The following is a 144,179-nucleotide window of genomic DNA, read 5'->3' as shown; positions in this document are numbered from 1 at the left end:
GCAAGTAATTTCCATATAAGGCTTTAGCGCGTCTGGACCATGGGGGATGAGCGTCTGGACGGCTAATCTACAACACGCAATTTCCATATCTGCTATGCGCACGTCCGGACCATGATAGGCAGTCGTCCAGACAGTTGAAGTTGAATCGGCAATTTCCTTAACTGTTGAACGCGCGTCCAGACCAAGGCTGGCTGTCGTCCGGACGGTGATATTTGAATTACGATTCTTGCCATATGTATGAGTGCATTCGGACGGTAATCCACGTCGTCCGGACGGTTGAAGCAATCTTCCCTTAAATTGAACTTGGAAAGAATCTGAAGCAGATCGATCATTGAGAGGCGTCCAGACGGGCTGCTGAAACGTCCGAACGGATGCAAGGTGGAACAGTAGCTTCTCGAAACAGTGAAGGTCCGGACGGGAAAGCACGTCGTCCGGACAGATGATGCTTGATTTTTCGGGGCATCCGGAAGGTATGACACGTCGTCCGGACGGATGGAACAGTGGACAGATGGGCGTCCGGACGGGATGACACGTCGTCCAGACGGCTGACAGGGAACGGAAATCTTCTAACTTGTAAGCAGTGCAGAATCTTCTGACATCACTCTGAATAGTGGAATCCCTGATAAAGCATCTTTACATACAAGTGATTTTGTCAACCAGAATGTAGCCAATCAAAACCTAACAATAATGATGATGATGATGTGCAGGATTGAGTGCTTTGGCTACTCATGTTTTATTTTCAGTTGTTTTGTTTAAAACTTTTGTGTTTATTTGGGCTACTGTTGAGATACTTTACTTTTATTCATATTTTGTTGAATATTAGTACTTGTTAACTGTGGTTTTTAATACTCTATTTACCCTTTGTCCTTTTGAGACAAAAAGGAGAAGTATTTTTATTTTTTGGACTAATTTTTGTATTATTAATTGGTCAAGTGAATTTTCTCCCAGAATGGCCAAAGGGGGAGTTTGTTAATTCATTGGCTACATTCTATTGACAAAATCACTACCATATTAGTGTGCTGCTATAACAGGGATGCCGTAATTTTTTAGAGTCTTCAAAATATTCAGAGATTATTTCTCTAATATGGAAAGGGCTTAATATGACAAGTTCAGTATCACAAATATCAAAGAAAGGCAATTTCCGAAAGTCAAGGAAGATTCTGACGCACTTACAGCTCAACAAAGGCAATTCCCTTGCTACCGTCCAAACGGCCCAGAGGAAGCATTCGGACGCCCATCAGTGTTCGAAGAAATGTCCAAACACATCAGCAAACGCCAACCACAAGGAACTCATGTTTGCACAGATGTCCGGACAGCCCAGCGGACACCAACTCCCAAGAGCACCTGTTCGTACAGGTGTTCGAACAACAAACTGAAGGCTGTGAACAGTGAAGATAGCATGCAACTGTTCGGATGCTAGGGCAAAGCCGTCCAGACTCGATGACCGAAGATTAATGAAGAAACGCGTGAAACCGCGTGAAAAGAAGTCGGTTGATGCTTGCCATCCGGACGCCCAATGTCTAGGTCCAGACGCCGCCCAGAGAACTTCGAATCAGACTTGTATTAGGTCTTCTAAAGCCTATATATAGCGGTCTCTAGGCATGTAATCTTTCAAGAATTCAGTATTGAATTCCATTGTGCTAAGAGATGGTGTTTAAGTAGAGATTGTTAGATTTGCTAGCTCTCTTAGAATTTTATTTATGTGATTTGATCAACCCATTGAATTCTAGTTTAGGGAGAAGCCCTAAGCTAAAGAAGTCCATTGAAGACCCCTTTAAGTAGGAGACCTGGTTGGGAGGCGTTCATGTGTAGGTACATTTCAGAGTTAAAGGTATGACTACTGCATCGGAGGTATGTGAGTATGAGTGCTTTGTAACTAGCTTTGTCTTCTGAATAGTGGATTTCCTGGGTTTAGCTGCTCCAGAGTGGTTTTTCTCTTGATAAACATTTTCACTTCGTTAACAAAATATTTGTCTCTTTTAAATTTTGCATTTAAATATTTTGTTGCACAATTGATCACACACACATGTTAAATTAGGAATCTTTATTTTTCACACCGGATGAGACGAGATTTAGCATCTCTCTTGGACAACAAAGTCATATTTTCCTTTCCGAACCTCCAACCTTGTACTCTTTCAGGTCTTCAATCGGCTCCCCCAACTGTGGTTACTATTTCCCGTCTTCTCTAGATTTCTCCCTGAGATTTGTCTCGTCGGGAAGAGTCTTCTTCAATGTCATGTTGTAGCAAGGCTGAGCCTCTCGTTGATCTCCTTTAACAATCCTGACCCCTTGATCGGTCGGGAACTTCATAATTAAATGGGGTGTTGACGTTACAGCCTTGATCTCGTTTAACGTCGTTCTCCCGAATATGGTGTTGTAAGCCAAATGTCAATCCACCAGCAGCAATTTCACCATTATGATCCGTTGTCTCGAATATGTTCCCGCAGTGACCGAGAGTTCAATAGAACCCACTGGCAACACCTTTTCTCCTGCAAAACCCACCATGAGGTATCTAGCCGGGACAACTTTGTCCCGGGGAATCTTCATGTGATCGAAGGCGGACTAATACAAGATATCCATCGAACTTCCTGTATCAACCAAGACCCGATGTATCTCGTGGTTAGCAATCGCTAAAGTAACCACCAATGCATCAGTGTGGGGAAGCGAGACCCCTGCATAGTCGTCATCTGAAAAACCTACTACTTGGGTTTTGCATCTCCGTGACTTGAAAGGTTTCTGAATCGAGTAAACCTCAAAGTCCTTCAACTGCCTTCCATAGGCCTTCTGAGCCGATCTAGATTCTCCCCCTCCGTCGAATCCTCCTGATATGGTGTGGATTACAGGAAGGTTGTCATGACCTCCATGTCTGGCTCGGCTTCTACTTCTTTCACGTCTCTCCTGTTCTTCTCCTTGGGAAGTAGGTTCCCTGGTTCTATCCCAAGTCCTTTCACGACTTCTTTCTCGGTGTCTAGGCTCTCGGTCTTGATTCCTTCGGGGTTGATAGGCCCGGGCTTGATCCTACTGGTTACCCCTCTGAGTGATGAGGAAAACCGGACAAGCCTCCCGTTCTCGATGAATTTTTCAATCAAGCACCTCAATGATAGGCATCCTTCAGTGTAATGGCTGTTACAATCGTGAAAGGCACAATACTGATCGACAAGCCGAGGAGGCTGCTGCCTGGTCAGTAGCCTTGGCTTTTGGTAGGTGGGATCCTTCTTTACTTCCAATAGAACCTCGAAGAGGGAGGCATTAAGAGGAGTCTAGGTGTAATCTTTAAAAGATTTCTTGGACTTCTTAGGCTCGGCAGGACCTTCTTCCCAGGTGCCCTTTTTCTTCTGTTTAGACCCCTCAGAGATCGAAGCATTAGACTGGTCGAGTCCTAGATGGGCTTAGAGTGTTTCCTCCTGGTTTATGAATTCTTCTGCTTTGTCCATAAACCCGTGCAAGTCCTGTGGTGATTTCTAAGCTAGATCCACCATCAAGGGCCCATCCTTTCTGATTCCTTGGTACAAGGTACCATAGATGAAATCATCAGTGGCACTTTCTGTGCCAAGCTTCTCTATGTTGAATCTTCTGAAGTAGTCCTTCAACGACTCATCGAGTCCCTGGTGCAAAGACATCAGGGATCTGGCGGGCTTTCTTCTCACTCTTCCAGCTAGAAAATGGGTTAGGAAAACCTTTTCGAGACCATCAAAGTCATTGATAGACTTCGAGGGAAGTTTTCTGAACCAATCCCGGGCATTTCCCGACAGAGTAAGAGGAAAGGCCCGGCATGCATCTGGTGTTCGATGGAGGTCCGTGTGAGCTCAGAAATTATCCAAGTGCTCAATCGAATCTTCAACTCCGGTGTAGGTCGAGATATCCGGAACCTTGAATTTCTCAGGAAGGAGAAACTTGGCCACTTCGTCGGTGAATGGTGAGGCGGTCTTCTACAAGAGATTGTCCAGCAAGGAAGTCTTTCCCCTATCTTGTCGCTAGACCACCTCGGATAGCAGATCACATCTCTGTTCCAGTTTAGTGATCATATCCGTCATCTTCTTTTCGGTCTTGATATGGGGGAGATTCTCGGGAATGTGCTCCTTACGAATATTTCTCTCGCCAGATCCTTCCTCACGATTGGAAGGATTCCCTTCTTCTCTTAGCTGAGCATTAGTGTGGCTATTTTCCTTCTTGTTCTCGGGATTCACAATGGGTGGAACAATTGTCGGTGTATGATGAAAAATAAAGAGACTTCTCATTTACCGTGTGTGTGTGCACAATGTGTAACAAAATATTGTAAATGCGGAATTTAAATGACACAAATATTTTATTAACGAAGTGGAAACTCAATTAAGAGAAAAACCACTCCGGGAAAGCCAAACCCAGGATTCCACTATTCAGAAGACAAAACTAGTAACAAGACAGTAACACTAATATACCCAATGCAGCGATCGTATCTTGCACTCTGACACGTAACCCAACGTGAACGCCTCCTAACCAAGTCACCTATTTGAAGGGGTTTTCAATGGATTCCTTTACCTTAGAACTCCTTCCTAAGATAGACTTCAATGATGAGCACAGCAACAGCACAACGGCAACCCTTAGAGAGCTAGCAGATCTTTACAATGTCTACCTAAACACCTTCTCTAAGAGCACTAGTAGCAGATTCCTTATATTAGTTCCCTTCCCTATATTTAGGGAAAATTTGATAAAAAAAATACCAAAAACTAACCCACAATAGATACCCCAATTTTACATATTTTGGTTGGGTAGCTACAGTGCTACCCAATGTATTGGGTAGCACTGTAGCTTCCCAATCACTTTTTTTAATAGAAAAAAATCATTCTCTCTCCTCTCTCCTCTCTCCTCTCTGGCTCTCTCCTTCACGCATGAATCACTTCACCGCTTGGTGTTCTCGTACCACTTGTTGCCGCTGTCGATAATGGCGTCGCCGGGGTCCATGTGGGAGGAAAGGGTGGCGATGGTTTGATCAACGGGTGAGCCGGCCTTGACCAGGATGATGATGGATATGGGACCAAGAAACTGATTGCAAATTCTATCATGAGTCCCATATTAGTTCCTCCTCCTTTCTCCGAATCCGCTTCACTCTGTCTGCAAATCTTCTTGTCAACTTTCCGTTCTTGTCTCTATACCTTACATTGTCTTTGTTTGTTTCTCTTCCTGTGATATAAAAGCTTTGTGGGTATTTTGTGATTGGGTTTGTTTGAGCCCAGTCTTAGTCTCTTTGCAAAGGATTTGTGTTTCTTTTCTAGGTGCCCAAGAAACAAGCACGCCTCTCAATTTCTCTAACTGGGATTTCCAGGGGTTGGATTCTGAATTGAAGAGTTCTGATTGCAACGGAAGAGGTGTGTTTTGTGTGGAGTGTGACGGAGAAGACGAGAGAGCATGAAAGAGAAGAAAATAAATGAATAAAAAAGTAAGAAAGAGAAAAAAAAAAATAAGAGTAAAAAATAGTATTTAATTGATATAGGAAAAATTAAGGGAATCTATTATGGAGTGTTTTTTTATAGGGAAGCAAAATGTAGTTTTGTTCCCTAAATTTTGGGAAAATGGTTGGGTGTCTGCTGCTAGTGCTCTAAGTACAGAAGAATTCAACACTGAATTCATGCAAATTACATGCCCAGAGGCCTCTATTTATAGGCTAAGAAGACCTAAATCGAGTTTGTCTCTGATTTCTCTAAGCAGCGTCTAGACACAAGTTGAGCCCGTCCGGACGATGAACTATGCAACTGGCTTTCCATAAAGTGCTGAAATTCTTTCTTGAATAAGGCCACGTCCGGACAGTGTTGCCATAGAGTCCGAACGGTTGCACCTCTATTGCACGCAATTACCATAATAAGGACTAGCATTCGAACGGTGTTGCCTTGACGTCCGAATGGTTGCAATTCTTCTCCACGTCTTGCCTTGTCAAGGATGGCATCTGGACAAGGCAACCTAATTCTCATATCTGTGTCTGCAAAGGAAAACCTAATTCTCCTCGAGCTCTGACATCCGGACGGTATTGCCACGTTGACCGAACGGATGCACTGGAACGTTGGAATCCTCTCGAACTCTGAAGAGCGTCCGGGCGTGTTTCCATGACGTCTGGACGAATGCAACCTTGAACTGTTCAAAGCTTCTCGACACTGATAGGAGTCCAAACGGTATTGCCATGTTGTCCGGATGGATGTTGCTAACTGATGAGCGTCCGGACACTTTACTGAGCTGTCCAGACAAAAACAAAGGATCCGACTTTTCTGAAGTGGAATCTGCACAGAATCTTCCTGAAATTTCTGAAATAGCCTTCATGAAGTATGTGACACTGCAACTTGTCATAATAAGGCTCTTTCCATATCAGAGAAATAAACTCTGAATATCTGAAGACTCTGAAATATACGACTCCCTGTTAAAGCAGCAACATTACGTGATAGTGATTTTGTCAGCAGAATGCAGCCAATCAAAAACTAACATATGAGAGTGCTCAATATTATGGAGAGGCGTTTCAGTGTTGTGGAGAGAGCCCTCCAGGTTGCGAGCGGCTTGCAATGTAGCATTCTATGCGATCAAGTCATCCATATTTTTTTGCATCTGGGTGATTTGCTCGTTTAGAGCGGCTATTGTGATTTCTAGATTTGAAGATTGCCCATCTTCAAGATTATTGCAATGTGTATTCACCATCATGAATTTTTCTTTGAGAGAAACGATAAACCGTTCCCACAAACGACGCCAAACTGTTGGTATAGTTTCCGATATGGTGACATGCCACTTTGTAATTCATTGCCTTCTTCTAAACCTGCAAAATAATAAGTAGCTCGTCGGGGGTGCCGACCGTCCCCACTCGGATGCCTAAGTCAGTTTTGATGGACAATTTTGGGAGCATCTAGAGCTGAATAAACTCAGATATTAGAGCCTAAATTTATACATAGGGTTGCAACCTATTTCTAGGCACACAATTCTGAAATTACTGGAATGATAAAGTGTAGTTGGATTAGGTGTCTGAGACCTAGATTGCACAAGCTTTAGGCTGATCCTCTTAGAGTCCAAATCGGGTAGGGCACTAACTCTTCAATTGATTGCATGCTAACAAACATCTTATCCCATAATTTATGGGATAAGGGCCTATCCCGAGATATTCGGGATAGAGTTCTTTTGACGATGAGGACGAGTCCTTGATTTTAATCTTAACCCGTAAATCCCGGACATGGCCCACAAAAGACATTCAAACACCCTCCTGTATATTCCGAGGGGTTACTCCCCTGAGTCCAATCATTACATTTTGACAGCATATCATAGGCGGGGTGATCCCAAGATGTTTTACCTCCGAGATGATTCAGCCACATAACTCTATAGTGAATATCCAAGATGTTGGTGACCGAGTGGGTCGGGCCGGGTCGATCAGACCAACTGGGTATGTCGCTTTAGTTGTCGATCCACTTAGCTTTGGGACTGATAATTTTCCTAACAGAATGATAAGGACAGAAATTTCGTACAAACCGGTTTATAGGAAATTTCATACAACCCATATATGAGAGTGACATGTATCCTTTAAACATGTGAGAAGTACATTCTATTAAAACATGTGTTACTCACATGCCAAGGGACACATGTCAATCTTATATGTAGGTTGTATGAAATTTCTTACAAACCGATTTGTAGGCACATATAAGATTAACATGTTGTAAGAAATTTCTATTCGGATTATAAATAGAGTATTGTTTATTCTAAAGATTTATGAGGGTGTTACACTATGGCACCAGGTTTGATCCTCTAAATGAACCTTGTTTTTTCTTTTTTCTTTTTTTTTTTTAAAAAAAAAAATAGACATTTTTTTTAAAAGCTACTTGTACTTTAAGAGAAAAACGAAAAGTTTCGTGAATAACTTCTGGTGTGTTTAGGTATTGAATTTTTGAAATCAGAATTGAATTTTTATTCTCTTTGCGAATTTCGAGAGAAAAAAATGTGTTGGGTGTTGAATTTTTAAATTGAAAAACATTATTTTTCAATGGTAAGAAATGATTGAAAGTTTGAAAAGTTGTGTATAATGATCGGTATTGTAAAACGTTGTGTGGAATAATAATTTATTATTTATTGATTGTTTAATTAAAAAATAAATAAATAATTTTTTTTAAAAAAAAAACATAATTAAAATTAAAATTTAAAAAAAGATGAAAGGGGGTGGCTGCCAACCAATATCAGGGTTGCCGTGCGGCCATCCCTAGTGGTCGGGGGAGGCACACGGCCACCCCCGGCCACCTATGGGGGTGGTGTGCGGCCACCCACAAAGGGGTGGCTACCGGTTCTCTGCTTTTTTTTTTTTTTTGATTTAATTTTTTATTATTTTATTAATTAAATGTGGGACTCACGTGTTTTTTGAGATAACTTGTCCTGCGCGTGGGTCCCAGTTATCAAATTAGACTCATTAGTCATCAGAATGTCAGTCTTGAATTGAAACAAAATTTGAGTAGAATTCGAATTTCTTTGACGGGCGGGTTTTAGAAAAAAAAACCCGAATAAAATAATGATTCTATTCAACCCCAACAAGCCATACACGTTTCCTCCACTTATTTCTCACCACACAATCCTGCGTGATCCTTCTAGCAGAGAAACATACTGACAGGCTGACGCACGTATTTGGTATCTGACTCAGAGTGAGCTGTTGCACGAACGGCTATGGAGTTGGCCATCCGAGCTTCAGCCACCCCCAGGCTTTCTCTTCCCGGTCCTTCCTCATTATCTTCCACTCCCAGATCTTCTTTCAGACAACAATTCAGACCCACTTCTGTATCATTACCAACATCAACGACCATATCTCTGCTGGCTCTATTTACTCCTTCCCATGAAGCGAAGGCTCTCAGCCTCTCCAAGGATCAGATAGTCTCTACTCTCACTGAAGTAAGTTCACATATATTTTTTCTTATCCTTGCTGAAGTATATTCAAACAAAGCTTGCATATTTGTAAAGGAATCATTGGTGAGTGTTTTGGAAGTACTTTTCTTGCTTCTGGGATGAAACTTTAAGCAATGTTGAGGGTTAGAAGCATAAATGTTTATTCTCCAATTACTAACCAGAAGACTGCTAAGTTTTTTTCTCCTAGTTCGGCCAATACCCATTTTATCAGGATGTTGTTTTCCTAGGACTTTTCTTAGTCATGAGAACAGATAGATATCGAAGCAACTTATTAATTTCCAACCGAGGAAAGTGCACCCGAAATGCTGGGCAAATTTAACGAGCCTCTTGAATTTTTGTATGAAATTGATGTAATTAATTTCGTTGTAAAAAATGTGGTAGTGGAATTTGTATGAATGAAATTGGTTATGAGGAATCTCCAAGATAGAAAGAAAGAAAGGTTTTTGTATTATTCTCCAAAGGTAGCTTCTACAATACACTTGTACAGATTTATACAATTGAACTCAAATCTAAGAATCTGCTGAAATGGGCTTAATTACAACTAACTATTGAAATGAGCCTAACTAACTCAACTAACCTAACAATAGAAAATGAGCTAAAACCGTTCAGCCTGACTACCATATGCCCAACTATCCGCCCATATCAGACGTGTTACGCCAAATGAAGCCTTAGTAGTGTTCTTCAATTGAGTTCATACCCAGCTCTTGAAATTGATCGAGTTTTTTGAATCAATAGGTGGAGAAAACAATTGATAAGGTTCAGGAAGTGGGTTCGAGTTTCTTTGACACCACTCAGCGTATTCTTGAAGTTGTGGGAAATGCTTTGAAGCCGGGTATTGAGGTGGCATTGCCAATTGTAAGGCAGGCAGGAGAACAGGCCTTGAAGTTTGCTTCCCCGGCAGTTTCCGAGGCTTCAAAGAAGGCCCAAGAAGTAATTCAAAGCTCTGGCTTGGACACACAGCCTGTTCTCAGTGCTGCTAAGGTTTTTTCTTTTTTATTCATTTCCTTCTTATTTTTTTCAATCATGGAGTTTAAATTTGTTGTAATAGCTAATGAGTTCTAAGTACGTGCAAACCCATCTGTTTCTATCAAAGCACATATTGCTTGACATTGACATAAAACTGTGACGTTGTTGCAAGTGTTAGAATATGAATTATATGATTAAATCCAATATTTCCTATCAACTTAAACCTTTGGGATAAGAATGTTTGCCCTTGTTCTTGAAATAGCTAGTTTGTGCAATGAATGTTGTGGAAAATTGCTTTGATTCTTGAAATGGGACAAGTATCCTTTCCATTGCAAATGAAATAGATAATATCCATTTTATAGTCAGGATTTAAAGTTTGTACATCTAATGGTGTAGATTTTACATTATTTAAATTTTTTAAAGGACATGTTAATATTGATTTCACATATACTGTGAGAGGATCCTATTCCCTTTAAATGACGGTTTGTACAGTGAAGGTTGAAAATGCATTCAATTGCTTTAGTAATTGTAGTTAAATTTGTTTTAATGAGGAATTCGCTGCTTGTAATTAAAAGTTCTGTTGTGACAATCCTGGTCTCATGAGTGTTCTTAATTTTGACTTAATTGAAAATGATGGTTGTAAAGTAATTAGTTGTCATGGGATCCTTTCCATTTCAAATGAAATGGTGTGATACATTTTATTATCAAAATTTAAAGTTAGTGTATCTAACGGTGTACATAAAATTAATGTACGTCTTTTAAAAAGTTCAAATAATATGGCATCATGACCAAGTATCCATTTCATTTGAAATTGATGGGATCCTTGTCTAATTCTTTGTGACTACTTCTTTAATGTAGTTTAACATGTCCAGATTTCAGTAAACGATTTGGACACTGGACTAGGGCAAAAATGTAGTAGCCTGGGTTCTAAATATGCCTTCTTGCTCTTGGAAGCGTTAGAAGTGTTAATCCTTATCATTCTTTTTCTTAGAAAGAAGCATGTTTTTATGACTAATAAAATGAATTGGTCTCCATTTCATGTCAGTCAATTCTGTGTTCAAACTTTCTATATAACCGTATATAAGGCCTCCATATACCTGTTATTATTTTTAACAAAAGTAACAAATATTAATCTCTTACATTTTGTCAGATATTTTGAGATGGATGTTTGCTATGAGCATGACTATCTTTTGATTACATTCAGTTCCAAAATGAACTTATAATATCTTGGTAGCAGACGGTCGCAGATGCAGCTCAGCAGACCACAAAGGTAATTGAAGTGGCCAAACCTATAGCCTCATCAACCTTCGAAAACATCTCGTCAGCAGATCCTGTTGTGATCGTAGGAACTGCCGGAGCATTATTTCTCACATACCTCCTCCTTCCTCCCATTTGGTCTATCATCTCTTTTAGCCTTCGGGGTTATCAAGGTGAGTTCATTGATTTCTGATACTAAGTTGCTTCATTTATACTTACCAAGTTTGGAAGATAATGAATTTATACTAGTCTTGTCCTTTCAAATTTATGTCACACCAAGCTAATGCTGCGGAGTGGAGCCCAAGGTTTTGATGATTCTGTTACTCTTTTAGGTGATCTTACTCCTGCGAAAACTCTTGATCTAATATCTAGTAAAAGCCACTTTATGATTGATATTCGATTGGAGAAGGACAAGGACAAGGCTGGTATTCCTCGCCTTCCCTCTAGTGCTAAGAACAGGATGATTGCAATTCCGTAAGTAATCCTTCAGCTTCATTATCCATCTTTGCTGATTGAACAATAAAGAATATCCAAGTGGACTATACGTCCATTGAAACCTTGCTTCTGAGTAATTTTGTCTGACTAAACACAATCCAGTGGCAGTAATAAAGTGTTATTAGTAAGTACATATAAAGGTTTAGACATCCACTCTGGAATTTTCTGCACGCCAAAGGGTTTAGTTGGCTACCTTTATGTATCTAGTATTGTCTTTAATATTTCAGTTTGGAAGAATTACCAAGCAAGTTAAGAGGCCTTGTCAGAAATGCAAAGAAAGTGGAAGCAGAAATAGCTGCTTTGAAGATTTCTTATCTCAAGAAAATTAACAAAGGCTCCAACATCGTTATCATGGACTCGTAAGATTTTCATCCTTATCTTTAAATAAAATTATATATATATATATATATGCTGTGTGCCTTTGCATTCCAGATTCAGCTCATGGGATTCAGTAAAAAAAACTTGCACGTGTTTGATTACATTGATGTTCAATTTCTGACATGATTCAGGTACTCCGACTCAGCCAAAATAGTTGCCAGAGCACTAACAAGCCTTGGCTTTAAGAACTGCTGGGTTGTAGCTGATGGGTTTTCTGGAAGCAGAGGATGGTTGCAGAGTCGGTTAGGAACAGAGTCATATAATCTGTCTTTTGCTGAGGTCCTCTCACCGTCCCGGGTCATCCCTGCTGCGGTCAGACGCTTTGGGACGACCAGCTCAAGTGGCCAAAAATTACTTCCTGGGTCCGATTGAAAATTTCCTCTGGTTAAAAATGCTTCTGATGTGCATAAATGGTTTAGATTAGACCCCTTTGGAACGAATTTTTTGTGTAATTCTTTGATCAATGTCAATCAGTTGGTCTCTTGTTTTTTTTAGAGTTCCTTGCCTCTATTCTAGTCTGTTCTGAAGAAAAATGTTTCCAAGACATCAGAAAAAATGTGACTCTGAATTTAGACCTCAACGCTCACAAGAAACAATTATGCTGTAATTTGAACAATACAAATTCTGCAGCAAATAGAAATCAAACTACTCAAGACAATAAAAGCATGCACGCATCAAAATACAAGATGTTGTTGACGAAGTGAAACCCTTTGAATACTTCAAAGGTAAATGATTAGAATTGGTAACAAGTGTTAATTATAATATAAAGCTATGCATCTGTCTATCTGTTTAAGGTTTAATCAAAACATTATATACATCAAAAATGACTACAAAATAAGTGTCACATGCGACGCAAGCCATATACAAAAGTCTATACAAAAATATGGACTATCCTCAAGTCCAACACATACAATCATCGCAATAATCTTCAACCATAGTATTCCAAATATAGCGCCACAAGGTCCTCATCGACGTATGCAGTACCTGCAGCTAAAACATCAGCATCTACACGATCGTGGTGGTAACAACGTTCGCATAGGTGAAAGTATCAACTCATAGTATAAAACACACTAGGATTTCCGCAATGAGCCAACTATTTTCTTTTTTACCTTATGGTTACCATAACAGCTACTGCTAACTCGATGTTTTCCTTTTAAAAACGCTTCGTAGCTGATAAGGTAAACACATGCTTGTTCAGACATGTGAAATCGTATGTATGTAAATAAGTGTTGAAACTCAGCTATACTCATACACCAAATTTCCACACTTCAGGGATCACTAGTATATTAGCATATCTAAGCGTGAAACCATATGTCACCATACCTTGACATAATACTCAGTCATACGCATATAAAAATCAATGACCTCATAGCCTGGTTATACAAGCATACAGATATTCCATTACTTTGGAGAATACAAGTATACAAGTACAACCAAACATGAAAATCAATGACTTCATATCCCGATTGTCACGCCCCCGTTTTGGGATATAAGATAAACGTAAACTTAGAGGACTCATAATGAAGAAATAATTAATAGTAATACAAAAAATCAAAGAGAGTCAAATGGATAAAAGATAATATGCTTCATATCATTAAAAGTTAATAAGTTGGGAATTCATTACAAGTTCTTTTTATGGAGGTATAAACAAAAGAAACAACTAAGATTGTTAGGGTCCTCCTACATGTGGGATAATAAGGTATACAATTAGCAAAAGTGTACAGTATACATAAACAAAATAACTGCACAAGTTAGTCTCTGTCTACTAAACGATCCCATCTTCTATAGAAATCCCAGGTACTATTATGTTACTACTATTATACCACACCACAGTGGGTCCAAAAGTCTCACTCGTACAGCCATACGTATGAGTCTTTAATAACCAGCAGACCTATGGGCACTCTTGTCCTCACCACTATGATAAACAACGCCATCTAAAAAATATTTAGGGGGAAACGGGTGAATTTAACAACTCAGAAATGAAAGCACAACAAGCAAAAATATAATATTTTTCAGAACTCTAGAAGGAGTACTAAATAATGAATAAGTGACATTTATATCCAAAATGCATGATGATGCATGAATCATTTATGCAGTGTAAAATTCTTAATCGCCACTGGCCCACCTCCGCTATTTAACCGTGAACAGCGCACGTTACGTTTGGCACGTCCAAAAGAACCGATCCCGAAGGACCTCATCGCTCATCCTGTCGTCATAGGGGAGAGTCGAAGGGTTAGGAACTTTCCTAGGTGAACACCCCCTACCGATAGCCCACACTTTTGGTGTGGTTGCCATGCTACCCATATGGATCCGGATCGAAACACGATGGTATCGTGGAGTAAAACTTTTTGTAATATATACCCATATATTTACGATGATGCCATCATTTTCCGCTCACATGGAGCACATGCAACATATATGACATGATGCACAAATACATCTATACATTATCTCATAAAATTCCAACCATAATATGTAATTATGTAATAGGATAATTAATGACGAAATTTAAAAGACAAATAATGTGGACGTGTAAGAAGGGTTTTAAAAAAATTCCCGACTTGTTCTTTTAAAAAAAAATTATTAAAATTTTGTTGTGGTTTTAAGGCTGTGTTTCCCTTACCTTGATGAACAACAGCTTTGAATGACCTTCTACCTAAACAAATCACAAGAATAAACTTAGAGGGGTATTCTGAAATATTAGATAAAAAGTTTAAACAAACGTACCTCATATATTATATATCATTTATAACAAATAACTATAAATCTTAAAATTTAAGAAATTTCTATCCAAATTAGAGATATATATATATATATGTGTGTGTGTGTAATTCCCTACAAAACACATAACAATCTTGCCATCAATACTGAATAGTCCAAAAAAAAAAGCATATATACGAAATCTGAGACATATGAAGAATTCAGTCGATGGTCTTCTCTAATGAACTTATAAAATCAAAGTCTACAGAATATAACATCCAACAATAAGCCTTTACAGAATGCGATAAAAAAATAAATACTCGTGTTAAAATAACTACAAGTTACAAAACATCTAGTCCTATATATATATTCATTGTAAAGACATGAACTTCGAAACAAATAGGTGAAATAATCCATAGCTTACAGAACTAGCAATTGAACAGAGACAAGCTAACAAATCCCCATGAGCTAATGCATTTCAACCCAAATACATATGACGAAATCCGATCAAAATATAGTTAAAAAAAAAAAAAAAAAAAAAAAAAAAAAAAAAAAAAAAAAAAAAAAAAAACTCTCTCAACGACTACCCACTACCCATTCGGGTCTGTGACGTCTGTCAAAAAAAAAAAATTCTCCAAAACACAATTCTGGCCATCACAGTGGGTTCAACTTGCTAAACCTTCATGATTAGAAATTTAAACACAAAGATTACTCTTAGCTACTGCCAACCGAAAATCAGGGAAAAAGTTTCATTAGCATTTTCACAAGAACCCAACAATCTGTACAAAATAAAATCCCTGCCGAAAGCCCATTCGGTCTACCCACGAGTTCTTGCTCTAAATCCTTTTCAGAAATCAACCTAATATGGAAAAGATGAGCTAAGATTTCAATTACCCAGAAAAAGAATGAGTTTTTCTACTGTTTGGAGTACCGGAAAATCGCCAGAAAAAGCCCCCTCCCCTGCTGTCACCGACGCCGGCCGTGACCCACCGGCGTCAGCGCCTCCTCAGCGGCGGCAGACCTGCCGGAATCTCCCCCCCCCCCCCCCTAATTCCTCTCCGGTTCTCTCTCCCACTTCTCCCTTTGATTTTCCTCTCCCAATCTCTTGACTTCTCTCAGAAAAAGAAAAGAGTATAGAACAAGAAGAAGAAGAAAGAAATAGGAGGGAAAAAAGAAAAGGAAAGAAAAGAGTGTCTGTGGATGTTTTCAACAAAAAGGGGAGAAAATAAATCCTTCAGTAATGAAATATAACAAGAAGGCAGAGGGAATAAAAAAAAAAAATCTGCTTATGAGTTTCTGTAAAATCAAATGTACTCTCTTCTGGGTTGGTGAATGGAATGGCGCGAAAGAAAAAGTTATATAGACATATTTTTTAATGAAGAGAGCAGACTTGTCATGGCAGCAAGGAGATATGTACGATTGCAAGATGTCAAGGTGAAACCCATGGAATTTGGATCCTCTCTGGATCCTCTACAATGTATGGAGGACAAATGTCTTGAGGCTCATGACACATGGAAAACAAGTAGGGGGTATGTGTCAGCTACGAAGCCCATTTGTCAACAAAACTAGTCACCCTTACGTGTCTTACCCCATTCTTTTCTTTTCTTTTTTTTTCAAATGGAAATGCTAAACATTAGCCTTCCATGCGTTTCATGTCCGTCACTTTCCAGTGTGGCACTGATAATTTATTAAAAAAATGAAAATCATTTTGAAAATGAAATCACTTTCCAGATCTCATGTCCGGACCCCCAGCATTTTCAACATTTTCGAGAGTCAGAGATCTGCTGTGGTCGGAGATCCGGAGTGGTCGGAGATCCACAGTGCTCGTAGGCGGCGCTCGGTCTGTTGGGTGAGAGAGAGAGAGACAAAGACAGAGACAGATGGGCGAGGGATGGTGTCAGTCGGTGGGGGAAATGGGGGGAAATGGTGGTCAGCAGATCTCCGAGAGAGATGGGTCGCCGGTCCAAGAGAGAGTCTTGCCGGGAAGGTGTCTGTCGGAAAAGATGGAGATGGGTCGGGGACGCCATTCCGGTCGAAAAAGATGGAGATGGGTCGGGTCGGGGACGCCATTCATCTGGGGACGACGGTCTGCTAGGTCGCCGTTAGTCTGGGGACGACGGTCTGAGAGGGCCGGACGGTGGAGAGGGCCGGACGATGGAGAGGGTGGGCGGCAGTCGGTCGGTGGGGGAGGCGACGGTGGAGAGGGGAGGATTTGGGAAATTGGGGAAATTTTTTGTTAAGAAAAAAAAAACGAAAACAAAATGACACATGGAAAAAAGACTGAAGAGGGACGGATGTAGTGCACATGTGTAGAAGGACTCTTTTTCAAAAGAAGCCCCCCTCCACCTAACACGTCATCCTAACCACCTTCTTCTAGAATAATTTTTTTTTTTTTTATTCTTCCTTTAATACTTAATAACATCTTATTTATTTATCCTTTAAAAAATGAAATATTTATAGGACTTAATATCTTTTAATTATATCAATAATAATAATAATAATAATATTCTTAAAATATTCTAATTATTAAATACTTTTCTAAGGTGTTATACTAATTATACAAGCATACAAATATTCCAATACGTTGGAGAATACAAGTATACAAACGCATCCAAACATGACATCGCTTAATCAAACATGAAAATCAATGACATCATAACTTAGTTATACAAGCATACAAATATTCAACTACTTCGAAAAATACTAGTATACAAGTCACCAACTCAATAGTATACAAGTATGTGCATCAGCATCTAAACGATCGTGGATGTAACCACGTTTGCATAGGTGAAAGTATAAGTTCACCAACTCAATAGTAAAAAACTCCTTGGTTTTCACAATGAGCCAGTTCCTTTATTTCTACCGTATGTTTACAACAGCGGCTATTTTGTGGATTGATAATTTTCATAAAATGTTTCATAGCTGATAACGTAAACAATGACATTTGGTTCATAAATCAATAATGTACAATACACACACCATTACATATATATATATCATGTGACTCAAATACATTCGTATACAAGCTCCCAACCTTTAGGAAAATACAGACATACAGATATATCTAAAAAAATACTGACACTATGTCTCGACTTTATGCTCATTCAAGTCATCCGAACCTTTGGGGATTTTTAATATACGCATACTCCAAAAATGACATCACAAGAAAACAATTGATATAATATTACGACATTACACGCATACAATTCTTCTGAACCTTTGGGAATACAATTACGTGCACACCTAACATTAAATCACAAGAAAGCATTCAACATAACATTTCGGTTATATACATATACATTTCTTCCGAACATTTAGGGAATACACGTAATGCCCCGCTTTTTACAAAAAAGCGTAAGTGAAAATTTCGATTTCCACGTGACATTACGATGTCATCCAAGTTAAATAATTGGCAATGGAAATATATTTTTCTTTAAAAGCTTAGGAAACATAACCCTAGAGCTGATTGAATTACCTCATTATATTAAAATACAAACAATTAGTTCTAATACAATAAATACAATAAAAAATACCATATGTGCCATGTGCGGCACTTAATAATAATAAAATGTCTCATCCTTAAACATAATAATCCTAGTCACTCCGTTCTTCGTCCTGACCTACATAAATTTACATATGATTGTGGTTAACACCACAATCACATACGGTCGGAACAGTGAGTCAACTGCATCCCATAATATAAAGACATATTGATACATTTAACAATACACAATACTTTTACATGATGTATGATGGATTCATATGCACAGTTTTATTAACAGTTCTATGGTCACAACCTCTCATTTCTTAGCATAGATGGATAGATAGATGTCGTGAGACTTTAGCACATGATACGGTCCTATCATAGATAGATGGATGAATAGATGCCGTGAGACTCTAGCTCACGATACGGTCTTATCATTGTTGTAGGTATTTTACCATCTCCGATCTTACCATAAATAATTTCCTGGGGACATCTAACTACCTCTTTTTCCTTTTCCCTCATCAGTGCCGTGGGTCTCTTACCAAACCGAACTTATCATGGGACTTAAACGAAGAACAAAGGGAGAAACGAGAGGTTACAGAGAGTAACCGAGAGAGAAAAATGGAAAACAAATAAGAAGAGTGATGCGTTGAAGGGGGTACCTCCTGTTTTATAGCGAAATGGGCAGCCCAGATGACTTAATTTTGATCATATCTAACGGCTGGGAACAATCGGATAAGAGATATTATGTTTAGAGAAATCGGACAACTATTCGGAGGACATTGTTGCACGCTACAGAAGAACGTCGCTCGAGCCCACGATGTTGCGCGCTCAAGCGCAACGCTGGACTGCTGGTGGGCTCGAGCACACCCTTGTTGTGTTCGAGCACACAATGTTTTGAGCCTTAAATACGATTTTCCACAGTTTTTTAACACTTGGTTTAATTAAGCCCTTTTAATAAATTAGACCTATTATAATATTTATAATAAATATTCATAGTGAATATTTACACTTGTAAATATTCATATATCCTTTTTATTTTATTATTAGGTCATAAATTCTATTTTAAGATATAATATTTTCCATCTTAATATCTGGGGCGTTACATTCCTCCTCCTTAACAAAATTTTGTCCACGAAATTTGTGAACTATGATTCGCATAAACTTTAGATTTAGATTCTTAAATCTTAAGGGAAGATTTAGATTATTAAATCTTAGGTCTAGCGACACAGATTTTAAGCGTAGTGTCTAATTATTAATCTAGGTTACTCTAACCTCTGTCATTTACATTGTTTCCATTTCTTTGCTTCAGTGTAAAGGTCTGTTCTTATTTATAAACTTGTGCCTACTTGGGTTTGTTGGTTTTGTACTACCTGATCAGATCATTATATGTTTATACATCTTAAGTATAATACTAAAATTCTGCCTTATTCTTTGTTATTGAATTTCCATCGTCCAATCCTAGGGAAAGAACTTACTCATAGGCTAACGTTTCAACTTTAACATGGGTTGTTCCTATTCATCAAAAAGGGTGTAAGAAAATAATATTTTATATAGTACCATTATCTATTTCATTGGTCGATTTATCGATTACGGTGCGTACGGCACTAACCTTTATACGGCATCTATATTCATGTCTGCAAATTCTTCCCAATCAGCATTAAGGACAAGAGAATAGATTCGTGCCTGAGCAAGCTTCTGTTGCTACATTCCATTCCCTTGAGGCCTTGTTCTTCCATCAAAGTTCATAGGACAACTCCTTTGGTAGTGTCCAGTCTTACCACGTTTAAAATAGACCGGGTTCACTTTCCAACATTCTCCTCCAAGTAGTCTTCCACACGTCTTACATGGAGGTTTCTGATTCCCTAGTGCTGGTGGGAAGTTTCTGCCAACAGCGGGTCTAAAGTCGTTCTCTATTGCTAGCCTCCTTTTTGAATACAATGTCTCCTACTTTAATTGCCTTTTATGGTCATAAGTTGTGGCTGATTCACGGATTCCTCTTTCTGCAAGTGATGCTACTTCGACTAACCTAGCGTATTCGTTGACCTCGTGGCATATAACCACTTCCTTGATCCGAGGGTTTAGACTATTCTCGAAGCGCTACGCTTTCGATTCTCGTCTGGGATTAGATTAGCGGCGAACCTAGTGAGTTCCATGAATTTGGCGGAGCATTGTTCCACCGTCATGCTACCTTGAACTAGATTTTGGAATTCAATGGCCCTTAGAACTGCCTTTAGGCTTAGGGAAAGAATCGCTTGTAATACTCTATTTTAAAAGGATCTCAAGTGATTATTGTTTCATTTGGGGGTTTTGTTAGCAATACCTTTCTCAAGGTCCACCATCTTTAGACTTCACCTGTCAGCTTCAGTCCGATGCACTAGACTCTTTGTTCATTGGAGCAGCCAAGAATTTTGAACAACACCTCAATATCTATGAGCCATGCTTCTGCTACGTTGGGCCCTTCTATACCTTCAAATGGTCGGAAGTTGTGTCTAGAGAAGCCACAGATTGAGTAATGCCCATGTTGCTCAATAGGTTGTGATATTCGTGCGATTGCTTTGGCAAAATGCCTAGTAGTGTCAGCCATAAATTGAACCAAGGCTAGGTGTACTCCATCATAGAATGGTGGAGGTGGCGGTGGAAATCTTCTATTACCATTTTCATGGTGATGTATATTCTAGTTCTTACAATGTCGATGAGGCGGCATTTTTCTGTGCCATACCATTTTGTTAACAAAAATCAAATGGTACAATTTATTCGAACCTAATAAGAATAAATTTTGACCCCATAGGAATAGTAATCCTATTATGGTATATGGATATTTTCTATCAAAATCATTACCTGAGCAGGATTATTCTATGACATTTAACTTGTTAAATTTGATATAAAGTGTTTATCCAATCATTTCTGAATTATTCTAAATAATAATCCTGGCATTTATTTAGTGACTTTAAAGAATAAACAAACACAATCATTCATGTTAGTATTTTGGCCCCATTCTGTGTTTGGACAAAATCACTTATGTGCAAAGATGCTGTAAACAGGGATTCCACTTGTCAGAGCATTTTCAGAAGACTCTACACTGCGAAAAAGATAGAAGATTTCAGATTCCCTGTCAGCCGTCCGGACGACGTTTCATCCCGTCCAGATGTCCATCTATCCACTTTTCCATCCATTCGGACAACATGTTCACCCCGACCGGACGCCAGACAGACCAGCATCATCCGTCCGGACGACGTATCTTTCCGTCCGGACCCTCTACTGTATCGAGAAGCTTCTGTTCCAGTATGCATCCGTCCGGACCTCTCAGCAGCCCGTCCGGACGTCCATCAGTGATCGATCAGCTTCAGATTCTTTCCAAGTTCAGAATATGGGAAGATTGATACACCGTCCGAACGATGTGGTTTCCCGTCCGAACTCTCTCATACATAAGGCAAGAATCGCAATTCAAATATCACCGTCCGGACGTCAGTCAGCCTTGGTCCGGACGCGCGTACAACTAATATGGAAATTGCCGATTCGACTTCAACCGTCCGGACGTCTGCCTCTCATGGTCCGGACGCACGCATAGCAGATATGAAAATTGCGTGTTGAAGAATTGCCGTCCGGACGTTCATCCCCCTTGGTCTCGACGCGCTAAGCCTTATATGGAAATTACTTGCAGCGGACGTGCGACCATCCGGATGTCAGTGTCTCACCGTCCGGACACGGCTCTTAAACAGGAAAGATTTTCAGCGAAATTTTCAAAAAATCATGTCGCACAGTTGTCCGTCCGGACAGCTCAGGTTCACCGTCCGGACGGCGTCCGTACATATTACAGCAGTCGCCCATTCTACACCTCAGCCTATAAATAGAGGCCCCTGGGCATTGAGAACTGCAAGAATTCGGTATTGAATTCCACAAGAGGTCAGAGAAGTTCAAGATCCCTCTGAAGCCGTTACAAGTGAGCTGCGCTACATCTGAAGTCTATCTTAGAGGTCGGGTCTAAGGTAAAGGATTCCATTGAAGACCCCTTCAGGTAGGAGACCTGGTTGGGAAGCATTCGTGTTGGGTTACACGTCAGAGAGCAAGGTACGACCACTGCATCAGGTTAATGTGAGTGTTACTACCTTGTATCTAGCTTTGTCTTCTAAATAGTGAAATTCATGGGTTTGGCTGCCCCGGAGTGGTTTTTCTCTTGATTGAGTTTCCACTTCGTCAACAAAAATCTGTGTCTTTTATTTTCCATTATGCTTAATTTTTGTTGACACTTGTGCACACACTTTACTTTTAGAAGTCAATTTCGATTTTCAATTGGTATCAGAGCGGGTACACTCTGTTTAGGATTTATTTCCGGAGTGTGATCCTCATCTCTTGTGACTTCTATTTTTTGATCACACCTTTTATCATGGATTTCTCTCAGTTATCTGAAGAAAATCATGATATTGAGCTCTCTAAAGTTTTTGCTAAAATAGATAAAATTGTTTTTCCAAAAGAGCTCAAAAAGGTGAAGCAAGAAAAAAAGTCTTTGATTGTTCAGTTATCTGAATCACATGTTTTGATTGACTCTTTGAGATCTGAGAATACCATGTTGCTTAATATTATTGATGAACTTGAGAATAAATTGGCAAAATTCTCTAGTGATAATTTGAAAAGCATGTTGTGTATTCATTCAGATATTTCGAACAAGCCTGGTTTAATTATTGATGATTTGAGTGCTTCTACTTCACATGCTTCTGATTCTGAATTAGATTCCAGTATTATTAAGCCTGTGATAGTAAACACTTCTTGTTTGAATAATTCTTGCTTGAATAATTTTGTGATGCCCAAATCCAAAGATACAGGTACACAAGCTTATGGTAAGTTTGTCCCTACTTGTCATAATTGTGGAAAGATTTGTCATATTAGGCCAAATTGTTATTTGTTGAAATCCCACAGGCCTTGGATTAAGCAGGATGCTATGAGGAAAAGTGAAGTTGATGATTCTTCCTCATCAAAATATGTCCCTCCGCATAGGAGACATATAAAAGGTAAGGGCAATGTTTTTTGTAAGAATGCTAACCATAATTTTGCAGAGAATGTCAAGAAGCATTCAAACAAAAGAAACTTGCCCACCTGTCATCACTGGGGCATCACCAGTCACATCCAATCCAAATGTCCACAGCTCTAGAAATTGAAGGTTCAGAGGAAGCTGCTAACAAGAGCTACATCAGGCACTTTATCTCCGATGGCTCTTCAGGCTCCACATCATCAACAGCAGTTTGTTCCTGCCTATCAGAGTGGCAAATCAAAGAAGAACAAACCAAGGCGTTACAAGAGAAAGTCGCAGAAGCCCAATGGCAGCCATGGCTATGAAGGATTGCTGAGCCTAATACAAGGTATGCTCAGGAGTATGGCCAACATGGACATGACCCGCAAACCATCCCCACGGGTTAAGCAGGTATGGGTCAAGAGTGATGAGACCATTCACCCCATGAGGGGGAATGAACGCACCTAGCAGGAAAAGGTGTTCATGCCTAGGATTTGGTTACTAATCCTAAGGCATCAGGTTTGATTGCTTGCACTTTTTATATTTGTGTTCTTATTATGCAATCTAGGAACCAGTTTGTTGTGCCCCCTATTCTCTTGAGAGAGCATTGCAGGTACTTGTTAGGGAAGACATAAAAAGCAGGTCGAGCGACTGTTTTTCTGTATTGGCATCATCGAGCATCCACAGGTTTGATCTTGCCTTTGCATATGATGTCATTTCCATATTGCTTGTTGTTTTTGTTTTAAATAAAAAAATAAAAATAAAAAATGGGGAGAATTTGTAGGATATTTTTTCTCTTGGCTTATCAGATAGTGTATGTATTTTCACCTGATATCTCAATTCTGTAAGCATTAATCTACTCTGTTTAGATATAATTGAAAGTTTATGACTATATTGGCCAAATGTTTTTCCTGTTTTTGCAAAAGTAGGATAGCTTCTTTCCTCACGTGATGAAAAAGTGCACTATCCCGGGCTCTCCTAAAGGTACATCTTTCCTTCTCTGACCTTTTGTTTTTAGAAATTTTGGATAAGAGAAGAAGTCATTGATAAGATGACCAAATTGACCTCATGCTAGTTGAACCTAGAGCCTAAAAACTCTGGCACTCCCTACAGTTTGTAACACCATAAGAAACAAGCAGTTAATCGTATGAAATCTATGCTTTAAAGTATATATTCACTGCTTCTGTGCTACTTTTGCTTTATGCCTTGCCCTCTACGTGCAAGTAAAACATTTACGTTGTCCTTCATGGTACAAGTAAATCACTTAGGTGCTGCATCTCAGGGGGAGTGTATCAGATGAGGGTGGCTAGGTCCTAGCAAGTTATAAGGTTTGACTTTTGGCTAATCTGTCACTGATTTTCTCTCTTGTCTAGAAAATCTAGTTGCTCTATGTCATGTCATCGAAAGTCATACCTTGTGGGAAAAGAGTCTTCACACACACACATGCATTGAGTGAGTTGAGTTGTCTATTTGAATTTTCTATGACCAGGAAAAATATTTGTGCTAATTGAAATCTCAACTCTCTTTTCTATCTCTGTTTAGTTTTGAGATGCTCTCTGATTGTGTTATCAGTTGATTATACATGCATGTTCTGACACTGACTTGAGAAAATTTGATCTCTGTCAAATTTTCCTCAGTTTTTTTTTTTCTGGTGTTTTAGTGTGGAGCGTTCGGACGGTCTCTCTTGGCATCTGGACGGGTAGAGTTCATCTGTTCGGACGGTTCCCTTTTTGGAGTCCGAACGGACGGCGTTTTATAGTTTGGACGGGATTTGTTACATGTCCGGACGTGAGCTGTCACTTTCGAGCAGACGGGTAATTTAATTCGTCCGGACGCGCGTAACCATTTTGCTCCTTTCCGAGGCAGCGCGCTTCCAGACGTCATCAAAACACCATCCAGACGGGTACCCCACAGTGGCTATAAAACCCCCTGCTCGCCGTTCTCTCCCCCATACCCCACAAATCTGACTTTTGGCTGAGTGTAAGTGTTTTTTTGTGAGCTTTTGGGTGTCTTTTTGCATATTCCTCTCACATTCCAGGTATTTTTTTCTTGTCTTATTTCTTTCAGTTTATTTTGCAACTGTTAGAATCTTTGTTTTTTGGAATGTTTTTGGGATGCATATATCTGCCATGCTGAAATTTTTTTTGGACTTAATTATTCTTTGTCTTTATTTTTACAAAAGTCATTTTTACTGTTGTTATTCTGCCAAATTTTTGTTACCCTAACAAGAATATATTTTTTTTGGATTATTTTTGGCAAAAATTCTTGTTGGTTCTTTTGCAGAATCATGTCTGCTATCAGCTCCCAATGCAGGATCCGCCAAAGGATAGAGGAAGAGCATAGTGCATTCCAAGCCAAGATCATGGACCGCAATGTCCTCGCTGAGCGGAACGTGGTCCATGCTGACATCATGGTGCCTCCATTGGATAGCATTTATGAGACTATCCAGACCTACAATTGGGGGTATCTCTACATGTGTGCCTGCATCGTCCTCACCAGGCTAGTCAGGCTCTTCTATGCCAACCTTGAGGTGGCTCAAGATGATGAGCGTGGGATGGTACTGCAGATCACTGTTGACGGACACATCATCACTGTAGATCCCCAAATCATCAGTCAGTTCATCGGGGTACCAGTCCTTGATCTACCTGCCGGTCCTTACAATGAGTTGGTGCTTCCTCCCTCTATGGACGATCTCCGAGAGTTCTTCCATGCCGTTCCACAGGGTAAGGGGCGTCATACCAACATCAGGATTGGTGCACTTGCTCCAGCTCATCGTATGTTGGCCAAAATTGTTCAGCACAATCTCTGGCTAATTGCCAGGCGCAGTATTCTGATACTGAAGAGGGCCCAGTTTGTTTATGTTGTTCATCTTCGCTTGCCTTTCTGTCTTTGCAAGCACATTCTGGGAGTCATGCTCGAGGCTCATGATGAGAGCAATACCGATCTCCCCTTTGGCTACCTAATCACTCAAATCATCCTTCAGAAGGGTATCAATGTTAATGGAGAGCCTTAGATGAAGATCCAACAGCCCCTCAGCAAACAGACATTAATGAAGTCGAATGCGCAGCTGCGACGAGATGATTCTGATGATGACATGCCTGCTGCTATGCATGTTGCTTTTCCAAACGTGGCTTCATCCTCTTGATGAGTGCCAAATATTGTGTATTTGGACCCCTTGATTTGCATTAGTTAGACCTTTGGCCTTGTTGTTTTCTGATGTTTTGGTTAGTTTCTGTGTTTTTGTGTTTTTGTGTTTTGTAGGTCAATAAGAGAGGAATGGCAAAATTTCATGTGGAAATGCTTGGAAATTCGGAAGTCCCCGAAAGTCGATCGATCAAACTCAAAAGTCGATCGATCGAATTTTCCCAGAATTGACTGTTGCAGAAGTGCACCAGAACGCCCAATCAGGAGCTTCTCCACGACAAAAAGCAGTTCTCCCTCTGATTTTTGCAATAGAACATGCTGGTTTCGTGACCTTGGTTGTCTCTAGCAAGAGAGGAGCCCTAGAGGGGGTTAGAGGAGTCATTTTACATAGGTTTCTAACCCTAATTTCCTTCTATAAAGCCATAGCCATGCCTCCTTGTTGGAGAGAGTTCTCAGAGCAGTAGCTAGGTTTAATTTCGTGCATTTTGTAGTTTATTTCAGTAACTCTTTTCTTTAGATACTTCTCTTTGTAAAGCTTTTATTCTATTTTCATGTTTGTTCTTCAAGTTTTTGTGGTGTTCTTAGTCATGGGAGGCTAGAACTCTCAACTATGGTTGAGAATGAAACCTCTCCATTGATGACACTCACACTCTTGTAGTACTACTTGCACATTTAATGTTATATCATTATGTTGTTCAAGTTCCATTCATTTAATGTTTTATCTTTTGCAATGAATGTGGTTGGTGGTAGAAATAGGACATTTGATGTGTTTCAACCGATGGATACATTGTTTTATCGGTTTGAAAGATGATATCCATTATGATTTATTCTTTGAATGGATATAATGGATGATTTGATTTCAAATGGGTACTCTTTGTGATTTATCTTTGAGTTGGATTCATTTAATGGTTCTAAGGTTTATGGTTGAGAAACTTGAATGACACCCTAAGCTTAATGTTCTTTGGGTGTTCAAGTGGAAACCAAGAGTGTGAGTTGTTGGATTTGATTTGGTGAATTCCTTAGCTTTAGTCCCCTTTTACATATTGCATTTCTTCCTCTTTAACTTAGCATTTTTGGTGCATGTTTAACCCTCAAACTCTTGGAACTAGGTTAGAATGAGGTTGATTGAGCAAAACACTAACTTTTGACCATTTCCCTGTAGATTCGACCTCGCACTTGCACACACTATATTGCAAACGATTCGTGCGCTTGCGAGTACTCTTTAAAACACCTCTCATACCGTCCCGCCATCTGAGCCAGAGACAAATTATTCTCAGATCATGGAGGCCTTAGCCGCCATTCAGGGAGGAATGACCACCATGCAGCAGTCCATCTCCTCCTTGCAGCTAGAGGTGCGGTCTATCAACAAGCGGGTGGAGCAGACCCATTTGGACCTCCAGGAGTGCCTTCGAGTTCATCACCCTGGCAGTAGTGATGATGAGGATGATGCAGCTCAGACTGTACACATGCCAGAGGATGTTTGATTTTATTTCCCTCTGTTTTATTGTCTCTTTTTGTTTTTTTTTTTAGAATTTTTGTTATTTTCTGTTATTTTGTTAAACTCTTAAAACTTATATTACTCTGTTTACCCGGGTCCTTCTGAGACCGTTAGGGGGAGTAATTTCTAATACAGTTGGTTTTTATTACTCTGTTTTACCCTTTGTCCCTTTGTGACAAAAAGGGGGAGTAATTTTTATTTTGGATCGGGAATGTATTTCCAATCCGGTCAAGTGATTTTTGTCTCAGAATGGCCAAAGGGGGAGTTTGTTAGTATTTTGGCCTCATTCTGTGTTTGGACAAAATTACTTATGTGTAAAGATGCTGTAAGCAGGGATTCCCTTTGTCAGAGCATTTTCAGAAGACTCTACATTGCGAAAAAGATAGAATATTTCAGATTCCCTGTCAACTGTCTGGACGACGTGTCATCCCGTCCGGACGTCCATCTGTCCACTTTTCCATCCTTTCGGACGACGTGTTCACCTCGACCGGACGCCAGACAGACCAGCATCATCCGTCCGGACGATGTATCTTTCCGTCCGGACCCTCTATTGTATCGAGAAGCTTCTGTTCCAGCTTGCATCCGTCCGAACCTCTCAGCAGCCCGTCCGGACATCCATCAGTGATCGATCAGCTTCAAATTCTTTCCAAGTTCAGAATATGGGAAGATTGATACACCGTCCGGACGATGTGGTTTCCCGTCCTGACTCTCTCATACATAAGGCAAGAATCGCAATTCAAATATCACCGTCCGGACGTCAGTCAGCCTTGGTCCAAACACGCGTGCAACTAATATGGAAATTGCCGATTCGACTTCAACCGTCTAGACGTCTGCCTCTCATGGTCCGGACACACGCATAACAAATATGGAAATTGCGTGTTGAAGAATTGCCGTCCGGACGTTCATCCCCCTTGGTCTGGATGCGCTAAGCCTTATATTGAAATTACTTGCAGCGGACGTGCAACCGTCCGGACGTCAGTGTCTCACTGTCCGGATGCGGCTCTTAAACAGGAAAGATTTTCAGTGAAATTTTCAGAAAATCATGTCGCACAGTTGTCCGTCCGGACGGCTCAGGTTCACCGTCTGGACGGCTCAGGTTCACCGTCTGGACGGTGTCCGTACATATTACAACAGTCGCCCATTCTGCACCTCAACCTATAAATAGAGGCCCCTGGGCATTGAGAACTGCAAGAATTCGGTATTGAATTCCACAAGAGCTCAGAGAAGTTCAAGATCCCTCTAAAGCCGTTACAAGTGTGATGCACTACATCTGAAGTCTATCTTAGAGGTCGGCTCTAAGGTAAAGGATTCCATTGAAGACCCCTTCAGGTAGGAAACCCGGTTAGGAAGCATTCGTGTTGGGTTACACGTCAGAGACCAAGGTACGACCACTACATCGGGTTAATGTGAGTGTTACTATCTTGTATCTAGCTTTGTCTTCTGAATAGTGGAATTCCTGAGTTTGGCTGCCCCGGAGTAGTTTTTCTCTTGATTGATTTTCCACTTCGTCAACAAAAATCTGTATCTTTTATTTTCCGCTGTGCTTAATTTTTGTTGACACTTGTGCACACACTTTACTTTTAGAAGTCAATTTCGATTTTCAATTCACACGATCACAATATTAAGCCTAAAGGTCACATATATCAAAAGTATTGTATACATAATCTAAATGGGTGCTATGTGATATTATACTAAGTGTACATACACATGCATATCATCAACACATATTTTTAAGAATTTCATAAGGAATTCCATTGTTTCAAAACCTTTTTGAAAACGTATCATAGTACATGAATGAGTATTAATTCACACCTTGGAACATGAGTTTGACTTCCTCATATTCAATGGATTGTTATACATGAACGAGTTGCCTCATTCTAGAACAAGGGCTTAACTCCCTCATATTCATTGGATTGTTATACATGAATGAGTAGCCTCATCTTTGAACAAGAGTTTAATTCCCTCATATTCATTGGATTGTTTTACATGAACGAGATTCTCATTCTGAAACAAAAGTTTTACTCCCTTTATTCATGGGAGTGTCTACGTTGCTATTTAGACAAATGAAACAAACATATGTCTATAATATACATATATCATTTTCATAAAGCTTTTAATTTAAAGGCATTTTCATCGTGTCTAAATATCATTCCATAAACATGGTATCAATGTTAAAAGTTTATACTTAAAACATTTTTTTTTATTTCAGAATTATTTCTTTAATCAAAATAGTCCCATAGTATACTCTGTATATGGCATGCAATTTATACCAATATATTTCCTATATATAAATCACATTAATATGTTTCCTAAAATGCATAGTAAGTCGTATCAATATATGACCTAACATGCATAGTAAGGAAAACATATAGTCATAAGAATCATACCATGCATACATTTACACAAGCATAGATAATCATAAGTATCCTAACTGTACGACAGTTAATATTTTCTTCCGTTACATAACTTCACACAAAAGCTCTTAAGGAGTTTATAAAAATTCATTTTACCTATAGCTCTTATATCATTCCTAGACTTTACTATGGTCAGTTCTAGTGGTCACCAGAGCAAACAGCTCTGATACCATACTGTAACGCCCTGCCTTTTACAAAAAAAGGTAAGTGAAAATTTTGATTTCCACTTGACATTACGACGTCATCAGAGTTAAATAATTGGCAGGAAAAATATATTTTTCTTTAAAAACTTAGGAAACATAACACCAGAGCTGACTAAATTACCTCATTATATTAAAATACGAACCATTAGTTCTAATACAATAAATACAATAAAAAATACCATATGTGCCAAATGCGGCACTTAATAATAATAAAATGTCTCATCCTTAAACATAATAATCCTAGTGACTCCGTCTTTCGTCTTGACCTGCATAAACTTGCATGTGATTGTGGTTAACACCACAATCCCATACTGTCGGAACAGTAAGTCAACTGCATCCCATAATATAACGATATATTGATACATATAACAATATACAAAAGAATAGAGAGAGAAAGAGAGAGAGAGAGAGAGAGAGAGAGAGGAGGGGAAAGGGTTTGCTCATGGGACAGGGTTTTATGTGATGAAGATAATGAATATGTTGTTGAGTTGGTAGCTTATGGTTTAGGCTTGGCTAGTTCTATTCCTGACACCACCATTGGCAAGCTTGCCAAACTTCATTCTTTGGATCTCAGAAGGAAGAGAGAGAGAGATTTCAGTGAAGAGAGAGAGAGAGAAAAAGGAGGGGAGACCTTGCGAAAAAGAAGAAGAAAGGGTTTTTTTTTTTTTTTTTGGCTTTGAACGTGGCAATTTTTACACCTTTGATTTTTTTAAAACACATCCTGACCATGTACCGGCTCCTCTCCAACTCTAATGAACTAGAGAGGTTCTGGATCCCACCCGCACGCTCCCTCTTCTCTTCTTCTATTTTCTTCCTCTCTTCTCCCTATCCTTCACGCACACTGCCCCTCTATTCCAGCAACCCGACTCCCTCTCTTTCCCTTTCCTTTCCTTTCCTTTCCTTCCCTTTTCTTCTCATTTCTCCCCTCCTCTCCGATCACACACGCACATGAGACAACCAAGATTGAGGGAGAACTACCGCATGGAGACAACAGATTGAGAGAGAGACCAAGTTGCAGAAAATAAAATGGGTTTTGGCTATGGGTATCAAGTCAGGTAAAAATCATCTTCCCTTTAGCTTTTAGATTCGGATTTTGAGTGGGTTTTATGCTTTGGTGATTTTTGGTCATTGGTGACCGATTTTTTTAGGGATTTGGTTGCAATTTCTATTTAGGGTTTTTAGTTGCAAAATTCGAATGGGTCTCTTGGGGGTTTGATATAGGTTGAAATTCTAGGGTTGTTATAGCCATTGGTTGTGATAAATAATTTTGTGGATTTATGTTTTGGAATCATTGTTGACTGAAAATAGAGGGTGATTTTGATGGGTGTTTTTATTGAAATCCGAAATTAGTTTTGGGATTTGTAAATTTGGTGATGATGTTGGTTTGTGGTTATTTGTTAGAGATTGAGCTTAATGTTTGTGGAAGCTTATGTTAGTTAAAATCCTGATTTGGAATAATTATTTATATTGATGTTGAATGGTTGAATTTGTTTAGATTGGTTAAGTGAAGGTAATAGCCGTGTGATGTATGGTTGGATATGTGGTGTGATTTTTGGGTAGTCCTTAATGGCTATAGCTGAATGTATGTAAAGGAGGGGTTTTGATTTATTTTGATGAATGGCTGATAATAGCTTAAAAGTGCTTATTTTTCTTATTAAAATAAGTATTATCATACTTTATTATAATTTAATTCTTGCATTTTATATTTAATTGTGGAATATTGTTCAATCATTCATATTAAGATTAAATGATATATTAATGCAAGAAATTGTGTTATGTAGGAATGACAAAAGAAATCAAAGAGTAAAAGCCAAGATGTGGATCAAAAGAAGAAGTCTATCATATGCCCAAGATAGAGTCCAATGTGTAAAACAATAAGAGGTGAAACCAAACTGCTGGACCCACGAATTGGAATAACATTCTAATACTACTACATGACAAAACCAAGAAGAAAAAGGTGTCTTTGACTCTTATAAAAAGAAGCGGAGTTTTATTTCAAGTGTAAGAGAGAGACATGGAACAAAGAGAAGACTGAGATTCTTATAGTAGTACGAATCCCAAAAGAAGAATGACACTTATCTCTATAAGAGAAGCAACACGACAACAAACAAGGGAGCTGGAAAATTGCAGAAAAAAAAAAAGAAGACGTTCAACTCAAGATCAAATAAGACAGCGACGACGGTTCAAGATTTATTTTTATTTTCTTCTCAGTTATTTTATTTTGCTAGCACGATGTTTATGATTTTAACAATGAAATTTATTTACATAATTATGTCTAGCTAAATTTCTAGTTAAGGCTAAGGGTGAAACTTTTAATAAGATTGTAGTATTTATTTTTCAACTCTTTTATGATTTTTAATGTAAGATCTTTTTAATTGATTGCATGATTTATTCTTAGAAAAAGGTTTTTGTTCTGCAAAATTCCTTGATTCATTGTTAACTACGGGTACAGTGAATGCTTTGAATTCCCTGCTAATCAAATAACCAATTTTGCGTAATAAAATCAATCAATTTTAAGATTAATCTTTCGATGATATTTTCTCTTGGTATTCACTGATCTATTCTTCGATTATCACATGAGTTGCGAAATAAATATTATAATTTTGTTAAAAGTAAAACCCCAATGCCTTAACGATCCCTTTTAATTGTTATTTTCATTATATATTTTATTTTCATCATTCAACTAAATCATCTATCATAAATTTTTCTTAATTTTATTTTTTTAGTGTTCTTTGTTTCCCAAATCCCTGTGGTTCGACACTCGACTTCCGAGAATTAATACTTCGCGACAACCTGCACTTGGGTTCACACACATAAGTTGTCAACAAGTTTTTGCATGGATGATATTGAAGGTTTGGTTGTAGGAGAATCTTGGCTTATTGTTGGAATAGAGATTGTAATGACTATGATTTATATTTTATGAATTTTAAGGGGCTGTTTTGATAAGTTAAATGATTAAGAATAATGTTTATTTTAGAACCTAATTTGATGGGTAGCTATGGTAAACGGTTGGATTCTTTTTAACGGATTATTTGGATATTTATTTAACTTTTGATTCTTTTGCTTAGCTCAATTATGTAAAATTGATGATGTTGGGCTTAGGCGTTCACTAGGAGCCTTGGGATAAGTTAAGCTAAGCATGAATTAAACCTAGAGCCTAAGTGTAATGCTTAGCTTTGAGGTCTATGTATAAGCTTTAGTAAACGAATGAATATTCTATTCGTGATTGTAATCTAATCTAATAAGAGTTATTATTGTTGTGAGTTTTAAAAGTGCTCGCAAGCTCATGAGTCGTTTGCAATAAAATGTGTGCAAGTGCGAGGTCGAATCCAAAAGGAATTGCATTGCAAAAATCAATTTCTAATTAAATTAATCCTATTTTAACCTAGTGCCGAATTTTTGGAATTTTTATAAAGTAAAATAATAAACTAAATTAAAATTGAATAAGAACAAAAAAATAAAAGAATAAAAAGAAAAAAGAAAAAGAACACTAAGGTTTTAGAATCCACATCGCCATATCAAACAACACATTCTTGTATTTTATTTATACACCCGATAAACAATTATGCCTTATTGATTGTTCAAAGTCCCAAAAAAATGCATATTAAATCATTCAATGAATCTAATTATTAAATAAATTACAACGAATACCCAATTGAAATTAAATCATCCAATTTATCCATTTTGACAAACAAATCACAGTGGTTATCCTCTTTCAATCGAATGATTCAATATATCCATCAGTTGAAACACATTGAATATCCAATTTTAAATAAGTAATTATTCAATCAAAAGACATACATCAATAAATTGAATTTGGACTTAAACAATATTTTGATAAAAAGAAAAACAGGATTATATAAATAAAATAACTAGAACATGCGTTATCAATGACGAGGTTTCATCTTCAACCTTAGTTGAAGATTTTAGCCTCTCATGACTAAAAACAACACGCTAGCTTCAATTGAAAACATAAAGAAACAAATTAAAATGACGAAGAAAGAAAGAAGAACAGAAACTAAATAACTTCAAATAAATCAAAGAAATAAATTAAAATGACGAAGAAATAAAGAATAACATAAACTAAATAATTTTAAATTAAAGGAAATATGAAAGAAGTATAAACTTACAAAAGAAAAGAACAAGACAAGAGCTAAAACAATGCTCCTAAGAAAATTGACATTCCAAATGATGCCTAGTATTGGGGTATTTATAGAAGAAAATTAGGTTAGAACCCAAATTTTACAAAATGACGCTTCTACCCTTGAGCAGATCAATGTGTCCTGCCTCAATATCCTTCTCTTGCGCCGCACGGACAACTGGACAAATCTTCAATTTTTTTCATCTTAAGGTGTCGCACAACGTGTCTTAGCGATTATGGAAAAGAGTGTGATCTGGACTGGCTTTGGAGAGAACAAGGTGCTGCCTCCAGGAAAGAACCCGTGTATTTTGGTGCTGCTCTTGTGCGGTTCATTGCTCAGGTCTCCACGTGTGTCTTCCATACATCCAATTTCCTTCCTAGTGTTGCACTAGTCCTTTAGTCTCGGTTCTCGCTATGGAAGGAAATCTATATGTGTCTTGTGAAAATATTTGTATTGCTTTCTTATCATCACTTGACTTACAATGAAGAGGCATATGGCCTTATATACAAGGTTGGTATAACATCTATGGTTGTACAGCAAAGGAAATAAAAACAATGAAAATCAAGTCATAATAATTTCATTCCTTATTGGTTCTGAGAGTCTTTGCTGCAATATATTTCTTTCCCTCTTAGTGTTTTCGTGAGCATCAAGGTTGGGCAATTCAAGCTTGCACAATATTTTCCTTTGCTTCTTCATGTTTTCTTGGGCATCACGATCTTCTTTCTGATTAAGCAATATTTTCCCTTCCTTCTTAGTGTTGTCTTGGGCATCACAATATAGTTGAATCTTGTCACACATAGCTGGTGATACTTCAATATTTTCCTTTCATGATATAGTTGAGATCTTTCCAAGATGGTGGAGATTTAGTTGCCTTCCTAGTGATTGACGTTGCTGCCAATGTGCTGTCATGCGAGGTATATAGGTTAACATCCCCCCTCAAGTTGATAGGGGGTGAAACCACCATCAACTTGGACTTCAAAGCAAGAAATCGAGCAGAGGAGAGACCCTTAGTGAAGATATCTGCGACCTGGTCCCCAGTAGAAATAAATTTGATCAAGATATCACAATAAAGTACCTTTTCTCTAACAAAGTGATAATCCACCTCAATATGTTTAGTTCTAGCATGATACACTGGATTAGATGCTAAGGCTAGAGCACTTATATTGTCACACTAGAGTATAGGGGCAACGGGAAGAAAAACTTTAAGCTCTTTGAACAACATACGAAGCCAGAACACCTCAGCTGTAGTAATGGCAAGAGATCGATATTCAGCTTCAGTGCTGGATCGAGAAACTACCGGCTGTTTCTTGGCACTCCAAGACACAAGAAAATCACCCAAAAAGACAGCAAAACCAGTGGTAGACCAACGATCATCTGGGCAATCGGCCCAGTCAGAGTCACAGAATGCATTCAGTTGAAGATGACTTTTGGTGTAGTGAAGCCCATGATCAGAGGTACCTTGCAGATACCGCAAAACTCGTTTGGCTGCCGTCCAATGAGTTGAAGATCGATGGTGCAAGTGCTGGCACAATTGATTGACAAAGAAAGTATTGAAGGGCCCCTACAATCTGACGGTAAGGGGTAGGATTGGACAAGGGCTCACCATCATAACGAGACAACTGGGAACCAGAGGGACATGGAGACGTAGCAAGTTTGGCCCCATCCATATGGGCTTTACGAAGTAATTCTGTGATATATTTCTTTTGGCAAAGATGAATCCCATGACTGTGACGTGTAACCTGAATACCAAGGAAATAATGTAGAGGACCCAAGTCTTTTAAGGGAAATTCATGTTGCAGTGTAGTAATGGTAGAAGAAATCAGGTGAGAATGAGTGCCTGTGATGATGATATCATCAACATAAACCAGCATATAGATGCAAACCTGCCCACGGATATAGATAAAGAGTGAAGTATCTACCAGTGAAGCCGTAAACCCAAGATCAAGAAGAAAGGTGGACAATTTAGTGAACCATACTCGTGGAGCTTGTTTCAAGCTATAGATGGCTTTGTGGAGACGACAAACCAAATCAGGATTTTCCTTGTCAATAAAACCCTGAGGTTGTTCCATGTAGACCTCTTCAAGCAAAGAACCTTGTAAAAAAGCATTAGATACATCGAGTTGACGAATATCCCAATTAAAATGAACTGCCAAAGTTAAGATAACTCAAATGGTGGAAGGTTTGATGACAGGACTAAAGGTTTCTGTATAGTCTATTCCACTATGTTGATCAAATCCTTTAGCTACCAGCCTTGCTTTAAACATTTCGACAGAACCATCAGCCAAGCACTTAATCTTGTACACCCATTTGTTGCGAATGGTAGTGTGATCGAGAGGCCTAGGACACAAAGTCCACGTGCCATTAGAAATAAGAGCTTCATATTCAAGTTTCATAGCCTCCTTCCAGTGTGGATCAAGGGCAGCCTTGCTATAGGATACTGGTTTGGTTTCAGAATGAAGGGTATGAAAAAGTTGAAAATCGGCAAAGGACTTGGGTTTGAGAGAACTAGTTTTGGACCTGGTTACCATAGGATGTGGCTGAGGCTGTGTATGTGTAAGTGGAAGACTGGCAGAGGCTTGAGGTGAGGCTGCATTGGAAGGGGATGTTGCAGAAACTGTAGTATGAGGTGAGGTAGGCTCGGCAGTAGGAAGAGAGGCTATTTCTGAGGTTGGCTCGGCAATAGGTTGAGAAGGTGCACTTGGGCCTGTGGTATGGTCAAAAACAGGAGGTAAACCAGAAAAATCATGAGGGACAAAAGGCAGTTGAATAGGAAGAATGAAAGGAACATCACGTTGAGCACTAATCTTGGAAGGAAGTTGTGAAATAGCTTTATCCTTTACAGGGAAGAAATCTTCATTAAAGATAACATGTCTAAACAAGTAAACTTTGTTAGTAACAGGATCCAAACATTTATAGCCAGCATAGTTGTAACCTAGGAAAATACAAGGTTTGGATCTATATTCCAATTTATGCAAGCCAAGGGTCGAAGAAGAGGGTAGCAGAGGCAACCAAAGACTCTAAGAGTTTGATAGTCAAGTTCACGATTATGGAGTGTAAAGTAAGGTGACTTGTACTTAAGAGTTGGAGTAGGCAACCTATTGTGTGCACAGCGGTGAGGAAGGCATCAACCCAATAACGATTTGAGAGATGGGAGTGGGCTAAAAGTGTCAAACCTGTCTCTAAGATATGTCTCAGTTTTCGCTCAGCAAGTCCATTTTGTTGTGATGTATGGGGACAAGATTTTCTATGTAAGATACCATGCTTGGTCAAGAAGGATTGAAAATGACTTGAGGTATATTCACCTCCCCCATCTAATTGAATTTGTTTAATCTTAGTAGTTAATTGATTTTCTACTAAGAGTTTAAATTTGACAAAAGATGCAAAGACCTCAGATTTATGATAGAGAGGATAAATCCATGTATATCATGAAAAATCATCTATGAAAATAACATGGTATTTGCATCCATTGACGGACTGAATTGGTGATGTCCAAATATCAGAGTGAATCAATTCTAAAGGTTGAAGAGTAGTACGATTTGAAGCTTGAAAAGGCTGCCTTTTACTTTTGCCTAATTGACATAAAATACAAGCAGATGTTTTATGGAAATCAAATTCAGAAATAGGTAGATGTTTTTCCTTAACCACACGCTGGACAATATCTAAAGAAAGATGTCCTAGTCTAAAATGCCATACTAAAGATGTGGTCCTTATTCCTATCAAAGTTGCAAATGTCTTGGTTCCTTTGTGAAAATTTCTTCCAAATCGCAACAAATATAAGCCATTTTCACTCTTGCCTTTCAGGAGTATTCTGTGAGTCAAGAGGTCCTTCACATAGTAATAGGAAGAGGTTAGGATAAAATAACAAGAGTTATCAAGACATAATTTTTGTATAGAAAGAAGATTGGCTGAGGCTTGTGGACAATGTAATATATTATCAAGCTTAAATGAAGAATCAAGTGTATGAATAAGGGATAAACCAGTATTTTCTATGGCAAGGCCAGTTCCATTCCCGACTGCTACTTCTTTTGTGTGCTAGAATGGTTGCTGGATTTGAAGATTCTCCAGTTCATTAGTAATATGGGCATTGGTTCCACTATCCGTAAGCCATTGTTGTTCCTCATATGCAGCATTTGTGTGTGCTACCATAGCTGCCAATTGTGAAGGAGGATTTCGTCCCTGAAAAGCATAGTCCATACGGTGATAACAATCTATGGCAAGGTGGTTAGTCTTCCCACTAATTTGGCAGGGAGCTCGAGACTCAGAAAAAGTGTGAACAGGTTGTTGTAGGTGCCCATGTTCTTGCTGCAGGGGACTAGTTGTTAGTTTTTGTGTTGGCTGCATTCTGTTGGACAAAATCACTTCTATGTAATGTTGTTGTTTTCACAGGGATGCTGCTTTATCCAGAATCTACTCTTCAGCTATGTTCTTCAAGAAGATTCTATGAAGTTTTCAAGAAAGTTTATTTCGGTTCCCTGTCAGCCATCCGAACGACGTGATTATACCGTTCGGACGCTCATCAGTCAGCAACATCCGTCCGAACGACGTGGTATTCTGTCTGGACGCTTATCTGTCAAAGCATAATCCGTCCAAACGACGAGAACTTTCCATTCGGACACCCATCAGTGTCTAGAAGCTTCGAATAGTTCAATTTTGCATCCGTTCGGACGTAATGGCAAATCGTCCGGACTCTCTTCAGAGTTCGAGAAGGTCCCAGTGTTCCAGTGCATCCGTCCGGACGACGTGGTTATTGATGTGGTCTTTTGTTTACCAAAATATATCAATAATAAAATTAACCACTCGCAATAGAACGAATCCTTGTAGGATAAGGCTATAGAGAGGGTGTCGAACCTCAAGAACTGCAGGGGTATTATTATCAAGCTTTTCGATATTAAATATAACTTAATTAAAAATATGTTTGATTTGGTTTTTGTTTTCTAAAAATAAATGCATAAAAGTAAAAGACATAAATTTAAAGATAGTAGGGATGAGATAAAGAATAGGGGATTGATTTCACCACTCACCGCATAACAATGGTCAATCATAAATTAACAAGGAAAATTCATACTATGCATGATATAGGACTCGTCTCACTCGAGTAGTCAAGAAATTACCTCTAAAGAATAAGTATAATCCATCTTCGGTTGGCACGGACCGTCTACCTAACCACTAAGATGCGGTACGACCCGTCTTCCCTAGGCATGGACTAGCTACGTCTATAATAGGATATACACATAATCAATGGAATAGTATAACTCATCTTCGGTTGGTACCGACTGTCTACCTAAATTACACTAAACTAGGGTGTAGTACAATCCGTTTTCCCTAGGCATGGTCTATTTAATCCTCTTGATCATATGTCAATTAAAACCGTTGTATAACAATCATTCACATAATCACAGAAAATATGAAGGATTGAGTTCAATCAATATAAAAGACTTTCTAAGACAAGATAAGAAATTCATAATGATTGAATATAAACATTAAAATCAATTCTCACAGTTACAACTATCATGCATAGAGAAAATCCCAAATTAAAATACAATTAAACCATCGTTACTTGGAAAGGGCTACATCAACACCCTAATAGGAATTTAGCCGCTCATCGTAGTGCTAGGATGGCCTCCTGCCATGTTCTTCTCCTCTTCAACTTGTCAGGCCTCCAAGAAGAATTTTCTGTCTAAATCTAAGTACAAGCCCAAGTACAAGCACACAACTTCTCTTGAAGCTTAGGGGTCTATTTATAGGGAGCACACAAGTCCTAGAAGCCCTTGGAATTCCAGAAAAATCGTCTCTTGAGTCTTCTTGTCCAAGTAGGAGATTGAAACTTCAATCCAAGTAGGAAAAGGATTTCAAATTCGGCAAGAATTGCGGTCTTTTATTACGAGGCAATTTTAGCATAGTAAACATTCGAATTAGAGAAAAACTATTTCTGACATATTTGTTTCATTTTTTATTAGCATTCCAATGCCACTAATTTCATTGCAATCTGATATTTGACACAAAATTTATGATCCAAACACTGAGACATATGCATAATCCAAATTTGAATCCAATCCGATTTTGACTCTTAGTGGAGAAATTCCGATTTAATCATTCACTTGAATTGATTAAACTTAACCACATCATATAGGTATTCTATTATGATTGATTAAGCTTAAACATATCTTCTAGGTCTTCTCAAAGTGTGTTTTAAGCCCAAAATTAATGGAATTAATTGCATCTTTATTTAAAACCTGAAAACATTAAAACAACACAAAATCAAACAAATAATAATGCTAAGGAATTAACATATGCAAGTTAAAGGGCTTGAATGTGCAACATTTAGCGCTTATCAATTATACCGTCCGGACGCCATTCAGTGTTTGACAAGCATTAGGGTTTCTGCCTCAAGACACAGTTATGGGAAGACGGCTGCAACCGTCCGGACGATGTGTGATCTCGTCCGGATGATGTTCTCTATAAGGCAAGACATGCATACAAAGTTCAACCGTCCGGACGATCAAGCTTCATATATGGAAATTGCGTACACCAGTTCAACCGTCCGAAGGTCAGCCTTTAGGGTCCGGACGCTCAAAGCCTTATTATGGTAATTACGTGCAGCCAAAGTGCAACCGTCCGGACGCTAGGGCAACATCGTCCGGACGTGGCCTTGTTATGGAAGCTTTCAGTGCTACTTTGGAAAGGCGGTTGCAGTTGACCGTCCAGACGCTTGATCAAGCCGTCCGAACACCCTCCGGTATTTTAATCATAACTTTTTACTCAAATATTGGATTGGGACGAAATCAGCATCGTTGGAAAGCTAATGAAAAATGCTATAAATTGATTGTCTGGAGGACCATTATACTCATCCGGACAGCTCCTGTCCGGATGGCCCTGCGAAAATTCCAGAATTACTTTTCGAATAAGGAAAAAGTTGCCCGTCCGGACGGCCAAGGCTCCCGTCCGGACGCGCGTGCCAGAGACTCCATTTTTGACCTAATTCAGAGCTTCCTAAGCCTATAAATAAGAGGCTCTAGGCATGCATTCTACAGAGAATTCGGTAGTGAATTCCTTACAGCTTAGAGAGGGTGTTTAGGGAGATATTGAAGATTTTCTAGCTCTCTAGCTTTTGCAAGTGTGTGATTTGATCAGTTATGAAGTCTATCTTAGGGGTTGGCCCTAAGGTAAAGGATTCCATTGAAGACCCCTTCAGGTAGGAGACCTGGTTGGGAGGCGTTCGTGTTAGGTTACACGTTAGAGAGCAAGGTACGACCACTGTATCAGGGGTATGTGAGTGTTACTACCTTGTATCTAGTCTTGTCTTCTGAATAGTGGATATCCTGGGTTTGGCTACCCCGAAGTGGTTTTTCTCTTAATTGGGTTTCCACTTCGTCAACAAAATATTTGTCTCTTTTAATTCCGCATTTAATATTTTGTTGCACACCGTTTACACACACTGTTAATTAGAAGTCCAATAATTTTCACTAGTGTGGTATGATCTTTTGGAAAAAGAATTCCCCTGACTGCACTGCTGGCGGTATTGCTGGTTGGAGAAGGAAGAGTTGCCCCGATTGTACTGTTGAGGTCCTCGATTGTACTGTTGATACTGTGGCCGTGGTGTGGGGTAACCATTGGCAGGCCTTCGGTTGAAGTTTCTTGGTGGAAACTTGGAGAACTGTGGGGCTCTTCCTTTGGAAAACTGAGGAACCATGGGTCTTTGTGCTGTTAAGGCAAAAGATGAACTGTCTGTGGCCTCTTGTTGCTGCTGATTGAGCAGCATCTCATGACTGAGAAGCTGATCCTAAAAGTCCTCAAAATTGAGGGTGCTCTCTCGGGTTGCAAAGGAATAGGTTGTAATGAAGCTGGTGAAAGATGGATTCAACCCATTAATAATGAAAGCAATTAAATCTTCATCATCTATGGGCTTACCTGCTGCAGTGAGTTGGTTTGCAGTTTGTTTTGCAAGCTGGAGGTAATCTGAACACGACTTGGGACCTTGAGTGAGGTTTTGTAGTTGCTGCTTCAGGTGGGTTGTCCTGGACTTGGATTGTGAGGCAAACATTGTTGCTAATGCTGTCCACGCCTGTCTTGAGGCATTTAGGCCATATACTGTGGCTAATACCTTCTCAGTGAGAGAGGCAGTGATGATGCTGAGGATGTACTGATCCTTTTTGTTCCAGATATTGAACTCTGGATTGGGAGTCTCCTTCCCTTCATCATTGGTGATAATTCTCTGAGGGCACTGCTCTGAACTATCAATGATACCTATCAGGTCATGGGTATGCAGTATAGGAAGTACTTGTGTTAACCGCATGAGATAATTGTTGTTGTCAAGCTTGAGAGAGCTATTTTGGTTGTTGGTCGGTGGAATGAAGGTGGTAGTGATGTCTGAGGATGATGGGCTTGAAGTGGCCATAGGAAGGATCAACACAAAACTGGCGTATGCCAAATATTGCTCTGATACCATGAAAATATTTGTATTGCTTTCTTATAATCACTTGACTTATAATGAAGAGGCATTTGGCCTTATATACAAGGTTGGTATAACATCTACGGTTGTACAGCAAAGGAAATAAAAACAATGAAAATCAAGTCATAATAATTTCATTCCTTATTGGTTCTGAGAGTCTTTGCTGCAATATATTTCTTTCCCTCTTAGTGTTTTTGTGAGCATCAAGGTTGGGCAATTCAAGCTTGCTCAATATTTTCCTTTCCTTCTTCACGTTGTCTTGGGCATCACGATCTTCTTTCTCATTAAGCAATATTTTCCCTTCCTTCTTAGTGCTGTCTTGGGCATCACAATATAGTTGAATCTTGTCACACATAGCTGGGGATACTTCAATATTTTCCTTTCCTGATATAGTTGAGATCTTTCCAAGATGGTGGAGATTTGTAGTTGCCTTCCTAGTGATTGCCGTTGCTGCCAATGTGCTGTCATGCGAGGTATACAGGTTAACATCTTGTTCCTTTGCTGTCCAGGTATGCGTGGAGAGAATCACGTGTATATTAATTAGGTGCTGCATGCCAGGTATAGAAATAACGTGCTTGTCTCTCTTTAACAGATTCGCATGGCTTAGCTACAGGTATGGAAAAGTATATTGAATCCCTGCTCTCAAACGGTGCTACCTCTCCTTTTGGAAAGAATCAATGTTTCGGCTGTCTTTGGAAAGAAGTGTAAAGGAAGAGCTGCAGGAACGCCTCTCACACGTTCACGAGAAGAAAACAATATAATCAAGTCAATGCTGCTCATCATCCAGACTACAAGTCGGTTCTGCACCGTTAAGGAAAAAACATCGTGAATATCTACCACATGCACGGCTCCTGTTCGGTGCTGCCTTTCCACTCCACGTCTCCTTTTTGTTTTGGAAAGAACCCAGTTTTACGTGCTGCTATTCAGGTCCACGTCTCACGTTGAAGCCAGTTTTGAAAAGAATCTTGAGAAGCCAACTCACACACGACTTCAACGTGTAAAAATCTGCTGTGACGCCTCCCACAACACTCATGTCTTCTATTCAGCCTACCAGTTATGCATGGCCTGCATGGGTTCGGTGCTCCAATCGAGAAAGGATCGTGCATGTGATATATGTCTTGGTTCAATGCTGCAGGGCTTCGGCTCTTCTATGTCTAGTGATTGAAAACCAAGGCTCGAGGCCCAGGTGGAATATATGATATATTTTTATCCCCAACTGATCTTATCCCATGCTTAACAAAGAAAATTGAACCACTTTGTAATTTTACAAAAAATACTATCATTTTCTCGCAATTACCTGCAAAACACTAAGATACTAAAACTAACGAAAAATATTAAAAATTGACAAAGCTAAAGGTTTAGCAAATGCACATTAAGGGATCCAAAAGTACAATATTTGACATTCATCAATTATATTAATAAGTTAAATAAGATTAAAGTTCTATAGTCTAAAGCTACTTGGATGATTAGAAACTAATAAAGATAAAGTATTAAATATAAGAGTTGTAAATTATTTAAATAACCCTAAATTGATAAGTATAAGTTAGTAAGCTTATAGAAAAACATAAATAGGCTCCGGATTTATCTAGTAAGTAATTAGATGAGTAATGTGTCTATCTATGTATTGTGAAATACATAAGTGTGTTATGAGACTAGGTTTAGTTTAATAAGCATTTGATATATAAAGCCTAACAGTTAATAATGATAACAAGGTAACTAAATAACTAATTCACCTATACATGTACACATAGTATTTTAGTGTATCATCGAATTAGGCTTAAGTATTGTATTTGTACAAGTTTATATGTATATATATACACATGCATATATATGAGTTAAATATATATTATTTACTTGGTAAATAAACAACAAGCTATAAAAATGGGTTAACAATAATAATGTGATATATCAATAATAGATAAGCTAATGAAAATAGTAAATACATCTTAGTGTTAATAAACAAATAGAATATGAACATAGAACCAATGATTAACCTAATAATAGCCTAAGGCGTTTAGCTAGCTTTAGAAACGAGTGAAGTGACGTGTGAGCACGCGGGTAGTTTATGTGTCATAGAGTATAGGTTCAATAGCATAGTCTAATATTACTAATGTTTGCAAAAATGTGTCATTATTGGAGACTTCCATTGGCTCTCCAATATAGAGTTCAAGTAACTAGAACACAAGGAAATATTCGAGTCAAGAGTCTAATGCAACCAAGGTGAGTATTCTACTCACTGAGAAAACTACTTTTATATAATTATAGAATTGCAAACATTATATTGTTTTATATAACCGAACTGACGTTATGTTAAATATATGCTTTTGGATGATTTGAGTAGTTTTGATTATGTTCAAATTATATCAATGAGGATTATGAAATGATGAATGAATGAAGGATGTTGAATTGATTTAAAGTGTTTGAATGTGTGCTGCGGTTGGGATTTGAGTTATGCAAAGTAGATTGATAAAGTTGCATGTTGATTGATTTATTGTTTGAAGAAAACATAATTTGCAAAGAGTAAGTTATAGAGTTTGAATAGTAAAGCATAAAGTATGAGCATATAACTCGAGGGTAAGCCTCACAAGGATAACTTGGGGGTAAGCCCATAACAAGATAACTTGAATGGTAAGCCCCATAATAATGATTACTCAAGGGTAAGCCTCATAAAGAGTTCGAGGGTAAGTCTCATAAAAAGCTCGAGGGTAAGCCTCATAACGAACTAGAGGGTAAGCCTCACAAAGAATAATAAGACCATCATGAGCATGCATAGCACTGTTTAAATTGTGTGATGCTTTCATGATATAGAATATTGTGGTTTTTATGCTAGACATATTAGTATGCATATGAGTTTTAATGGCAAAGAACATATGTATATTTTTATCGACTGGTTGCATGTCTTAAAAAGGCATTGAACTTAGAAGTACATGGATGTTCAAGTTATCCAAGTATGAGTAATGTAGTGTCTTGGGAGTAGGTAGGCAAAATGTCATTTGTTCTTCAATAAAGATATGCTTGCATATTAGAGTTTCACTATAGTGCTTGCATGATTAACTGACGTTCAAGGGCACGAAGCTGTAATGCCCTGGGATTCAGTGTTACCTGTATTTGGGAGATGATGATGTCTTTGTATTAATGAGCAAGATGTCTTTGTTTTAAGCTTCATTGTACTTAGATGTTTACGTTATCGGATTGGGTAATGCATGTGTTAGGAGTAGGTAGGCGAAATGCTATTTGTTCTTCAGCAACGACGTGCTTGCATATTAGAGTTTTACTCTAGTGCTCGCATGATCAAACTGTCACATCAAAGGCACAAAGCCGTAATGCCCTGAGGCATGTTGTTATCTATTTTTGGCAACGTTAGGTCTTTGTACAATTAAGCTACCTATCATAAAAGTATTATTCTAAGTGGGTCTATATGTAGGAGCATCCAAAGGATTGAAACTTCTATATAAGTTCCTTGCTGCTTAGTATGCTTTAGATGTTTTCTTAATAGTTGGTGTTTACTGTATTAGCTGCAAGTGTTTCAAAGGCAAAAGTTTATAAAATTGATAGCTGTTATAGTGGATGTAAGGCTAAAAGTCTATAAATAGATAAGTCTGTAGCTCTTGCAAAAGAACAATTTTTATTTTTTATTTTTTATTTTTAAAAAAATCCATACTAATTACTAATTAGATTGGGTTTGTTGGTTTTCGAAGAGACTGGGCTTTAAGTCCTCTTTTGGGCTTAAGTGTAAGGTGGGTGGTTTTGTGGCGAGTCGAGTGATTAAGAGTTATAAGGCTGCACTCAAAGGTTCCCGGTTTTAGGCTGGGTGTAGTCGGTTGGTGTTTAAGCCCCATGCCAAGAGGGTCATAGGGCATGACCCGATTTTTGGGCCCATAGCTTATGCTATGGATTCGGGTCTCGAGCCCTCATTGGATTCTGGTGCAAATGTGGGGTGGGTCTCGGGTCTGGGTGCGAGTCCAAGTCTAGGGGTTGATCAGATCTCTCTTGTCTCCCCGAAGGCGACGTCTTTGACTTCCATGGATACTACTATGGTTACAGGTACTAAGTCTTCTTTGGGTTATGGTGAGGTTGTTGGGCGGGTCACGGTCCCAGAAGCGTTTCTGGGTTTGTGGTCTTCGACGACGATTCTAGGTAGTGTTCTGACCCTCTTTGGTCCCGTTCAAGCATACTCTAGATCGGAATTTGTTATGGCGTTTTCTAGGTGGGAATTTATTGCTCCAACGTTGTCTGTGCATGTCACTTCTTTCCCTTTTACTCACATCTCTACACTTTCTTTCCCTACCACTTCTATCCCTTATGTGCAAGTCTCTGGTCCAGCTCTTTCTGAGCAAGAACTAGGTATTGAGGAGTTTCCTTTGATGATGGGCTTCATTGTTGTTGGGTCAGATTTTTCAGGGGCGGCAGCGTTGAGTGAACGGCTTTGGCTCTTGTTTCCCGTGATGTCGAAGTCTAAGTGGGTGTTGAGGTTTTCTCGGAAGCAAAAGGATGCGTAGCTTATCAAGAGTTTGATTTTTGAGTCTTTGTGGCGATCACCACCTCTCCTTCTCCACTGGGTCCTCATTCTTTGCCCCCTATGGAGATCGTGGTAGTTGAGAGCTTTCGAACAGCTTTGTTATGCTTGAATTCCTTCTTCTATAGAGTCTTTTTCTTTTCTTTTTTTTTTTTTTTTTTTTTTTTTTTTTTTTTTTTTTTGCATTTTTTGTTTTTGTATGCTCAGGGGCTTACGTTTTTTTATAAAAAATTTCTGATTACTTATATAAAAAAAATATTTCATCATTTGAGTTAGTTAAAAACATTAACTTGAATCTTAAATAATCAAATCTCGAGTTTATATATATGTTTTATAGTTTGTATATAAATTTATATAAGGAGATGTATAAATTTTATAACCCTAAAAGCATTCCCAATGACTTATGTATATCTCAATCTAGAACAGCTAATCAAACCCTACTTTATCTAATTTAGTTAATGAGTTTTAAAATACATTATACATTCGATTATCTATTCTTAACTCTATATTCTTTTTTTATTATTTTTTATTATCGTATTTTTTTACTGTCTTCTTCTCTCTTTTTTATTTTTTATTTTTTAAACAGTCATATTTGGTCATATTTGTCAACGGTGATTTTTTTAAAACGGTCATTTTCTAACCCAAATTTTTGACGGTCATTTTTTCTCAAATGACCATTTTTCTAACAGTCATATTTTTTAACAGTCGTTTTGTTAAATCTACTATTTTCTTAACGCAATAATTTTTAAATGATCGTACCAATTTAAAGAAAAAGATTATCTTTTTATTATTACTAGTGATTAAACAATTGAATAAGTGGCATTGGCAGCACGAAAATGATGAGATAAACAATAGCCGTACAAGCAACATGGAATCTCACTTGTGCAAGTAAAATATCTCAACTGCTGCATGTAGAACGTGGAGGAAAAATGAAGAAAAAGATCGTAGAAGGTGGAGATAGACAATTAAAAAAAGATAAATATGTGAATAGTGTAACGCTACACGTACAGAATTAAGTAAAATTTATTATAGAGAATTAAGTAAAATTTATTATAGAATTTGAATGGATAAGCCAATAAAGTTTCTTTTTTGCTTTATTTTTGGTTTATTTTAACCTAAAGTTACGAATAGATAATTTATGAGAATGCTTTAACAATGCTAATTTTAAATGATATAAAATATACACGTATGATTAATCAAAATGTTTGACAGTGAAATGATTCCAAATCTATTTCACAAGTGGGGAGATCCCTTGTCCGTAGCCGGAGGTGCTAAGCACTATGCCGCTCATGACACTGCAATTTTAACTCGCTCAGACACTCTTTGAAAGCTCAGGGAGAGAGAGAGAGAGAGAGAGAGAGAGAGAGAGAAGAATGGCTTACAAAGCTTTAGATAGCATCAGGAAGTCGGACATCGAAGCGCTGGGGATTCCAGCGGAGCTTGCAGAGGGACTCCATGAAAGGCTCACCAAAATCACCCGAATTTACGGACCTGCCACTCCCGACACGTGGCGGAATATCTCCAAGCGCGTGCTCAGCCCGGACTTGCCCTTCTCCTTCCACCAGATGATGTACTACGGTTGCTACAGGGACTACGGCCCCGACCCGCCGGCTTGGATACCCGACCCGTATGCTCTCCTAATAGCTTAATTTTTATTTTATTTTTTTTTGAAAGTTCCTAATAGCTTAATTATTACTTCATGAAGCTCTGTTTGTTTCCGCTGAAAACTGTTTATGGAATTATTTATTTATTATTATTATTTTTTTTTATTGAAGGGGGATATCAGATATGGCACTTATAAATCCAATTCTGGTGTTTTCAGTTGCCAAACGCCCCGAACCGGTATTTTTAGTGTTTAAAAACTGAAAACACTTTTTTAAAAAAGTTGCCAAATAGGGTCCAGATTTTTTTTGATAGGTAAACAAATTGCATTAAAAAAGCATAAAGACGCCCCTAAGCATACATGGAGTGAACAAAAAGGACACCAAAACCAAAAAAAAAAAAAAAAAAAAAAAAGAATAAAAAAAAAGAAGAACACCCGAAAAACCCAGAATACAGAAGAAAAGTTACATCAAACCCCCAGCTTCTTGCCTCTAACCCTACTGGAATCCACACCTCTAGCACCGAAATTAATCGAGCATTCTAAATTCTTGACCTCTCTTTTCCCCTTTTATCTTCTTTTCCTTCTTAGGAGGGGAATCAGAGTCATAGCGTTGATCCTCGGTCCAAGTCAAGAAATCCAAAAAACCTTTCTCATCAGATCCCAAGAACGAAACCCCCATCGTGCGAAAACAAGATCTAGCATCTTGCACAACCCTGGGGTAAACCACATCTCTTTCCTCCGGACCTGCCCCATTTGAAGATTCCCCCACCTCAAAGACTCCTGACGACACAAACTGGGGACACCAATACACATGGGAGAACGGCCTTGGCCACGGAGGAAACAAAACCCACTGAAAAAGAGGAAAGGTAGCCGAAACCCCAAGAGGACCTCCAAACTTCCCAAACTGAGGACCCCCACCAAAAATCCTTACCAAGGCAGGGGCATCCGAATGCATCACTGCCTGCCGAAGGAGAGAACTTGAAGGAGTACCAGAAGCAACACTGCCTATCGAAAGACGCCCAAACTCTGCATGCTCAGCACCGCCAGACGAGGCACCATGCTTGCCAAATTGATAGTCCTCAAAACCCGACCTCACCAAGACAGAGCCAGCCGACGGAACTGCCAGTCGAAGGATGAGCCCTGAACCGGAAGAACATAAGTCCACAGAAGACCGCACCCTAGAAGGAAAATCACTCAGAATCACGGGAGGAAGCAACACTGGCGCCGGCAGGGGGGAAAGAACGGCCTGCTTGACGGACTCGACCACAGGAATGAGCTGTTGATCACTAAATCCACCCTCAAAAGGTGACAGACGCAGATCCACCCCAAAATCTGCCACAGACGTCACCTTTTTCTTAAATATCAGTAACATTAAAGGGCATTAGTTTATTATTTTTTCTTTTGGATGCTCGACCTTTTAATGTCCAAATTTGTGACAATAATAATATTCAATTTACTGTAGACTTAATATCCGCCAAAAAGATGTATCTTTACCATACAACATTATGGTAGTGAGCGGTGCAAAGACTAAAGAGTCTGAGAATCAACGTCTTTTGATTGTTTGTTTGACAAAGAGTTTGAGGGAAAACTTCAAATTGTATTTGTTTTAAAAACTAATGAAACAAACATCTTTTGCAGTACATATTACATGACTTAAAACCTCAAAAGGCAAGTAAACTTTCTAAAGAAAGGAAACTCAACAAATTCTAATCTAATAAGGAAGTTAATTATACTGAAATTGGAATAAAATTTGGATTGAAATCAGGTGGGTACTTTTGGCTGCTTGAAGATTCTTTCCCTTTTAAACAAGCTGTTGGAGACCGCTCGAGCAGAAGCTAGAGTGGTGCTCAAACGAAGCACATTGTCTGGCTGCTGCTTGAGCGGAGCATTCTGCTTCGGCTCCGCTTGTGCGCTCATCTAGCAGCACTTGAGCGGTGCAATCTGCCTGTACTAAATGAAGGTTGTCGCTCGAGCGCTCCTCAGGTGGCGCTTGAGCAATGGTCGTGGATTGTCTTGTGTCAGTCTACCCAGATTGGAAAGAACTCGTCCTCGATGGTATTCAAAAATATCGGCAGCGTAGGGGAGATAGCCATATCCTTTGGAAGATCAACGATGTAAACATTATCATTAATCCTCATGAGAACTCGGAATGGACCGTACTTTTTACTCTTCAATTTGTTGTAGGGGCCCCCGTTTGAAACAGCTCCTGACATAAGTAGACGATAACCAATTCCCATTCCTGAAAAACCTTTGCTCTTTGTTGCCTTTCCGTGACCTTCTTATACTTGGCATTGAACTCTTCTAGACGTTGCCATACCTCTTTTTGAATGGTCTGCACTGTGTCGACTAATATGCTTTGCTGCCACACTCGAGCCCGAAAGCTTGGGCAAAGGCACTAAATCAATGCATGTTTCGGTGTCCGGCTGTACACTCAAATGGGTCTTTCCTGTGGGCCAGTTTACTATGTTGTTTTAGGCGAACTCGGCCTGAGCTAGTGCAAGATTCCATTGCTTCGGCTTCTCCCTCACAATGCAATGAAGGAGTTACCTAGGGTGCAATTCACTTCACTACCCCTGTTTGTTTGTTCATCTTTGAGTGACTGGTGCTGCTGAAATTCAATGCTGTATCAAAACCTTTGCCATAAGTTCCTCCAAAAATGGGAGAGGAACTTGGTGTCCTGATCCGAAGTGATGGACTTGGGAACTCCATGCAAATGAACCACCTCCCAAAAGAATAAGTTTGCTTCATGGACAGCGTCGGATCTTTTCCTGCAGGCAACCAAAAGGAGTCATTTTTTAAAACCATTCAACAACTACCATAACCAAATCTGTCCCTTGCTGTTTCAGAGGAAGGCCCAATACAAAATCCATAGACAAATCCTCTCAAGGATCCTCCAGGACTGGTAATGGCAGGTGTTTTGGGATTGGACTTCGACAGTCTGACAGATTGGGCTCCGCTGAACATGATGACCAACATCTCTCTTCAATTGAGGCCAAAAGTATCACTCTTCTACTAGAGCTATGGTCTTATCTCGTCTGAGATGTCCTCTTAAGCCTTCGCCATCAACTCTCGTATAATTTTCTCCTGTAAAGAACTCCGTGGGATGCATAGTTGGTTGCCCCGTATTAATGCACATAAGACTTCTACTATGTCTAACCTACTTTGTAATGATCAAGTCAAGAGTAAGAGTCCAAGTGAACCTCATGATAAGCATCTGGTTGATAAGGCATGAGTAGATAAGTTTAGAAGGAAGAGTTCTAGTTGTATATCATCAAAACAGAATCCTATCTAGGTTTATATCAGAATTAGAGTTAGAGTTATCTTGTAAACAATCTTATCTTGTAATCTCTATATATATCAATACAAGCTCACTTAGATGAGCAAGAGAGAATACTGTTTTTTTCAGCAAAATATTGTGAGTTCTTACACCCTGAAATAGAAACCACTCCTGGATATGCATCTCATTGGCTGATTGCCCCAAGTTGCACCGTTACCAAGCATCTTTGAAATCTTCATCCATGTACAAATCTTTGGGACACTCAAATCCCGTAATCTCTGCCCGCATCATGATTAGCAAGGATGCTCTTCAACTCAACGCGTCAGCCACCCTATTTCGCTTCAATGAGAAAGTGAATCGCCAAATATAAGAGATCCACCGAACATGCATCCGGTTCATATTGTGTTGGCTGTTGATAAACTTGAAGGCTTGGTGATCTGTGTACAGAATAAACTCCCGCTGAATCAAGTAATGTTCCCACACCTTCAATGCTCTCAAAACACCTTAGTGTTCTAGCTCATATGTCGATCACTTCCACCGCTTGTCACTAAGCTTCTCATTATAAAACTCCACTGGTTTACCTTCCCATGACAGAACAACTCCTACCCCAGTGATGGATGCATAACACTCAACCTCAAATAGCTTCTCAAAATCCAGCAATGCTAATACCAGTGTGGTACACAACGTCTCCTTGATCACTGCAAAACTCTGCTCAGCCTCTTCATCCCAATGAAACTTTCCTTTCTACATTCGGTAAGGGGGGTACGATCATGACAATACTGTTAAATTTCTGAAAAACCTTTGATAAAACGTCGCCAGCCCATGGGAACTTCGCACATCACCCACCGTCTTCAGGGTTGGCCATTCATAGATTGCCCTAACCTTCTCCTTATCTACCTGAATATCGTTGGCGCTGACAACAAAAACCAACGGCAATCTGTCAATCATAAAAGTTTACTTCACGTTGATGTATAACTTGTTCTCACACATCACCGTTAAGAATTCTCTCGAGTGTCCCGTGAGGGTGGCTAATCGTCTTGATAAAATTCGAAAGGTTTTTCTTTGGGGTGGCATTGGTGACGAGACCAAATTTCATCTAGTTAATTGGAACAAGATTTGCACACCTTTGCATATAGGTGGGTTGGGAGTTCACAATTTTATCCAGTTCAATCGAGCTCTCTTGGGTAAGTGGTTGTGGAGATATGGTAGGGAGAGAGAGGCTTTATGGCGTTTGGTGATTGATGCGAAGTTTGAGAGTTTAAAGGGGGGGTGGTGTTCGAAAGAGGGTTTGGGTTCATTTGGAGTAGGTGTATGGAAGCATATTAGGAGGGGGTGGGAGGAATTTCGTAATTTTGTTCGGTTTGAACTGGGGAATGGATCAAATATTAGTTTTTGGCAAGATTGGTGGTGTGGGGATAGATCCTTGAAGCAATGCTTTCCAGCTCTTTTTAGTATAGCAAGGTATAAAGACGTGACGGTAGAAGATAATTTGGTGGTTCATAATGGTGCTATTCAGTGGAATGTTCTATTCACGCGACAAATCCCGGATTGGGAGTTGGATATGGTCCTTTCTTTCTTCGATCGTCTGTACTCCAGTTCGGCTCGACATGGGGAGGGTGACAGGTTAGTGTGGAATCCCTCTAAAAAATGTTTATTTGAGGTGAGATCCTTCTATAAAGAGCTTATTAGGAAAGATGGCCCTTTTGTCCCGTGTTTCCCTTGGAAGAATATTTGGCGTGTTAAGGCTCCAACTAGGGTGGCCTTCTTCGTTTGGTTAGCTGCTTTGGGCAAAATATTGACGCATGATAACTTACGTAAGAGGAAAGTGATAGTAATTGAGTGGTGTTGTTTATGTAAGAAGAGTGGGGAGTCTATTGATCACTTGTTGCTTCACTGCGAGGTCGCTCAGGCTCTTTGGAGCTATGTCCTTACTTTATTTGGGGTTGAGTGGGTTATGCCACGTACGGTGTTGGAGTTGCTGAATAGTTGGGGAGCGGCGCTTGGAGCTGGTCATGCTATAGAGGCTTGGCGGTTAGCTCCTTTATGCTTGCTGTGGTGTATTTGGAGGGAGCGGAATGCTAGGCTGTTTGAAAATGTAGAGACATCCATGGTGGAGCTACGGAAGCGGTTGCTCAATACTTTATATTTTTGGATAGCGCCCCATCATTGTTTGAGCTCTTTTACTTATGTTGAATTTTAAAATGTATTCTCTGTTCGTCCCTGTTAGGGGTTCTCTTGTATACTTCCCGTGTACAAGGGTTGCGCCCCTTTGCGCTTTTTAATATTATTGCAATTACTTATCAAAAAAAAAAAAATATCGTCAAAGTACATAACAATAAATCTTCCTATGAAAGGTTTTAATACTTGATTCATTAACCTCATGAAAGTGCTCAGGGCATTCGACAACCCAAAAGACATTACCAACCATTTGTACAGCCCTTCATTTGTTTTGAATGCTGTCTTCCACTCGTCTCCGGGCCTAATGTGAATCTGATGGTATCCTTTCTTCAAGTCAATCTTGGTGAAAATCTTGGCCCTGACAAGCACATTGAACATGTTGTTAATTTGGGGAATGGGAATTGATACATGAAGTTTATCTTGTTGACTGCCCTACTGTCAACACATATTCACCAACTACCATTCTTCTTCCGTACCAATAAGGTAGGTACAACACAGACTCATACTCTCCCTCAAATGTACTTTCCAACTTAGCTCTTCTACTTGTCCTTGTAGAATCTGATTTTCCTTTGGGCTAATGTGACAGTGGGGAAGGTTAGGAAGGCTAACACCCAACACCAAGTTAATATGGTGTTGAACATTCTGCATTGGCAGAAGACCCTCGGGTATCTCATTGGGTATAATGGCTTGGAACTCATTGGCTGCAATACTGTAGGAACTTCCAAAGTCGTTGCAGTTGCCCCTCCTTTGACTAATAGGGCTAAAATCTCCCTAGCACCCTTGGCCTCTTCTAAAAATTCCTGCCCATCTACCAAAAGTACAAGTTTTCCCAAAACCTTTGTAGGGGTGTTGAATGTCTATTCTTGCATAGGCTTTAAAACGATCTTCCACCCATCCTTGAAGAAGATACAGTTGTTGTCCGTACCCTTGTGTTGGGAATCAACAGCAAACTACTATGGTCTTCTAAATCATATGGCAAGTGTCCATATCCACAACATCACACAGCACCACATGCGTATAAATTTTGCCAATCGAAAAGGGGACGTGACAAGTTCTAGTTACCTGTTGATCCACCAAATCTTGTAAGGCGACAAGTGCCTCCCCGTTTTCAGCCCCAACTTCACAACCATTGCCTTCGGTACAATGTTCTCGGGAGCCTTAAGGAGATGCTTCATCTTCAACCACAACGCCATGAGCTTCTTTCCTTGCTGCACAAGTGAAATTTTCAGTTGCTCCTACCAAGCAGAAGCTCCTACCTTGAACTTGTACGCAACCAATTTAACCTTGCAGTCCTCAAGAATACATACGTATTCAAGGAATCGTTCGACATCCGTTACCCAATCAAGGAAAGCTTCAATATAAAGATTATCATTGAAATAGGGAAGGTCAATCTTTATATGGTAGTCATTGGACTCATCGCCAACATATTCTTGGTGCATGCCTTGACCTTTGCATGCTCCTCTATAACTAGCACCCTCATAAGCCCCCTCCAAATCTAGCCGCCGCTGTGCCCAACATCCCTATGCCCAGCCCCACCATGTCCGGCGCCTCTGTGTCTGACACCCCCACGGCCAAATCCACCATACCTTTCGAACAACACTTCAGCAAAATCTTTATCATTACTAAGGTCATCATCGTAGGTTGTCTGCCTATGTCGAGGTGCAGGCTTACGGTGATAAACAGGCTGAATGTGAATCCCATGGTCATCCTAAAACACATTATCTCCGCAATTCAGAACGAGTCCCACTGGCAATTGAGCAAGTGCCTCCTGTAATTCGCATAAAGCCTGCTGCGTCTCGCACTGTGCCTGCAAGGCCTCACGTTGCAACTCCATTGAGCAGTGCAATTTGCCTGCACTGAATGAAGGCCACCGCTCGAGCGCTCGTCAAGTGGCGCTCGAGCAGTGGCCGTGGACTGTTCTACATCAATAGACGTGCTGGTGCAGCTTTGACCCTTCTAGGGAAGAAGATGGCTTGGTCTCTTTGGGCTGGATTGGGTTACATTCTTCCCTTTGTAAATTTGCACTTCAATTGGGCCCTTTTGGGTGGAGCTCTATATTGACCAAATAGAATAAAAGACCTTGAAATCAGCTGATGTAGATTTACTGGATGTCCAACATGTGTATGTTCACTGCTGGGTTTTGGTGCTGGTTCACTGCTGCTAGGCCTTCATGGGTTTTGGTGCTGGTTCACTGCTGGGTAGCTGAAGAATATTTGGGCCTCTTCCATTAAATGAGATTGCTTCTCATGGATGGAGAGAAAAAAATCAGCCTCAACAAAGGCTTATATGTGGGTGGTCAATTGTTATATATATATATATGTGTGTGTGTGTGTATGTATGATGTATAATTGTTATTGATGTTTCTAGTGAGAAACAACTATTATGGGTCTAGAGTTCCTTACATACTTGTGTCACCAGGGAAAATGTCATCTTAACAAATGTTGGCCAGCTATTAGAGAGGCGGGGAAAAGTGTTTTTGGGTTCAAAATATAAGGATCCCATGTCAAGCTTCTCTGACTTCCAGCAATTTTCTGTCTCAAACCCTGAGGTAGTAGTAATATCATATCAATGTTGTCTTGATGTATTACTTTTAAGTTTTGTATGAATTTGGACAGTAAGCTTTTACATATAGCTGGCTTCCTGTCCTTTGTTAGGTTTATTGGAAAGCTCTACTGGATGAAATGAACATATCCTTTTCTGTAGCTCCCCGATGCATCTTATGTGAGAGTCCATTTGGAGAAAGCCATTCGTCCTACCCAGGAGGTCAGTGGCTTCCTGGAGCTTTTGTGAATCCGGCTAGGAATTGCTTGAGTTTAAATTGCAAGAGAAGTTTGGATGATATGGTGGTAATATGGCGTGATGAAGGGGATGATGATCTTCCTTTACACAGGATGACGCTCCGGGAATTTTGTGCGGAGGTTTGGTATGCTACTTTCGATCCAATTTGGTTTGTCTTGTTGAAGTCACTTGTAATGTGTTATAATTAGGCTGACATTGCTAATTAGATTCTCTGGAACATATATTTGATGCTACAGTATTTATGGCTTTTAATACACAGTTTTTTGCATGCCAACCATTGTGCAGTGCATAAATATATGCTTTCAGATTTGTTCAGATAAGCATATTATGTATCATATGGCATCATAAGATTTCATTGTAAATAGCCTCTTCTTGCAGCCTAGTGGCATGCAATTTGTGTATGCAGGTGGTTTTGCGGTTTTATTTCTATCTAAGGTCCCATATGTATTTTTCTACAACGTTATATTTTATTTTATTTTGTTTCGTTTTTGGTCAGTCAGATGTGAAATTGTCAGTATTACCAATATACTATTGTTAATTTTTGTTTTGTGATGATGTTTTCTAGGAGATTTTTACCCTGCTTTATCCTCGCATCCCTTTTTGCTATCCTTGAAGTTTGGATAGTATTACTTGTGATGCTATTGGGGTTCTGTTGCAAACTTAGTGTTGAAAAGTATGTGAAGGTCAATTTAATTTCAATATTAGGTGTTCATTCAAACAATGGCATGTTGAATATGTATTATGTAAATATATATTCCTCTAGTTAATTAGCTTAGTTGTTTGAATGAAAGATTTCTGGTTTTGGGAATATTTAACTGGAGTATGTCAGAAGGTTTAGATGGTTAACTTCCATTTTCATATTCTTCCATATCTACTCCACAGAAGAGTAGCATGTTTTAGTATTATGAGGTTTTGACATATTTTCATTTTATTTACCTTCAGCCTTTCTATTCCTGAATATTTATAACTCAAACATTCTGTTGGCACTGTAATTTTACTTATGTGATGAACTAGCCCTTTGTCAACTCAGGTTAGTTGCCCACTCAATCAAAACACTGGGCTTGGGCAAAGGATCTGCAATTGCAATTGATATGCCAATGGATGTCACTTCTGTGGTTATCTACCTAGCTATCGTTCTGGCAGGCTATGTAGTTGTGTCTATAGCTGATAGTTTTGCTGCAATTGAAATATCAACAAGGCTGAAAATATCAGAAGCAAAAGCCATTTTTACTCAGGTTATTACCCTTTTTTCTTTTCCTTTTGGAGGGACATGAAACATTTTATCTTGAATTTTTTATTTTTTATGTATTCATTCGTCTATGTTGCACGATGTAAAAACAACAAATGTATGGAACTTTATACTCTTCCATTTTCAAATGAGTATTTTACTTTTAAGGATTTCTCTGCAACTCAAGACACTATATTTATGCATTTTCCATAAAGATATGGCAGAGTGCAGTAAGATGACATGCTTAAGGGTTATTCCACTTATCACTCCCATGATAAAGAATGAATCTCTTGCTGAGCTGTCTTTCCCTTCTTTTTTTTTTTTTTTCTCCTAATCTATAAGTTATATAGCTTCTACGAGATTGTTGCTTAGTTCAACAGGTTAAAATTAGTTATTGCATCCTGCCCCAATTAAGTGTATTTTACTTGCTTAGTCGTCTTCTTTCTTCAAACTGTTTTTCATTTTGTCAGGATTTGATTATTCGTGGTGACAAAAGTCTACCATTGTACAGGTGAATTTGTTATTTTCCTTACCTTATGGGCAAACCTTCCTTTTTACTATTTGCTTTTCTATCACAATTTACCTAACCCTGTATTTTTTAAATCCCCACTTATCCCATAAGCTTAAGATAAAAAGAGGTAAATTTAATCAATACTTTAACACTTTCCTTTACGCATGGGCTCAAACTCAATTTTAAAAGGTAGGGCCCAACATGTGGAATAATTAATTTAAATGGGAGGTATATGACGGAGTCAAGCTTTGAATTCAAGACCTTGGCTCTAATATCAAGTAGAAAAGAAAGAATGAGAGAGAAGAAGTTCTTATTCGATGGGTTATTCTTTCATACGATTATATAGGTTTAAATAGAAGAAACCTATAGACTAATATGGAAAGAAATAAAGAAAACATTACAATCTGAGTAATAATAAGAATAAATCAAGGAGAATCAAATCATAGCATATTGGTAGTTTCCATCTTCAACAGTATTTTCTGTCTTGCAGTAGAATTGTAGAGGCTCAGTCACCTATGGCAATTGTTATCCCCTCGAGAGGTTCTAGCTTTAGCATGAAATTGCGGGATGGTGACACATCTTGGCATGATTTTCTAGGAAGAGTCGAAGATCTCAGGTATGCACTTCATATTGATATCTGATTCTGCTATCTTTTTAACCTATAATTTTATATCCATGATTATTTCCACCCCCTATCAACTATACTTATGAAGCACATATAGCTTGTACTTGAGCATTATTCGTTTGTCTTGAAGTATTATACTACTTGCCTTACAGTTTGGATAGGGAAATTGTTATATATACACATCATTCAAGAAACTATAGCATAATATTTTGACACTAGAACCAGGATGGCACAGGACACTTAAATAAATTGGGAGTGCCATATTTATATATATTTTTTTCCGCTTAACAAAAAATGTAGATATCTAAATGAAGCGAAAAGGCTTTTTGATCATATGTGGAATATTGATGTGTTGAATCTAACCCTACCTACAAGCAATCATGTTCCTTGTAATATTCATACCTGGGATGACAGAAGAAGGTTATTGAAGTGATGTTGAGCTTTCCATATTCAAAATAGACATGAGAATTTCGAGTTCTGAAGTGCTGTCATACTTACTATAGAAGGCAAACAATGGAGACCCATACTGTGCATTGAGATACTAAAAGCAATCTTGAACAGATGCCTTTTCAAGTAACTTTCTTGAAACTATGTGACTTAGTTGTAACAAACTCTGGGCACATAAATTGTAAGATGTTATAAGTTTGTTTAACATGTAGAAGAGTTGGTAGCAACAATTTCTTGTTCCCGTCTCCATTAATGTACTGGATATGTTCCACATCCTATTTGTCCTCTTATAAGTGGAACTCTGGTACCATTGCTTCTTCTTTATTTATTTATTTATTTTTTTCATGTTTCACATCAAAATATGCAGGGAACATGAATTTGCTGCAGTAGAACAATCAGTAGAAGCATTTACAAACATCCTTTTCTCATCTGGAACTACAGGTAACTTAAAATTAAAGCTAACCTCACAAAGATTTATTTATCTTTTCATTTCATTTTTAACATTGCAAAGTTGACATTTCTGGAAGGACCAATAGTTTACTTTTAAAAATTCCTAGATTTTAAATTTAATCTGAGTGCTGACCTTCATCCTCCTTAACATAAGAGTCAAAAGTTGGTTAAATTCTTTTGAACAATTACATAGTCAAACTTTCTTGATGGTTCATAACTCAGAGGCGTTTTTTCATAGTGGATGTCAGTCACCTCCTAGCAAGTGCCTGACATGATCTTTCGATTAATGGAGTATCATAAATATATGTTAGTGTTATCTTTGACTTATTCTGGGAATGTTGATTGCAAGTGATGTTGATTAATTACTAGATGTAATTATTTAATCTCAACCATTAGATCAAAATTGATTTGATCTTACAGTTTACTTTAGTGATGGCCCAGGAAATCCAACCACTGGATCTACTTAAGAAGCATCCTACAGCCCACTACCACGTGTGTGCGTTCGTGTGCGTCTGGTGCTTCGCACCGTACGAGAGTATACACATAAATGCATTACTTTAAATGCTTAAAGTGTGTTGGGCTTTATAAATGCCAACTACATTTTCTCTTTTTCTCCCATGTGGGACTCTCTTTGTTTAATGCTCTTTAATATCTTCCATTTAAAACATTTCAAAAACATAAAATAAATATAAATACAAATTAATTGTTATTAGCGATATCCGCATCCGCATAATACGATTACCACTTTTAGGTATCGGCATCATGTGATTACTATCCGCATCCATGCGGTTATTGTGGTTATTATCCGCTATCCGAATATGAGGTAATGGGCATTTTGGATTACTATTTAAATCCATATGCAAGAATAAATAATGTGGTTATTACTATATGCAAGTTTAAATAATTAAAACTACACTTGTTATACAATTCACGATTATCAGCCATAGAGAGTCATTATCTCATAGAGTAATGGGGATTTGGATTACCCAAAGAAAATAAAAAAACGTAAATTTAGTGAGGTGTGACTTTGAGTTGACAGTGAAAAGAAAAACTAACATAATCTAAAGGTTCTAAATTTACCAAATTTAAAACAATGTCGTTTTAAGGAATATATATATATATAAGGGAATGCGGATGCAGTTATTAATCGCATCTATATACCCTAAAACCACTATCCGCACATGCGGATAATGGTTTTGCTAACCGCATCCACATCCAGATATGCGGATAGCGGATAGAGGATAGCGGTTAGGTGCAGATATTATTCGCCTGCATTTTCACCCCTACTCAGTGGAATCCAAGGACAACGGAGAGTCCTGTTTGTTTCAAAGGTTGTGTAGCTCTTCTGTTCATGGCTAATCTAGAGGATTAAGAGCTGGATGGAAAAACCGTGACTGGATTTGGCTAATTAATGAGGATTCTGATAGAGAAGGTTAGCTATGGGAGTCTCACATCTCCATTAAGCAGGAGTATTTTAGTTTGAGCATTTTAATGCAGATTTCATCGTTATGGAATGGATGTAAATACTAACACAGCATTATAGCCTGAAGAACTCATGCCTGCAAGTCCGTATCTACTTGGAAAGGGGTTGTTGAGAAAATGGAAAGGAGGTTGGCTGGATAGAAGCGTATGTATTTGTCGAAGGGTGGGCGGTTGACCCTTATTAAGAGCACGCTGTCCAATCTCCCCACGTATCTTCTATCGATGTTCCCTATTCCATTAAAGGTGGCTAATCGTCTTGAAAAAATCCAAAGGGATTTTTTATGGGGTGGCATAGGGGATGAGGCCAAATTTCGTTTAGTGAAATGGAACAGGATTTGTACTCCGTTGCATTCAGGTGGGTTGGGAGTTCACAATCTCATCCAGTTTAATCAAGCACTTCTGGGTAAATGGTTGTGGAGATATGGTAGGGAGAGAGAGGCTTTATGGCGTTTGGTGATTGATGCCAAATTTGGGAGCCTAAAGGGTGGGTGGTGTTCTATTGAGGTCTCGGGTTCCTATGGAGTGGGGGTTTGGAAATATATCAGGAAAGGATGGGAGAAGTTTTGCAATTCTGTTCGGTTTGCGGTAGGGGATGGGTCACATATCAGTTTCTGGCATGATTGGTGGTGTGGAGAGAGATCTTTGAAGCACTGTTATCCAATTCTGTATAGTATTATGAGGAACAAAGCTGCAATGGTGGTGGATAACTTGGCAGTTCATAATGGAAATATTCATTGGAATGTTCTCTTTACGCGGCAACTCCAGGACTGGGAGATGGAGATGGTGCTTTCCTTCTTCGAGCGGTTGTACTCCACTTTGATTCGACAAGGAGAGTGTGACAGGTTAGTTTGGAATCCCTCTACAAGGGGCTTATTTGAAGTAAGGTCCTATTATGAAGTGCTTAGTAGGAAAGAAGTCCCTTCATTTCCGTGGAAGAATATATGGTGTGCTAAGGCTCCGACAAGGGTGGCGTTCTTTGTATGGTCTGCAGCTTTAGGAAAAATACTGATCCATGACAATCTGCAAAAGAGGAATATTGTGGTTATTGAGTGGTGTTGTATGTATAAAAAGAAGGGGGAGGCTATTGATCATCTGTTACTTCATTGCGACACCGCCCGTGAGCTTTGGAGCTTTATGTTTTCTTTATTTGGAGTTGAGTGGGTCATGCCACAAATGGTGCTGGATTTGTTGACTACTTGGGGTGTGTCTTTTGGGCATGGCCTAGCTAAAAAAGCTTGGCGGTTAGTTCCTCACTATGTTTTGTGGAGCATTTGGCGGGAGCGGAATGCGAGGCTTTTTGAAGATGTAGAGACTGTAATGATAGTATTAAGTATTCCTATTTTTGATAGCCTTTGTGAGTGGGGAGTTAGCCCGTAAGTGAGATATGGTGAGGTCTGTGAGTCGTTTGTCTGTTGAGTCTAAGGACTTCGACTTGTCGGTGGTGGGAGGTTGTACTGGGATTCGGATACGAGAGAAATGCAAAGGAGTGACGAGGTCTATCCTTCTACGTAGAGATGAGGCAGTCTGGTTGGTCAAGTCGTTTGATGAGTTAGTTTCGGTTCAGGATTCTAGAGTCTTTTGGAATCAATCCGTTGCTGGCTTCCCACGTATTCTTGGACAACAATGCTCTAATAGGCATGGTTTTTTCCTGCTTATTGAAGAATATGAGGGCAGGAAGAAATATGGTTCCATTTTAGTGCCGAAAGGGAGATACGGTGAGGGTTGGGAGAGGTTTGAGGTGGAGCTCCGCCTAGCCATCAGTCATCTTCAAGCGGATCAGTCCAGGGTCACAAAGCAGACCAGTGCACCGAAAGTTCTACTTGCTGGGACTAAAGCGGAGACAAGGAGGAGTTTTGCAGAGGTGTTAACTTCGACTCGGCCAGGGAATGAAGAGCTGTTTGGTCCTTCCAGTCAGCATCTAGCAAGAATTCCAAGGTGGTTGGAAGGTTCAAAGGAAACAGGGAAGAAGGAACTTTGTCAGGTGCAGGATCCGGTTAAGGATTCTCGTGCACATGCAAAGGCTCCAGTGTGTCCGGCCCCTTCTTCGTCGATGTTTCCTCCTACGGCGGCTCACGATAGCCTGTCCAGAGAAGTTTTTCCGGCGAAGGACTTGAAGAAGAAACCAGCTCCGATGTCTCACGCATCGGGAAAGTCGCAGGACTCATTCCCAAGGAGAGAAGCTGCTGGGTCTGCCAACACGTCTTCCGCTGCTTCACGCAATGTCTTCTCTGGTGATAGGCTAGGGGTTCGTAGGCTAAGGGAGTCGTTGGCAGTTCTGCACGAGGAGATAGGCCGTTGTCTCACGGATCTTCTCTTGCTGGAGGAAGGACACCTGGATTTCAGTCAGAAGCAGTTTGCTTCTCACGCTGCTCCTAAGGCCAAGCAGGCCTTTTTGGGCTTCAAGGATACCCGGCCCATCTCCAAATCCTCTAAAGTGGCCCATGATTCTAAAGGCAAAGCCCCACTGGGTTTTCCCATTAAAAAGCCCAAGTTTATTGTTAAAACTAAAGCTGGATCATGCCTAAGACCCATTCCGACCCCTGTGTTTTCTATGCATGCTGGAGCGTCAACATCCGCAGCACATCAGGTGCGTAAAGCCAAGGATTCCGGCGCCTCTGCTCGTGGGTCTGGTTCTGATTATTCTAGTCGTGGTTTTCAACGTGTTTATCAACGCCGGAAGTCTGGAATTTCTAAGGCTGTTTGGACAAGAAAACAGGGACAGGTCACGGTAGTGGGTCGGAGCGTGAGGGATGGGAAACCAGAAAATTCTCTTCGGCTGAGTATGCCTGAGGTCGTGTTGTGTGGTGAAGAAGGAGAAGATGCAGCAGTGGCTCTTCAGGTGGACGATGGCTCTTTGAAGGGTAACATCATTACTGAAGTAGGGGAGCAGGTTTCGGGAGTCTTGCCGGAGCTCCTGGTAACAGAATGTTCTTGTAATGAGATGGGTGCTCCTGCTGTGGGTACAAGCTCAGTGACAAAGATGATGGACATTAACAATTTGCAGATGGTGATATGTGAACCTGTTTTAGTGGGAAATCGAGGGGAGAGCTGCCTTGGGGAAGATGCTGGTGTAACAGATGAGGGAGAAGTTCTACTGGACAGTGGTACACAGGATGTTAGAAGCGATCTCCTGTTAGAACTAGAAGAAAAAAATTCTAACGAGGAGGGGGCGAGTGGTGCACCGCTGGAAATCACACCTTTGGCAGCAAAAGGGGGAGAAAAACACAGGATATCACCTAGATGGGTGGTGGAAAAAGTTATGAGATGTTATCAGGCTATCGGATTATCTTGCGAAGGATTTGAGGACAGAATGTTAGCTATGTTTGAGGAGATAGAAGCTGCTGGAGGAAGATCCTCGGCCAGTCCTCAGACTTTGTGTCCGTTGAACAAAGGGGCAAAAGGGAAGAGAGAACTAAACAGGTTGGCTTGGTCCTTGAATTATGAGAAGAAAGGGGCTCTATCGGCTAAAGGTCGCATCAAAGGTAGGGGTTCTGTATGCAATTATGATGCCTAAATTAATTTCGTGGAATGTTAGAGGGATTAATGAGATGAAAAAAAGAGTAGAAATTAGAGGGCTTCTAAGAGAATGGAGGGCGGATATTGTTTGTTTGGTGGAGACTAAGATGGCAATAATCTCAAGGGAGGTGGTGTGGAGTTTATGGGGGTGTAATTAGGTTGATTGGTGCTATTTGGGAGCCAATGGAGCATCGGGTGGGATCTTACTTATGTGGGATAGGAGAGTGGTGGAGAAATTGGAGGAATGTATAGGTAGATATACGGTTGCTTGTTCTTTCCGCAACATTGGTGATAATGTTTCTTGGGCGTTTGGGGGGGTTTATGGCCCTAATGATGACAGGGATAGGAGGGATTTATGGATTGAGTTAGCTGGATTGATGAATTGTTGGGAGGTGCCGTGGTGTATTGGGGGAGATTTTAATGTTGTTCGTTTTCCGAGTGAGAGGTCGGGCATGGCCAGTTTCTCAGCTGCTATGGAAGAATTTTCAGACTTCATCTTCATGCAGAACTTGGTGGATCTACCTCTTCAAGATGGCCAATTTACATGGTCGAATAACCACACATGGTCTAGAATTGATAGATTCTTAATTTCTGTGGAGTGGGAGGAACACTATCCCGAAGTAGTCCAAAGGAGGCTTCCAAGACTTCTGTCCGATCACTTCCCTTTGTTTTTGGATTGTGGGGCACCAAGAGGAGGAAAAAGGTCTTTTAAATTTGAGAACATGTGGCTGAATTATGAGGGCTTTGTTGAGCAAATCAATAAGTGGTGGTTGTCTTATGAGTGTTCGGGTTCTCCAAGTCACATTTTGGCGTTTAAACTGAAGGCTTTGAAGACGGACTTGAAGAAATGGAATGCTGAAGTGTTTGGTGATATAGGGAAGAAGAAGAAGGAATTATTGGAGGGCATTTGTGAGCTGGATGCAGTTGATGAAGGCCGAGGCCTAGAGGAGGAAGAGAAGGTTCGCAAGATAGATATGTCTAGAGAGCTGGAGAAAACTCTTCTGTGTGAGGAAATAATTTGGAGACAGAAATCCAGAGCTTTGTGGTTGAAGGAGGGGGACAAGAACACAAAATTTTTTCACAGGATGGCCAACTCGCGTCGCAAATTTAATCAAGTGGATTCTATAAGTATAGATGATGAAATCTCCAAAGACCCAAAGGAAATTCAGGAGCATATAGTTCAATTTTACAAAAACTTGTATGTTGAGAATTCTTCTTGGCGGCCAAGGGTAGAGGGCCTTTCTTTTCTTTCAATTGATGAAGATGAGAGTAGCTGGATAGAGAGAGGGTTTGAGGAGAAGGAGGTGTGGGAGGTCATCAGAGATTTCAATGGAGATAAGGCTCCGGGCCCCGACGGTTTCACTATGGCTTTTTTTCAGAAGTGTTGGGATATCTTAAAGCATGACATTATGGCTGTTTTTGCAGATTTTCACTCTTGAGGCAAGTTTGAAAAGAGTTTTAATGCTACTTGTCTCTCTGATTCCAAAGAAGAATGATGCTGTGGATGTGAGTGATTTTCGGCCTATCAGTCTTATTGGGGGAATTTACAAGATTATTTCCAAAGTCCTTGCGAACAGGTTTAAATCAGTGTTGGGTAAGATTATTTCAAACACCCAAAATGCGTTCATTGGTGGTCGACAAATCTTGGATTCAGTGCTTATTGCTAATGAATGTGTGGATAGTCAAATCCGTTCAGGGGAGTCTGGGTTGTTGTGTAAGCTGGATCTGGAAAAGGCCTATGATCATGTGAATTGGGACTTCTTACTCTACTTATTACAACGTTGTGGCTTTGGGGAGAAATGGAGAGCTTGGATTCGTTTTTGTATCTCTATGGTGAGATTCTCCATCCTTGTCAATGGAACTCCGACGGGTTTCTTTACTAGTTCTCGCGGGTTGCGACAAGGTGATCCTCTGTCGCCTTTATTATTTGTGGTGGTTATGGAGGCTTTGAGTCGGATGTTGGCTGCTGCGATGGAGCAGGGTTCGATGACAGGCTTTACTGTGGGACATAGTGAGTCAGAGGCAATAGTAGTGAATCATTTATTGTTTGCTGATGATACGTTGATTTTTTGTGGAGCGCAAGAAGAACAGATTCGACATCTGAGGTGCATTTTCCTTTGTTTTGAGGCAGTTTCGGGATTAAGGATTAATTTAAGAAAGTCAGAAATTGTTCCTATTGGTGAGGTGGAGGATATTGAAGGGTTGGCCCAACTTATGGGTTGTAGGGTTGGATCGCTACCTATGACATATTTGGGTATGCCTTTGGGTGCCTCTTACAAGTCCGTTCTTACTTGGAAAGGGGTGATTGAGAAAATGGAAAGGAAACTGGCTGGTTGGAAGCGTATGTATTTGTCAAAGGGCGGTCGGTTGACTCTTATTAAGAGCACGCTGTCCAATATTCCCACGTATCTCTTGTCGCTGTTCCCTATTCCTTTGAGGGTGGCTAATCGTCTTGAAAAAATCCAGAGGGATTTCCTATGGGGTGGCATAGGGGATGAGGCCAAATTTCATTTAGTGAAATGGAACAGGATTTGTACTCCGTTGCATTCAGGTGGGTTGGGAGTTCACAATCTTTCCCTGTTTAACCAAGCTCTTTTAGGTAAATGGTTGTGGAGATATGGTAGGGAGAGAGAGGCTCTATGGCGTTTGGTGATTGACGCCAAATTTGGGAGCCTAAAGGGTGGGTGGTGCTCTATTGAGGTGTCGGGTTCCTATGGAGTAGGGGTTTGGAAATATATTAGGAAAGGGTGGGAGAAGTTCTGTAATTATGTTCGGTTTGTGGTAGGGGATGGATCATATATCAGTTTCTGGCATGATCGGTGGTGTGGGGAGATTTCTTTGAAGCTTTGTTTTCCAGTTCTGTATAGTCTTGTGAGGAACAAAGCGGCTATGGTGGTAGATAATATGGCTGTTCATAATGGCAATATTCATTGGAATGTTCTCTTTATGCGGCAATTACAGGACTGGAAGTTGGAGATGGTGCTCTCTTTCTTCGAGCGGTTGTACTCCACTCCGATTCGACAAGGAGAGGGTGACAAGTTAGTTTGGAACCTCTCGTCAAGGAGCTATTTTGAAGTAAGGTCATATTATGAAGCACTTAGTCGGAAAGAAGGTCCATCATTCCCGTGGAAGAAGATATGGTGTGCTAAGGCTCCGACAAGGGTGGCGTTCTTTGTATGGACTGCAGCTTTAGGAAAAATTTTGACTCATGACAATCTACGAAAGAGGAATATTGTGGTTATTGAGTGGTGTTGTATGTGTAAAAAGAAAGGGGAGTCTATTGATCATCTGTTACTTCATTGCGACACCGCCCGTGAGCTTTGGAGTTTTGTGTTTTCTTTATTTGGAGTTGAATGGGTCATGCCACAATCGGTGATGGGTTTGTTGACTACTTGGGGTGCTTTTCGAGGGCATGGCCTAGCAAAAAATGTTTGGCGTTTAGTTCCTCACTGTGTTTAGTGGAGCATTTGGAGGGAGCGGAATGCGAGGCTTTTTGAAGATGTCGAGACTGTAATGGTAGTTTTAAGGAAGCGTCTTCTTAACACGCTATATCTATGGATAGCTCCCCATCTTTGACACCTAGGTGTTTCTACTTTTGTAGACTTTCTTAATTTATTAGTTGTTCCTCCTGTTTAGGGGCTCTCTTGTATACTTCCCGTGTATTAGGGTTGCGCCCCTCTGCGCTTTTTTATTGAATTTTAAATTACTTATCAAAAAAAAGGAAGCGTGTGCTTAACACGCTATTTCTTTGGTTAGTGTCCCGTCTTTGCCACCTAGGTGTTTTTACTTTTGTAGACTTTCTAAATTTATACCTATTCCTCCCTTTTAGAGGCGCTCTTGTATACTTCCCGTGTATTAGGGTTGCGCTCCTCTGCGCTTTATTGATGAATTTGAAATTACTTATAAAAAAAAAAAATAATCCAATTGCAAAAATGAACATGCATGGAAATATGCTTCCAGCCTAAAGAATTATTGATCATGAACCTTTTACCATTGAAATTTTCAATTGGACCTCCCATTTGAATATCTTCTTTTCCAAGTAGTAAATCTAGAATGGATGCAAAGTTTGGTGTCAAGCTGCAGAAACAGGTAACTAGAGTTTTTTTTTTTTCCTTAAAGCATGAGAGAGCACATTGCTACCAATTAAGCAAAATTTGGGGGAGGATTGATTCAATTCCATAACGTACTACATTTTCACTGCCTTCAATTCTGGCAACAGGTCATATAGCAGTTATTTCCTGATGCAGGGGAGCCAAAGGCTATTCCATGGACCAATGCAACTCCTTTCAAAGCTGCTGCAGATGCATGGTGCCACATGGATATCCATAAAGGTGATATTGTCGCTTGGCCCACTAATCTTGGGTGGATGATGGGTCCTTGGCTAATATATGCTTCATTGTTAAATGGGGCTTCCATGGCTTTGTATAATGGATCTCCCCTTGGTTCTGGATTTGCCAAGTTTGTTCAGGTGAACATCTTTGTAGTTAATACACTATTTCTCGTCCTTTTTTCTTTTCTGTGGATTTTTGTACTTCTACTACTTGTCACCGTATGTTACCAAAAACATTGAGTATGTCAAGTGTTATAATACGACAATCAACTCATACTACAACAGTCTAGAGAAGTGCAACTAACATCATGAGCATGCCTATGATCATAACTTTGAAATATATAATTACGATAACGAGGTAAAAGAAAAAGAAAAATTGCTACATCCGTCCTTGTGTTTGACCTCAAAATGAGCTTGTAATCCCTATGTATGCCTTTTTAACAAAATGATTAGTCCATACAAATCACGATCATTTTTCCCACAGAGCCCTTTTAAATTACAATTTTATCCTCAAATAAAAACTCTTTTTTTTTTTTAAAAAAAAAAAAAAAAAAAATTGATTCGGAGTGGTTCAACCACCCCAGGGGCTTTGGGGGGCGGTCTGGCCTCCCTAAAATCGACCTCCGGGTGTGGCCGAATCAACAAGGGGCTATGGAGGTGGTTCGGCCGTCTGGCTGAGGGTGGCTAAACCATCCCAAAGGCCTTGGGGGTGGTCGACAACCCTCAAAGGCCATTGGGCATAGTTCGGCTACCCTCAATTGGCAAAGAGTAGCCAGCCCAAGAGTTGTTGGAAGCTGGTGGAGGACTGTCGCAAGCTCCACTGCTCTCCAGGTGTTCTACATCGATTACTGTGATGGAAACTTTTGGGTCTGGTTCAGAGATTGTCGATGAGAAGATTGCAGAAGACAATTTGGTTGATGATGGAGGAGTCCCGCAAGTCAATATGGTCAATAGTCTGTTGGTAGAAGTCAAGGTGGGAGGCGACACTGGAGAAGTCATTTAAGTGGGGAATTATGGGGGGAGCATTTTCCGAGAGAGCATTGGTGGCAGAATGAAGATTGGGTCTACATCCAAGGGTGAGGTGGGAGAGGACGTGGGAGTCTTGTATCGGTATTCTTTGGACTCGTAGGAGTATCTACCTGAAGACCTTCTATTACAGTATGAAGAAGATAAAATAAGGGAGGATTTGGAGGGGAGCGACTTGATGTGATGTGGAGTGTACCAATAATAAAAACCACTCGCAATAAAACAAATCCTTGTAAGATAGGGTCTATATGAGGGTATTGAACCTCAAGGATTATAGGTTTTGTATCGTTAAGTTTGCCAAGATTAATTGTAATATAATTTAGAGGAGTTGATTGGTTTATAGCAATTATTACTAAAGTAAAATAGAAAGTGTAAAGTAGTAAGGAGAAATATAGGGGATTGATCTCACCTCTAACCTCATCATAATGGTAAATTGCATTTAACATGAGAATTTCACGTACATGAATAATATGACTCGTATGTGTGTGTCAAGCACCCAACGATGTCGTCAAGAAAATTCTTTTATTAAGAAATAAGCATAGATCATTTTCGGCAAGGTATGAATGCTTTACCTAAACTAGGGTGTAGAACAATTTATCCTTCTTATGCATGGGCTATCAAATATCTTAATTAGTTTACACATAATCAATGAATAAGCATAACTCATCTTTTTGCAAGCATAGATAGATTTACCAAAATTAAACTAATTACGGTGTAAAGCAGTTTATTCTTCCTAGGCATGACCTGTCAAACCTTCTTGATTTCATGGCCATTATAACCGTTGTAAAACCATTGTTCACATAATCATAGAAAATATGAACGTTGAGTTCAATCAAGATAAATAACTTTCTAAGACATGATAAAAGATTTATCAAAATCTAATATAAGCATTAGAAACAATAGCAAGATTAAACAATCAATATTTGTGTTCATAAAATTCTTAAGAGAACATAATTACACCATTACGACTTGGAAATGGCTACATCAATACCATACGGAAGATTTAGCCGCTCATAGAGACGCTGTAATTCATCTTTGTCGGAGAGAAATCCATCCCAAATCGCTGCTGGAAATTCTCCACTTTTTTCTCCAAAACCCTAGCCTCTAATCCTACTGATTTCTATTCTTTAATGTAAACTAATCTGATCCCACCTCATCTGGACAAGTCTAGGGTATTTATATAGAGGACAAGTGAAATCCTCACGAATTTGTACATATCAAACCATAGAATCCAAATAGAAATAAAAAAACAACTCTGAAGTGAATTTGATGTCTTGTTGTCAACTCTTTTAGTTTGCAATTGCGCTCGAGCCTAGGATGTGGATTGAGGTCTGTGCTCAAGCTTCCTGATGTGCTGGTCACGCTCGAGCATTTTGGGTAACGCGCTCGAGCTCATTAAGTTGGGTGATGCGCTTGAGCCCAGGTAATATCTGCTCGAGCCATTTGCTTTGCAGAATGCTGGATTTTACCTTTTAAGTTCGGAAGATTACTTGTGTTTTTCCCTTAGTTCCTAAGAGTACTGTTAACATAAAAACAATGCAAAGCATCATATCACAATGAAATTAGGAGGCTAATATATGCGAGTTAAGGAGCTTGAATGTGCAATATTCAATGCTCATCACAACCCAATCTTAATCACACCCCTGGCAGTGGATGTGGGAAATGGGCATACACCTAGGTGTCACCTAGGTGGGTGGTTGAAAGAGTCGAGGGTTGTTATCACGTAGTAGGGTTATCTTGTTGGAAGTTATGAGGATAAAATGTTGGCATTATTGGAGGAGATTGAAGCTACTTGAGAGCAATCAATGGTGGAGAATACGACTTCTATTCCATCTACACTAGGGGCAAAAGGTTAGTGGGAGTTAAATAGGTTGGCTTGGTCCCTTAAATATGAGAAGAAGGGGGTAGAATCTCTAAGAGGCCGAGATAGGGGAAGGGGCTCATCTCATTTTTTATGAAGCCAAAATTCTTATTGTGGAATGTCAGAGGGTAAATGAGCTTAATAAGAGATCGAGGATTAGAGGGCTTCTAAGGGATTGGAAGGCGGATATTGTATGTTTGTTTGGAGACGAAGATGTCAATTATCTCCAGGGAGGTGGTGTGGAGTCTTTGGGGCTGCCAATATGTGGATTGGTGCTACATGGGAGCAAGTGGTTCGTTGGGTGAGATTTTGTTAATGTGGGATAGACGGGTGGTGCAGAAGGTTTAGGAGTATGTGGGAAGATATATAGTTGCTTGTTCTCTATGCAATACTAATGATAATTTTGTATGGGCGTTTGGGTGGGCGGGGTGGGGGGGAGGGGGGGTGGGTTTACGGTCCGAATGATGAAGTGGATAGGAGGGAGCTGTGGGATGAATTAGCTTGGCTGATGAGTTGGTGGGAGATGCCTTGGTGCATTGGAGGAGACTTTAATGTGGTTCGATTTCCAAGCGAGAGGTTAGGTGTTTTCGACTATTCTGCAGCAATGGAGGAGTTTTCAAAATTCATATTCATGCAGAGCTTGATGGATCTTCCGCTTGAAGGTGGTCAGTTTACTTGGTCGAATAATCAAGAAGATCAAACATGGTCTAGAATTGATAGATTCTTAATTTCTCCGGAGTGGGAAGAACATTGTTACGGGTCTACAACCCGGTGAAAAGATAGCCCAATTGGAATTAGGGTTGTGGTCATAAGTCATAACTCTTGTTAGATAAGGTAAGAGTCATATTGTCCCTTTAGGAAAATAATAGATTTATTATCCCTATTAGGAAAATAAAGAGACTTGCTCATAAAGCAATATCTCCAATATGAAAATAAGGGATTTGTCTCCCATTAGAATTAGATTTGCTATTTACGTTATTTCTATTCTTACTATTTAATCTTCTATTTAAACGTGAGAATTGATTAATAAAAATATGAGAAGTTTATGATTTAACTCTAGTAGTTGTTTTAGGAGGTTTAGGGTTCCTCGAACTACCCTAAAATTAGGACGCCCAGGATTCCTCAAGTTATCCTACCAAAATTTATCGTTCTTGTTTATTTTTCATCCTTTGTTACGGAGGCCCGTAATAACTTGGTATTAGAGCCAAACCACGACATGACAGAGCAACGACTGGATCGCATGGAAAAGGTGTTGAATACATTGAGTACCATGGAGGACCAAATTCCCCAACATATGGAAGAGAGGATGGCGTCGATGTTCAACCGATCCCAGAATTCTCATGGAGACAACCGGGTGGGTAAGGAAAGCTCTTCAAGGAACAAATCCAAGGGCTTTAACGCATGGGCATGACAATTTTTCAAGCAATGGAGAGATGACATTGAGGCACATCGCATGCAGGTAATATCACTCTCATCTTCACCAATAGAAAATCTCCTAGAAAAATAACCAACTAAAGAAACCACAGCCCCGATATCGTGCAAGGACCCAAAACTCACCACCACTCTACAGAAAACCCAAATCACCATACCCACCATTGCAAGCCCTCAAAACCGTCACTAACCACATCTGTTCGCCACACCGTTGCCCAATACCCACCATAGAACTTACTCTCAACCGCTACCTTCCCTCCACCAACTCAGCCACCCTTTCTGACCTCATCCGCCATCAACTACCCAATGTCTACCCTTCCGCAAACAGCTTCCATCGTTGACCTTTCAGCAGCGGCCATGGACCAAATGGCTCACGTTTCACTACCCCAGGTACAAATCACCGAACCTCCATCTCAAATGCAACTCAAATCACCGCCTCTGCAGATCCTCAAGCGCCCCCGCATCAGTTATCACCTAGTTGGAGCTCATGTCCAACTCTCAGTCGCCAATGTTCCGAGTTTTCTGGTTCTTTAGAAAGAAGAAAAAGAAGTTTGCTTTCTTTGTTTGTCTAAAACAAAAAATTAAAAATAATAAAAAATTAAAAATTAAAAATTAAAAAAAAAAATTGTGGAGAAAGAAGTCGAGAAGCGGCAGATAAGTTTCAACAAAAGCAAGGAAACAAAATAATGGAGGGGAAAGGAACAGGTTACAGGAACCACGTGGAGTCTACAAATGCAAGTCAACGTGATGGGCCAGCTTGCAATTCGTTTTTTGTTTTTTGCCTTCTTCCAGTGATATGATACTCCATGTCCGCAACTATTTGGGAAGTAATTCTAGGACCTTGAGGACAAGGTCATTTTAAGGGTAAAGGAGTATTACGGGTCTACAACCCAGTGAAAAGATAGCCCAATTAGAATTAGGGTTTTGGTCATAAGCCATAACTCTTGTTAGATAAGGTAAGAGTCGTATTGTCCCTTTAGGCGAATAATATATTTATTATCCCTATTAGGAAAATAAGGAAACTTGCTCATAAAGCAATATCTCCAGTATGAAAATAAGGGATTTGTCTCCCATTAGAATTAGATTTGCAATTTATGTTATTTCTATTCTTACTATGTAATCTTCTATTTAAACGTGAGAATTGATTAATAAAAATATGAGAAGTTTATGATTCAACTCTAGTAGTCGTTTTAAGAGGTTTAGGGTTCCTCGAACTACCATAAAATTAGGAGGCTTAGAATTCCTCGAATTATCCTACCAAAATTTATCATTATTGTTTATTTTTCATCATTTGTTACGGAGGCCCGTAACAAACATTTTCTAGAAGTGACACAGAGGAGATTGCCAAAAGACTTCTGTGAGATCAATTTCCTTTGCTGTTGGATTGTGGGGCGCCTAGAGGAGGGAGCAGATATTTTAAATTTGAAAACATGTGGTTGAAATTTGATGGTTTTGTTGATCAGGTTAAAACTTGGTGGATATCCTATGAGTTTTATGGATTACCATGTTACGTTTTGGCTAATAAGTTGAAAGCTTTGAAGGCGGATTTGAAGAAATGGAATGAGGAAGTGTTAGGTGATGTAGGGAAGAAAAAGAATGAAATATTGGAGGGTATTCGAGAGCTGGATTTAATGAATAGTGTCGTTGCTTAGAGGATGAGGAAAGGGTTAGAAAGAGAGATATGTCGAGAGAGCTGGAGAAAACTCTCCTTTTTGAGGAAATGAACTGGAGACATAAATCACGAGCTTTGTGGCTGAAGGAGGGGGACAAAACGCAATTTTTTCACTAGGTGGCCAATTCACATTGTAAATTCAATCATGTGGACTCTTTGAATATAAATGGTGCAATGTCTAAGAATCCTTTGGAGATAAAGGAGCATATAGTACATTTTTACAACAAATTGTATTTTGAGCAGTGTCCTTGGAGGCCAAGGGTGGATGGTCTATCTTTCTATCCATTGATGCGGATGAGAGTATTTGGTTAGAAAAGAGAGTTTGAGGAGGAGGTGTGGTATGTGGTAAGGGATTTGAATGGAGATGAGGCACCGCGCCCGGACTGCTTCACAATGGCTTTTTTTCAAAAGTGTTAGGAAATATTGAAAAAGAATCTTATGGCTGTGTTTGTAGAATTCCATAATAGAGGCCAGTTTGAGAAGAGTCTTAATGCTACTTTTGTTTCTCTGATTCCAAAGAAGACTGGTGCTGTTTGATGTGAAAGATTTTCGCCCTATTAGTTTGGTGGGGGAGGTGTGTAAGACTATTTCCAAGGTTCTCACGAACACGTTTAAGTCAGTATTGGGCAAGATTATCTCCAACGCACAGAATGCTTTTATTGGAGGTTGACAAATTCTGGATTTAGTGCTTATTGCTAATGAATGCTTGGATGGTCAACTTCGATTGGGGGAATCTGGGATGCTGTGCAAGCTGGATCTAAAAAAGGCATATGATCATGTTAATTGGGAGTTCTTGCTCTATTTGCTGTAGCGTTATGGTTTTGGGGAGAAATGGAGGGCTTGGATAGAATTTTGTATTTCTACGGTGAAATTTTCAATTCTTGTGATGGAACCCCGTCTGGCTTTTTTAATAGCTCTTGTGGGTTATGGAGGCATTGAGCCGGATGTTGATTGCAATAATGGATCAGGGTTTCTTGACAAGGTTTTCAATGGGGTCCAGGGATAATGATGCCTTAGTTGTGAATCATTTATTGTTTGCCGATGACATGCTATTTTTTTGTGGTGTGCAAGCAGAACAAATTCGACATCTGCGCTATATCTTCTTATGCTTTGAGGCAGCTTCAGGGTTGAGGATCAACTTAGGAAAATAAAAAATTGCTCCTATCGGTGAGGTGGAGGATGTCGAAGGTTTGGCTAACTCCTTAGATGTCAAGTCACTTCTTTGCCTATGACAAACTTGGGTTTGCCGTTGGGTGCTTCTTATAAGGCAACTTCTATTTGGAATGGTGTTATTGAGAAATTGGAAAGGCGATTAGCTGGATGGAAGCGGATGTATTTGTGGAAGGGTTGTTGTTGTGGAAGGGTTGTTGGCTATCTCTTCGTCAAAGTACTATTTCCAACCTTCCTACGTGTTACTTGTCGTTTTTCCCTATTCCAGTGGGCGTGGCTAATTGACTTGATAAACTTCAAAGAGATTTTTTATGGGGTGGCATTGGTGATGAGGTAAAATTCCATTTAGTGAATTGGAACTGGATTTGTACTATTAATGCAACTACAACACAAGACTCTAATTCCATGTATGAGTCTTGTGCGGCACAACTCTATTCGAAGGTTGTTGATAATAAGTCTATCTCATCTGGTCTCATGCGTAGTTCTAGTTCTAAGCTAGAGTCCTAAGTCTAATTGTATGCTAAATAGATGAGAGTTAAAGAGTCCTAGGTTTAGTCTGTATAGGAGTCTTTGTCTATTCTGAACTCTTGTAATTCTCCTATATATATATATATATATATATATATATATATATATTCAATGAATGCCCAGCTATAGAGCACGGTTTAACAGCCTAATTATCCTAGTTCTATCATGGTATCAGAGCCCTATCACCAACCAACGTCGTGATCCATGGCCATTCTAACTCCGAGTCCTCTCTGCCTCGGCAACCTCGGCAGCCTCCAATACTTCACACCCTCACCCACCACCAATCCAGCCAACTATTGTCTTCATCGTCCCAAATATGAATCATAACCTTAGTATTAAGCTTTCCAAAGGCAACTTCAATGCCTGGAAAACCTAGATTCTCGCATATATCAAAGGCCAAGACGCCTATCAGACTATTCCTAATCCCAACACAACTGTCGGCGCCCCTGCAACCATAGTCAACCTTGACTTCCTTGCCTGGAGCCCATGGGATTAGATGATCCTGAGTATACTTATTTCTACACTGTCCGAGCCATATGTCGTCCATGCTGTTGGATGTGCCTCGGCCGCTTCTCTTTGGAACACATTCCTCACCATGTTTGCTTCTCAAGCTCGTGCTCGAGTCATGCAAATTTTCTTCAAGCTTGCAACTGTCAAAAATGGCTCCAACTCGATCACCGAGTACTTCTAGACTATCAAGACGTTAAGTGACACCCTTGCAGCCGCTGGTCAGCCTCTCAATGATTTTGAGAGTGTTTCTTTTCTCCTCAAAGGCCTCGGGTCAGAATATGATCCCTTTGTGACGTCTGTCACAACCAGAGTCGATCCCTTGTCCATTGACGAACTCTACGGTCACTTCTTCGCCCATGAGATGCGCCTGGAACAGCAACTTCCAGCCATTGATGTTCATCCACCTGCTGCGAACTTCACCACCCGCAATTCCCCTTCTCGGGGTCAAGGTTTCTGTGACCGTGGTGGCCGCCCTTACAACTGCGGACGTGGGTCTTTCTCCAGCAACCGAGGCCGCAGCTCCTACTTCTCCCCAGATGCAGCTTCATCCACTCGGCCTCCCTATCAAATTTGTGGCAAACCAGATGACACAGCCATTCGTTGTTATTACCGACAGGATCCTCCCAAGCAGTACCAGCAGTCCACTGCACAAGGATATTACTCCACTCCAGGACGTGGGTCTTTCTCCAGCAACCGAGGCCGCGGCTCCTACTTCTCCCCAGATGCAGCTTCATCCACTCGGCCTCCCTATCAAATTTGTGGCAAACCAGATCACACAGCCATTCGTTGTTATTACCAACAGGATCCTCCCAAGCAGTACCAGCAGTCCACTCCACTAGGATATTACTCCACTCCAATGCTGCCAGCCGAAGAAATCTGGTATCCTGATACCGGTGCCACTCACCATCTTACCAGTCAACTCTAGAACCTCAACTTAGCTCAACAGGAGTATCCCAGCCAGGACCAAATCCGCATAGGTGATGGAACAGGTTTGAACATTTCTCATACTGGTACTGCCCTTCTTCCTTTGCCTCGTCGTAAGTTTATCTTAAACCAACTTCTTCATGTTCCCTCCATTTGTAAAAACCTTCTATCTGTTAGAAAATTTGCCCTTGACAACTCCGTTTTCTTTGAATTTCACTCTTCTTATTTTTTGATCAAGGACAATCAAACCGGGATCCTCCTCCATCATGGGCACCTTAAAGATGGTCTCTATCAACTGCTTCCTTCTACTTCTAGTTCGTCTTCATCGTCAATAAATCAAGCTCTTGTTGGTGAATGCACCACTCCGGCCTCCTAGCACAAGCGCTTAGGTCATCCAGGTTTTTGCACTGTTCAATGTGTCCTATCTTAGTTTAAACTTCCAGTTATTTCCAATAAGGCATCTCTTTTTTTGCTCAGCATGTGCTCAAGCAAAGGGACATCAATTGCCATTCTATCCTTCAATTTCTAAAGTTTGTAAACCTTTACAATTAATTCATTCTGATGTATGGGGACCATCCCCAAAAATTTCAGTCAATAGAAATCGGTATTCTGTGTCTTTTATTGATGTTTTCACTAGATATACATGGGTTTTTCCTATTCAAGCAAAATCTGATGTCATGCAAACTTTTCTTCAATTTCAAGTCATGGTTGAATGATTACTTAATCATAAAATCATTAGTGATCAATCTAACTGGGGTGGTGAGTATCGTAATCTTCATAAACACTTTCAATCCATTGGTATTACTTATCGCCTTTCTTGTCCTCACACACATCAACAAGGATGTGTTGATCGTAAACATAGACATCTCATTGACACCATGTTGGCATTGCTCACTGATAGTAATCTTCCCCAAAAATTATGGGATGAAGCTTGTCTTACATCATGCTACCTAATCAATTGCATGCCAACTCCTTTGTTACAACATAAATCCCCCTTTGAAAAACTTTTTCACACTACACCTTCCTAAAAATCTTCGGGTGTGCTTGTTATCCAAATCTCTGTCCTTACAATTCTCATAAATTTTCTCCTCGATCAAAGGAATGTGTCTTTCTTGGGTATAGCCAACATCACAAACGCTATACATGTCTCAATCTTGAATCCGACTGAATGTACATCTCTAGAGATGTCATCTTCGATTAAAACAGGTTCCCTTTTGCCACTGTCTCTCCTATTCCTGAGTCTCCTCAATCAACTCATCCCACTGTTCTTCCTCCCCTTTTATTTCCTCCTCCTCCTTCTTCAACTATAATTCCACCAGATCCTCCTTCTAGATTAACTTCTCCTCCTGTTCACTCCTGGTCCCTCACCTAATTCCCCTGTAGTTTCCAGCATGCCTTGTTCCAGTTCCTATGCAGATCCACCTCGTACTCGGATACATCCTATGAGAACTAGGTCACTGAACAATATTGTCAAGCAACGCCAACTCACGGATGGTAGAATTCGGTATCCTATTTCTCAAGCTTTAGTGGCAGCATCTACTTCAGAACCTCTTGAACCAACATGCTACTCTAATGCTATCCATATTCCAGAATGGCGCACTGCTATGCAAATAGAGTTCAATGCTCTTCTCCAAAATCAGACTTGGTCACTTGTTCCTTCCCTTGTAGCAAAAGGGTTTCATCAACAGGCCGAGGTGGATTATGGCGAGACTTATAGCCCAGTTGTGAAGCCTACAACAGTCCAGACAGTCCTATCTCTAGCCTACTCTGCTGGCTGGCCCATGAAGCAAATTGACATCCAGAACGCGTTTCTCCATGGTTTTCTTTCTGAAGATGTTTATATGGTGCAACCACTAGGTTTTGTTCATCCTAGTTTTCCTAACCATGTGTGCAGACTCGAAAAGGCCATTTACGGCCTCAAACAGGCCCAAGAGCCTGGTTTTCAAGACTTAGTGACAAGCTACTTCAACTCGGCTTTGTGGGTTCAAAAGCGGATACTTCCCTTTTTCTTTATCGCACCAAGACAATCACCATGTATCTTCTTATTTATGTTGACGATATAATCATCACAGCCTCAGATCCAGCTGCTATTACCGAACTTTTACAGCTTCTAAGTGCAGATTTTGCTGTCAAAGACTTAGGTGATCTCCATCATTTTCTTGTTGTTTAAGTCCTAAAGCTAGATTCTGGTCTGCTGCTTTCTCAGCAATGTTATATCTTGGATCCTTTGAAGAAGACTAATATGCATGAAGCAAAACCTATCACCTCTCCAATGGCTTCTTCCTCAGCTCTCTCGGCATTCACAAGTGATCGAATGGAAGACCCATCTCTCTATCGTAGTACGGTTGGTGCATTACAGTATCTCTGTCTCACTCAGCCTGACCTAAGTTATGCAGTCAACCGTGTGTGTCAATTCATGCGTCGTCTGCTCAAGCCACATTGGGAAGCTGTTAAAAGAATACTTCGGTACTTGAAGCATACAATTTCTCATGGTTTTCTTCTTCATTGCAACTCTAATAATACCTTACAAGCATACTCCAATGCTGACTGGGCCGGATGTTCAGATGATCGCCGCTCTACAGGTGCCTATTGTGTTTACCTTGGTTCTAATTTAATCTCTTGGAGCTCACGTAAACAACCGATTGTTTCAAGATCATCCATTGAGGCTGAATATAAAGCCGTTGCAAATACCACACCAAAACTTCTTTGGATTCGTGCACTTCTTCAAGAACTAGGGATTGGACATTCTACTCCACCAATACTTTGGTGTGACAATATTGGAGCCACCTACATGTCGGTCAATCTAGTCTTTCATGCACGTACGAAACATGTGGAGATCGACTTTCATTTTGTTCGTGACCGAGTTGCTGATAAATCCTTGGTATTTGGTTTGTTCCCAGTTTGGATCAGATTGCTAATGTTTTTACTAAGCCACTTGTTTCCACCAAGTTTCATAACTTTTGTTACAAGCTCAACGTGCGATCTCCCCCTGTTGATCTTGAGGGAGGATATTAATGCAACTACAACACAAGACTCTAATTCCAAGTATGAGTCTTGTGCAGCACAACTCTATTTGAAGGTTGTTGATAAGAAGTCTATCTCATCTGGTCTCATTTGGAGTCCTAGTTCTAAGCTAGAGTCCCAATTCTAATTGTATGCTAAATAGATGAGAGTTAAAGAGTCCTAGGTTCAGTTTGTATAGGAGTCTTAGTCTATTCTGAACTCTTGTAATTCTCCTATATATATTCAATGAATGTTCAGCTATAGAGCATGGTTTAACAGCCTAATTATCCTAGTTCTATCATGTACTCTATTAAAATCAGGTGGGTTGAGAGTTCACAATTTTATCCAGTTTAATCGAGTTCTCCTGGGAAAATGGTTGTGGAGGAATGGTAGGGAGAGAGAGACTTTATGGAGATTGGTGATTGAAGTCAAATTTGTCTAAGGGGTGGTTGGTGTTCTAAAGAGGTTTTGGGTGCTATTGAAGTGGGCGTGTGGAAACATATTAGCAGGGGGTGGGATAAGTTTCACAAATTTGTTTGGTTTGAAGTTGGAGTTGGGTCGCATGTAAGTTTTTGGCATGACTTGTGGTGTGGGGATTGATCATTAAAGCTATGTTTTCCAGTATTGTTGAGTATTGCTAGGAGTAAAGATGCGAGGGTGGCAGATAATTTGGTTGTTCAAAATGGAGTTACTCAGTGGAATGTCATCTTTACGCGATTAGTCCAGGATTGGGAGGTGGAGATGGTACTCTCTTTTCTTCACGGGGCTTTATTCTATTCCGGTTCGACATTGAGAGGATGATAGGTTATTTTGGAGCCTCTCCAAAAAGGGTCTATTTGAAGTGATATCCTTTTATGAAGTGTTAAATAGACAAGATGACCCTTAATTTCCTCGGAAGAGTATTTGGCATGAAAGGGCTCTGGCGAGGGTGCCATTTTTTGTATGGACAACAGTGTTAGGTAAAATTTTGACGCATGCCAATCTGCGAAAAAAGAATGTCGTGGTGATTGAGTGGTGCTGTATGTGTAAAAAGAGTGGGAAATCCATTGAACATTTGTTACTTCATTGCGAAGTTGTTCGCGATCTCTGGAGTTACATTCCTACTTTATTTGGGGTAGAGTGGGTTATGTCGCGAAGGATGCTGGAATTATTGACTAGCTGGGGCGCTTCGTTTGGGTGTGGTCCAGCTAAGGAAGTTTGGCGGTTAGTTCCATTGTGTTTAATGCGGTGTCTTTTGCAGGTGAGGAATGTGCAGCACTTTGAATATGTAGAGGTATCGGTGTTGGAGATACGAAAGCGTTTACTTAAAAAGTTATATATTTGGATAGCAGCTCATCATAGCTTGAGTGTTTTTACTTATGCAAATTTTTTAAATTTATTTTTTGTTCTTTCATATTAAGGGTTCTCTTGTATACTCCTTGTGTATTAGGATTGCGCCCCTCTATACTTTATTAATGAATTGACATTACGTATAAAAAAAATAAAAAAAATTGTTTCCCATTGTCATGATGTGCGTGTGAACCTCCTGGTGTAATAGTAGTTGTTCTTATACCCTTAAATTACTTAATTGAGCATATATTAACTAGATCTTCACCTGACCATGATCATGAATACCAAATATTCACCTTTGGGCCAAATGGTATCTCCACTCCCATAAGCCTGTGCTGTGTCAGGTAGGTGTTTTGAGTCCCCATGGGTGTTGGGTAAATTTACTACAGAAAGAAAAAAAGAAAAAAAAAAGTGAATTCCAAATGAGTACTTATTGACTGGCCCCCAATCCATTGAAGCACAAATCATTAATAAGTTAAAGGTAGAATAAATATTAAGAACACTCCATAAATGGGATGGATCTAACTCAATGAATCTGTATTTGTCAAGTATGACGAGTAATTGGGGGGGGGGGGGGGGGGGTGTTGTTGTTATCCAGGGCAGGGTTAGCAAGATGTGAATGCTGCACCAAGCTATTAAGGGTTGTAAGAGAGGCAACTTTTACCACTCCTTAGTCTTAACTGTCTATATTGTATATACCTTCAATTTTTCCTACTTTTGTACGTAAAAACTGCTTCTTTTGACTTCTCCAAAAAATCAAAAACTAATTGCATGAGGACTGCGAAAGGAAATTTAAGTTACACCTAGGATGTTGAAGTAGCATTCATTGCACCATATGTAGAGATTCCTGACATTTTTGTGACATGTTTTATTTCTGGAGTTTTTAGGATTTTATTTTTTCAAATTTTTTCTTCAACGGAAATACTCTCAATGTGTCCAGGATGCTAAAGTTACTATGCTTGGTGTGATCCCAAGTATTGTTCGGGCATGGAAAAGTACAAATTGTACGGCTGGATATGATTGGTCTGCCATCCGGTAGGTGTAAGTCATACTTCATCTTGTTAAAGTAACATGCGGGTGTGTCCAAATGTGTATTTTTTTTTTTAATAAATAATGTCATATCATTAAAAAAGCTCAGAGGGGCGCAACACTAATACACATGAAGTATGCAAAAGTACCTATAAAAGGAGGAAACAAAAGAGCATGAATTTAAAAACTCTACAGAAGTAACACGACTTGGGCTATGATGAGCTGAGACCCATAAAAATAAAGTATTAAGCACATTTCGATGCAACTCCAACACCGGCGTTTCTACATCTTCAAAGTGACGAGCATTCCTCTCATGCCAAAGATCCCACATTACACATAAATGAACCTGCTTCCAAATCTGTTTAACTTGACCACGTCCCAACGAATTGCCCCAACTACTTAACAAATCCAGCACCCGTTACGGCATAACTCACTCCACCTCAAACAAAATAAGAAAATAGCTCAATATATCTTGTGCAACATCATAGTGAAGTAGGTGGTTTAATGGATTCTCCACGTTTCTTGCACATACAGCACCACTCAACCACCACGATATTTCACCTACGCAAAGTGCACCCTCTTAGAGAGGCTCTAAATTAACCTGTCAACCACTCCATGCTGAATTCGATGAGAATACAACCGCTCATAAAAAGAAAGGATCATCTCCACCTCCCAATCCTGTGCAAGGCGCATAAAGGCAACATTCTAGTGTGTAACTCCATCTAACGCAGACAAATTATCTACCACCCATGCGTCTTTATATTGAGCAATGCTGAACAAAGTTGAATAACAAAGCTTCAATGGACTATCTTCGCACCATAGATCATGCCAAAACCGTACGATATACCCATCCCCCACCTCAAAGCACACAAACTTGTAAAAAGTATCCTAGCCCCTTCTAATATATTTCCAGACTCACACTATAAGTCCCCACAACCTCTGTTGAACACCATCCATCCTTCAAACTCTCATACTTAACTTCAATTACCGATCTCCAAAAAGCCTCCTGCTCCAAAGCATACCTCCACATCCACTTCTCCAATAAAGCTCGATTAAATTGAATCAAATTTTGAACTCCTAAACCACCTACCTTTATTGGAGTACAAATTTTGTGCTAGTTTACTGAATGAAATTTTACCTCATCCCCAATGTCACTCCATAAGAAATCCCTTTGAAGTCTCTCAAGTCTAAGAGCCAAGGGAACAATAACAAATAATACGTAGGAATGTTGGAGAGAGTACTTTTAATTAGAGTCAGCCGACCATCCGTAGACAAATATAATTTCTTCCAACCAGTTAACTGACGTTCCACTTTCTCAATAACTCCATTCCAAATAGAAGTAGCTTTATAAGATACTCCCAAGGGCAAACCCAAATAAGTCATTGGTAGAGACTCTACTCGACACCCAATGATGTGTGCCAAATTGTCAACTTCCACCTCACCTATGGGGACAATTTCTGATTTTTCCAAGGGTAAATGTCTAATAAATCTCTGAGTCAACGTATGATTTGAAATCAGTCCCTGTTTAAAAATCAAATTTTGCAACTTAAGTTTTTGGCGGATTTGAAAAGAGCCCTTCCATGATTTTTCGGTCCATTTATTCAACGTCCATTAACGACATGTCAATTTTTCCATTTCACCCTTAAAGTAATATTTTAAAACCTCTATTAGCTCATTCTCGACCTGCATCGTACAAATACGAGGACTGGGTTCGTGCCTTAAGGTACACCGATATTAAAGCAGGTTGGTCTCCTTTGAAGGAGATGATTGACAAAAGGAAGGAGATGAGTGAGAATGCAGGATAAGGGAAAAGAAAATAATAAATAAACAAATACAAAGGGAGAGAGCTGTGGAAGGGTGAGAGAATGCAGCTTCAGCTGCTACAACTACTACAGTCATTTAAAACATTTAGTCACTCAACTAAAGGAAATATGTTGGACTATAACAACTTTGGTTTTCCTTACGCCTCACCACCATCGCAGTACTTCATCAGTATGACTCATACTTGAATGTGTCTAAAAGTCGAATCACCATTTATATTTACATCTTACTTAATTGAATCAGACATGAGCTTGAACCCTTAAGCTTGAGTTAGGTTTGTCAAACTGTATTCATTATCGTACTTACTTCTCTCTCTCTCTTATTTTTTTATATATATTTTTGAGCTAGTACCCGTTCTCTTGATCATGAACAACATATATATTTGTCCATATAGAGCAATATTCAAACATGTACTACGGAAAATCTTAGCTTCATACGTACATAAAACATCGAAAAATACATCAACTGCACAAATGTGAGATAAGAAACTGTCTCCTCTATTAGCCCCTGTTTCTTGTGTAGACTTTCAGCAATATAATGTAGACTTACCTTATGCAGCTATTGTACAGATTTTCAACAATATATGATGTAGACTTACCTTATGTGGCTCAATCAACAGATTGGAGATTTGTAGTTGAATCACGATCAATCTAACTGAGGAAATTTTGTACCTAAAGGCAATCAACTCAGGAAAGGAATTTTGTAAATGACATTTAAAGTGACCTGCTGTAAATCACAGTATCCATCATGTAAATGACATTTAAAACTTCCTCTTGATAATCCAATTCTTGCAAGCCTCGCCATGGAAATTATATACAAGAAAAGACACTGATTTCATTTGGCAGCTACATTTTCACAAATAATGCCTATTCTGTAAAACACTTTCAAGTTTAAAAATGCTGGATGCAATACAGAAAATAATTTCAAAGCATGGGCTTCTTCCATCTTCTCTACTTTCTACTTTCTATCTGCTTTCTATCTACAAGGCCATTTGCAACTGTAAAATGAAAAGGAAAGATACCAGAAAATAAGAAAAAGGCCAAAACAAGAGAGCGTTCTTGTTGGTGGCGGTGCAGCTGGTACTCTCTCCCTCAATGGCTTCTCCTTAACTAAGAAAGCCTTTTTGCTCATCTCCTTCATTTTCTGAACTATCTCCTTCAAAGGAGACCAACCTGCTTTCATCTTGGTGTACATTGCAGGCTCGTTGTTGTCTCTCTTAAGGCAAAAACCCACTACTCGCAATTTAGTGATTAAGGTCGAGAATGAGCTCACAGATTTTTTTAAAATATTATCTTAAGGGTGAAGTGGAAAAAGTCTAAGGTTAACAGGTGTCAAATAAATGGACAAAAAAATCACGGAAGGGCTCTTTTAAAATCTGCGAAAAACCTAAGCAACAAAATTTGATTTCAAAGAGTGAGGGACTGATTTCAAATCGCGCGTTAACTCAGGGATTTATTAGACATTTACCCTTTTCCTAAATTGATGCTCAACCCTGTCAATAATCCCTGGTTCATTGTCACATTCAACATCCGTCTCAATGCCTCCATAACCACCACAAACAATAATGGTGAAAGTGGATCCCCTTGCCTTAGTCCACAAGAACTCGGAAAAAAATCAAACGGAGATCCATTCACCAAGATGGAAAATCTTATTGTAGATATACAAAATTCTATCCAATCCCTCCATTTCTCCCCAAAACAACACCGCTGAAGCAAGTAAAGCAAGAACTCCCAATTAACATGATCATAAGCCCTCTCTAAGTCTAACTTGCACAACAACCTAGACTCCCCCAACCTAATTCGACTATTGAAGCATTCATTTGCTATAAGAACTGAATCCAAAATTTGCTGATTTCCAATGAAAGCATTTTGAGGACTGGAAATAATCTTGCCCAATACTAATTTGAACCTGTTAGCGAGTACCTTAGATATGATTTTATAGACCTCTCCTGCCAAACTAATCGGCCTGAAATCCTTTACATCCACAACTTCTGGTTTCTTTGGAATCAGGGAAACAAAAGTTGCATTAAAACTCTTCTCAAACTGGCGTCGACTATGGAATTCCGAAAACACTGCAACACTTAGGAAAGAAAGCCATTGTCAACCCATCCGGTCCTAGCGCCTTATCACCATTCGAGTTTCGCACCACCTCCCACACCTACTGCTCCTCAAACTCTTGTTATAACCAAGTACCCTCCTCCACATCAATGGATGAAAAAGAAAGCCCATCCACCCTTGGCCTCCAAGTATTATGCTCGGTGTAAAGTTTGTTATAATAACTTACTATATGCTCCTTTATCTCCATGGAATTATTAGACATACTCCCATTTATACTCAAAGATTCCAAAATTATTAGACATAGTCCCATTTATAGTCCAAATGTGTATTTCATCTGATTGAAAGTAGGATGTATGTCAACTATGGATTTTTCATCCAATTTGGCTGTTTCAAGTGTTATATTATTTTGAAATCTGGCAGCTGCTTTGGATCCACTGGTGAGACATCTAATGTTGATGAATACCTATGGCTGATGGGGAGAGCTAACTACAAGCCTATCATTGAAATTTGTGGTGGTACGGAGATTGGCGGTGGATTTGTTAGTGGCTCATTGTTGCAGGCTCAATCATTGGCTGCTTTTAGCACACCAGCTATGGGTTGCCGTTTATTTATCCTTGGCAACGATGGTTACCCCATTGTAAGAACCAAATAACCTTACTTTGGTGAATATATTATTAGGGAAAGAAAGGTTAATCTGGCTATAGTTGTCTTGATGAATTTCTTTAATAAATTATGTATATGCAAGCTAATATTATAATTGCAATTGCCTGACATTGACTTTCAACCCTTCAAGTGGCTTCTCATTGAGATTTGCCTAACATTTCATTTGAAAATCAACTTGACTAATTTATATGATAATTTATCCCTCTTTCTTAACATATTTTATATAAGGTACTTAGAATGATTTTTTCATTTTCTTCTACTATAGCCAGAGAATGTACCGGGGAATGGTGAATTGGCACTTTATCCCCTCATGTTTGGGGCTTCTAATACACTGCTGAATGCTGACCACCATGATGTCTACTTTAAGGGAATGCCCTTCTGGAAAGGAAGGGTAAGTGAATTCGTATCTATTGTTATAATACTTTGGTGTCTGGCTTCTTGAATTTTGCAGTTGAGTTTCCTAATGCAGGTTCTGCGGAGGCATGGGGATGTATTTGAGCGTACTTCTAGAGGATACTATCATGCGCATGGTCGGGCAGATGATACAATGAATCTTGGAGGTATCAAGGTATGCATTGTGCCCAGTGTAATATGATCCTCTTACCTGTGCAACTCCATTGTCATATTTAAGAGGTTGTTTGGCAAACAATTCTCACTCCCCCTCTATTTTTTCACTTTTCCCAAAAAATTCAAATAAAAAAATTCTTTTTTTTTCACTTCTTATATCACATCAATAATTTTTTATTATTATCCAAATAAAAAAATTCACTACAAAACAAAACTTTTTCACTTTTCTATAAAACAATTCCAAACTTTTTTATACTTTATATCACATCAGTCACTTTTTACTACTATTCAAACAAATATTCCACAATTACAACCATTTGCCAAACAAACTCTAATTTGACACTTATTTGGATACTTGGGAAAACAATACACATTGATTAACTCAGAAAGTGTGCAGGACAAGTGCATCATGCCTCTGATAGAGAAATTTTTAAAAGTTACTAGATATGTTTGATAATGCTTTGAAAAGTGTATTTTGTTTTTGGTTTGAAAAAGTGTTTTGATGTGATATAATGTGAGGAGTGTTTTTTGGTGGGTAAGAAGTGTTTTTTTAATGGTGTCCAAATTTGAGAAAATGTTAATACACCTTATTTCGAGTAAACACAAGCAGATGTAGAGTTGACTTGCTACTCATAAAAAGGAAAAAGAAAAAAAATAAAAAATAAAAAAATAAAATTTAAAAAGAGTGACCACAGTGTAGGAAAGGCATGGCTGTGCGGGAACTCTGATCTAGTTGGGGTGGCTTCACAGTCACTCCTATCTGGTTGGGTTGGCTGTGCGGCCACCCCTCTTCTCCGTTGAGGGTTGCCACACAGCCATTCTTTTAATGAGAAAAAATTATTTTTTTAAAGTAATAAGTTAGCCCCTACACTTGCAAAAATTAACCTGTTTTGTTAACATATTCCTATAAGAAGGTATGAAAAGTTCTCTAAAAAGCATTTTGTGTTCTGATTTGGTTGTTAATGGTTTTGAGAAAAATATGTTTGTCTCCAGAGACATTGCCAAACTGGGCCATTGTTTTCTTTGCAATTTTGTTCTCAAGATAGATAGGGAGTGAATTCGAGCTGACGCTCACATTACATTTGTCTCCAGAACTATACTTCACATGTTTCTTGTTAAATTATACAAGCATTCACTTCTGCATGATCTGAATGTTATGGTTATGGAAATCGAATATGAAGACTTGCTTTCAGCTTGTTCATTATTTTAGAAAGATCATTCTGGTTATGGTATTCAAATGACTTGATTGTCTAATCTATAGTGGTGTTTTGTTGAGCCTGTTTTTGGTTAAAATACTGTTTTTTTTTCCTTTTCTTTCTCTGGGTTATGTTTACATCTAAATTACTGTTTTTACAAAGAATGGGTTGCTTTTAAAGTAATCAAATTGGTTTTTCTAACTATGGTGCTCACCTATCTGCATGAGTGATTTTTTTTCTCTCTCTCTCTCTCTAGAAATAATGATGCTTGACCCACATGTGCGTTACAGGATATATATTGGAGATCTAGTCAATATTGTACTTGATGTTTTTTCAGACTCTGTTAATGCAATTATATGTGTAGTCTGCTCCAACCAATTCCCTTCGGTTTGGGCAGGTGAGTTCTGTTGAAATAGAAGGCATCTGTAATGGAGTCAATAACAACGTCCTTGAGACAGCTGCTATTGGGGTGCCACCTCCTGGAGGAGGACCTGAGCAGTTGGTAATTGCTGTTGTATTCAAGGATTCAGATAACACGAAGGCAGACTTAAATCAGTTGAAGATATCTTTCAATTCAGCAGTGCAGAAAAAACTAAATCCTTTGTTTAGGGTATTGATGTTTGCTCCGCACACGGTTGCTCTTTGTGTCAAAACATTGGCCACTTTTTTGCAGACTTGCTAACTTTTATACTCAATTGCGTAGGTTTCTCGGGTCTTGCCTCTCTCATCTCTTCCAAGAACAGCAACAAATAAGGTTATGAGAAGGGTTCTGCGGCAGCAGTTTGCTCAACTTGACCAAAATTCTAGGTTGTGATGGACGTATGTTTGTTATTCTTGATGAATGCACTTTACTGGGTATATTCAGCTCGGATCAGATTTGAGAGACATTATGCAGAAGGAACTCTTTATACCACAAATTGTCGTAAAATAAACCCTAATAAACCCTAGTGAGTGATGTTAAATAAACCCTAGCACCAACCCAATTTAAATAGAAATATAAGAAGAATGTATTTATCAATAAAGTACTAAATGAAATTGACTGTCAGAAAATCACATGCACCTACTGAAAGGAAAGAAAAATATAGTTGAATGACTTAGAACACTTGTCACAAATAATAAATGCGCTAAATACGATTTGACCTAGGGATATCAGGTCAATTAGGAGTCAAAGTCTGACTTTATGAGACTTGGAAAAGTCTAGGTTGAACCACTAGTTGGGACGAGTGGAAGCTCCTGTGCAAATGAGTCAATCTGTAAACTTAAGGAACACGGTTCTGTTAAGCGTTCGGATGGGAAAGATATTATGTCACGTGTGGAGTTGATGGACATGACGTGCAATCTAATCCAACCAGGGACGGAGCCAGAAGTTCTTATGGGTAGGGGCCGGTGGTAAAAAAAAATTATTGGTAGGGGCCAATAGGCTAAATTTTTAGTTTTTTAGCTTATATATATATATAATTTTTTTTTTTTTGAGATTTTTTTTTTTTAACCTAAGAATTTTTTTTTTTTCAAGGAAATTGGGGGGGGGGGCATGGCCCTTGCCAGCCCCCCCCCTCCCTCCGTCTCTGAATCCAACCTGACAAAGGCTCGTTTGGATGGGGGGAGATCCTCGTCCTAACGAGAGTGGATCTCCACGTGTCACAAAAGTGCTAGAACAACGTGGCCTATGACACGATGTGTCTGAACAAGCCAAACTACTCGTCCGAAACACGGAATCAATGAAAAGAAAGTTTGCCTATTTAAAGCCCAAGTTTGACTAGTATAGAGCACATTTTCCCATCTACTGAGAGATCTAACATTGAGAGTAAAACTCATTTTGAGAATAAGGGCTTGATTCTAGTAAGAAAATGTTGAAATGAATGACACTAGAAGGATTTTGGCTACAAGAGGTATAAATCCTAGAACTCTTTTCATTGTTTTTAAGTTATTATGGTGATAGGTATATTGTTGTTATGATAGTATATAGATGTTGTTTTGCTATCATATGGAAGTGTTGGAGATGTTGTTGCGGTTGTGTTGTGTTATAGATGAGGAAAAACTATGTTTTTACCTCAAATGATAGATTTTTACGTAAAAATGGAAGTATTAGAAGTGCATGTTGGATTTTTGAAGATTGTATGGGGTTAAAGAGGATTTTAAAGCTTTTGAAATCAATTTGGAGGACAGTTTCGAAGTAGAGACAGTTTCTTTGATGCTTTGTCCAAACGGTGCTAGGAACCATTCGGACGAGGCCATGTCCAGAAGGACTCGACCGGTGTCTTGATTGGACAAGTCCGAAAGACGAACATATATAAGCTAGACTAAGGAGCTTGGTCGGTAGTCCGTTTAGACCAAGTCCGAACGAGGAGAGTACCCTAGGGAGCTCATTTGGTAGTCCGTTTGGACCACATCCGAACGAGAAAGAATAAACTAATTAAGAACCAAGATGCTTAGTTGGTAGAGCCCAGATTTTGAAAGTGATGATTTTTCGGAGGGGAAAAGGGTTGTTAAAAGTCTAAGAAAGTCATAGGACTCTAGAAGGACCTAAAACCTAACAAGTCACAATATAGTACAGACTGCGGATTGAGGAAGTAACATAGGAAAGGAAGAACAAGTGTAACGAGATTTTGGGAAAATGGAAAGACTAGTGTTAAAAAAAAAAAAAAAAAAAAAATGACATTTTCAGAGAAACAAAATGTAGATTTAAGTTTTTCAAGAAATAAAGTCTTGTGTGTGAAAATTATCTTGTCATGACTAGTGTTGAGCGTGAGTGAAACGCTCAGTCAACCCAGGGCTAAAAGGGGGAATATTAGCAAATCAAGCGTTAAATGGGAGGAGTACGACCAACGACCCAGTACTAGGCGGGAGAGTACGCTTAGTAAACCTAGTGCTAGGAGGGGTAGTATGACTAGCAATCCCGTGTTTAGCAGCAGGAGAGTACACTTAACGACTCAGTGTTGGATGAGGGAGTACGAGTATCAAATAATAAAGGAAAATGATAGACAGGGGACGGACAACCGTCCCCTGTCCATCTTTTAATATTAAAATAACATATTATATAAACAAAAAATCAAAAAGGATAAATGAAAAAAAATATATAACATATTATTTTAATATTAAAAGATGGACAGGGGACGGACAGCCGTCCTCTGTCTATCATTTCCCAATAATAAAAGTTGGCAGGATGTGACTGGGTTTGGTGGAAGCCACATGTAGTAATAGAAGTCGCCTTTAGAACTTTTATAATTACAACCTACAATGTTTTGTTTAAGGTTATGTAATGACTCCAGTATTTATTAAGAGGTCTAATTCTGATTAGTAGTGCTCTGGTGTTCAGTTTGATTTACATTTATAGAATGAGTTTGTGGTTTCAAAAATGAAGAAAAAAAAGGATAAGATAATTTTCGTAGTGCCATAAAAAATAAAGTAGTAGGACCATGTGGAGTATGAGAGAATATTCTAGAATGGGTTGGGGCATTGCAGTGAGATTGAGAGATAGCTAGGCCGAAAGTTGGCAGGTTATTCGAGGTCTCAAGTGGCCGGGAAGAGATAAAAGAGAATTTTTCTAATCGTTGAAGAGATATCAGAGAAGCCATTAGAGAATGGGTGTACGTTGAGGGGAGTGTGAGAGAATGAGAGGGTGTGCTTTGCTTGTCTTGGTCAACTAAAAAATATTTTCAAATTGACCAAAATTTGTAGTCGTCCTAAATACTGAAAAGTGGAAAAATATTTTCTAAAAAAGATTTTACGCTGAAACTAAACATTTTATGAAAAATATTTATGTTGAAACAAAATATTTTCTTAAACAAATGGACTAGCCGACTAGGTGTTCATTGCTATTTGGTTGGTTGGATGCGTATCAATTTACTGATACTCTGGCTAGTGTTTTATGATTTATATGTCTCTCCAGGGCATTGTTTCCGGTGCCCCAAATTCATCTTCTTTTTGTAGTAATTATGCACGATTGCAAAGTTGCCACGCGTCCCATTGTTTTTCTATGATATAGTTAATTATAGAAAAAACTTCACTTACTACCTATGATATTTCATCACTTTTTTAATTATATCTATAAAATTTAAAAAGTGTCAATTACTGTATCTATCATTAATTTTTTTTTTTTTTTAATTTCACAATTCCGTTAGAATTTTCTGTTAAATCATTACGGAGGGGTGTCAAAATTTTTAAAAAAACACATTTTTTCTTAAGAAAGAAAAAAAGAGAGAAAAATCACAAGGATTTAGGCGTTGGGATTTAATGGAATTTTCAAAAATACCAATTCCTAAATCTTTGATTTTTTTTTTTTTCCTTTAAAAAAAAAATGGTATATTGGGAATTTTTGCAGAATTTTATGGAAAATTCTAACGGAATGATAAAATTGAAATATGAATATACTAAATTGACACTTTTTAAAGTTTAAGGATATGATTGTAAAAGTGATGAAAGACCGGGGTAGTAAGTGAAGTTTTCTCTTAATTATATTATCTCTATTTTTTTTATTTTTTTTTAATGAGATTGATATTTTTTTGATGAATTAGTTATTTTATAGCTTTCACATTTCAAATGATTGTTGGTTGTTTGCAGTTCCTGAACTGATTGAATTACATTTTTCTTTGTTAAAGATAATGTTAGAACCAGCCAAAAATATTTACTACCAAAATTCCTTTAAACGTACTCGACACAGAAAATTCAACATAATGGGCATTCCACAGTAAGTTTGCTAACCCATATTCATCAATTCAGATTCGAAACTAATGCCCCTAAAGAGAAATTCATAAGCTCACAATACAGAATTAATGAATTAGGCAGACCAGTTTTTAGTTTCCTGACCATTTTACACATTCAACTGTCACTTTTCATACATATAGTGTAACGACCCAAGCCCGAGGGGCCTAATTTGTTAACTTCAAAGCCTCAGAGGCACAAAGATTACCTATTTAAGATCTAGAGCACTTGTAACTACTATAATGCATGCATTGAGAAAACAATATCACATAGATGCAACAAAAGTAACTTAAATAAATGTCATGATTCCTCCAGAAAACTTAAGCATCCCGGCAACCTATATCAACTGTCTTGAGACCTGAATAGGGAAAGAAAGTAAGGAAGGAGTGAGCGAAATGTTCAGTAAGTAATATTCTCAACCAAGTTAAAACGGTTGAGGTTGAGACCTTTCGAAATAAAGTAACATTAAAATTAGAAGCTGATACTTAATCATATAACATAAAGTAATTACTTGAGTTAAACTCCATTTTTTGCCCTCAATACATTTTTCTTTGTTTTACTAAACAAAACATATGTCTAGAAATATTTCATAAATCAACTCTCATTTCATCAAGTTCGATATAAAGACATGATTCTTGAACAAGTAAAAACTTATCTGTTCACTTGTCATTTATGGCTTCGCATACTATTACGCCTCGTATGCATGGGATTGTGCGATCCAATAATCGAGGATCTGGTAACACTCGTGGCCACGGGGTACCCTGGTCATCTAATTAACTTATTGGTGCACTTAGCATGACAACTTAGTGATAGCCACACATTCACGTAAGCTTTAACTTCAATGTGGTGCACTCCATCCTAGCCCAGTACCGTGCTGCTAACTTTTGCTTTGGCCAAATGTCTTAAAATATGCATTTACATATTTTGGTTCTACCTTACACATGCTTACTTTATTTCCTTAAACTTTCAATAATTATATAACTTAGCATGTGAAAAGGGTATCACTTCTTTACATAAAAAATTTCTTAAATGGAAACTTTCCTTATTTAGAAACTTCCTATAAATGGAAACTTTTATTCATTTGGGAAAAATTACTAAAATAGAAACTTTCCTGATTTTTGGAAACCTCATTTCATAAATTTGTACCCATATTTTAGTAACAACTTAGCTATAAAACACTTTCGTATCTCGAGCTTTTAAATCATAGGGTAACATTAAAAAAAAAAAAAAACAAAAAAAAAAAAACATGAAGTGTATGTTGACAACATGTAGGAAACAAAATGAAAAATGTGTAACATTCAAATATTTTAAGGCAAAGCATGTTATCATAATCATTGAGAATTAAATAGATTCAAAGGAAATAGAGATTACTACTTATTCTAGCATAAAACAATACTTTTCATGATAATTAAAACGCTAAAGGAAATTTTACCATAAAGTGCATGATATGAAAGTGTTAATTACTTTAATTGAAATGCACTTTAGAAGGAGTAAGGAGTACCACTTACTTCGATATTGCATTAAAAGGTACGTGACAACTGCTAAACTTGAACAATAAGGTTCATCTAAGTTAACCTTATGCTAGGTATATAAATCCATATTAGAAGTCGGTCTTAACTTACCTGGCATTTTTGACATTTTTCCCTATTATTGAGAGAGGTTTTCTTCTTAGAAATAAGGTAAGAAATAACTCCGATAATTTCTTCCCCCACCCCACCCTTTTTTTTTTTTTTTTGAAAAGTATCATATTCTACTTTAACTTATTTTGTTAACATTTTCATACTTTTGAATAAAGAAACAAAAATAGAGTTAATCTTGGAATTTCACTTTCTTTTTTTTTTCAAAAAAAAAAAATTGATTTAGTTATTCTATAAAAGTCTCAAAATTGTTTTAATGGGGGCATGAGTCAAAAATAACATTCGGATCTTCTTCTAACTAGGTTAACTGGTTAACCAATTAAGACTCACAACTCACTAAATAGGCCTAACTAGAGCTTTACACCAAGTTACTTGGCCCATTGGCTTGAAGCACATTTAAGGTTATTCACTTAATAAATTTTGGATCAAAAACTTCTTCAAACATGCCATGAAAATAAATTTTTCAGATTTAAATCAAAGCTTTTCTTGATGCCATATATGAGAAATAACATATTTCCTTAAAATAATTTTAACATCACTGTAGGTGTTAATGTTTAGAGATATTTTATGACTCAAAATAACCATACTATAAGACTTTTTGGTTATAAAAGATTATGACCTAATCCAAATTCCATACTCACTACTCATTTTTAAAATCATTTTTCACATCATTATACAACTATGGACTTTTGGTATGAATCCTAGGTCATTCCATGAAGAATATTATTATTAAAGGTTCATTATGAAGTTTTCATTTTTAAGGACAAGTATTTTCTACAAAGAGGGAAACATATTTTGTAAACATAAACTTAAGTAATTATTAGGTTATAAACTCTCGTCTTAAAAAAAAACATGCATTTTGGTTACTATATGAATTCGCAAGTTGTTATAAAAAAGAATGGTGGGGTTTATGAACACTTGCTTTTGACAACCTAACAAAATATATGGACATTGAATAAAAGCATCATAATAATTTTTTTATGGCTCAAATAGTTTTCTTTCAATACTCTTAAAAAATCACATATAGGTTGAACCATAATATACACATGTTTTCCATGGAATAGGTTAGTAACTAATCTCATGAATATCCATAGGTTTAATGCTAAATGAAATTATTCTCCTATTTAATAATAACAACAAAATCATTCTCTCATTTGTTCAATGGGTTTCTATAATATTTAAATAAAACTTTCATAAAACATTTTAAGCATATCATATAATGGAGATTTCAAAAGAGAGAAAATGGATGGGTTACTTACAATGATGTGATTTTAAGAAATATGAGAACTTAATGAAGATCTTTTCTTGCAAAGTAGTGTGATAGATTATGGGGGAATGCGTTGGTAATAGGTGTTTTTGGCTCTTAGATAAAGGGGTTATGAGGGAGCTTGAGAGAAGAAGTGAAAAGATGAAAGAATGAGGGAAAGAAGGGGTTGGTAGTGTGGTTGGGGAGGGAGGTGCCAAATAAAACAAAATGGGGTGTAAGACCCCATAAAGTAGCTCTTCTATCAATTCATAGGCTTGTCTTTAAAACCAAAGGGTTATGGGGTTTTTCTATACATTGAAATCCAATGGTTAAAGGTTGGTATAAGCTTGTCTTGAAATCCAAGAGATAATATAGTGTAAAGTTATTCTTACAAAATCTAGGTAGTCAATAGCATGTGAAGATTCATAAACTAAGGGTTAAAACAATGTAAAGTTTCTTTTTCTCAAATCTAGGTGGTTCATAGTAGGTTTTGTCTTGAAATCTAATACTTAAAATCATGTTAAGGTTAGTTTAAAAACTATAATTGATGCATGTATATCACCTCATTCGTCCAAAATTTATGTTGAGTGAAAATTATAGGATTTTAATTCCTTTTGTCCTATTTGCCATATATTAAATTATGAATGTCACTAGGATTTAAACCCATAAACACACTATAAACCCATAAACACTATAAACACACTAGGAATTAATGGCCCGCACAACAAAGCCCAACACTATAAACCCATAAACACACTAGGCCGACACCCTAAGGTGAGGCTGTTACATATATAGCATGCTTCATTAACATTACTTTTTTATTATAAGTAATTCAATTTTATTAAAAGAACAAAAGAGCACAATCATAATATACAGAAAGTATACAAAAGAAGCACCCTACTTTAGAAAAAAAGAGAAACAAAAATCCAATAATTTAGAAAAACTAGAAATGTGCAAACTATTGAACATTGCATTCCATGTGCAAACTATTGAACGCTCCATGATCTTCAAAGCTTCTTGCATTCCGCTCTTTTCAAAGACACCACATTAAACACAAATGAGCCAACCTCCAAATTTTTAGAGCATTTCGATTTCCCATTTGTCTTCTCCAACTCTCCAACATCTCTCTCACTCTTCTAGGCATAACGTCAACACCAAACAGATGGAAAAACAAACTCGATAATTCTCCTGCAAATGTACAATGAAGGAGGTGATCAATAGGTTTCCCATTTTTCTTGCACATACAACACTAATCCATCACAATCACATTCCTCTTCCTCAAATTATCCAAAATCAAAAAATTTACTAAAACCACCGTCTATACAAAGAATGTCACTTTCGATTGAGTCTTTTAACTTTCCAGAAAAATTATATATATATGGGTAACACATGATAATAAGAATTGTTGGAAATAATTTTGATGATGCAAAAAATTCTTGTTGATATAAAATAATAACAATCCAAAAATTAACAATAAAATCAATAGAATATAAGAGATCAAAATTAAAGCAAAGAAATATCTCACAATGCTATAGAATCGTGCAAGATCGTTGTCCTTAAAGGTTGATTCATACCTCTGGAGTATATAACTCAGTGTGGTCAGATTCCTTGACACGTAACCTTTCAGGATTAGACTATAGTGTCTACATTCATTAAGGACATAATTCCAAGAACAAAGGCTAATAGAAAACCATTTTGTCAAAGTGGATGAAGCACTTCATCATATATATATATATAGTGTTGTGAGATTTCTAATATCATAAATAAAATATTATGGCCAAATGGTCACAACGTCAAAAACCGTAAAACAATCAAATGGTCAATTACAATAACAACTTGTTAAAGACTAATGGTCAAAACCAATTAAATTGATTTGGGCCCTGTATGATAAACCCCCTCTTCTCTCCCCTTTTTTTTTTTTTTTTTTTTTTTTTTCAATTTCTTCCTAAAAAAAAAAAAAAAAAATCAACATTAAAACATTCTTGTTATGAATGCATTCATGTATTTGGTGGATGGCGATTTAGTTTCATCTCTTGGAATTCTACACATTCATGTCACCTTTTAGAATTCCTATAACATTCATGTATTACATTGATGTAGCATTTTAATTTATGTTCTACCATTTCCTATTCCTTAACCTTCCATTATGATTTTATGTCTATAAAAATGAGTATTGAGTAGTATGGAAAACACACAACAATAGAAAAGAGTCATACATAGTTCTTGAAGAACTAGTTTCATATATTACGATCTCTTTATCTTGTCTTGTTATTTTCTTTGATTTTATAACACGTTATCAACATAAAGCTCTAAAAAGTTGTTGTGTTCTTTTGATCTTCAACATCAAAAGTTATCTGTGGGATATTCTCAATTCATTGTAAGTCTCTTTAAGATTTAATAATCTTATTATCTATTTTGTTAGTTAACATTCTAACATAATGCTTAGAAATTTTTAGTGATTTAAGAATCATATTATAACATATGAATCTTATGATTGATGTGAGATTAATATGAACTAAAATGTTATCATTCTAATGCTATGAATATGATGCTTTATAGTTTAAATTTGATTTTTTATTTTATTTTTTGGTTTGCATATAATATCGCTTAATTTTAAATAATTTTTATTTATTTAATTCTTGATATATTTTTGTCATAGATAATGTCAAATCTTACAAAACAAGGAAAAGATACGAGCACCAGAAGACAGTTATCCTCCCAAAAGCTCGTTATGATTGGATGCACCTGAGGTTGCAAGATTTTGAAAGTGTCAGTGACTATAACTCTGCACTCCTTAAAATCAACTCACAATTAAAATTGTGTGGAGAAAAAGTCACTGACGTGGATATCTTAGAAAAAAAACATATACTACATTTCATGCCTCGAATGTGCTCCTGCAGCAGCAATATCGAGAGCGTGATTTCACAAAATATTCTAAACTAATATCTTGTCTTCTAGTGGCTGAGCAAAACAACGAGCTATTAATGAAAAATCACTAATCTTGTCCAACGGGTTTTACACTATTTCCTAAAGCAAATGGAACCTCATTTCATGGTAACAAAGGAAAAGTGGTCGTGGATGTGGTAGAAAAAATTATAGAGGTCAATCCACATACTCATAATTCTTATAAAAGAAATGCTCCTTACTACCAGAAGTGGAACCACACTGAGGTGAAACAAAATGAAAATAAAGGTTTACAGAATATACCTACAAAGAACTATGAAGATAAATGTTACAAGTGTGGTATGAAATGACATTAGTTGCGTACCTGTCGTACGCTTAAACATCTGGTAGACCTATATCAAGCCTCCAAAAAAGAGACAGAAAAAAAGATTGAAATGAATTTTGCTAATCACAGTAATCTTGTAGATTATCCATTTTTTTTTCTTATTACTCTAAATGGAGAGGGTAGCACTCATTTTGATGTTTCTGATTTCTTTGAAGACTTTAAATGAAAAACTGATCTTTTGATTGGTGATGAATATGTCTACAACAATTAATATGTTTTCATTATGATTTTATCATATTATGTTTACATTGTCAATTTTAATTGTATTTTGTTATTTTCTATTGATTAATGAAATTTATTTTATTTATATATGGAAACATGGGTCATACTGATGGAATAATTAATTCCAAGATGATTGGTGAAGATTTGTGTCTAACAGACAGTTGTACAACGCACACAATTCTTAGAGACAATAAATATTTTCAATACTTAATATTAAAAAAAGCTAGTGACAATACTATACCAGGTTCATCAAACCTAATTGAAGGCTCTAGAAGAGCGAATATCATATTGTAAAAAGGAACGAAATTGTGTATTGATGATGCTTTGTATTCTTCTAAACCTAAAAGAAATATAATTAGTTTTAAGGATATTCGTCTGAATGGTTATCATGTTGAAACCATTAATGAAGGCAGTGATGAATATCTTTATATTACTTCAATAATTTCAGGTCAGAAGCTCATATTGGAAAAATTGACTGTTTTCTTTTTCGGATTGTATTATACAACAATAAGAACAATTGAATTACATGTTGTGCTGCACTAGAAGTGCTCTAATCCAAAGATTGGCATGATCACCTTGGACATTCGGGAACAATTATGATGCATTAAATTATTGAGAACTCTCATGGGCATCCCTTAAAGAACCAAAAGACGATTTTACCAAGTGATTATTTCCTTGTGCTACATGTTCTCAAGGTAAACTTGTTATCAAACCATCTCCTTCTAAGGTAATTATTGAATCTCTATCATTTTTACAAAGAATTCAAAGGGATATATGTGGGCTAATTCACCCTCCATGTGGGCCATTTAGATATTTTATGGTTTTAATAGATGCATCAATTAGATGGTCACATGTTTGCCTGCTTTTTACTCGTAATGTTGCATTTGCTAGACTTCTTGCCCAAATAATTAGGGCAAAATTTCTTGATTATCTAATTCAATATATTCAGATGGATAATGCATGTGAATTTACATCTTAAGCATTTTATGACTATTGCATGTCAATCAGTATTAATGTTGAACATCTTATTGCTCATACCTAATACTCAAAATGGTTTAGTTGAATCGTTTATTAAACAGCTTTCGTTAATTGCTCGACCTTTGCTTATGAAATCAAAGCTACCTATTTTTGCTTGGGGACATGCAATATTACATACTGCATCATTAGTTCGGATTAGACCAACATCTTACCAAAAATATTCTCCTTTGCAACTTGCATTTGGTCAACCACCAAATATTTTTCATTTTTCGCATTTTTGGTTGTGTTGTATATGTTCCAACTGCTCCACCTCAGCGCACTAAGAGGGACCTCAACGTAGACTTGGGATTTATATTAGTTTTGATTCTCCCTTTATTATTAGATGCCTTGAGTCTTTAACTGGTGATATTTTTAAAGCACGTTTTGAAGATTTTCATTTTGATGAAAACATATTCTCATCACTAGGGAGAGAAAAGTCGTTGTCAGAAGCACGACAAGAAATCACTTGGAATAATTCGATGTTATCTCATTTTGATCCTCGAACAAATCAATGTGAACTAAAAGTTCAGAGGATCATTCATAATCAATTGCCGGATGCATTTACTGAAACTAAGAAAATAGTTAAGTCTCACATTCCAACTGCTAGTACTCCAGCGAAGATATAAGTCTATGTAGGACAATCAATTAATACAGCTGCAAATGAGTCTAAGGCACGCCTGAAGCGTGGAAGACCTATTGGTACAAAAGATAAGATTCCCCAGAAGCGAAAAGCACAAGGAAATGAAATTGGCACTCTTGAAGAGGCCTTACCCACAAAACAGGCAACAAAAATTGATCCATCCAAACTTTCTGTACAAAATTCTCCTGCAAAGGAATCCCCTGAAGAGGAACTTCTTGAGGAGGAATCTTCTGAAGGGTTACCCCCTGAAGAGGAACATGTACTTGAAAATAATGAGATCTCAGTAAATTATATTAGTATAGTAGAATTATTGGATAGAAACAAAATTGTTGTCGACAACATATTTTCATTTAAAGTTGCATTTGACATTACTAGAAGTAATTATGATATTGAACTACAAACCGTTGAAGAATGTCGACGTAGAAATGATTTGCTAATGTGGAAGGAAGCAATTCAAGCAGAATTGAACTCGCTAGCAAAACGTGAAGTATTTGGACCTGTAGTCCAAACATCTGAAGGTGTATCGCTTGTTGGATAAACGTAGGTATTTGTACGGAAACGTAATGAGAAAAGTGAAATTGTGAGATACAAAGCAAGACTTGTTGCACAGGTTTCCTACAAAAACCTGGTATTGATTATAGAAACATATTTCTCTGTAATGGATGTAATTACATTTAGATTTTTTATTAGCTTGGTAGTTACAAAAAATTTAGATATGCATTTAATGGATGTGGTTACAACATATTTATATGGATCACTTGATAATGATATATACATGAAAATCCATAAAGGATACAAAATGCTTGAAGCATATAATTCCAAATCTCGAAGTATTTATTCTATTAAGCTACAAAGATCTTTATACAGGTTAAAGCAATCTGGATACATGTGGTACAATCATTTTAGTGAATATCTATTGAAAGAATGATTTAAGAATAATCCAATTTGTCCATGCGTTTTCATTAAGAAATCACAATCTGGATTTGTTATCATTGCAATTTATGTAGATGATTTAAAGTTGGGACTCCAGAAGAGCTCACAAAAACTACCACTTATTTAAAAAATGAGTTTGAGATGAAAGATCATGGAAAGACAAAATTTATCTTGTCTTGCAGATTGAACATTTTCCAAATGGAATTCTCGTTCATCAATCAACATACATAGAAAAAGTTTTGAAGCACTTTTACATGGAGAAAGCTCATCCTTTGAGCACTCCAATGATTGTTTGATCACTTGATGTGAAAAAAGACCATTTTCGCCCTTGAAAACATGACAAAGAAATTATTGGTCCTGAAGTACCATATCTTAGTGCAATTGGTGCTCTGATGTATCTTGCAAATTACACACGACTTGATATAGCATTTTCAATTAATTTATGAGCAAGATACAGTTCTGCACCAACTCGAAGGCATTGGAATAGGGTCAAACATGTTCTACGTTATCTTCGTGCAACAATTGACATGGGATTATTTCATCCAAGAGGTTCAAATTCACAGTTAGTTTGATATGCTGATGCGGGTTTTCTTTCTGATCCGTATAAAGGTAGATCTCAAACAAGATATCTATTTACATGTGGAAATATTGCTATTTGATGGAGATCTGTCAAGCAAACACTTGTTGCTACTTCTTCAAATCATTAATAGATTACTGCAACTCATGAAGCAAGTCGAGAATTCATATGGCTAAGATTAGTAATTCAACACATTCGAGAAAAGTGTGGTTTATCCAACATCAAAGATAGCCCAACAATATTATATGAAGATAATACTGCTTGTATCACACACATCAGAGGAGGATATATTAAAGGTGATAGAACAAAATACATTTCATCGAAATTCTTTTATACACATGAGCTTAAGAAGATTGGTGATATTGATGTGAAGCATATACGATCAAGTGACAAATTGGCAGAATTATTTACCAAAACATTACCAACTGCAACATTTAAGAAGTTGGTGAATAACATTGGAATGCGACGACTCAAGGATCTTTCATCATAAACAATTGAATTTCTTCATGCTAATGAGGGGTAGTAAAATTATTATGCTGATTGTACTCTTTTTCCTTCGATAAGGTTTTTCTCATTGGGTTTTCCTTTGCAAGGTTTTAATGAGGTAGTCCTAAAGCATACGATGGCACACAAGAATAACGTATTCTTTTTCCTTCGCCATATGTTTTTTCCCACCGATTTTTCCTTGGCAAGGTTTTAACGAGGCATATTCTTAGTATATGGTCATCCAAGGGGGAGTGTTATGCATGCATTCATGCATTTGGTGGATGACCATTTAGTTCCATCTCTTGGAATCCTACACATTCATGTCACCTTTTAGAATTCCTATAACATTCATGTAATACATTGATGTAGCATTTCAATTCATGTTCCTTTCCTATTCCTTAACCTTCCATTATGATTTTATGTCTATAAAAGGGAGTATTGAGTAGTATGGAAAGCACACAATAATAGAGAAGAATCATACATAGTTCTTGAAGAACTAGTTTCACATATTGCAATCTATTTATCTTGTCTTGTTATTTTCTTTGATTTTACAACAATTCTAACATTTTTGTACTTTTTATATCACATCAATTATTTTTTATTACTATTCAAATAAAAAAAAAAAAACCTACTACAACACAAAACCTTTTCACTTTTCCATAAAATAAAAAAATTCAAATTTCTTTCTACTTTATATCAAATCAATCATATTTTATTCCTATTAAAAAAAATTAAAAATTCTCTCCACAAGGGTTACCAAACAAGGCCTTGATTTTTCCTCGTAAAACTCACAAACAAGCCTTAATGTCTATCAGTAAAAAACATTTCAAGAATAGTAAACCAACGACTACAAAAATAAGAGCATCTTTGTAACATTACAAAAATCATCCACATGTTACAAACAATAGAATAAGAGAAAATTGAAAGCATGAATCGATGCTGTTAGAATTTTATATTGGCAACATTCTGGTTAACAAAAACACTTTATGTAACGGTTGCTTTTTAACAGGATTATTGGTTCTATTCAGAGTCTTCAAGTAATATGGACAATGTCTCATTTCATGCCATGTGTATGGTCACAAGTTTCTAAGAAGATGTCTATGAAGATTCCATGCAATTTCCAAGTCAAACAGCCGATTCCTATCCAATCGTCCGGACGAGCCTTTGAAGGTGTCCGGACGCCCTGCAATGTCTTGCAGATAACGATGAAGATGTCCAGACGTCAGAGCAACACAGTCCGGACGCTAGGTCAATCATTGTTCAACACGGAGTTGGATTTCAGAAGTCGACACTGTTTGGGAAGTCTCTACAAGCCGTTCGGATGATGTGGCAACACGTTTGGACGATGTCCAGTATTTCAGAATACTCTAGAGTTCCGTTTGAATGCGGAAAGGATTTTAGCGAAGACCGTCTGGACACTCGATCAAGCCGTCCAGACGTGAACCTGATAAAGATAGAATTACGTTGTTTTTGAAAGGATATCGCAGAAAACCGTCCGGACGTGGCTAACTTTCGTCTAGACGCTCGATAGCCAGAGCCCGAATCTCAGCAGTTTTAGGTTTCCTGTAAGCCTATAAATAGAGGGCCCTAGGCTTGTATTTTGTACAGAATTCAACAGTGAATTCCATAGTGCTTTGAGAGGGAGTTTAAGGAGAATCGAAGATCTGCTAGCTCTCAAGCTGTTGTCGGTGTGTGCTCGTTGTTCGTGTGAAGTCTATCTTAGGGGTCGGCCCTAAGGTAAAGGAATCCATCAAAAACCCCTTCAGGTGGAAGATCTGGTTGGGAAGCGTTCACGATGAGCTTCGTGTCAGAGTTAAAGGTATGACTATTGCATAAGGGTATGTGAGTACGAGTGTCTTGTAACTAGCTTTGTTTTTGGATAGTGGATTTTCTGGGTTTGGCTACCCCGAAGTGGTTTTTCTCTTCAAAGAGTTTCGACTTCGTAACAAATATCTTGTCTTATTTAAATTCGGCATCTAAGATATTTTGTTGAGCACAAACACACATTTGGTTTAATTAGAAGTCAATATTTATTTTCATTTGGTATCAAAGCGGGTTCACTTGTGTTTGGATTTATTTCCTAAGTGTGATCCATGACTTCTGCTACCATAAATCTTCTTGAGTTCTCTGAAGATGATTTTTATGATTTCTCTAAAGATACCCTTTTGATAGGTAAACTCTTTAAGAAATCCAATAAAGAACTCAAGAAGATTAAGCAAGAAAAAAAGTCTTTGATTTTACAATTATCTGAATCACATGTTTTGATTGACTCTTTGAAATCTGAGAATACCATGCTTTTTGATACTGTTGATGCACTAGAGAATAAATTAAAAGAATTAGATGATCTCTTGGAAAAATTATCTAATAATAATTTGAAAATCATGCTTTGTATTCATACAGATATTTCTAACAAGCCTGATTTAATTGTTAAAGATTTAAGTACTTCTACTTCACATGCTTCTGATTTCGAATTAGATTCTATTGATTTTAAGCCTGTGATAGAAGATACAACTTGTTTAGATAATTCTTGCTTAACTAATCATGTGATGCCTAACTCCAAGGAATCAAGAATACAGGGTAAGTTTATTCCTAAGTGTCATAATTGTGGGAAGACTGGTCATATTATGCCAAATTGTTATTTGTTGAAATCCCACAGGCCTTGGATTAAGCAGGATGCTCTAAGGGAAAGTGAAGTTGAAGATTCTTCCTCAGCAAAATATGTCCCTCCGCATAGGAGACATATAAAAGGTAAGGACAATATTGTTTGTAACAATGCTAACCATATTTCTACAGAGAAAGTCAAGCAGCATTCCATCAAAAGAAGCATGCCCATCTGTCATCACTACAGCATCACCGGTCACATCTGACCCAAATGTCCACATCTTCAGGCTTAGAAGTCGAAGGTTCAGAAGGAGCTGCCAATAAGAGCTACATCAGGCACTCTACTTCCGACTACATTCCATGCTCCATGGCATCAGCAGTGATAGCTGAAGTTGGTTCCTGCCAATCAGAGTGGCAAATTAAAGGACAATTCAAGGCACTACAAGAGAAAGCCGCAGAAGCCCATTAGCAACCATGGCTATGAAGGGTTGCTGAGCCTAATGCAATATATGCTAAGAAGAATGGATAACATGAACAAGACCTGCAAACCACCGCCACGGGTCAAGCAGGTATGGGTTAGGAATGATGAGACCATTCACCCCTTGAGGGGGAGTAGACTCACCTAGTAGAGGTGAAGTCTTACCATACCTAGGATTTTGCTTCCTAAATCCTAGTGAATGTCAAGTATGTTTTGCATTGCTTAGTTTATCATGTCATATCCTATACGTGCCTTGCATTCTATTTGAGGAACCATTTATTCTATCCCCATATTTTCTCTTGTTGTCTAGAGAAACTTCTGCAGGTATTTTTTTGGGGATAACAGTTAAAGTACGTCGGGCGGCTGCTTTTCTGTCTTGGTATTTCTAAACCTCTCTCCCTGAGGACGGATTTGATTTTACCTTACATGCTGGGACTAGATGTTATTTCCTTTTCCATAAGCATGTCCTTGTTGTTTTTTTATTTTTTTATTTTATTATTTTCAACAAAAAAAAAATTTGGGGGAGAAGATGTAAAATTTTTATTTTTTTGAGAGTTGCTTTTCAGATATTGTATGTGTTTTTGTCTGATATCTCAGTTCATTGTGCATTAATTGAGTATGCTTATATATGATTGAGAGTTTATGTCTGATATCTGCTAAGTTTTCCTGTGCATCTTAATACAAGATAGTTACTTTTCTCATGCGATGAAAAATTGTGTACTATCCAAAGCTCCCATAAGGTACATTTTTGCTCTCTAACTTTTAGCTTCTGGAAATTCTAATGAGAGAGATTTTTTTGCTAAGATGGCCAAATTGACCAACTCGCTAGTTGAACCTAAAACCCAGAAATTCTGGCATTATTTCTAGGTTGCAGCACCAAGTGATAAAAAGCATTCAAAACTTAATAAATATAGATAAATAAAAAGATCCATTGCTTTTGTGCTATAAATATGTTCTTGAACTTGTCCCTATAAAAATAGTCAGTAACCAAATCATTGCGGAAATAGATGGCCACTAAAGTATGATGTAAAAGAAAAAGTGTTGCAGCTTAGGGGGAGTGTATCAGATAAGGGTGGCTATGCCCTAGTAAAATAAGGTTTGGCTTTTGACTGATCTAACATTGATTTTCTCTCTTATTTAGAAAATACGGTTGCCTTAAGTCATATCAGTGAACTTCATACCTTATTGAGAAAGCTTTCACACACACACGCATTGCATGAGTTAAGTTTACTATTGAAAAATTTCGATCTGTAGGAAAATTTTTGTGCTTATTGACTTTTAACTCTCAATTATATCTTGGTATATTTTTGAAATGCTATTTGACTGTTTCATCAGTTATTTATACTTGCGTGTTCTGAAGCTAATGTTAGGAAATTTTTTTCTGCATATTTTCCTCTGTTTTTTTGCTTCTAGTGTGAAGCATCCGGACGGACAGGTTCTTGCTTCCGGACGTGCTCGGCTCTATCGATCTCTTATCTGACAGCATGCTGTTTGGACGAGTATGTACCATGTCCGTACGCGAGCTTTTTATTTTCTCTGCCAAACACACACACTACTTTTTGCCTGTTCTATCGTGTTGTGTTCTGTGTGTGTTTTCTCTCGGGCTATTCCCGAGATTTTGGCATTATCTGCACATCTTTTCTCATTCCCAGGTATTTTCTTTGACTTTCCTTATCCTCTTTAGCTTTGATTCTTTTTAGAATAATTGAATCTTTAATTAATTATGATTTGAGAGATTGTGCATGAATATCTTTTTCTGTCTTTATGCTGGATGAATATTACTAATCTGTGTTTTTTAGATTGCTATATCTACTTTTGTATTTCTTTGTGCATCCAACTAATAGCCATCATAATACCACATTCTTTTTGAAACTAACAAGATCTAATATTTCCTTGTGGTGTTATTTTTGGATAGATTTCTGTTTAAATATTTTCAGGAATATGATGTCCGGCAGCTTCCAGCATAGTGTCAGACAGAGGGCTCTTTGTAAAAAAGACCAGTGTTGAAATCATATGTTTCAGAGATCTCAAATTTTAGATGATCTCATTCCCCTTGCTCATACAGAGTCTTCCGTAACCTTTTCCTCTAGATCTGCATCAGCTAGAGATTCAATGGTGAATCTTCTTTATCATCTTGCAGACAACTTGTATGTAGGATTTCTTTCTACAGATGATCAGTTTCGGGCTAGAAGACTCAAGTGACTGAAAATTTTCAGTCTATGGTTTCCCGGCTTCATGAACAAGAAGTTGAAGTGGCTCAAATTCAGAAAATGTGATATCTTGAGATTTTTTGGTTTCCTCTTATGATAATTTGAGTTTTTGATGAAACACTTTACTATTAGTCTTGTTGTTTTGAATTTTAGTAATTGTGGTTTTTCTCTTATACTCTGTTTACCCTTTGTCCTTTTGAGACAGAAAGGGGGAGTATTTTTTGTTTTGGACCGGGAATGTATTTCCAAACCGGTCAAGTTTTTTTTGTCCCAGAATAGCCAAAGGGGAAGTTTGTTAGTATTTTATATTGGCAACATTTTGGTTGACAAAAATACTTTATGTAATGGTTGCTTTTTAACAGGATTATCGGTTCTATTCAAAGTCTTCAAATAATATGGACAGTGTCTCATTTCATGCCATGTGTATGGTCACAAGTTTCTAAGAAGATGTCCATGAAGATTCCATGTAATTTCCAAGTCAGAACAGCCGATTCCTATGCAACTGTCTGGACGAGCCTTTGAAGGCGTCTGGATGCCCCGCAGTGTCTTACAAATAACGATGAAGACGTCCCGATGTCAGAGCAACACCGTTCGGACACTAGGTCAATCATTGTTCAACACAGAGTTGGATTTCAGAAGTCGACACTGTTTGGGAAGTCTCTGCAAGCCATCCGGACAACATGGCAACACGTCCGGACGATGTCCAATGTTTCAGAATACTCCAGAGTTCCGTTCGAACGCAGAAAGGATTTTAGCAAAGACCATTCGGACACTCGGTCAAACCTTTCGGACGTGAACCTGATAAAGATAGAATTATGCTGTTTCTGAAAGGATATCGCAGAAAATAGTCCAGACGTGGCTAACTTCTGTCCGGATGCTCGACAGCCAGAGCCCGAATCTCAGTAGTTTTAGGTTTCTTGTAAGCCTATAAATAAAGGGCCCTAGGCTTGTATTTTGTACAGAATTCAACAGTGAATTCCATAGTGCTTTGAAAGGGTGTTTAGGGAGAATCAAAGATCTGCTAGCTCTCAAGCCGTTGTTGATGTGTGCTCTTTGTTCGTGTGAAGTCTATCTTAGGGGTCGGCCCTAAGGTAAAGGAATCCATCAAAAATCTCTTCAGGTGGAAGATTTGGTTGGGAAGCGTTCACGATGGGCTTCGTGTCAGAGTTAAAGGTATGACTACTGCATAAGGGTATGTGAGTACGAGTGTCTTGTAACTAGCTTTGTTTTTGGATAGTGGATTTCCTGGGTTTGGCTGCCCCAGAGTGGTTTTCTCTTCACAGAGTTTCTACTTCGAAACAAATATCTTGTCTTATTTAAATTCCGTATCTAAGATATTTTGTTGCACACAAACACAAATTTGGTTTAATTAGAAGTCAATATTTATTTTTAGATGTAGTACCCGAAAGTTTTAAATGCGCCTAGGATAAATAAGTAGGAGCTAATGAATCGCGGTAGAGTTAATCTTTTTTTACCAAATTCACAAGTTGACCAAATATATCACCCACATAGCTTTCTCTCCAAGTTTGGGTTGTTCTATAATGGGTTGGCGCCTTATACAGTCTGAAAATAAATTATGACTTCTAATTTACCAAGTGTGTGACAGTATACAATAAAATATTTAAATTGCGGAATTTAAAAGAGACAAATATTTTGTTGACGAAGTAGAAACTTTGTGAAAAGAAAAACCACTCTGGGGCAGCCAAACCCAAGATATCTATTATTTAGAAGACAAAGTTAGTACATAGAAATTAACACTCACATACCTCGATGACATGATCATTCCTATTACTCTGACACGAAACCCATTGTGAACGCTTCCCAAACAAGTCTCCTACTTGAAGGGGTCTTCAATGGAATCCTTTACCTTAGGGCTCCTCCCTAAGATAGACTTCACACGAACCAAAAGGCACACAACGGCAACAGCTAGAGAGCTAGCAGATCTTCAATATCTCCCTAAACACCCTTTTTAAGCTACAAGAAATTCACTACCGAATTATGTACATAATACATGCCAAGAGCCTTCTTTATATAGGCTTTACAAATCATATTTCAACTCAAATTAAGAGTCCTACACCAACACAGATTCGGACTCTGGGCTCATGTCTGGATGTTTCTCTTGGCCTTCCAAATAGTCAAGTTGTATCATTTTTTGTTAGCTTTCCAATAACACCAATTTCATCCCAATCCGATATTTGAGCAGAAAGTTATGATCAAAATACTGGAGGGCATCCGGACGGCTTGACCGAGCGTCCGGACGGTCAACTACAACCGCCTTTCCAAAATAGCGCTGAAAGCTTCCATAACAAGGCCGCGTCCGGATGGTTTTGTCCTAGCGTCCAGACGGTTGCACTTCTGCTGCATGTAATTACCATAATAAGGACCCGCATCCAGACGGATGCAGCTGTATCCCATATACGTGTTTGAGAAGGAAATCCAATTTCTCTTCGAACTCTGACTGGCGTCCAGAAGATATTGCCACGTAGTCCAAACAGATGCACTTGAAAGTTGGAATCTTCTCGAACTCTGAAGAGCGTCCGAACGAGTTGCCATGTCATCCGGAAAGTTGCAACCTTGAACTATTCAAAACTTCAAGACACTAAAGGGGTCCGAACGGTATTACCACCTCGTTCGGACGTAAGTTGCTGACTAATGAGCGTCCAGACACTTAGAATGGGCCGTCCGGAAGGGAACTAGGAAACCGATATTTCTAACTAGAAAACTGCACAAAATCTTTCTTGAACATTATTCTGAAATGAAGACTCTAAAACAACCGGCATCCTTGATAATAACAACAACATTACATAGCAAGGATTTTGTCAATAGAATGAAGCCAACACAAAATACTAATAACTCCCCCTTTGGCCATTTTGAGACAAAATCACTTTGACTGGTTAAAAATACAATTCCGGTAAATAAAAATACAATCTTTTTTTTGTCTCAAAGGGACAAAGGGTAAACAGAGTATTAGAGAAAAACTATAACCAAACATTTCCAAAGAACAAAAAAACAAAGGAAGATAATAAGGTTAGGTCTTCAACAAGAATTCAGCACACACATGTATCTAAACCTGAGAAAATTGTCAGATAGCTCGCCAAAAATACGCAAACATATAAAGAAAAGTCAAGTAATCAATGAGCATAAATTTCCCTGCAGATAGAAATTTTTCAATAGTCAACTTAACTCATGATATGCGTGTGTGTATAAAGACTATCTCAATAAGGTATGATCTTCACTGATATGATTTAAAGCAACTGAATTTTCTAAATAAGAAAGAAATTCATAGTTAGATCAGTCAAAAGTTAAACCTTATCTTACTAGGGCCTAGTCACCCTCATCTAATACTCTCCCCCTAAGAAGCAGCACAATTTTTTCTTTTTACTTGCACCATGGAGGACAAGATTAAAAGCGAAGTCAACACAGAAGTAGTGAATTTATTTATATATCAATAAGCACAGAAGTATAACTGCTTGTATCTTTTTGGTGCTTAACCTAAAGATGAAGCCAGAATTTCTAGGTTCTAGGTTTAACTAGCGAGTTGGTCAATTTGACCATCTTAGCACATAAAAAATCTCTCTAAAAGGAATTTTCATAAGCAAAAAATTAGAGATAAAAAAAAAAAAAAAAAAAAAAAAAAAAAAAAAAAAATTGTACCTTAGGAGAGCCTTGGATAGTGCACATTTTCTTCGCATGAGAAAAGCAACTATGTAGTAAAGATGCAGCAGGAAAACTCAGTATAGATCAGACTTAGAAACTTAATTATATGAATGCATATTCTATCAAAGCACAGAGAACTGTTAAAACAGATAAACATACATGAGATAGCTGAAAACTTTAGAAGAAACCTTGCATCTTACCCTTTTTTTTTTAAAAAAAAAAAAAAAAAAAAGGACATGCGTAGAAAATAAAAGACAATCAGTCCAAGCATATAGGGTAAGGGCAAACCTGACCTCAGGGAGAGAGGTTTACCTATACCAAGATTGAAAAGCAACCGCCCGACGTACTTTTTCTGTCATCCTTATGAAATATTTGCAGAATTTTCTCAAAACAACAAGAGAAACTATATAGGGATAGAAAAAATGGTTCCATAGCATGCACAAGATATGACAATATAAAAGATGCAATGCAAGTGTACCTGACAGGAACTAGGATTTAGGAACCACAATCCTAGGCATGTGTGACCTCACTTACTAGGTGGGTCCACTCCCCCTCGGGAGGTGAGTGGCATCATCATTTCTAACCCATGTCTTGCATACCTGTGTTGGATGTAAACGGGCCTTCATCTGGTGGTCCATCCATCTCAATATGTTCCACATTATAATAGGCACTTCTTCATAAAACTGTTGATTGGCAGGCTTTAGCGGCTTCTTCTCGTAGTGTCTAGATTTGTTCTTCTGATGCCATGGAGCCTGATGCCTCTTGGGAGGTCTAATGCCAAAGGGAGCTTGTCTCAGCGGCTCTTTCTTCACAAGCGTAGAAGGAGGACCATATTGCTGAGGACATCTAGGTCGGATGTGACCGCTTATGCCACAATAATGGCAGGTGGGGACAAACATGTGAGTGGGTAGTCTCTTATGTTAGTTTGTGATTAGCTGCATTGTGTTGGACAAAATCACTTCTATGTAATGATGCTTATTATACAGGTATGCTATCCTATTCAGAGTCTACACTTCAGTTATGAGCTTCAAGAAGACTCTGTGCAAGATTCAAAACAGTATAGTTCAGTTCCCTTGCATCCGTCCAGACGACGTGGAATTCTGTTCGGACGCTCATCTGTCAAAGCATCATCCGTCCGGACGACAAGATCTTTCCGTCTGGACGTCCCTCTATGTCTAGAAGCTTCGAATTGCTCTCGGTTACATTCGTCCGGACGTCTTAGCAACACGTCTGGATGCCTTTCAGAGTTCGACAATTTAAAAGATTTCTTTCCAAAACACTGATATGGGAAGACAGCTGCAACCATTCGGACGACGTGGCTATTCCGTCCAGACGCTATCCTTTGATAAGGCAAGTCGTACAAAAGATGTTCAACCATCCGGACGTCAGACTCCATGGTCCAGATGTTCAAGCCTTAATACAGAAATTGCGTGCAGCTGAAGTGCAACCGTATGGACGCTAGGGTAACACCATCCGGACGCAGCCTTATTCAGGAAACAATTTCAAGCGAATTTAGAAAGCCGATTGCACAGTTGTCCGTTCAGACGCCCTCAGCTACCATCCAGACGCTGCCTAGGAAAATCATATCAGATGTGATTTAGGTTTCTGTAGCCTATAAATAGAGGCCCCTAGGCATGTAATTTGTAAGAATTCGGTAGTGAATTCCATAGTGCTTAGAGAGAATATTTTAGGAGTTATTGTGCTGATTTGCTCACTCTCAAGTCGTTGCCAAGCTGTTGCTGTGTTGTTGTGCTGAAATTGAAGTCTATCTTAGGGGTTGGCCCTAAGGTAAAGGATTTCATTGAAGACCCCTTCAAATAGGTGACTTGGTTGGGGAGCATTTGTGTTGGGTTACACGTCAGAGTTCAAGGTATGACCACTGCATAAGGGTATGTGAGTGCTACTACTTTGTAACTAGCTTTATCTCCTGAATAGTGGATATCCTGGGTTTGGCAGCTCCGGAGTGGTTTTTCTTTTAATTGAGTTTCCACTTCGTCAACAAAATATTTGTTATTTAAATTCCGCAATTTAAATATTTTGTTGCACACTATCACACACTTCGTAAAATAGAAGTCATCTTTTTTTTTTTTTTTTCATTTGGTATTAGAGCTTGGTACACTTTATTTAGATTTATTTCTTGAGTGTTATCCTTTTGACTTTTACTTTATTTTGCAATGTCTCAAAATCTTAATATTGGTCCTGCCTTTGATGGTACAAACTATGGCTATTGGAAATCTCATATGCGATTCTTTTTAAAATCCATTGACTGGTGGAAGATTGATGAAACTGGTTGGACTAAGCCAGCGGATGCAACTCCCGAACTAGTCCCTGAGAAAAACTCACGACTTTTCAATGATAAAGCCCTCCATGATCTATGTCAAGCGCTTTCATCTTCTGAATTCGCAAGAATCTCAAACTGTGAATCTACTAGAGAAGAATGGCAAATCTTAGAAACAACATATGAAGGCACAAAACTTGTTAAATCAGCCAAACTTCAAATGTTGATTTCTAGATTTGAAGAGATTAATTTGATTGTGGAAGATGAGACATTCGGAGAGTTTTACTCCAAAATGAGAGACCTAAGAAACTCAATGGGGAGTTTGGGGAAAACCGTCTCGGATGTAAAACTCATCCGTAAAATTCTAAGATCTTTACCTGAGCGTTTCAAAATTAAAGTGACTACAATTGAAGAAAGCAAAGACTTAGAAGAAATGAAGATTAAAAAGTTGGTGGGATCTCTTCAAACTTATGAGCTATCCCTACCCCCGGTCAAAAGGTGAAGACCATTGCCCTCAAGGCTTCCAAGAAGAAAGTTAAAGTCTCATCTGAAGACGACTCTAAGAATGAAGAAGAAGCAGTGGCAATGCTGGTCAAGAATTTCGGAAGACTGAAGAAGGCCCCCAAAGAATCTGAACCTGAGGAAGCTAAGAAGAAAGACCCCAGAGGCCCAAGATGTTTTGAATGCTCAGGCTTTGGGCATATACGGGCTAAATGTGGGAATCTTAAACAGGGAAAAGGGAAGGCTTAGAATGCGACCCTCAGTGATGAGTCCGAAGAAGAAGAATCTCCTGAGCATAGTGATGAAGATAGGGAAGAACTCAAGGAGGCATATAAAATCATCTATGTAGAGTTCAAGAAGCTGAGGGAGGCTCGCAAGCAACACATTCATGAGTTGAATAGCTTACAGACTTAGAAGAGTTCATTGCTGCTCAAGATACAAGACCTAGAGGAGAAGCTACTAGAGACACCGCTTCAGTTGCAGAGGCTCACCGATGAGAAGCTGACTCATATGCTGTCAATCCAAAAAAGCCCAACAGACAAGACTATGCTCGGGTATGTAGCTCTTCCCTTTGACATTCCCTCTACTTCTAGGACTATCTTTGTTAAGCCCACATTCCCCAAGCCTCCACCCACAGTCCTGGACAAAGGGAAGGACATAATCAGTGGAGATGTTCCGGTCACTCAGAAGCTTCCCACCTTTAGACGACCTCCTATATGTCATCACTGCAGCCTAAGCGGACATGTCCAACCCCAGTGCTCCCTTCTCAAGCAAATTTTGGCACAAGACCTCTAGCCCAACATAAAGATCCAAGGCATCTGGCTCCCAAGTATCAGGCTCCATGGAATCAACCTCCAAGGAATCAGGCTCCCCAGTATCAAGCTCCATGGCATCGAGTTCCAAGGCATCAGGCCCTATGGCGCTAGGCTCCTCAGCATCAACGGCCTCAACAGAGATTTGTTCCTGCCAATCAGAATGGCAGACCCAAGGCTAACAAATCAAGGCACTTCATGAAGAAGACGTAAAAGATGGAGGTGATCAATCCTATCGGAAGCTGCCTATTTGGATGTAGAGCATGATATAGTGGATGGACCATCAAATGAAGTCCTGTCCACAACCACCGAAAGGAAGGCAGGCATGGGTCAGAAAGGAGGCAGACATTCACCCCTTGAGAGGGAATGGACTCACCTAGTTGTTGAGGATGCACATACCTAGGATTTGGTTCCAAATCCTAAAGCATCAGGTTTGATTGCATTGCATTAGTCTCTAAATGTCATTTTTTCTTTGCTTTGCAATTGAGAAACCACTGCTATTTGCCCCCTATTTCTCTTGTGTCTTGAGAAATTTTTGCAGGTAATATTTGAGGAAGATAGAAAAAGTATGTCGAGCGACTGTTTTTCTGTATTGATAATTTTGACCCTTCATAGGTTTGATCTTGCCTTACATGCTAGTCTTATGATGATTTATCTTTATAGCATGTTTTTACTGTTTTTAATAATAAAAAAAATGAAAAAAAAATAATTGGGGGAGAAAATGCAAGGAATTTTCTTTTTTCCTTTTCTTGGCATGTCAGATATTGCATGTATTTTTGCCTGATATCTTAGTTCATTGAGCATTAATTGACTGTGCTTATATATGATTAAGAGTTTTTGCCTAAATATCTGCCAAGTTTTTCCTGTGCATGTATGCTAGATAGTTACTTTCCTCATGCGATGAAAATGTGCACTATCCAAGGCTCCCCTAAGATACATTTTTTTTTTCTCTCTGACTTTCTGCTTTTGAAGATTCTTATGAGAGATTTTTTTTGTAAGATGGTTAAATTGACCAACATGCTAGTTGAACCTAGAGCCTCAAAATCCTAGCATTCTCTCTATGTTGCAGCACAAAAAAGAAACAAGCAGTTATACTTCTTAGTTCATTATTATATGCATAAATTCACTGCTTATGTGCTAAAATAGCTTTATATCTTGTCCTTCGTGGTGCAAGTAAAATAATTAGGTGCTGCATCTCCGGGGGAGTGTATCAGATGAGGGTTGCTAGGCCCTAGTAAAATAAGGCTTGACTTTTGACTGATTTTCATTAATTTTCTTTCTTGTTTAGAAAATTCAGTTGCTTTAGGTCATATCAGTGAACTTCATATCTTATTGAGAAAGTGTACATACACACACGCATTGCATAAGTTGAGTAATCTATTTAAAATTTCTATCTACAAGGAATTTTTGTGCTGATTGAACTCTTAACTCTCTTTTATATCTCTGCATATTTTTGAGTTGCTATCTGACTGCTATATCAGTTATTTATACATGTGTGTTTTGAAGCTAATTTTAGGGAAAATATTTTTTCTGCAAATTTTCCTTTAGTTTCTGTTTTTCAGTGTGAAGCGTCCGAACAGTCTCCTCTTGCGTCCGGACTGGTGCGGCTCAGACAGCCGGGCGGTCAGGTGACACGTCCCAAGTCATCCAGCCTTGTTGCAAGCTTATGTGGCAACACGCGTCCAGACTGGTTAGTGATGCGTCCGGATGGGGACCCCACAGGGTTAAATATCGCGTTTCAGCCCTAGCCGCCGCATCTCCTCATCTTTTTCTCGATTTTCTCTTGTCCTTTTGTCATTTTGTTGCGGTTTTTTCGTGGTTCTCTCATATTTTCGACTTCTTATGTTCTTTTGTGTTCATTTATCTCATTTCCAAGTATTTTCACTTCTTATTTTGCATTATTTTCAATTTTAATTAACTGTTCAATTTTTTTATATTTTGGATTGTGTTTTGAGATAAATGATGTCTTTTGTGAGTATTTTCTCTACTATTGGGATTAGAATATATGTCATAGCATTCATTTGGACTGTATTGGATTATATTGTTGGTTGTAATTTTTGGAAAAGTCCATTTTTCTAACGTTATAATGCTGGATTTTTTTAAACTAACAAAACCTAATTTCTTTGAGAATATTTTTGGCATATCTTGTTGGTTATTATTTGCAGAAACATGTCTGCTTGCGGTCCACAGTGCAAAGTTCTTCATAGGACAGAGGAAGATGTGTCAGCTTCTAGAGCCAAGATAATGAACAGGCCAGTCATTCCAGAGAGGAATGTTGTTCAAGCTGATATTATGGTCACTCCCCTGGATGATATCCATCAGATTATCTGGACCTATCACTGGGGCTACCTCCATAACTGCGCCTACATTGTGCTCACTAAACTGGTCCGAGAATTTTATGCTCATCTTGAGGTGGTGCAGAGTGATGACAATGGGGTTGTCCTATAGTCTTCTATTGTAGGGCATGTTATTATGGTTGATCCTCATGTCATCAGCCAGATTATTGGGGTGCCCATGCTCCAGATTTTCGCATGTCCCTTCAATGAAGTGGTGTTGGCTCCTTCCTTGGATGATCTCAGGGAGTTCTTTCATGCTGTCTCACAGGGCGAGGAGCGAGCTTCTACCAGCAGGATTGGTGCTTTGTCTCCCCCGCACCGCATGCTTGCGAAGATCATCCAGCACAATCTCTAGCCTATTGTTCGGAGGAGTGATCTGATACTAAAGAAGGCTCAATTCTTGTATGCCATTTGCTTGCGATTGCCATTTTGCTTGTGCAAGCATATCCTTAGTATTATGCTGGAGGCACGAGATGAGAGTAATATCGGTCTCCCTTTCGGCTGCTTAATTACACAGATTATCCTACAGGCTGGCATTGATGTTGCTGGAGAGCCCAAAATGAAGATTCAAGATCCCCTCAGTAAACAAACTCTGATGAAGTCCAATGCACAGTTGAGGGGTGAAGATCAGTATGAAGCCCCTTAGCCGTCTCCTATACATGTTGAGATGCCAGACATTCCTTCTTCATCTCAGACTCCTCTGCCGCCTCCATAGTAGGATGTAGGTTATGCTCAGATATTAACGGCATTGGCGTCTCTACAGGGGGGCATGAGCTCTATGCAGCTGGCTATTTCTTCTATGCAGTAGGAGGTTCACTCTATTAACCTCCGTGTGAAGCAGAGCCAGCTGGACATCTAGGAGTGCCTTAAGCACCATCATCCGTCTAGCAGTGATGATGAGGATGATGTACCCATGGCCGTAGTGCTTTGTTTTATTTATTTTGAGACATTTTATCTTTATGTTTTGGATATTTTGTAAACAATTTTTAACTCTTGGATTATTTTTACTCTGTTTACCCTTGTCTTGCTAAGACATTGAGGGGGGAGTAATTATTTTTTGGTTTTTTGATTCCTTTTGAGACAAAAAGAGGGAGTATTTTTTATTTGGACCGATATTGTATTTCTAACCGGTCAAGTGATTTTTGTCCCAGAATGGCCAAAGGGGGAGTTTGTTAATTTGTGATTGGCTACATTTTGTTGGACAAAATCACTTCTATGTAATGATACTTATTATACAGGGATGTTGTTTTATTCAGAGTCTACACTTTAGTTATGAGCTTCAAGAAGACTCTATGCAAGATTCAAAACAGTGTAGTTTAGTTCCCTTGCATCCGTCCGGACGCTCATCTCTCAAAGCATCATTTGTCCGGACAACGAGATATTTCTGTCCGAAAGTCCCTCCGTACCCAAAAGCTTCGATTTTCTCTCGATTGCATCTGTCCAAACGTCTCAGCAACACGTCTGGACGCCTTTTAGTGTTCGATAAGTTAAAAGATTTCTTTCCAAAACACAGATATGGGAAGACAACTGCAACTGTCCGGACAATGTGGCTATTCAGTCCGGACGCTATCTTTGATAAGGCAAGTTGTGCAGAAGATGTTCAACCGTCCGGACGTCAGACTCCATGGTCTAGATGCTCAGGCCTTAATATGAAAATTGCGTGCAGCTGAAGTGCAACTGTCTGAACGCTAGGGCAACACTATTCGGACGTGGCCCTATTCAGGAAAGAATTTCAAGGAAATTTGGAAAGCCGATTGCACAGTTGTCCATTTGGACGCCTTCAACTACCGTCCGAACGCCGCCTAGGAAAATTGCATTAGACGCGATTTAGGTTTATGTAGCCTATAAATGGAGGCCCCTAGGAATGTAATTTGTAAGAATTCGGTAGTGAATTACATAATGCTTAGAGATAATATTTTAGGAGTTATTGTGCTGATTCACTCACTCTCAAGCCATTGCCAAGTGTTGTTGTTGTACTAAAACTAAAGTATATCTTAGGGGTTGGCCCTAAGGTAAAGGATTTCATTGAAGACCCATTTAAGTAGGTGACTTGGTTGGGAAGCATTCATGTTAGGTTACACTTCAGAGTTCAAGGTACGACCACTGCATAAGGGTATGTGAGTGCTACTACTTTGTAACTAGCTTTGTCTTCTGAATAGTGGATATCCTAGGTTTGGCTACCCCGGAGTGGTTTTTCTCTTAATTGACTTTCCACTTTGTCAACAAAATATTTTTTATTTAAATTCCGCAATTTAAATATTTTGTTCACACTACCACACACTTGGTAAAATAGAAGTCATCTTTTTTTTTCTTTTTCTTTTTTTTTAACTTATGTGGAGGGGCATACCTTGACTTGGAATCTTTTTCTACCCCTTTATTCTTCTGAGGAGCATCCTTCCAAGTCCTAGGGGAATTTAACTGACCACAATTTGGTCTGATGTGTCCCACCATCCCATAATGATGACAAGTAGGCAAGCTTTTTGGTACAATTGCCTTAGCTCTGTCTCCACAGGCATTTTGAGAGTCTGGAACTGAGGGCTTCACAAACACAGTTTTTGAAGTAGAAGCAATGTTGGAGCCTCAGTAGTAGCTACATGCCCGAGACTAGTCTTGTTAGATGAGCACTTTTGTCCGGTCAGCATTTGGGCTAGCTTGTTGTCTGAGAACTTCTCCAACTCTAACTACACTTCCATCAGTTTATCTTCCAAGTCTATGATCTTCTGAAGTAATGTGCCTTTTTCCATCTTCAGATTATTAGCTCTTTCACATTCTTCTGATTGGTCTCTTGCAAGAGTTCATATGCCTCTTTCAATTCTTCCCTCTCTTTATCACTGCTCTCTCAGTAGTAGGATTGTGACCCCTCAAATTCTTCATGAGGTTCTATGAAGGCCAGATACTTCTGATCCATATCTGAGGTCTCCTCTTCTTCAGATTTGCTGTGAGTAGCGTTGAAAGCCTTCCCTTCAGCCTGTCTAAGATTCCTACAATCCTCCCTCATGTGCCCAATGCCGGAGCATTCACAGCATCTAGGACCTCTAGGATCCTTCTTCCCATATTCTTCTGGCTCGTCTTTGCTGGGAGTTTCCCTCAGTCTTTTGATAAATTTATCAGTCTTCATTGCTTTACTGATATTTTTGGCAAGCATGGCAACTTCGTCTTCTTCCTCTGAGTCTTCATCAGGAGAGACTCTACTTTTAGTCACCTTGAAGGCCATTCCCTTTGCTTTCTTGACTGAGGGTAAGGAATACTCATAAGTTTGAATAGATCCCACCAACTCTTCAATCTCCATAGAAACTAACTCCTTGCTTTCTTCAATGGAAGTCACCTTAATCATAAAATGCTCTGGCAAAGACCTTAGAATCTTTTTGATGAGTTTTACATCAGAGACCCTCTTCTTGAGACTCACCATCGAGTTTCTCAAGTCGTTGATCCTGGTGTAAAACTCACCAAATGTCTCATTATCCAACATCTTAATTTCTTCAAATCTAGAAATCAACATCTAGAGCTTGGCAGATTTAACAAGTTTGGTTCCCTCATATGTTGTTTCTAAGATTTGCCATGCGTCTTTAGCAGATTCACAATTTGAAATTTTTGCGAATTCAGATGGAGAAAGCGCTTGACATAGAGCATGGAAGGCTTTATCATTGAAAAGTCGTGCTTTATTTTGAACAATAGATAGTTCGGCAGTTGTATCCTCTGGATTAGTCCAACCAGTTTCCATAATTTGCCAAACATCAATAGATTTTAAAAAGAAGCACATACGAGATTTCCAATACCCATAATTTAAGCCATCAAAGGCAGGAATAGAATTAAGAGATTGAGACATTATGAAAAAAATAGAAGTCAAAAAGATCACACTCAAGAAATAAATCTTAACAGAGTGTACCAAGCTCTGATACCAATTGAAAATAAAATATGACCTCTAATTTACCAAGTGTGTGATAGTGTGCAACAAAATATTTAAATTGCGAAATTTAAAAGAGACAAATATTTTGTTAACGAAGTGAAAACTCTGTAAAGAGAAAAATCACTCATGGGCAGCCAAGCCCAGGATATCCATTATTCAGAAGACAAAGCTAATACATAGAAATTAAAACTCACATACCCCGATGCAGCAATCATTCCTATTACTCTGACATGAAACCCATCGTGAACGCTTCCTAACCAAGTCTCCTACTTGAAGGGGTCTTCAATGGAATCCTTTACCTTAGGGCTCCTCCCTAAGATAGACTTCACACAAATCAAAAGGCACACAACGGCAACAGCTAGAGAGTTAGCAGATCTTTAATATCTCCCTAAATACCTTCTCTAAGCTACAAGGAATTCACTACTGAATTCTGTACATAATACATGCCAAGAGCCTTCTTTATATAGGCTTTACAAATCCTATTTCAACTCAAATTAAGAGTCCTACACCAACACAGATTCAGAATCTGGGCGCACGTCCAGATGTTTCTCTTAGCCGTCCGGACAATAATGTTGTAGCATTTTTTGTTAGCTTTCCAATGACACCAATTTTATCCCAATCCGATATTTGACCAGAAAGTTATGATCAAAATACTGGAAGGCATCCGAACGGCTTGACCGAGCATTCGGACAGTCAACTACAACCGCCTTTCCATAATAAGGACCGGCGTCCTTATGGTGTAGCCATGACGTCTGGAAGGATGCAGCTGTATCCCATATACGTGTCTGAGAAGGAAATCCAATTTCTCCTCGAACTCTGACTGGAGTCCAGACAGTATTGCCACTTCGTCTGAACAGATGCACTTGAACGCTAAAATCTTCTCGAAGACCCAGGGGCCTCTATTTATAGGTTGAGGGTTCAAATGGGCGACTGCAGTAATATGTACGGACGTCGTCTGGACGGTGAACCTGAGCAGTCCGAACGGACAACTGTGAGACCATAATTTCTGAGATTTTCGCTAAAAATATTTCATGTTTGAGAGCCGCGTCCGGATGGTGAGACACTGTCGTCCGGACGGTCGCATGTCCACTGTAAGTAATTTCCATATAAGGCTTTAGCGCGTCCGAACCAAGGGGGATGGCCGTCCGGACAATTGATCTTCAACACGCAATTTCCATATTTACTATGCGCTCATCCGGACCATGAAAGGTAGGCTTCCGGACGGTTGAATTTGAATTGCGATTCTTGCCTTAAGGAGAAGCACGTCTGGACGAGAATCCACATCGTCCGGACGGTTGCATCAATCTTCCCATAAATGAACTTGGAAAGAATCTGAAGCTTGATCGAATACTGATAGGCGTCTAGACGGGCTGCTGAGACGTCCGGACGGATACAAACTGGAACAGAAGCTTCTCGATATAGTGGAGGGTCCGGACGGAAGTCTACGTCGTCCGGACGAATGATGCTAGGTCTGTATGGGCGTCCGGACGGTATGGCATGTCGTCCAAACGGATGGAACAGTGGACAGATGGGCGTCCGAACAGGATGGCACGGCTGACAGGGAACCGACTTTTCTGACTACAAAATCTTCTAAAACTCTTCTGAATAGCGGAATCCCTTGTAAAACAGCATCTTTACATACAAGTGATTTTGCCCAAACAGAATGAGGCCAATCACAAACTAACACTATCGAACAGGGAATATCAACCCCGAGATCTTCGGCCCTAGGACTATCACGCGTGGGGTCCTCCTCGGCATGATGACAGGGCATGGGACAATAAAGGCATATGGGATGACCAAAGGCAGGAAAATAGCAGGAGTCAACAACACCAAGAGCCAGACAATCAAGAGGTTATAGTCGAGATACTAACTATATCCAGAGGCAAATCCACTCGGCCAAAAAGCCATATGCTCAACAGGTCAAAAATTTGGAAGCATATGCAGTAGACAGGACCCCAAAGTTTCAAAAGAAAGAATCCTTGGTGATAGGATTCTCAAACTACGATTATGTGGGGATTTCTTGGCCCCACAACGATGCCTTGGTTGACACTCTGACAATAACAAACCATAACGTCCATCAGATCTTGGTAGATAACAGCAGTTCGGTAGATATACTATACTAGTCGGCATTCGAGAAATTAAAGTTGAGCAGGGATAAGATAGTCCCAATTCATTTCCCGCTTATGGGATTCACAAGCGAGCAGGTGCAACTGTCGGGGTCAATTGCGCTCCCACTAACAGCAGGAGCAATCCCAAGGCAGGTAACTATCATGGTAAAAAATTTCTGCTAATAGACTACCCTTCAGAGTACAATGCTATCTTCGGAAAAACAATCCAAAATCAATTGAGGGATGTAACCTCAACCCCACATCTGAAAATGAAGTTCCCCGCCGAGAGTGGGTGGCTTGTCAGTGTTATAACGTGACTCTAAAGGATATCCATGAAAAGGCCAGCCTCGGGGCAGGGTGTAAGGAAGAAAAATAGCTATTACAAGGTGGGGAGCAGGTCGAGGAATTGGAGGAGTTTTCCATCGACGACTCCAACAAGAAGGTGAGGGTTGGTTCACAGCTGCCTGGGGAATTCAAAGCACGACTGGTAGCCTTTCTCCTGGACAACAGTGATGTTTTTGCATGGAGCCATGAGGATATGTCAGGAATGGACCCCTCGATTATAGTCCACAAACTGAATGTCGATCCTAATCATCGGCCGGTAAAGTTGAAAAATAAATATGACTTCTAATATACCAAGTGTGTGACAGTGTGCAAACTTTATGAAAAGAAAAACCACTCCGAGGCAGCCAAACCTAGGATATCCACTATTCAGAAGACAAAGCTAGTACATAGAAATTAACACTCACATACCCCGATGCAGCGATCGTCCCTATGACTTTGACACAAAACCCATCGTGAACACTTCCCAATCAAGTCTCCTACTTGAAGGGGTCTTCAATGGAATCATTTACCTTAGGGCCAACCCCTAAGATAGACTTCACACGAACAGTTGAGCAAACATTGGCAACGGCTAGAGAGCTAGCAGATCTTCAATTCTCCCTAAACACCCTCTCTAAGCACTATGGAATTCAATACTGAATTTTTACAAAATACAAGCATAGAGCCATCTATTTATAGGCTTACAGAAAACCTAATTCTGTTCAAATTCAGACTCTAGTGAGTAGCGTCCGAACGGTCACTTAGCTGCGTCCTGACGGTCTTTTGCACCGCCTTTCCAGAATAGCGATATTCTTCCTAAAATAGGACCATGTCTGGATGGCTTGACTGAGAGTCCGGATGGTCAACGCTATCACTCCTTTCTGCATCCGTAAAAGAGACCTGGAATATTCTGGAACACTAGGTAGCGTCCAGACTTGTTGCCACGTCGTCCGGACATCTGGCACAACTTTTTCAAACAGTGTCGTTTGAAATCCAACTCTGTGTCAAACTCAGAGTAACTTGAGCTAGCGTCCAGACAGTGTAGCTCGGTCATCTGGACAGCTGCAACGCTAAAAGCTTCTATACATTGTGGGGCGTCCGGACGCCTTCAAAGACCCGTCCGGACGGTTGCACAGGAACTAGCTATTCTGACTTGGAAGTTGCATGGAATCTTCATGGACATCTTCTACAAACTTGTGATTAGACACAAGGCATGAAATGAGACACTGTCCATATTACTTGAAACTCTGAATAGAACCAAAATCCTATTAAAAAGCAACCATTACATAAAGTGTTTTTGTTAACCAGAACGTTGCCAATATAAAATACTAACAAAAGCAAAAAAGAATGAGCTACGCACCGAGAAAGACAAAGCAGCTGCAGAGGAACTGGAAAAACTACTTCAAGCTGGGTTCATCAAAGAAGTGTATTATCCGGATTTGCTAGTTAATGTTGTGATGGTAAAGAAGTCTAGAGGAAAATGGAGGATGTGCGTGGACTTCACCAATCTCAATAAGGCATGTCCAAAAAATAGCTTCCCTCTACCCCGAATAGATTTACTGATGGATTCAACTTCGGTCCATGAACTCCTTAGTTTCATGGATGCATTCTCAGGCTATAAACAGATATGCATGCACAAAGTGGACCAAGAAAAGACGACCTTTATAACCGACCTTGGACTATACTACTACAAGGTCATGTCGTTTGGGTTAAAAAACATTTGGGCAACATATTAGTGATTTGTGAACAAGATGTTGCGTGAGTAGATAAGGAAGAACATGGAGGTTTAAGTGAACAATATGTTGGTGAAAAGCACACAGAAGGCTAAACACGTCCACGACTTGGCCGAGACGTTCCAGACGCTGAGGAAGTACGATATGAAATTAAACCCTTCTAAATGTGTCTTTGGAGTATCTTCGAGAAAGTTTCTTGGCTTTGTGGTATCCAAGTGAAGGATAAAGGCCAACTCGGAGAAAGTACAAGTAGTGCTAGACATGCAATCACCCCGAAACATCAAGCAATTACAGCAACTTACAAGGAGAATTGCTGCCTTGAACCAGTTCATTTCGCGGTCGACGGACAAATGTCTCCCGTTCTTCAAATTTCTGAGGAACGCCATTACGTGCAGCGAGGAGCGCAAAGAAGCTTTCAATCAATTGAAGCGGTACCTCAGGAGTCCCCCTTTGCTCAACAAAACTACCAAGGGAGAGATTCTCTTCCTCTACTTAGATGTATACCATCAACGGTAAGCTCAGCCTTGATACAGAAGGACCAAAGGATACAGAAGCCAGTATATTTCACCAGTAGAGCCCTTAAAAATGAAGAGGAATAGTATCCCCCGATAGAGACACTAGCGCCTACATTGATAGTCTCGATAAGAAGGCTAAGGCCCTACTTCCAAGCTCACACAATTAAGGTCCTCACAGAGTATCCGCTCAAGAAGATCCTCCAAAAGCCAAATATATCTGGAAGGTTGGTGAATTGGGCAGTGGAGCTTGGAGAGTTCGATATTGACTTCCTTCCACGGACAACAATAAAGGGGCAGGCCTTAGCAGACTTCCTGGTAGAGTTCAGTGGATTCCCAGAAGAAGTTGGGCTCCCCGTTGGTGATGCTTGGGTAGCATGCGTGGATGGGTTGTCCACTCGGAAAAGAAATGGTGACGGCGTTGTAATTATAAGCCCAAAGGGGGAGTGTTGAGAGTTTACCATAAAACTAGCTTTCACAACCACCAACAATGAGGCAGAGTATGAAGCCGTCATAGCCGGTATGGAAGTAGCTCAGAAACTGGAAGCCAAGATTCTAGAAGTAAGGAGCGATTCACAAGTGGTAGCAGGGCATATCCGAGGAGAGTTCGAAGCTCAGGGAGAAAAGATGAAATAGCACTTGTCAAAGGTACAAGAAATAGAAACATTCTTCGAAAGTGTGCTGATTACAAGAGTGCCTCAGGAGGCTAATACTTGAGTAGATTTCCTTGCCTGCCTCAGGTTCGGGACAACTTAAGAAATCAAAGCCTCGAGTCAACAGGTACAAAGTCTGACCCAGCCTTCTATTACATTGCCCATAAACATAATGCAGGTGCATGCCGCTGAATTCCCGGAATGGGCCGAGGAAGTCGTCTGGTACTTAAAAGAAGAAAAACTCCCTGAAGATAAGAAGAAGTCTCGGCAAGTGCGAATGCGCTCTGCCCGGTACACCTTGATTGGGAACACGCTTTACTGAAAGGGGTATACGCTGCCCCTCCTCAAGTGTATCTCTAAGGCCAAAAAAATTATGTCTTACACAAAATACACAAGGGAGTATGCGGTAGCCATGCTAGAAGTAGGATACTGGCCCACAAAGCCATAAGATCCGATTAGTTCTGGCCCCACATGAACGAGGACTCAGCAAAGATCATATAGAGTTGCAACAAATGCGAGAGGTTTGCTAGAGTAATGAAGAACCCCCCCCCCCCCCCCCAATTAAGCTTAGTCTCAACACCTTGGCCCTTTGCACAATGGGGTGTTGACATCATGGGCCCCCTACCCATAGGAAAGGGGGGATGCAAGTTTCTGGTGGTGGCAGTAGACTACTTCACAAAGTGGGCGGAGGTAGAAGGATTTGCAGCTATAATGGCTAGAAACGTCCAGAACTTCTTATGGAAGTCAATTGTGTGCCAATACGGCATTCCACACTACTTTGTAACAGACAATGGTACGTAGTTCAACTACGAATCCTTCCGAAAATGATGTGCGGAACTGTGTATTCGGAATTACTTTTCTACATCGATACACCCATAGGCAAATGGACAAGTCGAAGCGACCAACAAGACCCTAATGACAACATTGAAAAAGAAGCTCAAGGACAAAGGGAGCCTGGATAGATTTCTTGCCGGAGGTGCTATGGTCATACAAGACAACAACCCGAACCCCTATAAGAGAAACTCTGTTCCCTTTGACTTTCGACACAAAGGTAGTAATACTGGTGGAAGTCGGGTCATTGAGTTATCGAGTTGAACACTACAACCCAAGGCTGAACAATGAAGGTATGAGGTTGCACTTGGACTTATTACAAGAAAGAAGAGATAAGGCACAAGTCACAATGGCGGCATACCAAAGGAAATCAAAGCAATACTTCAATAAAAAGGTCAGACACCGGGACTTCAGGGTTGGAGATTGGGTTTTGCAGAAAGTGACACTTGCGACCCGAGACCCCACTGAAGGAAAAGTAGGACTGAAATGGGAGGGACCCTATCAAATAATTCAATCTCAAAGGAAGGACGCCTACTATCTTTGAGTAGCAGACAGACGACCCTTACCAAGACCTTGGAATGCGGAGCACTGAAAGAAATACTACTAGTAGTGTATTGGCACTTTGTTTTTCTTTATATTTTCACTTATGTCTCTTTCAAGCTATGTTGTTGTTGCTCAATAATTTCATATTCCATATCAATAAAGACATGAAATTATCAAAATTGTACAAGAGTCGATAGAAAACAAGGCAAGGAAAAAGCCCTGGGAAAAACAAGGCAAGGCAAAAGTTCTAAACTTGCTTTTTTCAAACCAAGTCTTCAAGGAAGGGCCAAATTTCACCCTAGTTACAGGGTATCCCAGCCTCAGTAGCATAGCTAGCAACTCTCGATTGTTCTCAGAACAACTATCCAGTGCGGCAACCAGTTCATCAACTTGTGTGGCCTTCTCCACCAACTCCTGGTCCTTCGCTTTTGGGAGCTCCTTCCAATGCTTCTCTTGGGCAACGACCCTCACTAGCATGTGAGGAGCTCCACCACTTTCGAGGGGTACCTTCTTTGAGCTTGCTCAAAATCTTTGTAGAGGCTCGACCAACGAATTGAAGATTGGAGAATGGGACAGTCCAAGATATAGAACAGGAAGATGAAAAATACTCAGTTAAAATGAAGGGAAAAGATTAAAGATACCCACTGCATAATGATCGTACATGAGCATGTCCACCAGCAGCTCAGGCGTAACTCTCCCTGCCCCTTTCGTATAATCTTCAGGCAGAGTCTTCATGATAGCTTCAAAGGGATTCCCCCTGACACCATCGTCCAAGGACCGGAGCAAGGACGCCCTCCGCTCGGAGGGACCCATCATCGAAGGACCCCTGTAAACAGTAGTCGTGTCCTTAAGGGGCGCTTGTCTAGGCGCCTCAGTGGAAGAAACCTTTGAGGGGTGCACAAGAGGCTCAAAAGAGCGGAGGGAGGAGTTAGACCCTGGCGAGACGATTCCCTCACAGCCTGATCTTGGCGGAACAACACCATCGGGTTTAAGGGTGCGTTTGGGATTGCAATTTCGTAGACAATAAGTGTGATTTTAAACCAAATCGCAAAACATAAATCGTTTAGGAACTGAGTTTTTAAAAATTACGATTTGAAAACGTAGAAAATCTACTTTTTCAAATCGCAAGTAAGATGGTGCTTTTTTGAAAACACGGAATTTTAAAGGCTAATTTGCGATTTTAAATGCTAAACTGCGATTTTGCCAAACGCTTAACTGCGTTTTTAAAAATCACTTTTTTCAAATCGCACATTTTAAAATCATAATTTAATATCGCACTTTTTGAAATCACAAACCCAAACGAGCCCTACGGGAACTAGTGAGGCGGCACACAATCGTCACTGGGGTGGCTTCCAATGCCTCTCTTACCTCCAGAAGAGTGGCTGGTGGATCTGAATCTCCCGACTCGGTGAAATTCGGTTGAGAAAAGGAATTTAGGGTTCCTTTGAAAAGGCCAAAGAGCTGCCCTTCTCGGTCCCCGAATTTAGACCTCTTGGAAGACTCTCCCAGTTTTGCCTTCCCCTTGTCCACCTTACGCTTCTTGGCCGGGCAAGACATAACGGCGGGACAAGCATCCCCCGGGCCTTCCCCATCAGGACGAGGCTTGTCACCCCCTGTAACCTAGGCAGAAGAGATAATCGCCGGGCTACCGTTGAGTCGAGGCTCCGCGGAACCCTAGGGCGCCGAGCGTTTTGGTTTCGACGTTTAGAGTGCCCTAAGATCCTCACCAACAAGACCCGAGGGAGCTCAGGAGACCCAGGGGGTGTTATCCTTGCTATTGGGACCACCCTTTTCGCCTGTTCTTTCTTTTTCTTCGGGGCCTTCCTTATGGAAGAGGCCTCGAGGGCTTTTGGCTTTGAATGCCCGGGGACCTCGGTCTTCTTCAACCTCCACCTCCACTTGAGTTTGACCTTACCTTCAGGGATTTCATAGCCGAACCTTTCTTGAAGAGCAACATCAGTAATGATGATGTCATAATCCATCTTATCAGCATTCACTAGGAGTTGGAAAATGCGAGCGCCGCCTGGACCCGCTTCTTCTGCTCGCGAGTCAAGTCCGGGATTTATCCCCCTGCCCCCCAAAAAAAAAATGTAAATGTACATAGCCAGAATTAGGTGAAATAGGAAAACAACAAAAGCTACGAAAACTTACAATCTTTTTTGAGTATGCCACACTCCCAGGGCACCCTCTGATCTTCAGGCAAAGCTTCCAAAAGGAACGACTCCAGGTGCCCGAGACAAAAGAACTCTGCAAACCAGTTCTTATTGTTGGAGTAAACTTACTTGAGCGAGATAAACTGGAGCTTGGCCAGAACTGTGAAGGACAAGACTCCAGTCTTGCTATACACCGGTCGGTAGATGACAAAAAACTCTGGGATTGACATCTGATACCTGGGCTTTATCTCCGGCCACACCAGACAGGCGACAAGGAAGTGCCTCCACCCGTTGGGCATTATCTAGAATGGAACCAGCTGAAGATAACAAAGAAACTCTCGGGCAATGGGTTGAAGGGGGAAACGAAGATTGGCCAAAAGGGTCTGCTTGGGAAAATAGATGTCCTTGGAGCCTTGTTCCAAGATGACACCTTGGTCTGCCCTTGGAAAATGGATATGTACCGATGAGAAAATGTCAAAATTATGCCTAAAAAATGTCTCATTGGACGTCGTATAAATGGGCAGGAGCCTGTGAGCATACTCTAAGTTGAGAAGAACGTCTTCATCAGTGGAGGCTTTATTCGTGGCCGAGACTTCCCCATCAGGACGAACCTCAGTAGGCTGAACCGCACCGCCCAAGACTGGATGAGCAGCGGGGCTATCTTCCACAAACAGTCCATCACCGAAAAAATAGGAAATGTCGGAGGGAACACTTTCAAGAGCAAAGGCTAATAGAATAACCCTAGCAAAGTGGATAAGGACTCCATCACATATACATACTTTTATAGATATATATATATATATATATATATATATATATATATATATATATATATATATATATATATATATATATATATATATATATATATATATATATATCGTAGAAAAGCTAATAATATGAAATATAGCTTTATGGCTTAAAGGAAGTGTTTTACAACTCTGTACGAACTTGAAAACAAAAGAACTGATTTTATATATTTTCTCTTGGAAAGCTCTATATATATTTTGCTGTGAGATTTTTAATATCATAAATAAAACATTATGACCAAACTGTCACAACATCAAAAACTACAAAGCAATCAAATGGTCGACTACAATAAAAACTTGTTAAAGACTGCTGGGAAAGATTTTTAATATCATAAATAAAAGATTATGACCAAACGGTCACAACATCAATGTTGGTACAGTTTCCGGTATGGTGACGTGTTGCCTGGTGATTCGCTACTGGATCCTGATCAACCACTCCAATCCTGCAAAAATAACAAACAACTCGTTGGGGGTGCCGACTACGCCCACTCCGATGCCTAAGTCAGTTCAAATCAATTTTCTGAAGAATATCTCAATCTCAAGAACTCAGAGAATGCGTGATCTCATACCTGGTGCAGTGGTCTTTATTTATAGGCCGGGCTTGTGGTCTTACCAGACTTGCTACCTTACTAGAATTCTTGGCGCCTAGTCGGATTAGGAGTTTGAATCCTAGCTTAGTTGAATCTTATCTTCAGAGAATTTGAATGAGATTGTAGAATCCGCAGTTTGATTGCGCTTGTATCTCTTTAAATTTGATTCCAGATAAATAACTACCTTATCCCATTAATCATGGAATTGCGGTTTTTTCCCTGATCTTATGGAATTCTATCCTTATCGTATTCTGAGACATCTGCGGCAAACTTTCAACCAATCTCCGAGGTGATGATATCCGAGATATGTTCGCTCCGCCTTGGAGATCTCGGGATATCGCCGCACCATAACAGGGTTGTGAAAGGCCGAGACGTTATTATTCTGAGACGTTACTATACCGACTTGATGTCACCTCCGAGGCGCTATTACTCAGAGACCCAAATACCCGAGATATATTCGCTCCATTCAGACTAGGAGATCTCGGGATGTTTTATATACCGTAACCTGGAATGTTAAGATCGAGACGTCGTTATACCTCCGAGATGTATTTATACCGAGACGTCGTTATACCTCCGAGATGTATTTATACCTAGACAATCTTTTCTTTGCTGGTCGGAATGAATGTTCGAGGCATAACTCCGAGATGTTTCTGAATCCACGTGTCTCTAGGGTTAATTTTATCCCTAACAGTTACCCCCCTAATTCTCTGATTTCAGAAAAAACTGGAAATAGGAGAATTACTTTTTATCTGCCAACCTGTACCTGTTACTATGAAGGGCGCGTCTTTTCAACAGTTCAAACATTTAAATCTTACCGCTTCTTTTTCCATTGACAACGTCAGCTCTGTACCGCCGCCTTTTGTCATCATGAAACGGCACTGTCGAGGTAACGCATTTAATTCGGGAATACGGAACGTGCGCCTTTTGAAATTCGGAGATCTTGGAAATGATGGCGCCTTTTGATATTTTGGACACCTGGGGAGGGGGTTTTTAAAGTTTTGAATACTTTCACTGTTCATTCCTCGTCCTTTACCTATTCTCTCTCTCGATCCTCCATTGTTAAACTTTTTCTTTCTCTATATCCTCTGTTTCTTTCTTTCTTCTTTCTTCCATGGCTCCTAAGAAAGCTGTCTCGGCTGCTCCTGCTACGTCTCGGGCTCGGACGAAAAGGTCCGACGGCTTCGTGGATCTCTCTCCCCTGGAGAGTAGGGTGGATACCGCCATTTTTGCGAAGCACGAGGGTGTTCTTCGTTTGAACTACGAAATCCCTCCAACGGTGAAGATGTTCTATCAAGCACCTGGATCTCGGCTCGTTAATGGAGGCAACATCACCTTATATGAGAGGATGTTTCTTGCTGGGCTCCGGTTACCGTTTCCGGAGATTGCTCGGGACTTCGTCCTTTTTCTGATGGTTGCACCCAGTCAGATTATGCCCAATGCCTGGCGGTATCTGTTTGCTTCTTACATCCTTTGGAGGCTTGTGCTGAAGAAGGAGATGAAGATCCCGCAATTTTTCAACATCTACAGGCCGAGGCAAACTTCAGAGGGGATGGTTGATCTCTGTGTTCGTCACCCGCCTGTCTTCATCAAGCTTAAGAGTGGGTTAACAAACAACAAATTCTGAGAGATGCAGTTCTTCAGAGTTTCTGGGGATTGGGAATGCCCTGACGGTACTCTTCTGCCTGAAAACCGTAGGATGCCTCGGACCTGGCGGCTGCTGCGACCTGACCGAAGCGATCCCCCTTCACTTAGTATATCCGAGCTGGAGGATGTCAAGGAGATAAGTGGATGGTCCGCAGCTAGAGTCAAGGCTGACAAATTTGAGGAAGTGGATTTTGACAGTCTTGTTACCGAGGAGAACTTAAGACGGTTTCTCGGATACGACATCCCGAGAGACAAACAACTCATCTCCAAGAGAGGGGCTATTAAGAAGAAGAGTGACGCCCCTCCATCTCCGAGGCCTGTTACTAAGAAGAGGCCATTTAACAGTTCTGAAGAAGTTCCCGAAGACGCTCCTTTGCGGAAGAGACAGAACATTCCTCCAGCTGCTTTGGGTGTAAGGAGAACTCCCCCTTCGGTTCCGTCATCTGGAACGAACGTTGAGGAGGGGTCTGCAAGTTTTAGAGGCTTCATTCCGGAGGTTTCTCCTACTCCGGAGGCTAGTGCTGCTCCCTCCTTTGTTCTAAGGGATGAATCTGGTTCCGAGGCATCGTATCAGGGTGATCGGGGTGCAGAAACTTCCTTTGAGGAACCTCCTCTCGGAACTTCGACAGTGGCTACCCCGGAACCAGAGAGATCTGGAGAAGGAGATGAAACTGTTCCTGAGGTCCGAGCCACGCGTAGGGTAAAACATCCGGCCCGAAAGCGGAAGTTCACAGCCCAGGACCGAATTGTTGAGAAGATCTTGGAGGCCGAGCGTATGTGGGGTAAAGCGGTTATAAGACCTTCTGATGCCGAGGAGGTCCGTCAAGAACCTGCTGCTTCGGGTGGTGAATCTTTTGAAGGAGGGGATGAAGAAGCTGATACCCCCCGAGACAAACCTCTTGTTGAGGAGCTTGACGCCGAAAGTACTCCCCAAACTCCTTCCTCTGATCATCCAGAAGCTCCACCACCTCCTGAGGAAGACCGTGAGATGGGGCATGCCACCCCCCAAGCTCCATGCTCTGCATCTGTGCGACTCGGAACTCATACTGGAGCATCTGAGTTTGAAAATATCGAAGAGCCCAGAACTCCTCGGGAAGCGGTTGATCAGGATATGCCGGGCTCCGCTTCTGAAGTACAAGGTGCAAGTCGACCCGAAGTAACTCCTCCTCTTGGAGTGCCTGAAGAGTCTCGGATTGACTCCTAGAACATCATTCCCGAAGCGGGTGTCCTTCCCGAGTCTTCTACTAGGAGCGGGTCTCGTGTTGAGGCTAGCCCTTCTAGGTTAAGATCTGACGGTTCCGAAACGGCTCCAAGTACAGGGGCTGTACCTCCTGTGGGTCCTAGCTCCTCTTCCAGGGTCTCAGCTGGTTTTGAGGTTTTGGGTAGAGGCCTTCTGGGTCACCCAATGGAGGCTATAAAGAACTTAATTCCTGACGGGTATCTGGGAAATGCAGGAGTGTCTTCTCCCGAGAAGATTGCTCAAGGCATTCTTATCTCTCATTATCAGGTAAATTTCTGAAACCAGGCCTTTTCATTCTATCCTCTATCTACTTTTCGGTTCTTGATTCTGTTTTTTCTTACTTTTCTTCTTATAACTTCTTGTGAAGATGACCGCCCTCTGGCAGAAGTACGAAAATCGTCCGGCGCCTCCTCCGACTCCTGCCCCCGAAGTACAAGCTCGCATCTCGAGCCTGGAGAGCGAAGTTGCGGCACTGAAGGCCCTCCTTCGATCTAGGGACAAGGAACTCGCATCTCGGGACTCGACTATATCCGAGATGCGTTTTGCCAATGTTCTTTTGAAGAAGGAAGTGCAGGAGGCCAATGAGCGGTACACACGCTCTGTTGCAAGTCTTTCTACTGAGCTGGATCGTGCAGACCAGTTGTCCACTCGCTTATCGGCCGTACAGAATGAATGCTCCGAAGCGTACAAAAACGCTCTGAACGCTGAAACTGAAAAGGATAAACTGAAAGCTGAAGTTGAGCGTCTTTAGGCGGAGAGAGATAAAGCTCTTAAGGCGCAAGACCATTCAGAGAGCCTCTTACTTAGGCTCAGGGCTAGATATGACGCGGATCGGGCGAAGCTCAAGCGTTATCTGAAGCAACTGAGCTATGTACCATACCTTCGGGACCAGAGTTGGGGTCGGGGGTGTAATTGGGGCTTTGAAAACTTTCGAACCCTGGTAATGAATCCCCAATACAAATTCGACCCCGCGACGGTTAGTCCGATGCTTGTTGGTTTTCCTGAAGAAGCCATCTTAGAGATGGAAGAGTTTGGTAAGGACTTTATGCCGGATGTTCCGAGTTGGGGTGATGACGCGCCAAATCCCCGAGAAGATCCTCTTGACGATCCTGCAAGCTAGAAGCTGTGCTTTGTCTTGAACTTTTCCTTTTTCTTAACCTGTACAGAACTTCACACATGAAATGAAATCTTTTGAATGAAACTTTTACCTTTTAAATCTCTCTTTTCTGATCATAGCATTTGGAGGAGCCTTTTACTTTGATATTCTTTCCAAGTCATCTGAGGAATAGACTGTCTTGAATGTTCTTTTCCTTTTCTTGCTCTCGGCTTTGGACTAACCGAGAGGCTTTTCCTGCTCTCGGTGTTGGACTAACCGAGAGGCTTTTCCTGCTCTCGGTGTTAGACTAACCGAGAGGCTTTTCCTGCTCTCGGTGTTGGACTAACCGAAAGGCTTTTCCTGCTCTCGGTGTTGGACTAACCGAGAGGCTTTTCCTACTCTCGGTGTTGGACTAACCGAGAGGCTTTTTCTGCTCTCGGTGTTGGACTAACCGAGAGGCTTTTCCTGCTCTCGGTGTTGGACTAACCGAGAGGCTTTTCCTGCTCTCGGTGTTGGACTAACCGAGAGGCTTTTCCTTTAACCCCTAATCGAGGGATTTCTTTCTATTGCAACCTTTCCATGACCATCTCGGGTTGTTCAAGGAAAGGATGCGAGTGAGTTCTTTTCTGAGTATAATTCAGATTGATTCTCGTATTTCTGCAATTGTCAATATATACTGGAAGTAGAAATTCTTTATTGAATATGAAATTGTTTGAAAAAAGCTGGAAAAAGCAATAAATTACATAAAATATTTTTTCAGATGCTCGGCGTTCCATGATCTCGGGAGTATCTTCCCTGTCTCGGTCATTAAGCGATAAGCTCCCTTCTGATGACATCCTATTACCTTATAGGGACCTTCCCATCCGGGTCCCATTTCGCCTTCCGCTGGATCTTTCGTCATTAAGCTCACCTTCCTGAGTACCCAATCTCCGAGCTGGAACTTTCTGGGCACCACCTGTTTGTTAAAGTACCGAGCCGTTCGATTCTGATATGCCGCCCATGTGACATGAGCGTCGTCTCTTTTCTCCTGCAAAAGATCCAGGTGTACCTTAACATTTTCGTCGTTGAGTCCTGGATTATAGTGAGCCACACGGAAGCTTGGAGATCCTACTTCCACAGGTATCACCGCCTCGGTTCCATACGTAAGTGAGAATGGTGTCTCGCCCGTTGGAGTTCTTCTGGTGGTTCGGTATGACCACAGCACCTCTAGAACATATTCTACCCATGCTCCTTTCTTCTTATCAAGCTTTTTCTTCAGAGTCTTTACCAGGGTCTTGTTCGTTGCCTCTACCTGACCGTTCGCCTTTGGGTATAGCACCGAAGCATAATGGTTTCGGATACGGAGCTCCGAACACCACTTCCGAAATGGTTCACAGTCAAACTGCTTCCCATTATCCGTGACGAAAGCATGAGGAATCCCAAACCGGCATACCACCAACTTCCAGAGGAAGGTTATAACATTCGCCGTAGTTATAGCTGCTAAAGCTTCTGCTTCCGCCCATTTAGTAAAATAATCTACAGCTACAACCAAGAACTTCCGTCCACCTTTCCCTACCGGCATTGGACCAACTATATCCACCCCCCATTTCGCAAATGGCCATGGAGAAGTGAGGGGGGTGAGCTTCTCGGGACTTGCTTTCATGATTCTTGCGAACCTCTGGCACTTGTCACAGGTTCTGACGAGAAGAGCTGAATCTGTCTTGATCGTAGGCCAATAGTAGCCTGCTCAGATGGTTTTTTGTGCCAGCATCCTTCCTCCTGAGTGGTCTCCGCATACACCTTCATGAATTTCCCTGAGAACATAATTCGACTCGGCCTTGGAGAGGCATTTGAGCAGGGGTTCGGAATATCCTCTTTTGTACAGTGTCTCCCCGAGAAGGCAGAACCGTGCTGCTTGTATCTTCACCCTCCGAGCCGCGACCTTATCTTCGGGCAGCAACCCATTTCTGAGGAACTGGATGATGTCCCTTGCCCATTCTAGCTCATCTGGTGCTGAATCTACTTCCATAACCTTGGTCCTCGGGGCTATTGAAGGCTCGGTCAGAACAATAATTTGCCTTCTTGATTCTTCAATCTCTTCTTCTGTTCCTGATGCAATTTTTGAGAACCCATCGGCTCGGATGTTTTCCTCCCGAGGTATCTTTGTGATGACGAACCTTTCGAAATAGGATTGGAATCGCTGTACCTCTTCCAAATACCTGGCCATTCTATCTTCTTGTGCTTCGAATTGCCCTTGGACTTGGCCTACGACCACTTGAGAGTCACTCCGGATTTCGACATTAGTTGCCCCCATTTCTCGGGATAATGCCAAACCCGCTATCACCGCTTCGTACTCAGCTTCATTGTTTGTTGTAACAAAGTCCAGTTTTACAGCAAAACCGAACTCTTGTCCTTCAGGATTCCTGAGGAGGACTCCTACTCCGCTTCTGCCCTGTGTGGAAGAGCCATCTACAAACACAACCCAAATTGACTCCTTAGGAAGTTCTTCTGCTTCAGGAACGTTGCAGAATTCTACCAGGAAATCTGCTAGAACCTGTCCTTTGATAGCCGTCCGAGGATGAAACTCGATATCAAATTGTCCGAGTTCCACCGCCCAGTTGACTAATCTTCCCGAGAGGTCAGGTTTTTGCAACACCTTCTTCATCGGATACTCGGTTAGAACTCTAATAGTGTGAGCCTGAAAATATGGCCTCAGTCTTCTGGCTGAAATAATCAAAGCGAACACAACTTCTCGATCCGAGGATACCTCCCTTCCGCGCCATGCAGTGCTTTACTTGTAAAGTAAACCGGTTTCTGAACCCCTGAATCTTCTCGGACTAGCACCGAGCTTACTGTTGAGGGAGAGACTGCCAGATAGAGATAAAGAATCTCCCCTTCGGTTGGGCGGCTCAACAGTGGTGGGTTGGCTAGATATTCCTTCAACTTCCTGAAAGCCTCCTCACACTCCTCACTCCACATAAATGCTTTTCGTAGAATTTTAAAGAATGGAAGGCACTTATCTGTAGACCGTGATATGAATCGGTTTAGGGCCGCGATTCTTCCTGTCAGTCGTTGGAGTTGTTTCGTTGTTCTCGGGGCCTCCATCTCGAGGACAGCTCTGACCTTCTCTGGATTAGCTTCAATGCCCCTCTGCGACACCATAAACCCCAAAAACTTGCCTGAAGAAACTCCGAAAGCACACTTCGCGGGGTTGAGCTTCATGTTGTATTTTCTTAGAGTCCGAAAAGTTTCTCGGAGGTCTTCTATGTGTTTGTTTGCCCGAATGCTTTTAACCAGCAGGTCATCTACATATACTTCAACGTTTCGGCCAATTTGACTTTGAAACATCCGGTTCACAAGTCGCTGATACGTGGCTCCCGCATTCTTCAGTCCAAAGGGCATCATCTTATAGCAGTAAAGTCCTCGGTCTGTGATGAAAGCAGTTTTTTCTTGGTCTGCTTCCTCCATGTAGATCTGATTGTATCCCGAGAAGGCATCCATGAAGCTTAAGAGCTCGTGTCCGGCCGTTGAATCAACCAATAAATCTATTCGAGGCAGAGGAAAGCTATCCTTCGGACATGCTTTATTCAGGTCGATGAAATCTACGCACATCCTCCACTTGCCGTTAGATTTCTTCACCAGCACCACATTGGCCAGCCACTCGGGATAATCTACCTCTCGGATGAATCCAGCTTTCAGCAACTTCTGTACTTCCTCCGCTACAGCCGCGTTTCGTTCGGCAGCAAAAGCTCTCCTTCTCTGCTTCACAAGGCGATAATTTGGGTCCACATTTAGCTTATGGACAATAACCGAGGGATCAATCCCCGGCATATCTTCATGGCTCCAGGCAAATACATCTTTGTTGCGCCTCAAAAATGCCACCAGATCTTCCTTCATAGGTTGAGAGAGTTGTGAGCCTATGTGAACTTTCTTTCCCGAGTCACCTATCTCGAACTCCTCCAAGGCTTCCACAGGCTCCCCCAACGGTGATTGCTATTTTCCATCTTCCTTGGTTTTCTCCCCCCGACTGTGCTGCCTCGGGGTGTCTTTTAAGGACAGATTGTAGCATCGCCTGGCTTCCCTCTGGTCTCCCTTCACCTCTCGAACTCCTTCTTCGGTCGGGAACTTCATGCTGAGATGCGGTGTTGAAGTCACAGCTTTGAAGTCGTTGAGAGCTGTCCGTCCGATAATAGCATTGTAGGCCGAGACTTTATCAACTATCAGGAACTTCACCATTATGACTTTCTGCCTCGGATAGGTCCCTCCCGTCACAGGAAGATCAATAGAACCGAGAGGCAACACCTTTTCTCCAGCAAAACCCTGTAACTGGCATGAGACCGGGACCAGCTTTTCTCGTGGGACGCCCATGCAATCGAAAGCCGATTTAAACAGAATATCAGCCGAGCTCCCTGTATCAACGAGGATCCGCCGAGTCTGATAATTTGCTATGGTCAAGGTGACCACAAGGGCGTCTGTGTGCGGAAGCAAGACCCCAGCATAATCATCATCAGAAAACCCTATAACCAGAGGGTTATATTTCTGAGACTTTGGGGGTTTCTGGACCGAGTATACTTCAAAATCGTCCAGCTGCCTGGCATACGCCTTCCGAGCCGAGTTGGACTCGCCTCCTCCTCCAAATCCACCCGAGATAGTGTGGATGATTGGGAGATTTCCTTGCTGCGCCACCCGAGGTCTGCTCCTACTTCTCTCCCTTCCTTCATCCCTCCGAGGTCGAGGTGCTGGCTCTCGGCTTCTTCCCCTTCTGTCTTCTTGTCTCGGTTGATAATTCCTCCTTTCATTCCGATCCTCTTCCCTCCGAGGCCGCGGATAAGGGTCTCGCTCCTGATGATTCCTCTCATTGGCAAGAAATCGGACTAATTTCCCATTCTCGATGAACTTCTCAATCAACTGCCTCAATGATACACACTGCTCGGTCAGATGACCGAATGAGTCATGAAAGGCACAGTATTTGTGAGCCAAACGTGTGGGAGGATCTCCTGGAATGGGTCTCGGTCTCTGGTAATTCGGATCTTTTTTGAGTTCCATGAGCACCTCGGTGAGGGAGGCGTTCAATGGTGTCCACTTGTAATCTCCAAAATTCTTTTTCACCTTCTTGTATTCTCCGGGACCGGTATCCTATACAGGCTCAGGATTCTTCTTCTTCTTAGGCTTCTCGGTGGATGGCTGTTGTTGTTGCTGGGAGTTATCGAGAAGGGCTCGGAGCGTTTCTTCTTGATTGATGTACCTGTCCATCTTTACCATAAAGGTATGAAGGTCTTTCGGTGGTTTCAACGCCAGTTCTGCCATCAGAGGCCCATCCTTCTTCAAGCCTTGGAAGATTGCTCCATAGATGAAATCATCTGGCGCACTCTCTGTGTCCAGCTTCTCCTGGTTGAATCTCCATAGATAGTCTTTTAGAGACTCGTTTGGCCCCTGCTGCACAGAGAGTAGGTATCCTCGGGGTTTTCTTCTAGCTCTCCCGGATACGAACTGGGCCAGGAATTTCCTTCCAAGGGTATCGAAACAATCAATCGACCTTGGTGTGAGATTCCTGAGCCAGTCTCGGGCCTTTCCTGACAAGGTGAGAGGAAAAGCTCGGCATGCCACAGCATCTGGTGTCTTGTCCAAGGAGACATGGGATCGGAAATTGTCCAAGTGCTCCACCG

The 144,179-nt window shown here is 39.6% G+C and overlaps 2 protein-coding genes and 1 long non-coding RNA gene across 3 annotated transcripts; 2 read left to right on the top strand and 1 right to left on the bottom strand.

Moving 5' to 3' along the window:
• The first annotated feature begins 8,555 nt into the window (after positions 1–8,555).
• LOC133866715 (calcium sensing receptor, chloroplastic) lies at positions 8,556–12,476 on the top strand. Its single transcript, XM_062303335.1, has 6 exons — positions 8,556–8,871; positions 9,622–9,867; positions 11,090–11,282; positions 11,442–11,583; positions 11,832–11,963; positions 12,114–12,476. The coding sequence occupies exons 1-6, from the start codon at positions 8,650–8,652 to the stop codon at positions 12,352–12,354; spliced, it is 1,176 nt and encodes a 391-aa protein (XP_062159319.1). The 5' UTR covers positions 8,556–8,649; the 3' UTR covers positions 12,355–12,476.
• Positions 12,477–12,697: 221 nt separating this feature from the next.
• LOC133867107 (uncharacterized) lies at positions 12,698–16,154 on the bottom strand. Its single transcript, XR_009899993.1, has 3 exons — positions 15,577–16,154; positions 14,606–14,638; positions 12,698–12,966 (listed from the first exon to the last, which is right to left on the bottom strand). It is a non-coding gene; the product is annotated as an uncharacterized LOC133867107 (long non-coding RNA).
• A 32,606-nt stretch (positions 16,155–48,760) lies between these two features.
• LOC133867123 (probable acyl-activating enzyme 17, peroxisomal) lies at positions 48,761–91,690 on the top strand. Its single transcript, XM_062303813.1, has 14 exons — positions 48,761–49,167; positions 57,017–57,146; positions 57,253–57,521; positions 58,428–58,632; positions 59,096–59,136; positions 59,627–59,752; positions 60,576–60,649; positions 69,904–70,124; positions 84,381–84,475; positions 88,768–88,984; positions 89,276–89,401; positions 89,480–89,578; positions 91,171–91,383; positions 91,477–91,690. The coding sequence occupies exons 1-14, from the start codon at positions 48,914–48,916 to the stop codon at positions 91,585–91,587; spliced, it is 2,181 nt and encodes a 726-aa protein (XP_062159797.1). The 5' UTR covers positions 48,761–48,913; the 3' UTR covers positions 91,588–91,690.
• The last annotated feature ends 52,489 nt before the right edge of the window (positions 91,691–144,179 follow it).

This window comes from Alnus glutinosa, chromosome 4 (assembly GCF_958979055.1).
Source record: "Alnus glutinosa chromosome 4, dhAlnGlut1.1, whole genome shotgun sequence".
Taxonomy (NCBI): Eukaryota; Viridiplantae; Streptophyta; class Magnoliopsida; order Fagales; family Betulaceae; genus Alnus; species Alnus glutinosa.
The sequence above is the reverse complement of the archived record's forward strand: the minus strand, read 5'-3'. Positions and strand labels throughout refer to the sequence as shown.

Bases quoted from the DNA above. Each gene is read 5' to 3' on its own strand.
- LOC133866715 (XM_062303335.1), top strand. From the start codon at position 8,650: ATGGAGTTGGCCATCCGAGCTTCAGCCACCCCCAGGCTTTCTCTTCCC. The intron at 11,283-11,441 runs GTGAGTTCATTG...TTACTCTTTTAG, and splicing joins TAGCCTTCGGGGTTATCAAG to GTGATCTTACTCCTGCGAAA. The intron at 11,964-12,113 runs GTAAGATTTTCA...GACATGATTCAG, and splicing joins AACATCGTTATCATGGACTC to GTACTCCGACTCAGCCAAAA.
- LOC133867123 (XM_062303813.1), top strand. From the start codon at position 48,914: ATGGCTTACAAAGCTTTAGATAGCATCAGGAAGTCGGACATCGAAGCG. The intron at 59,137-59,626 runs GTGAATTTGTTA...TCTGTCTTGCAG, and splicing joins AAAAGTCTACCATTGTACAG to TAGAATTGTAGAGGCTCAGT. The intron at 91,384-91,476 runs GTATTGATGTTT...TCAATTGCGTAG, and splicing joins AACTAAATCCTTTGTTTAGG to GTTTCTCGGGTCTTGCCTCT.